The 143,538-nt window shown below is 44.4% G+C and overlaps 3 protein-coding genes, 1 non-coding gene and 1 pseudogene across 5 annotated transcripts; 2 read left to right on the forward strand and 3 right to left on the reverse strand.

The window, feature by feature from the left end:
• Positions 1–1,506: 1,506 nt before the first annotated feature.
• On the reverse strand, positions 1,507–33,117 carry LOC105487885 (leucine aminopeptidase 3). The gene is made up of 13 exons (XM_011751520.2): positions 32,767–33,117; positions 30,400–30,515; positions 28,525–28,579; positions 27,944–28,049; positions 26,060–26,219; positions 24,572–24,736; positions 20,403–20,561; positions 13,828–13,952; positions 12,231–12,319; positions 10,805–10,907; positions 4,835–4,914; positions 2,559–2,668; positions 1,507–2,076 (listed from the first exon to the last, which is right to left on the reverse strand). The coding sequence occupies exons 1-13, from the start codon at positions 32,866–32,868 to the stop codon at positions 1,887–1,889; spliced, it is 1,560 nt and encodes a 519-aa protein (XP_011749822.2). The 5' UTR covers positions 32,869–33,117; the 3' UTR covers positions 1,507–1,886.
• Positions 33,118–46,611: 13,494 nt separating this feature from the next.
• On the forward strand, positions 46,612–47,553 carry LOC105487886 (nascent polypeptide-associated complex subunit alpha-like; annotated as a pseudogene).
• A 17,613-nt stretch (positions 47,554–65,166) lies between these two features.
• LOC112427760 (small nucleolar RNA U13) lies at positions 65,167–65,270 on the reverse strand. The gene has a single exon (XR_003019489.2). It is a non-coding gene; the product is annotated as a small nucleolar RNA U13 (small nucleolar RNA).
• Positions 65,271–67,122: 1,852 nt separating this feature from the next.
• On the reverse strand, positions 67,123–80,729 carry LOC105487888 (clarin 2). Its single transcript, XM_011751522.3, has 3 exons — positions 79,224–80,729; positions 71,412–71,591; positions 67,123–67,640 (listed from the first exon to the last, which is right to left on the reverse strand). The coding sequence occupies exons 1-3, from the start codon at positions 79,474–79,476 to the stop codon at positions 67,375–67,377; spliced, it is 699 nt and encodes a 232-aa protein (XP_011749824.2). The 5' UTR covers positions 79,477–80,729; the 3' UTR covers positions 67,123–67,374.
• A 1,897-nt stretch (positions 80,730–82,626) lies between these two features.
• On the forward strand, positions 82,627–108,483 carry LOC105487887 (quinoid dihydropteridine reductase). 2 transcript variants are annotated; one of them, XM_011751521.3, is made up of 7 exons: positions 82,627–82,787; positions 85,353–85,445; positions 90,555–90,651; positions 93,150–93,290; positions 102,822–102,930; positions 104,422–104,505; positions 107,931–108,483. In XM_011751521.3, the coding sequence occupies exons 1-7, from the start codon at positions 82,686–82,688 to the stop codon at positions 108,034–108,036; spliced, it is 732 nt and encodes a 243-aa protein (XP_011749823.1). In that variant the 5' UTR covers positions 82,627–82,685; the 3' UTR covers positions 108,037–108,483. The 2 variants fall into 2 exon arrangements, with proteins under 2 accessions (XP_011749823.1, XP_070949928.1); XM_071093827.1 differs by having other exon boundaries at positions 82,671–82,724.
• Positions 108,484–143,538: the final 35,055 nt, after the last annotated feature.

Below are 143,538 nucleotides of genomic sequence, written 5' to 3' on the forward strand. Positions count from 1 at the left end.
GGCTCACTGCAACCTCTGCCTCCAGCGATTCTCCTGCCTCAGCCTCCCGAGTAGCTGGGATTACAGGTATGCACCACCGCGCCCAGCTAATTTTTGTATTTTTAGTAGAGATGGGGTTTCACCATGTTGGCCAGGATGGTCTCAGTCTCCTGACCTTGTGATCCACCCGCCTCGGCCTCCCTAAGTGCTGGGATTACAAGTGTGAGCCACTGCACCCAGCCTTAAAGTTATTTTTTTATAGAGACAGGGTCTCACTATGTTGCCCAGGGTAGTCTCAAACTCCTGGGCTCCAAGTTATCCTCCCGCCATGGCCTCCTAAAGTGCTGAGATTACAGGTGTGAACCACGGCATCCGCCTGCCTCCCCACCTGCTTTTTGAAACAGGTTTGTTTTTTGTTTGAGATGGAGTCTAGCTCTGTCGCCCAAGCTGGAGTGCAGTGGTGCGATCTTGGCTTACTGCAACATCCACCTCCCAGGTTCAAGCAATTCTCTGCCTCAGTCTCCCTAGTAGCTGGAATTACAAGCATGTGCCACCACGCCTGGCTAATTTCTTTTGTATTTTTAGTAGAGATGGGGTTTCACCATATTGGCCAGGCTGGTCTTGAACTCCTGACCTTGTGATCCCCCTGCCTCGGCCTCCCAAAGTGCTGGGATTATAGGTGTGAGCCACCGCGCCTGGCCCAAGACAGGTTATTGCTCTTTCACCCAGGGTGGAGTGCAGTGGCATGATCAGGGCTCACTGCAGCCTTGACCTCCAGGCTCAAGCAATCTTCCCACCTCAGCCTCCAGAGTAGCTGGGCTCAGCTGACAGTCCCTTTTATGATCATTTCTTTTATCAACACGGTGTTGCTGGCTTGAATTGTTTCTTTTTAAAATTTCATAAAATAGAGACAAGGGTCTAACTATGTTGCCCAAACTGGTCTCAAACTCCTGGCCTCAAGCAATCCTACTGCCTTGGCCTCTCAGAATACTGGGATTACAGGCATTAGCCACTGTGCTTGGCCTGTGGTCATGTTTCTTACTTCAGTACTTCAGATAAATTCTACATCCATTCAAGTCACTGAACTGAAAAAGAGCATTGCGGTGTACCAGTGCAGCAGCCAGACCACCTGGCTTGAACTTTGAGCTACCAGTTACTTGCTCTGTGACATCAGTGGCATGTTACTAAACCTCTCTTGTGCCTCGTTTCCCTCATCTGTCATATGAGGGTAATAATAGTACCTGTCTCATTGGGTAAGACTCAATAATTTAATACCTGAAAACACTGAGGACAGTGTCTGGCAGATGGTAAGTCAACGATGGTTAGCTAGTATCATTCTGACCGATTCATTTTGGAAATCATGTGCCAAGCCACTTTAAGTGATGAGGAACATTGAGAAAATACATAGACCACTGTGTGCCAATTTAATTACACAGTTCATATAACATGGCTACAAAGACGAATGATATTCCAATAATAAGTTAGTGGGTTTGTAGCAATATGTAAGTAAATATCAGAGCCACACCAGAGGGCACAAAATGGATTTATTGTTTCTGACAAGTGCATAGTAATTTTCAGTTTGCTCATGTTCCTAGCATCACAAATCTGAGGTACAATTTTGCTTATCAATTAAAAACATATACTCTGAAAAGTGATTAGGAAGTTCTAAAAATTTTAATCATTTATAGAGTATCTTAAAAATCCTTGTCAAGTAAGATATTAACTTTACCTTTATAAATCTTTGTGTAAAATGAAAAAAAACTCAAGGCATACAAATTTCATTGTGTTCTACATTTTTAAATACCATCCTCTGTCTCCGTTAAAAGATTTTCATCCATTTATTCAAAAACCTTTTAAGTTCAACTGTCCAATTTAAGACAGACTGAAGACATTTTTGAGTATCTGAACTAAGCATTGTCTTGACTGAAACGAAGTAAGAACTCGATGAGAGTCCTTGTGGGCCTCCCGGTCATGCCTTTCCGGAGATAGGGAACCTCATCTTTGTTGGTCATCACGCCTGCTATGTCTAAATGTGCCCACCTAGGATGAGTCACGAATTCTTTCAGGAATGCTGCAGCTGTACATGCTCCCGCAGATCTGAAGAGAAAGACAAAAAGCACTTTACAACCCCATGTAACTGTGCACTGAGATCCCACATTCTTGTTAAGTACATTCTATAACCAGAGAACAAAAGTCAAGCTTATAGGACCTATTAAGATGCTAACCCACATATCACTTTCAGAATATTTACTTTCAGATATTGCTTTAAGCAGTAAAGGATACATTCCATATCCCTTTTTGCTATGGTAATGAATTCCCGTATTTTCCATCTCTTTCCCTTACCATTTACTTAAAATTACTGTTAGATTAGAAACATGCAAATTTTGAGACCTGGTTGAAGATATACTTGAAAATTAAAAAGCTTTAAAAAGCTTTTTAAAAGACATTAAAAAGCTTACAAGCACTACACCGAAAGGATATTAAATAGTTAAACCTTTTATAAGGGGATAAAATTGAAAATAGCTATTTTGGCAATCAAGGATGATTGTATAAATGTACATTTAGCTTATCTTACATACCTATATTTTCCAATGTTGTTAACATCAGCAAGCTGGCAATCTACAACCTGTCTTGTATAATGTTCGAAGAGAGGCATCCTCCAGACACGGTCCCCTGTTTCAATGCTGGCCTAGAAGAAACAGGTATGACAGGTGGAAGAGTGGATGAGGCGGTTCTGGGAAATTCATGGCATTAACATGCTCAATGCATGAAGGAAGAGTTGTTCTAACCTGTTACTCTAAAACATGAAACTATAAAATAGGATTCAGAATTGTGTCCACTCATTAAAAGATTTATTTTAGAACTATAAAAGAAACCAGGAGGCCAGGCACGGTGGCTCACACCTGTAATCCCAGCACTTCGGGAGGCTGAAGCAGGTGGATCATGAGGTCAAGAGATAGAGACCATCCTGGCCAACATGGTGAAACGTGGTCTCTACTAAAAATACAAAAAATTAGCTGAGCGTGGTGGTGTGCACCTGCAGTCCCAGCTACTTCTGAGGCTGAGGCAGGAGAATCGCTTGAACCCAGGAGGCAGAGGTTGCAGTGAGCCAAGATCGCATCATGGCACTCCAACCTGGCGACAGAGCGAGACTCCGTCTCAAAAATAAATAAACAAACAAACAAACAAATAAATAATAAAAAGAAAGCAGGAAAGCTGTGAAGCAATTTCACAAATCTGTAGGGCATTTTGCTAAAATCATCAAACTACAATTACAGGCTTTGTGGGTTGATTAGGGTGAAAGAGTTCTTACGTGGCAGGTCACTTCAATGTGACAGAAACACATGACTGGACCTGTATCGCTGAAACCCTGAGACACAGTGACCACATTCATTCATTCATCATTTACCCACTCACTCATTCATCGTTTACTGAACTCTTGAGCACCATCAGGTATGCTGAAATACTACTATCTGAGTCACCCAAGGGCCTACAGGCTAGTAGGAGAAACAGATACATAAACAGATTATTTAACTCACTGGTAAAAAGTCAAAGACCTAAAAGTGAAAAATCAAGAAGCGGCAATATAAGCTGTTATTTTAAGACATAAGTAAATACTAGATGAATCAGCCAAGGGTTGAAAGTGGCTGCCTTCTGGAAAACAGACTGTGGGCTGCTGATTGTTGATTTATGCACATATAACTGAGATTTTTTTTTTAAAGCTTAAATGATTTTTAAAAGTCAAAACAACAATGTTGTGGGTGCCATGAAAGAGAGGGATAACAGTTATGTGGGAGGCCAGAGGAGAGGTTCCTGGCCCGGCCTGGAAGGAGATGATGGGGCCGAGTATTGCAGAGCTGGGAAAACTGGGCTTCACGAATGATGACATATATGAAGGGGAAGCAGTTTAGGGTGAAAATAAGTTTAGACCTTAAACCACCCTCAAGATTATATTTGGGGACATTTTATGTTTGTCCTCCACTAGCACCGAGTAAGCTCCCATTAATTACTAGTTGAATGAGTCAGCAGCCAGCTGGAGCTGTCTAGCAACCACATGGGTACACAGAGGCTGGGGCTCAGGAGAGAGACGGGAGCCATCAGGCACATGTGTTGGCTGGAGCTTCCCTGTGAGGACTGTGTAGAGTAGAAACATCCTATATCCTTGAACTGAACACCAGCCAAAGGGCGGCCAAAGGGAATAGATGAAGAGAAGGACAGGAGAATCACCAGAGAAGGCAGCCCAAGAGGATTATTCACAGAAGCTGAACCAGGTGTCAGGAGGCCAGAGTCACTTGGCCTGTCACAGAGACAGGCTGAGTTAGGCTAACAGTGGCGTGGGCAGTTGAAAACCTATGGCAGTAAGTGAGGGGGTGTGTGTGTGTGTGTGTGTGTGTGTGTGTGTGTGGAAATGGGGGTGACTGCTGGGAAGAGGCTGGCTGTGAAGGGTCATGGAGGGAGGCACAGAGCACAGGAGTCTGAAGACATCCTCATCGCTGCAGGGTGAACTCCCTTACATGACTCACGACACGCAGTCACAAACGCTGCTCCACAAAGCCATCTTCAAAGCCGTTTCTACCTCAGGGATTCTAAACTATGACCACAGCGTTCATGAGACATTTTCACAGGACTCTTGAGGCTACCGGAGGGGAGCAGGGGGTATCATCCCCTCCTTTAGAAGCATTTGTGGAAAACCTGATGCCACTGAACTCAATTTATTGCTGCAGTTCATTTTCAATTCAAAGGCAAACCTGCAGCATAAAAATCTCTAACACAGGGTTGAAGAAGTCTATCCTTCTAAGGCTAGGATAATTTATTCACCATCTCTACAATTTAGATATACAAATATTATTCCTACCTCGAAGAGTTTGTTCCAAAGCCAGGACGAATTGGTAAAGACCCCAGTGGCACCGGACCCCAAAGCTACATCCATGGCACCTGTAAAACACAAGCCCTCAGGTCAAGTGCGGTCTCTCCAGGCAAAATGGGCTCCTCCACCCCGCAGGCGGAAACCTTAGCACGTAACCTATTCAATGGCTTCCTCATTTTCAAAAATAGATAAGCTTAGAAAATCTTTCCTGTAAATACTTACCATATTGTTATGTTTTTCAAGCCAGAATTCACTTAAATTATTAGGAAATGCACAAAAGGAACCTACTGAATTTGACCAATAATTGCATTGTAGGGATAACTTACCTATTTTTGACATTTCCTTCCAGACCTCTAAACCTTTTTTTTGAGAAAGGTCTCACTGTCACCCAGGCTGCAGTGTAGTGGTGTGATCAGAGCTCACTGCATGCAGCCTCAGACTCCTGGGCTCAAGTGATCCTTCTGCCTCAGCCTCCTGAGTAGCTCTAATTACAGGTACATGCCGCCATGCGCAGCTAATTAAAAATTTCTTTTTGGGCAGGGCACGGTGGCTCACACCTGTAATCCCATCATGGGCAGCTCACCTGAGGTCAGGTGTTCAAGACCAGCCTGGCCAACATGGAGAAACCCCGTCTCTACTAAAAATACAAAAATTAGCCGGGCGTGGTAGTGGGCACCTGTAATCCCAGCTACTTGGGAGACTGAGACAGGGAGAATCATTTGAACCCAGGAGGCGGAAGTTGCAGTGAGTCGAGATCACACCATTGCACTCTAGCCTGGGCGACAGAGTAAGACTCTGTCTCAAAAAAAAGAAAAAGAAAAAAAAAAAAGGCCAGGCACAATGCCTCACGCCTGTAATCCCAGCACTTTGGGAGGCTGAGGCGGGCAGGTCACCTGGTTGGGAGTTTGAGACCACTCTGACCAACATAAGAAACCCTGTCTCTACTAAAAATACAAACTTAGCCGAGGATGGGGCGCATGCCTGTAATCCCAGTTACTCAGGAGGCTGAGGCAGGAGAATCGTTTGAATTGCTTGAACCCGGGAGGCAGAGGTTGTAGTGAGCCGAGATCACACCATTGCACTCCAGCCTCAGCGAAACTCCATCTCAAAACAAACAAACAAACAACAACTATTTCTTGTTGTATAGATGGGGTCTCATGTTGCTCAGGCTAGTCTTGAACTCCTGGGCTCAAGCAACCCTCCCATGTCAGCCTCCCAAGGCACTAGGATTACAGGTGTGAACCACCATGCCCAGCCCAACTTCTAAACTTTCATAAGAAACACTTAAGACCATCCTTATGTGTTCAAGCGTGTGTTCCTCCTTTTTTGAGGCAGAGTCTTGCTCTGTCGCCCAGGCTGGAGTGCAGTGGTACGATCTCGGCTCACTGCAACCTCCGCCTCCTGGGTTCATGCCACTCTCCTGCCTCAGCCTCCCGAGTAGCTGGGACTACAGGCACGTGCCACCACGCCTGGCTAATTTTTTTGGTATTTTTAGTAGAGAGGGGGTTTCACCGTGTTAGCCAGGATGGTCTTGATCTCCTGATCAAGATCCTCATGATCTGCCCGCCCTGGCCTCCGAAAGTGCTGGGATTACAGGTGTGAGCCATCGCGCCCGCTGTGTTCTTCCTTTTATGCTTTAAAAATTTATTCTAGTCCTCTTTGGCTGGGCGCGGTGGCTAATGCCTGTAATCCCAGCATTTTGGGAGGCCGAGACGGGTGGATCACTTGAGGTCAGGAGTTCGAGACCAGCCTGACCAATATGGTGAAACTCCGTCTCTACTAAATATACAAAAATCCGGGTGTGGTGGCGCATGCCTGTAATCCCAGTTACTCGGGCGGCTGAGGCAGGAGAATGGCTTGAACCTGGGAGGCAGAGGTTGCAGTGAGCTGAGATCCGGCCACTGCACTCCAGCCTGGGCAACAGAGCGAGACTCCGTCTCAAAAAAAAAAAAAGGAAAAATTATTCCTTTTTTATAAACAAATGTTTGAAAGTCTTTTTAATGATTTAAAAATAGTCCACTGGATGGAGGTATCATAACTTACATACTACTGGAATTGAGGAATCTAATTTTTCAGCAATTTTAATCACATCTAAGTATTGCTATAAGACTTTGATATCTATTATCACTGCATTCATATTTACTTGTTTCATCTTTAGTTTTTTTCTAATTAGCATATTTTTTAAAAATCAACTTAAAAATCCAGATTTGCAGATCCTCTTGAGAAGAGACAATCAGGTACAGCCATTAGTGCTGCCTCCTTTAGTTGTGGTATTAGCTCTCCGCAGTCTCCTTTGTTACTTGCCTGGCCCATCTGTAAGCATTGAGTCAAGGAACACGTCTGCTTCCTATGCATATCCTTAGGGCCCAGAAAGCACACTGCCTGGCGTAAAGGAGTTCAGTATTGAAAGGAAAAGCAAACCTTACTATCCTTCAGTACCAGGACAAGCACTGAACCCACCACCATCAGTACCAGGACACGCATATGGAATGTCAGAGAAGACAGCACTGAAACTGGGGGAAATCTACAGTCTTCACAAGGTGGCATTTGCTCCCTGTAATGCAAAGTATGTCCAAGTTGCTCCTTAAATTCTTAACCATGTCTTTACATGAAACTGCTCATTAGCATCTCTCCCAAGGAAAACTGAAACTTGCAGATACTACTAACTAGTCAGCCCTCCGTTATCCATGTGTTCTGCATCTATGGAGTCAACCAAATGCAGACGGGAAATATTTTGAAGCGGGGGAGATGGCTGCATCGGTACTGAACACACACAGACTCTTTTTTCTTGTCATTATTCCCTAAACGATACAGTGTAATGAATATTTACATAGCATTTATATTGTATCAGGCAGTATACGTAATCTAGAGATGACTTAAGTATACTGGAGGATGTACATAGGTTATATTTAAATACTATGCCATTTTACATAAGGGATGTGAGCATCGTGGGTTTGGCATCTGAGGGGGGATCCTAGAACCAATCCCCCATGCATACTGAGGGACAATATATACATACCCATTAATACTTTTTCAAGTTAGTGGTTTTTTACATGATTATTCACTTGTCCTCAAAATATTTCAGTCAATCCCCTAAGAGTCAGTTTTAAAATTTGTCACAGAAAAGATGAACAATCCCCTCAAAAAGGAACATGCCATCTTCTCTTAAAGTAATAGAAAATGGCAGGCATAAATATTTAAGGTGGTCCAGTTGGGACACGGCTCTAAAGATGATTTCATTGTATATTTAAATAGTTTATTTTCTCTAATTCCAGAATTATTACCACTACCCATTTCAGAACTACTAGTAGCAGAGGCATACTTCCCATTTTCCTTCACAAGGCACACTTGGAGCCCTGTGTTGTGATGCTCACTGATCGATGTTACCAGAATTGCTCATAGTCTGGAAGAAACATCAAAGCCCCAAGGAAAGTGAGGATAGCACCACAGTCATTCCAAACTAAATTATGCCCATGCATTAAGAAAATGAAGAGAAGCACCGTGATTGGATGGCCATCCCCGAATATGTCACTGTTCCTACAATCTGGGGTATGGCCTGCCTTTCAAAGGACACTAACATCTGTTCAGTGCCTATGATGTACTGGGCCATGCACATCAACCTGTATCGTCTCCTTTAATCTTCGCAGGCATCCTTCCTGTGAACGAGGTGTTGTTATACCCCTTTTATGGATGAGACAACTAAAGCCTAGTCCAAAGTCATGTGTTATTAAAAGTGAGAACAAGTTTTAAAATCAGGTCTTCTATTTCTGAAGACTGTGTACTTCCTCCTATCAAGAGCCTAAGCTTAGAAACTGGTTCTTATTCTCCTCTTGGAACCCTAGCTTCTGGAACTCAGAAGGGGCTCTATAGTATTTGGGGAACCATCACCCGGTGTGGTCTGAAAGGACACCCAGGTCACCCTTGGTTACTTAGGGCCTTTCTCACCTCCTCAATCCCTCAGACTGAGAAAAAAGCGGGGTAGAATGCTGCTATTAAGCACCTAGGAAAAGTATTTCCCAAGTGGTATTATGAAGGTTATGTTTAAGTTGTAGAACTTGATGTATCTGATGTATCTCTCCTCTGTGATTCCTCATTTACAGTAAGGGGGTACCTGCTTCACCACCACTGCCTCCCCCAACCCCCCACCCTAGAAGCTCTGCTTTTCAGCTTAAAGTGTTTGCTAAACTGAATAGGTAGACCAAAAACCATGGAAACACTATAATACCAGCTTTGAAAAAGAACTCTTAGCATAATACCAGCTTTGAAAAAGAACTCTTAGTCCTTAGACTTATGGACTATTTTAGACCTACATATAAAAGGGAACATGATTTCTGCCAAAGTAAAGGCTCAACATGACCAGGGCAAGAATAAAACCAAAGGATAAAAAATGATCTAAATTTTCATCTTAAAAGTGGCAGAGTCTGACTTTAAGATTCAGAAATTAGTCATCCCTTTAGGAATCTATTCCCGGCCCTCCAGGGCTGGTGGTGTCACAGCCTGTATTAAAGAGGCTTTCTAAAAATTCCCTCCAGCCTTTACAACTCTTCCAGGTAAATGGAATTGTCCCCAGCTACCAATGCTCAAAAGGGATAAAGAACTTGCCTGGCTAACTGACTAGCAGGTGGCACAGCTGGGAGTTCCACCGAGCCTGGCCTTAAAGCGCAGGCTTCACACTGTGTCACTTGTTAAATGAGGATCCTGCTACCCTGTAAAATGTTTTTATTTCCTTATAACGTCAAGTATAAAAAGTTCCGGTGGGGGGTTGGAAAAAAAAAAAAAGCTCTGAAAGCTCAGAGGATATCAGATACATTACAATTAGTTATAAAAAGTAAAAGAAAGCTGTTGACTTGGGGATTTATCATTAATCTTTTCAGATCTGTATCAAATGATAATTGTAACAGAAACCATCTCTTAACATCATTTTTTTAAATTTAATTTAATTTTTTTTTTTTTTTTTTGAGAGGGAGTCTCGCTCTGTCACCAAGCTGGAGTACAGTGGTGCGATCTTGGCTCAGTGCAACTTCTGCCTCCTGGGTTCAAGCGATTCTCCTGCCTCAGCCTCTTGAGTAGCTGGGATTACAGGCATGCGCCACAACACCCAGCTAATTTTTGTATTTTTAGTAGAGACAAGGTTTTACCATGTTGGCCAGGATAGTCTTGATCTCCTGACCTCATGATCTGCCCACCTTGGCCTCCCAAAGTGTTCGGATTACAGGCGTGAGCCACTGCTCCCAGCACTTAACATCATTTTTAGATGTCACTCTACATGAGTTCATCTGGCCCACTTGTTATTTCTTTGTTTAAAGGTACAGCCCAGGCTGGACACGGTGGCTCACGCCTGTAATCCCAGCACTTTGGGAGGCCAAGGCGGGCAGATCACCTGAGGTCAGGAGTTCAAGACCAGCCTGGCTGACGTGGCAAAAACCCCATCTCTACTAAAATATAAAAATTAGGCCAGGTGCAGTGGCTCATGCCTGTAACCCCAGCACTTTGGGAGGCCAAGGCAGGTAGTTCACCTGAGGTCAGGAGTTCGAGACCAGCCTGGCTAACATGGCAAAAACCCTGTATCTACTAAAAATACAAAAATTCACTGGGTATGTTGGTGCATACCTGTAATCCCAGCTACTTGGGAGGCTGAGGCAGGAAAATCACTTGAACTCGGGAGGCAGAGATTGCAGTGAGCTGAGATCACGCCACTGCACTCTAGCCTGGACGACAGAGTAAGACTCTGTCTCAAAAAACAAACAAACAAAAAAGGTACAGCCTGGAATGTTTTAAAACAACAAACGTAATATTCAAAACATTTTACAACTGCAGAACAATTCCTCTGGTGAAAGCTCTTTGAATGCCAATGGACCAAGCCAAATTTTAGCAAAATAACGCCCAAGTATAGTGTGTGAATCCATGCAACAAACAAGACTTCCTTCAAACAAAATCAAGGCAAGTGCGTGGTCTGACCTGTTAAGGTGGCAGCATTGAGGATGACCTTCGGGTTAAATGTGTGTGCGTAACAGAGCGCATCAGCCAGTATGAGCCTCCCCTCAGCATCAGTGTTATCAACCTGCAGAGGGTCAAAAACAGAAAGGGTAACAGCTTGAGTAACGAATATGAAAACTAGACACTTGCAACAGTGTTCGACAGAAAAGTTGGAAAAAGCTACTGTGACGTGTGTCATTATCAAAACCATTCATATACTTCAATGAGAATAGGAACATATCTAATTGGGAGAGCAAATATTATTTAATAATTCCCCAGCACCTTGGGAGGCAGAGGTGGGCAAAGAGCTTGAGCCCAGGAGTTTGACACCAGCCTGGACAAGATGGTGAAACCCCATCTCTAATTAAAAATAAAATAATACTAATAATAATATAATAATCCCTGTACCAGAGCTGATGACTAAGGTTGATGACTTTGGAAGCCAAAATAAATAGAAAAATGTCTGGCCCACTTTATCCATAACTTTGTAACAAGAAGGGGAAAAATGTAAAGATTTCTGCAAATGGGGTTAAAGAGCTTAAGCAGCTACAGCTACATGGCAGTCTCAATCCTAAAAACGAAAACTCTTGCAACTTCAGTAACACTTCCTAACTATATTCCCTTCTTTTAAATAGAGGTCCAGTCATTATGGGTGGCTTGTACACACACGCATGCATGTGCCACATGGAGGACCTGCTGCCACATCCCCTTGAGTGCAGGGCCCACGATGTAGGACAGCGTTTTCCACCTCAACAGCTAAAATGGAAAAAAGTCACTCATAGCACAGGTAGATCCAGAAGATAGCTCACAATTTTACTGCTTTGCCACACTCTGCAGGGCTGGCGGCAAATTCACCGAAACGTGTGTGTACAGCATACAGGAAGTGGGAGGAACAATCCGTCTGGAAAAACATTCTTCAAAATTTCAAAAAGAGATACTTCTGCCTTTACAAGAAAAGCTACTCAGGGGCCAGGAAAGGTGGCTCACACCTGTAATCCTTGCACTTTGGGAGGCCAAGGTGGGCAGATCGCTTGAGTCTAGGAGTTCGGGACCAGCCTGGGCAACATGGCAAAACCCTGTCTCTACAAAAAATTAGCCAGGCATGGTGGCATGCACCTGTGGTCCCAGCTACTCAGAACGCTAAGGTGTGAGGATCACCTGAGCCTGGGGGGGTCAAGGCTGTAGTGAGCCATGATCACGCCACTGCAGTACAGCCTGGGTGACACGGCGAGACCCCATTTCAGGAAAGGAAAAGGAAAAAGAAAAGAAAGCCTACTCAGCACTAAAGAAAGCACCCTCCCCTAATATGGTGCTGGGTCTCTGTACCCATCCAAACTATGGTTATGTGGCTACCATGGGATTCCTGAGGAATGCCGGATGGGGAGTGCTGTGTCTCGCATTTACAAACCTGGATGGTCTTCCCGTTCCTGGCTCTAACAACATCCCCTGGCTTGTTGGCCTTGCCGCTGGGCATATTTTCACAAAGAGGGGCCAGACCTATTGGAAAGAATATATGAAAGCACACAATACATGCTGGGTCCAAACATGCCATCCATGGGACAAGAGGCCACCTGTGAGCCATGAGAAGCAAGACACAAAGGCCACCTTAACGCACTGATCAAACATCACCAATGACACAACTGACATGATGTGTCAGCAACAAGATGTACACATCAGCCATGTAGCATTCTTCCCAAAGAAGTCTAACTTGATTCTAATCAAGAAGACGCAATTCAAATAAATACAAATTGCAGAATATCATGAAACAAGCCTTGACCCTTCAAAACTGCTAATGCCATGGAAGAAAATAGGAATACGGTCTAGACTCAAGAAATCTAGAGGGACATGGCACCAACGGCAACGTGTGCTCCTTGATTAGTTTCTGGATTCAAAAGCAAAATATAGGCCGGGCACGGTGGCTCATGCCTGTAATCCCAGCATTTTGAGAGGCCAAGGCGGGCAGATCACTTGAGGTCAGGAGTGCGAGACCAGCCTGACCAACATGGAGAAACCCGGTCTCTACTAAAAATACAAAATTAGCTGGGCATGGTGGTATATGCCTGTAGTCCCAGCTACTCAAGAGGCTGAGGCAGAAGAATTGCTTGAACCCGGGAGGCGGAGGTTACGATTAGCCAAGATTGCGCCATTGCACTCTAGCCTGGGCAACAAGAGCAAAACTCTGTCTCAAAAAAACCCAAAAAAACAAACAAAAAAAACCCTAAGTATAAATAAATAAAATGGACGTTTTTTACACAACTGGAAACTTGAATTAGGTTACTGTATTAATCCTCGGAAAACATAATGGTTTTGTCATTACACAGAACGTCCTTTTTCTTAGAGGACATGTCATGATGTCTGCAACTGACTTTTAAATAGTTCAGGAAATAAAAGGACTATGATAGTGAAGGACAGGGGCATGTCTGACAGACCTGGATTCCAGTTCTACCTTCCTTGTGCAATGGACATGACTCTGGGCATTATTTAATCTAAGACTCTCTCCTCCTTCCCCGTCTGCTCTTAAATGAGTATGAGCAATGCTGTTACACAAACTCCCAGCACTGTGCCTGGGAGTTTGTATCTTCCACTACTAAGAACTGCCACATAATGAGCACTTTTTCTGTCCTAGGCACTTTCTGTGTGTTGTGCCATTTCACCGGCCACAATCCTACGAGGCAATGAGCCAGCAATGTCCTGCCACCCCAGCTACCAAGCACATGTCATAATGTCAACTACAAAGTTGACATTATGTGCCCCTGACTGCTAACCACCTGTTGCAGAAGTAAAACAAATCAATTTCAGTTACAGCCCACGGGCTGCAAGATACATTCGGCTCAATCAGCTCAGACAGTAAAACACTTATCTGAGCTAAATAGCTTCTGCTTGATGACTATTTAAAAATCATTTCTTATCTTTTCAGATTAGGGGAAATCATATCTGTTGTTTCTGTTCTCCCACCTGGCTGGAATCCAGAAGCTCTCTGAGATGTAATCCCTTGCCCCACTTACCTATAATATTAATGGGCAAATTGAGCTTTGCAGCAGACACGATGGCTGAGCATATAGTTGCAGCTCCTCCCATGTCAGCCCTCATGAGGTCCATATTTGCAGAAGCCTTGATGGAGATACCACCACTATGGGGAAACAGACAGTGTGCGATATTAATAGCAAAGGAGATGGCCAAAATTACTTTATTTAAAAAGTACAGCCAGGCACGGTGGCTCACGCCTGTAATCCTAGCACTTTGGGAGGCCGAGGCGGGCAGATCACCAGATCAGGAAATCGAGACCAGCCTGGCTAACACGGTGAAACCCCGTCTCTGTTAAAATCACAAAAAATTAGCCAGGTGTGGTGGCACATGCCTGTAGTCCCAGCTACTCGGGAGGCTGAGGAAGGAGAATCGCTTGAACCTGGGAGGCGGAGGTTGCAGTGAGCCGAGATCGCACCACTGCACTCCAGCCTGGGTGACAGAGCGAGACTCTGTCTCAAGGAAAAAAAAAAAAGACATAAACTGAGAGTTAACCACCACATAAAAGCACCATATATGCCAAAAACAAGTCAATTTTCTAAATTTAGAATCTGATTTCAACATTTTCAATGATGATAAATTTAGAATCTGATTTCAACATTTTCAATGATGATAGTACAGTCTTTATAAAAGACACAAAATAATTCCAGAAATATAGATGAGTGTCTTAGCTCTTTTTCTTTTTTTTGAGATGGAGTCTCGCTCTGTTGCCCAGGCTGGAGTGCAGTGGCACGACCTTGGCTCACTGCAAGCTCCACCTCCCAGGTTCATGCCATTCTCCTCCCTCAGCCTCCCGAGTAGCTGGGATTACAGGCGCCCACCACCACGCCCAGCTAATTTTTTGTATTTTAATAGAGATGGGGTTTCACCATGTTAGCCAGGACGGTCTCAATCTCCTGACCTCACGATCCGCCCACCTCAGCCTCCCAAAGTGCTGGGATTACAGGCATGAGCCACCTTGCCCGGCCTTTAGCTCATTTTATTTCTACTTGAATGAAATTTAAACAGTGCCACTGGAAACATTACTATATCATAAAATCAACACTGTGCAAATTCCATCTCTTTATTATCTCATTAACTCCTGACACCCACATAGTCTTTTCAGCAAATTTTATGAATTGATCAACTGATGGAACGTGAAGGTCATGAGCTGTGAAGGAAAGCTGATGAGCTCATAGACGACTGGGAGCGTGTCTCTCAAACCCACAGGAAAGAGGGCTAACATTTCCTTCCAACACTGCACAAGGTGTGCTCTATCCTGCTGATGGCAGAATACAACCTGAATGAGGCACAGGCCCAACGGCTCAGAGACAGTACTTCAACATGAGAACTGAATAAGGCTGCAATTAGCAAGAAACCAAACTACCTGACCCCAAGAGGCCTCTAACTAGTTAGTGGCTTTTCTGCTTCCAGTCTGTAGGAGTCCGGAAGCAACATGCTTCCCAGGCCAAGCACAGAGCCAGGGGCTTTGACTCGGAGTTCTAATTGAGATCTGCTGCTCACGTGCCCTGGTGGCTCACTGGAGAGAGGTGTGCCTGCTGCTCTGAAGGCTGCTTTCCTTCAAAATTAAGTCCTAATTCTCACTTACCTCAGCAGCACTTGTTACTTAGATGATGGGCATGTTCACCAATAATTAAAGATGATCCCCTGGCTCAAACAAGAAAAATACATGGGAAAACCCCATGGACAAAGGGGACGCGCTTTTGCATTTGAAGTTTTTCTTCTGTCCACCTGCCACATTTATCTGCAGGCCTCTTCTGGAAGTTCAGCTCTCTAATTCCTATGACTGTGGTTCTAAGGCAGCCACCAGTTAAAGATCAGCAATCAGCTTTGCTCACTTTTTCAGTCTCTCTCAAATCCACCCACTTATTTTCTACTCAGCCGCCCTCGTTGGTGCTACCACCCTCTGTCATTTAGACGTTTGTCAGGTCTCCTTAAAGGGTCTTTCTGTATCAGTCTCACCACTGTCATTTCATTAACCACAAAGACAGCACGTTTTTACACACACACAAAATCTATCTCAATCAAACTCTCAGTAGGTTTTGTTGTGTGAAAAAACAAGCAGATACATCAAGTGTGGTGGCTCACGCCTGTAATCCCAGCACTTAGGGAGGCTGAGGCAGGCAGATCACTTGAGCCCAGGAGTTCGAGACCAGCTTGGGTAACATGGCGAAACTCCATCTCTATAAAAAATACAAAAATTAGCTGGGCATAGTGGTGCGCATCTGTAGTCCCAGGTACTCGGGAGGTTGAGGTGAGAGGATCACCTGAGTCCAGGGAGGTTGAGGCTGCAGCAGGCCGACATTGCACCACTGCACTCCAGCCTGGGCGACAGAGTGAGACCCTGTCTCAAAAAAAACAAAACAAAACAAACAAACAAAAAACCCAAGCAGATTCTAAAATGTATATGAAAATGCAAAGGATATAGCCAAAGTCATTCTGAAAAAGAAGAGCAAAGCTGGAGGACTCATGTGACTAGATTTCAAGCCTACTCAAAGCTGCAGTAATCAAGATACTTGGTCTCCAGGCACTGGTGAAAGGATACAGAGTCCAGAGGCAGACCTACAATTATATGGACACCTGATTTCCACCCAAGGTGCCAAGATAGTCCAGTAGGGAAAGGACAGTCTTTTCAACAAACAGTGTTGAAATAAATGAACATCCACATAGGGAAAAAAAAGACAAAAAACAAACCACGTCTTTTCACACCATATACAAAGATTCAAAGTGAATCATAGCCTCAAAAGCTAAAACTCACTTAAAATGAAATATATTTTTAAAACCTTAAAACTCTGTAAAGCAAACACTCCTACAAAAAGGGACAAAAGATTTGAATACCTTACCACAGAAGATATACCAATGTCCAATAAGCACATTAAAAAATGTCCAGCTTTGGCTGGGTGTGGTGGTTCACGCCTGTATCCCAGCACTCTGGGAGGCTGGGGCGGGTGGATCACTTGAGGTCACGAGTTTGAGACCTGCCTGGCCAACATGGTGAAAACCCATCTCTACTAAACATACAAAAATTAGCCAGGCATGGTGGTGCGTGCCTATAGTCCCGGCTACTCGGGAGGCTGAGGCAGGAGAATCGCTTGAACCCAGGAGGTGGAGGTGCACTCCAGCCTGGGTGACAGAGCGAGACTCCGTCTCAAAAAATAAAAATAAAAAACAAAAAATAAAAAATGACCAACTTCATTAGTCACTAGAGAAATGCAAATTAAACCACAAAGAGAGATGACTGTATACTCACTGGTACAGCTAGAAATATAAAGACTGACAATATCAAATACTAAGGTGTAGAACAATTAGAATCTTTGTACATTGACGGTAGAAGTGAAAATGTAAACACTTTGGAAAAGTCTGGTAGTTTTCTTGAAAGTTAAACACGCAATTATACAACAGAGTGGCTGTTTTCCTAGGTATTTACGCAAGAGTAAGGAAAACACGTCCACACAAAGGCTTACAGACGCTCTTAACTTTCTTCCTAATAGCCTAAAACTGGAAACAACACAAATTTCCACCAACAGAAGAATGGGTAAACAACATTTAGCATTTCCATACAATGGAACACTACTCAGCAATAAAAAGGAAGAATGACTGACATGACCAACAACATAGATAAACCCCAGATACTATGCTGCAAGAAAGAAGCCAGACATGAAAGACTGCATTTATATGAATTTCCGGAACAGGCAAAACTAGTCTGCAGTAATAGAAAGATGATCGGCTGTCTGGAGCAGAGGCAGTGGGAGAATGACTACAAAAAGGCAGAAGGAAACTTCCGGGGGATGATAAAAATGTTGTATTTTCCTAACAGTGGTGAATAGTGCAGAGGAGCATACATTTGTTTTTTGGTTTTTAAAATCAATCAATCTATTTATTTATTTAAAGATGGTGTTTTACTATGTTGCACAGGCTGCTCTTAAACTCCTGGGCTCATGTAATCCTCCTGCCTCAGCTTCCCAAGTAGCTGAGATCACAGGTGTACGCCACTGCACCCACCCGGGCGCACGCATTTGTTCAAACTCACTGAGCTGCTCACTTAGAGGGTGAATGTCACTGTATGTATAAATCTCATGTCATTCCATTTGCTGGAAACCCTTCAGTTACTTCGAACTGTTCTTAGAGCAGAGTCCAAAATCTAAACAGGCCTGCAGCGACCAAGCTTCTGTGTACCTCTCTGGCCATATCTTGCCCCTTCTGTCCATCACGCTCTTGTGTGCAGGCACACCGGTACTCTTGCCATACCAGGAATTTACCCTGCTCCTTCCCACCTTGCAGCCTTCACCATGTTTCCCTGTACTAGAATGCCTGTCCCTAGTCTCTGCTGGGCTAATTCCCCCTGATCCTTCCCATCTTCAACTAAAACTGACACTGCTGCAAGGAAGCCTTTTCTAAACCCAAAGGCGGCTTTGGGTTTAGGCCTTTGGGTTTAGGCCTCTTTGTTTTTATTCTCAGCAAAAAATGCAAATGTGGATTTAAATTAACAATAAATTTCACCCTTAGCATAAAAATATTTGTGTCACAATTGGCAAGACATTTAAAAACAGTTTAGGGCCAAGCGTGGTGGCTCACACCCGTAATCCCAGCACTTTGGGTGGGTGGATCATGAGGTCAGGAGTTTGAGACCAGCCTGGCCAACACGGTAAAACCCCGTCTCTACTAAAAATACAAAAAAATTAGCCAGGCGTGGTGGCAGACACCTGTAATCCCAGTTACTCAGGACTAAAAATACAAAAAAATTAGCCGGGCATGGTAGCAGGCCCCTGTAATCCCAGCTACTCGGGTGGCTCAGGCAGGAGAATCGCTTGAACCAGGGAGGCAGAGGTTGCAGTGAGCTGAGACCATGCCAATGCACTCTAGCCTGGACAACAGAGCGAGATTCCGTCTCCAAAAAAAAAAAAAAGTTTAGGCTGGGTGTGGTGGCTCACACCTGTAATCCTACCACTTTGGGAGGCCAAGGCAGGCAGATTGCTTGAGCTCAGAAGTTCAAAACCAGCCAGGGCAACATAGTGAGACCTCGTCTCTACTAAAAAAAAACAAAAAACAGTTTAACTTTCTAAATTGTATTTGCTGTATTGTTTTTATGATATACATTTTAGTACAATAGTATAATGCATGTAACTTATAAAAAAGCATGCATATTTTGAAAGGGACGTGCTCAAGATCTTTTACCAATGGGCTATACCAGGAAAACCATTTGGAGATCAATGCTTTAAAGGAGAAAATGTGAACTAGGGGGTGGAAGACACAAGAGGCACTTTGACCTGCTAACACAAGGAGACCACACTGACAGCAAGCTATGCCAATGACAGGGGCTTCCTACATCTAGAAGAGTTCCAGAAAGGGCACAAAAATGTACGAGGGAACATCAACATCTTATGGTTCTCTAGCAGCATTTTCCAAAGTAGTCTGCAGGTAACGTGATTCCCAGAAATCAGGGTTCCTTCAAAAGGAAATACAGAAAATGCTATGTTCCGTACCCTGAGAAGTCCTGTAGTTAACCAAATAAAATGAAGATGAAACCCCTCATGTGTTTCTCTAACCTAGATTTTTTGCTAAGCAGCCCATTTTACGCCTCATACTCACTGGCATCCCTGAAACTTGTGTTTGGTGGCAAATGCTTCCCATGGGACATACCAAACTCCACCATCTTTCTCAGTTCAGCCCCTCCTTGGTTGACATAACCAGACATAGTTTCCAACTCTAAGAAATACTTATGGTTGAACCAGATTCATGGGAGCTAGACTGGTCAGCTAAAAGAAGTGATCATCTGAAGCAAGCAAAGGGAAGATAGCACAGTCCAAACAGGGGCATCACCACTAACCTCGTGGGAATCTCTAACAGCCACGGAGGACAAGCAAAGTGCATAGCAGAAAAATCTGAAGACACTTTAGGCAGAGCACAGTGGCTCATACCTACAACCCCAGCACTTTGGGAGGCTGAGGTGGGAGGACTGCTTGAGACAGGAGTTTAAGACCAGTCTGGGCAACATAGTAAGAACTCATCTCTATATTTTTTTTTAAAAAAGAACACACCTGAGTTTGACTTCTGACTCCACTTCTAGTTATGAAACTTTGAACAAATTATTTAAACTCTGAGTCATGGTTTCTTTACCTGTAGAATGTCTACAATACCTAGCCCACAGGGGTATGGTTAACACATGCAAAATACCTTACAGTCTCTAACATATTCTAAGCATTTTAGAGGTGGTAGCATAATAAATTTAAAGTAATATATACCTTCAGCCAAACACCATGCTTTTGAATCAAACTATAAACCGGCCAGGCGCAGTGGCTCACGCTTGTAATCTCAGCATTTTGGGAGGCTGAGGCGCAAGGATTGCTTCAGCCTGGGAGGTGGAGGCTGCAGTGAGCCGAGATTGTGCCACTGCACTCTAGCCTGGGTGACAGAGTAAGACTATGCCTCAAAAAAAAAAACAAAACAACAACAACAAGAAGAACAAAAATCAAACAAAAAAACCCCTATCACCAAGTAATTTAACTGCATACAAATAATTCACCAAAATACAAAACACAGACACCATAAAAAATACCTGTCAAAGGTAATTCCTTTCCCAACAAACACCAGGGGTGGTTCGTTTGCATTGGGGCTGCCTTTGTAGTGAATTTCCAAGAAGACTGGGGGCTCATCAGATCCTTTGGCCACACTGAGGAATGATCCCATTGCCTGTTCCTCAATCCAAGACTTGGGTCTATAGGGCCGAAAGAGGGAAAAAGTAAATATACTGTTAAGTTTATTTCAAAATAACAGAAAAAGCTCATCACAGTGTGTGGAAACGTATAATATACAAGCTCTTAAAGTATACACACATTAAGGTTTCAATTATCAGGTCCCGTTATTTGCTTTCTGTATATTCTTGGGCAAGTCACTTGATTCTAAGCCTATCTCCTCATCTATAAAATGAGGTCTGTAACTCTTTCATCACAAGATGATCGAGTTACTAAGAGAAGTCATGTAAGGTACCTAATACAATGTCAACTAATAGTCTATAGTCTATATAATTAATTTCCTCCCTCCAATCTACTCAGATATTTCTACAATTTTAATTTAAAGATGAAGTTAGAAGGCCAGGTGCGGCGGCTCATGCCTATAATCCCAGCACTTTGGGAGGCTGAGGTGAGAGAACTGCTTCAGCTCAGGAGTTTGAAACCAGCCTGGGCAAAAAAGTGAAACTGTCTCTAAAACAAATAAGGTAAGATATAATAAAGATGAAATTAGAGGCCAATGCAGGAGGATTATTTAAGCATAGAAATTTGAGACCAGCCGAGGCAACAAGTTGAGACTCGGTCTCTAGAGAAAAAGAAAAAAAGACAAAATTAGCCAGGCATGTTGGTGCATGCCTGTTGTCCTAGCTATTGAGGAGGCTAAGACAAGAGGCTCGCTTGAGCCCTAGAGGTCAAGGCTGCAGTGAGCCACGATCTCGCCACAGCACTCAACCTGGGCAACATAGCAACACCCTGTCTCTTAAAAAAATAAAATTAGGAATAGGCTCTGAGACCACAAAGAGTGCTTAAAGATAGGTAAGGGATCCATTGCTTTATTTCTAAAAATGAAAAAAAAAAAAAAATTCAACCAACAAACAGCAAACCAAAGCTATATTCCAATGACTGGAAAAAAATAGCCTATTTATTTGCTTTTTAAGAACTGCTGAGGCCCGGCGCGGTGGCTCAAGCCTGTAATCCCAGCACTTTGGGAGGCCGAGGCGGGTGGATCACGAGGTCAGGAGATCGAGACCATCCTGGCTAACATGGTGAAACCCCGTCTCTACTAAAAAATACAAAAAACTAGCCAGGCGAGGTGGCGGGCGCCTGTAGTCCCAGCTACTCGGGAGGCTGAGGCAGGAGAATGGCGTGAACCTGGGAGGCGGAGTTGCAGTGAGCTGAGATCCAGTCACTGCGCTCCAGCCTGGGCGACACAGCCAGACTCTCTGTCTCAAAAAAAAAAAAAAAAAAAAAAGAACTGCTGAATTCTATCTCTTTAATGTTGTCACATACTGTTTCTCACAGTTTCAACTGTAGCTTGAGGCATCTTTGATTTAAGTGAGAAAACTAATTAATTCTTACTCGATAAACACGGGATTAGGGGGGTAACAGAATGGAAACAGTCCTTAGTTCAAACTAGAAAACTGATGCCATATTGCTCTTCTTTCTAGGCTAGGAGCACAAAAGGGCTTTGTATTGATTTCTGGCCACAGTAACTAGGCCAAGAAAGAAATCCTATCCTCTCACAGACCAGTAACAACCACAGCCCAGGAATGCTCCTCCAGCACTTGCCAGCCACTTGTTAAAATGATTAAACTAGGACTGCATCATGGTGGGATGATCAGCACACTTCGAAGGGAAAAAAATTTAAAATTGGAAGATAAAAGTTTTAAAAATCACTTCAAAAAAAAAAAAACAAAAAACAAGGCTGGGCAATGTGGGCATTTTAAATCATTAACTCAGTGCTTGACGTCTGATTAAAGTCCTGCCCTTGTGGAAGAACTGCCTGTGTATCTCTGATATACACCAACCTACAACGGAGAGGGCTTAGTGCAGCTATGTCTCAGTTTAACGAGTCACACTCCACCCATGCGTCCTGCCTGGTCTCTGCTGAACTCTTTTCTCTTTGCGTGGCTACAAGTCTTGCACCTTCTTCACCTGAACTGCCCTGCCCCACTCTCTTGTACTATTAACTTCTAAACAACCTACAGGACTCTGCGTAGGCTCCAGTCTTTTTTTTTTTTTTTTTTTTTTTTGAGACACAGTGTCACTCTGTCGCTCAGGTTGGAGTGCAGTGGTGTGATCTCAGCTCACTGCAACCTCTGTCTCCCAGGTTCAAGCGATTCTTGTGCCTCAGCTTCTTGAGTAGCTGGGAACACAGGCACGCACCACCACTCCCAGCTAAGTTTTGTACTTCTGGTAGAGATGGGGTTTCGCCATGTTGGCCAGGCTGGTCTCGAACTCCTGACCTTAAGTGATCCACCTGCCTCAGCCTCCCAAGTGCTGGGATTACAGGCATGAGCCACTACCCCTGGCCTAGACACCATATTCTTTTTAAAATTTTTATTTTAGAGATGGGTCTTGCTATGTTCCCTAGGCTGGCCTTGAACTTCTGGACTTGATCTACCCTCCTGCCTGCCTCCTGAGTAGCTGCAAATAGAGGCGTGGACAATCGCACCAGCAGCTCCATATTCTTTGGCAGTCCCCCTCGTCCCTCTGCTCCTGCAGCACCCTCTGCAAACCCCATTTACCTGCCTATTCCTTCTTACAACATCCTCACTTTCTGCAAGGACAAGGACCACTGTCATGCATCTTTGTATGACAAATTCCAGGCACACCAGAGGAGCTGTCACCACCATTATTTGGTGACCAAAAGAACCCAAACACTGCTATAGATTAAACATATACTAACCATTCCAGAAATTTTATCAAGCTCTAAGTACTGTGCTTTCTATAGACTATAAATTTTTCTTCACTGCCTAAACCATAGGTGCATTCCTGAAAAAAAAGTGAACTCTAATCACAATTAAGTACTAAAGAATTCTTTAAAATGGAAGTACCCTTGGGAAACAGCTTTGACAATAAAGAACTCTTTAGGTCAAACAAATACCTGTTGATGTATTTTAATCATAAATTCCCAAATGCTCAGAGTTGGTTTGCTTAAAGGGCTGGAGATCCCAACAGAGCAACGGAACTGGACGAGCAGCCTTTCAGCTCCAACAGCCTCCCACTGACATGGCACTCAGGGCTGTCTGGGAGCACTGATGCTGGAGTCTAGGCTAAGGGAATCTACGCGGCAGAAATTCCCATCCCATGTCTAGTGAGGCATGCTGTGTTCTTCATTTGTGTCCAAAAGTGAAGATAGGAAGAATTCACCAAAATAAACCATGTTAAGTTCCTCAAAACATTAAACAGAGCTACCATTTGATTCAGCAATTCAACTCCTATTCAACCAAAAAGAAAAAAAAGGTAAAAAACAACCGGTGTCCATCCCCTGATGGTTTTAGGGGATGGGAATCAGGCAGTAACTGCTAATGGGTACAGGGTTTCTTTTGGGGGTTATGAAAATGTTCTAAAATTGATTGTGGTCATAGTAGCACAACTCTGTGAATATTCTAAATATCAGGCCAGGCTGGGAGGCTCATGGCTGTAATTTCAGCACTTTAGGAGGAAAAGGTGAGATTGCTTCAGCCCAGGAGTTCAAGACCAGCATGGGCAACATGGCAGGACCCATCTCTACAAAAAATTAAGAAATTAGTTGGGCATGGTGGCACACACCTGTAAACCCAGCTATTCAGGGGGCTAGGGTGGAGGCCAGAGTCCAGGAGTTTGAGCCCATGTTCATGCCTCTGCCCTCTAGCCTGGGCAACAGAGCAAAACCTTGTCTCAAAAAAAAAAAAAAAAGAAAAAAAAAAAATCATTGAAATCATTGAATTGCACACTTCGCATTGGTGAACTGTATGGTACGTTAATTGTGTCTGAATAACACGGTTATGAAACATACACGTACATAGTGTATCACGGCACTCTCTCAAAGGCAAGGACAGATAGAAAGAACCTCAAACTCAGCTCTATTCCAGCTCCTGTGTGGCCCCCCGTGGGTCATCTCATATCTCTGGTCTCAAGTTATTCCTCTAAATAGTGAGGGAGCTGGATTTTAGGATCTCAAGGGCTCCTTCTGGCTATAACATCCCAAGTCTGTGACACAATCCTGAATTACCTGATATGGACCTCAGTTTTACTACTAGCACTTTTGAGATTCTTCTCAATAATTTCGGCAAATCTGGTTGGCGTCATCTCATTGGCTGGCGTCTCCATCAACTGGCGTGCCAAGTTCTGCCCAGAAGCAAACAGGACTCCTTTCTGCCAGGCCTCCTGATCCCCACTGGCAGAAGAAAGATAAAGTGACTGTCAAATAACCTCTCAAGAATGCCGACTGCCTGCCAACTAGGAGACACCCTTACCCTACAGAAAACAAAAGAGGAAGACTACAAATCAAAAACGATTGGCACTTAGGACCTGGATTCATTTTTCGTGATCTGACCCAGGGCAGCAGATGGTATGGTGCAAAGAGCTAGAAAACATGGCCACGTGCAGCAGAACCAGAGGGTATCCGGTCAGGCACTTCCCTTCAGAATCCTCAGCTGCATAAAAAAGGGCCTGTGCTGTGGGGTCTTTGAAGCTCTAAATCTGCCACATAAATGAAGAGAAGAGGCTTCCACAGAAAGGCGCGTTTTGTTCTCCTTCACTGTATCAGGAATGATGGAGCCCCAAGTGCTAACTGCAAAGCAAGCATACGGCAGTGGCTCTAATGTGGCACTGAAGGCCTTTTTGCCTTCTTTTACCTAAGTCGGGGCTCCAAATTCCAACCCTTCTGTAAGCAGGACCAGCTTTAGAAGAGAAAGGATACAGGCACGTGTTTCACAACCCTGGCTCTTCCTGTGGCAACACAGAGGTGGGTGAGTAACAGTAGATGGCCTGGAAGGCCTACCACGTGCCCCCCACTTGATGTGCCCTTTTGGATGATGACACAAACCCCATGAAATCAGTGTTACGACTCTATTAACAAAAGTAGAAAATGAAGCACAGAGATTTCAGTCATGTAACCAGCAAGGTCCCCCAACGAGTAAGTGGTGGAGGCAGGACTTAAGCCCATGCTGACTGGCTGCAGAGCCCGCACTCTCCCCTACTCCCCACAGCTGCCAACCCTTGGGCAGTGCCAGGGCCCCCATTGTGCTTGGCACCATCTGCTGAAGGTCTCATCTTATTTATTCCTGATAGCAGGGACCCCACTAGCCCACAAGGGCAAGGACCAAGCATCCAGAGGATCTCTTCATCTGTGTGGTGCTTGCGTTTAGCACAAGGCCAGCAGGTGCCAGCCAAATGAACATCATCTGGGTTGAAACCTGTGGGATATGTCTGTCATGTCATTCCTCCCTCTCAGGTAAGAGCTACCTGTTTATGGCTTCCTTGTAATCAGAGCAGGGAGGGATCCGGGAGTCATGGGGGAAACAGACACAAGACGAGAGCCAGGAGCAGAGCTTGGGCTTAATTGTGACCACATTATTAAAACGGCTGAGGCAATGGGGAGGTCACAGCCAAGCCATGCAGCTGTGGGTGGCGCTGAAAAGCAGGCAGCTCATATCCCAAAAGCCAGGCTGTCAGAATGCCAGGGAGCACCACCCTCCTCCTAATTTGCTTCCATCACCTTCCATAGAGCTTCGCCGACACAGTCATCTTCTTTTTTTGCTTCAGGTCATCGTATTCATAGAGGCCAAGCACCGCTCCCTCCGCAGCAGCCTGAGCGTCTCCACAGGGATCCACCTCCACAGAAGAGAGCTCCAGGTCTTGAACCTGCCTGCACCCCGCTTGAAAGGACAGAGGAATCAGAAAACTGGAGTCAGTCCAAGACAATTCAAATAGCACACAGCAGAGGCATGGTGTGGTGTGCTGAGAAAACAGCCCTGGGGTTCAAATCCCAGCCCTGATACCCAAATGTTCTGAGCCTCATTTCCTCTTCTGAAAAATGAAGATGTGAGTGCATTTCACAGAAAGTACCTCACTCCCAGGTGCTGGTGGTGAGGACAGGCTGATGGAAAGAATGAACAGCTCCCCCCGGAGAGCAATACAGGCTCTCAGGAAGTGGCAATTATTCCTAGGATTATTTCTTTTTTTTTTTTTTTTTTTTTTTGAGACGGAGTCTCGCTGTGTCTCCCAGGCTGGAGTGCAGTGGCGTGATCTCGGCTCACTGCAAGCTCCGCCTCCCGGGTTCACGCCATTCTCCCGCCTCAGCCTCCCAAGTAGCTGAGACTACAGGCGCCCGCCACCACGCCCGGCTAGTTTTTTGTATTTTTAGTAGAGACAGGGTTTCACCATGTTAGCCACGATAGTCTCGATCTCCTGACCTCGTGATCCACCCGCCTCGGCCTCCCAAAGTGCTGGGATTACAGGCTTGAGCCACCGCGCCCGGCCTTCCTAGGATTATTTCTGAAACACTATGATTTCCTGATGAAGCTTCCCAATTGCCAAGAACTTCTCTGATTAAAAATGGCAGGGAAATGATGATGCTGAAATTATATCCAAGGAACTGAGCAAAGTCCATTATTAACACAGCATTTTATTAAGATCAGGTCAGCAAAAACTCTCAAATAAAAGTTATTAAATAACCACTTCAGTGACATCTGAAGTTAATGAGCATTTACAATATACACAGGCCTAAAGAGTAATCAAGCCAATTATCACTGTTTCAGAAATGTTTTCCTTTTTTTTTTTTTGAGACGGAGTCTCGCTCTGTTGCCCAGGCTGGAGTGCAGTGGCCGGATCTCAGCTCACTGCAAGCTCCGCCTCCCGGGTTCACGCCATTCTCCGGCCTCAGCCTCCCAAGTAGCTGGGACTACAGGCGCCCACCACCTCGCCCGGCTAGTTTTTTGTATTTTTTAGTAGAGACGGGGTTTCACCATGTTAGCCAGGATGGTCTCGATCTCCTGACCTCGTGATCCACCCGTCTCGGCCTCCCAAAGTGCTGGGATTACAGGCTTGAGCCACCGCGCCCGGCCCAGAAATGTTTTCTAAAGCATCTTTAATCATAGCTCTTGACGGTATTAGGCCCATCCTGCTGCTTAACACTAAGTGACTCAATGACCTCTGCTGGGACACGCTGGGACAGGCACACATCTTTGGCTAGTGATAAACACGCATGCCACACTTTGCTTCCTTACTCTCCTTCTTTGTAAAATCTGATGACTCTGTGTTATTTAAAAGTCAGGAAACATCAGGGTGGCATTACAAAAAATCTACGCACTACAGGTTTTGGTAAAACACAGCTCTTAACATGACAAGAGCGAACAAATGGTAGTAAAAACACCCAAACAAGATATAGACACAGTAAAAATAAAATTCCATTAGCTTACCTTCTGTATTTATCATAAAGCCAAGCATATTCAGCAAGAAGAACTGAATTTTTGTTAAGATGAATTATGTCTGTGTGAACGTGGGAAGGGGTAGCGATTGGTAAAAGGACAAAAAGGGGGAAAGAAAGGTCATCATAAAGAGAGGATCCTTAGGATTCTTTAAACTTAAAAAGTAAAATAACCTGCAACAGCAGCTCTGATGTTTTCTTTGCCTTCATGCCAGTTTTCCTGTTCGTCGATTCCAGCTGCCTTTTTGCCGAGGCCAACTAGCACCACGCTGGGGAAGTCCTGTCCCACAGATACACCAAATCAACCACTTTATTTCTTTCATGCGTTCATTTCCAGCAGGGAATTTTACACGTGGAAACTCACTGAGCTCCCACACAATTACTTTAACTGTAGCAACAGGACTAAACTCATGGTGAAATTTGGTTGTGGTTTTTTGTTTCTTTAAACCTGTGTGTCCTGGCAAAATTTTATAACTTCTATGTTTGAGAGGCAGAGTGAGTGAGGATACTTCTGCAAATAATTCTATGTAAGCCAGAGCCACAACCGGATAAAGAAAGCCTTCAGATTGAGGAATATAAGATAGGCAGTACTTTTTGACAGTAATTTGCCTCTTAATCTTAAATGTTTCTGCTTAATACCGGAATAAAATCATACAATCCAACACAAAATGTTTAGTATGACTAGACAGTCACAATACTTGGTATACATTAGGTGCTCATTGAGGGTTTACCAAATGATCATGTTCTTCTCATACCTGATGCAGACCATAAAAGGTTCGAGTCTTGCCTGCCTTCAGAGGTGGTCCAGATCTAAAACAAGAGGAAACAGTCGTTTTAAAACAGGTAGTTTGCTCTGCTCACTTGGGAAGGCACACTTACATACTCACCATTATCACACTATTCTGCTAACTGCTTCCATGGTCTTTTTCACCAATGTTTTTATCCAAATACAGAATGCTCTCAAGCCAGATTTCTTTCTTTCTTTTTTTTTTTTTTTGATAGAGACAGGGTCTCATTATGTTGCCTAGGCTGGTCTCAAACTCCTGGGCTCAAGCAATCCTCCCACCTCAACCTCCCAAGGTGCTGGGATGACAGGTGTAATACAGATTACACTGCTGATCTACTGTGCCCAGCCCAGATTTCTTAGGTGTAGCCTTTCTAATTCTAGCTCAAAAACTATTTAACAAACTTTCAGATTAGATCTAACACAAACATATTTGAAAACAATGGAAAGCAATGCCACAGCTGCACAAGGCATCTGAGCACTGACTGACGCTGAACCCAATGAATCTCAAACTTTTTCAATAAAAGCCACAAGACACCAAAAACACTGCAGTAATCTAAGTGGTGTTTGGCCTGGAGGTTGTATATCTATGTGGTTTCTCTACAGACCGGACACCCGAACCGGATACTGACTATCCTGGGCAATTTCCAAACAAAACAGATCCATGACTATAAAAGGCCCGTAGCACAGATGCTCTGGAATGCAGCTGACAGCCACCCATTAGGAACGCAGGGTGTTCCTTACTCACAGGTTAGCTTTCGGATTAGTGAATTAATCAGTGCACTTGAGAATGCTCTGTGTACTGCAAGAACTGATAAGAAATTGAGAAGAGATACAAATTCTCTTAATTGATGATTAGTTACCATAATTAGACTGCATCTATTAGATTCTAATTAATACCGTAGTTGCAGTGGTTTAAGTGAATACTTCTATGTCTGCCAAATATAGCGCGCAGTTACAATGTTTCCCTGCTGTCAGGATCTCCAGCCCCACGGAGACTTTTTGTATTTTAACTGTATCCCCAGGTGATTCACAGATATTTTAAATTTTGAGAAACCCTTGCAACTCCAGGCATGCAATAAAAGAGCAAAACCCTTAGGCTGCTATTAACTATCTTAGGGATCCTGCTGTCTCTCACAAGAAAAGGGGAGTTAAAAGAAGTAGAGAGGTTGGTGAGAAGGCAGCTGGGAGGAAGAGGGTGGGGAAAGTGAATTTGAGCTAGGAGGGTGGGCTGAGGAAATCTGGTACTTTCCAGATTATTCTGGATCCCTCCTTCCCAATAGATTTGTGATTGGGCTGGAAATGGCCTGACTTCCCAGAACTGCAGACCCATTCATACTGAAACAAAGTACCAAAGTGCACTCCAAAGACACAGGCTTTCACTTCTGCTTCTGGCCAGAGCACTTCCCAGAATTGTCTTCTGACAAAAAGGCACAGAAAAATATTCTTGGCCTGGCACAGTGGCTCACACCTGTAATCCCAGCACTTTGAGAGGCGGAGGCAGGCAGATCACTTGAGGCCAGGGGTTCAACACCAACCTGCCCAACGACGGTGAAACCCATCTCTACTAAAAAAAAAAAAAAAAAAAAAAAAAAAAGAAAAGAAAATATACATATATATAAAAATTAGCCAGGAGTGGTGGGGCATGCCTGTGATCCCAGATACTTGGACGTCTGAGGCATGAGAACAACTTGAACCCAGGAGGCAGAGGTTGCAGTGAGTCGAGATCGTGGCACTGCACTCCAGCCTGGGCAACAGAGTAAGACTCTGTTTCAAAAAAGAAAAGAAAAAATACTGTTTTGATTTGGTGGCACTTTAAGAACTAGAGCCCACAAGCAACACTTACATGTTCAAAGTCTCTCTCAGCTTTCCAGCTATCAATTTATCAAAATTCTCTCCTGCACTTGTGAACTGCGGCACATCATCTTCTTTTTCTTTGGAATAGATTCCTAAAACAAGGCCCTGGGAATAAGCAAAAAATGTAAATAAAATAGAGTAGATCCCTTAGAGGGGCTCAGGAGTCCCCAAATTCCAGAAGGAACAAATAATTCCACACAAACCTTGTCCTCCCCAAGGACAGAAGAAAGCCAAAAAGGCAGCAGGAGCTGGGCTCAGCTACATGTGCACCTGCCCAAGTGCTTCAGATTCCTGCCAAAGCAAGACCCATCACTACCCGTCCTGGACATTGCCCTGGGTTTTTGTGCTCACTCATGGGAGACAGCTTCACTTTCAAATAGAGCAGAAAGATGTTTTGTTTAAGAAAAATCCATTTAGAAAAATGGATTTGTTACGAAAAATCCAAGTTAGACCCTGAAAGGAATCAGAACATGCCACTCCAAAATGTACCGCTTTGGCACACTGGTTATTTTGAGCTAAAGGCGCTTGAGAAACAGCAGGTGTAGAAGGGCTCTCTGACCTCCCTTTCTCCCTAAAAGCAGGTCATACAAATCCCCATGAGAAAGGTGATCTCCCTGTACCAGGAAAAGGAGAACATTCTTATCACCAGAAACTGGAAGTCAACACCAAAATGGACCTGTACAAATAAACCTACTGAACTTACCCTTATCTTCTATTAGTTCCCCTCCATATGATTTCCTAGTGATTATTCCACAGTTTACTAACCCAAGCCCCTTAGTCTTGTCACATCCCCACAACTTATTGTCCTTTGTTTTAAAAGGTATACAAGCTTTTGGGCCCAACGCTTCTTCAGGTCTTCATTTTCCTCTTGCAGTCTCCCGTATACACGTAAAAATAGTAAATAAAATCTGTATTCTTTTCTCTTAATATATCTTACGTCAGTTTTCTTAGGCCCAGCCACAGAACCTAGGAGGATAGAAGGAATATTTTCCTCTCCTACAATCCTCAAGTGCAAATCCCAGGTATCCTAGGATGCCGTTCCAATCAAGGCAATGGCTGTGCCTCCCATCATAAGGACTGTTGCCACGTAAGGACTGCGGTCAACACAGAGGCTGTAAGAGAAGTACCAACTTCCTAGAGAGGGTAGAAGCATTCTGCTAAGCACTTAGCGGCTCACTCCCTTCTTCTCCTTTGCAAGTCCCAGGTCTCAAATACCAGAAATGAGGAAGTAAACCTAGTAATACTTAGTATTTACTTTTGCACAGCAATTTATGACTTTAAAAATGTTTCGTCTGCCTGACGGCAATTCTGCGAGGTGGAAAGAACAAGTAGTCTCATTCCCTCTTGACCGATAAGGAAACTGAAACCTAATTTGACAAAGGAGCTCCTGTGTAGTAGGACTGAGTGAGAATCCAGATGTCTTCCCACCCATCAGTTGGTCTTTCCACAAAACCACACAGACACTCAGAATAGTGACCTCTCGGTCTTTTCCACCCAAGACAACAGCCTTCCTTGGCATTATTAACTCTGCCAGGTTCTAACTTTCCTAAGATTGTTCACTCCCCGGGAATCAAGCCAACTGGGCAACTGTTATCTGGGTAGGCTGTGGCACAGTACCGGAGACAGCACTGGTCAGGCGACTGGTCCCTTAGCCACTGAGATACCTGCAGGAGACTGGAGCTCAAGCTCCACCTAGAACGTTCTTCTGCAGGGACAGTCATCTCTTTCTGGTGCTCAGGTGTGACTCCCAAGCTTGTGCTGGTTCCGAGAGTCATTCCCTTTCCAGATCCTTCACATCTGACGAGCGACCTTCGTAATTTTTTGGAGTTCACTTTTCTTCTGGAAGGTGCTCTAATTCTGGGAAATGTGGGTCTCTCTGCAAAGCCCTTTTCTCTAGAGAGACATGCATTTCCTCTAGAAACCCTTCCAAACCACTTAACTCCCTGACCTTTCACTTCCGCGGGGGAAAGAGCCCTGTGACTCTGGGACCTCAGAAACCCTTTCACCTTGGCAAACTCCCCCAAGCTCGGGTGGGGGCCCCACCGCTGCGTCCTTCCCCGGGTTACTGCGAGGACCGCGGGTGACAACCGGAGCAAGCGCGCGGCCGAGCGGAGCCAGGTAAAGGGCGGCTACAGCCATCACCCCCTCGCCCCAAACGAGAAGCGCGCCCTCAATACGATCGCTGGGGTCCTCAGCGGCCTAGGCCGATCCCCGCAAGGAGAGAATTTTTCTTTTAAACTGATTTTTGCAACTTGGCGTGGACGCCCCGCACACCGCAGCTTCGACCCGCCCAGCAGCCCAGTCGCCCACGGGCATGGCCCCAGCATCGCACCGAGAGCGAGCCGCCGCCTCTCACCTTCGTCATGTCTGCGGCGGAGAGATCCCGGCTCCCGAAACGTCTCACCGCCAGACGTCGGACGACAACTCGCCCCGCAGCCGGAAGAGGCAGCAAGAACATCTTGTCGGCTCAGCCCCTCGCGCCGCCCTCCAGCGAGCACGTGGAGAGCGGTGGGCGGGCGCGCGCCTGGGGGCGGGGCTTTCGGGGTGCAGACGGCGCGCGCGCGAACGGGCTCGGGCGCCGAGCGAGCGGACTTGCGTCTGGGGGGTAGGGCGGCTGGGCAGCACCGGCCGACTGGACTGTTGGGACCAACCCGCGGCTGTTGAGGGGACTCAAGGGTGCTCCCGCATTCGTGTGCGCGTGCGCATGCGGGCGGGGGCGAAAAGGCGGGGCTTCCGGACGCGGTTTACAGTCCCGGGACGAACGCGAAGTAGAGGGGCGGGACCGAGAGGGTGACGTCACACGATGGGTGGGACGGAGGCGAGGCGAGCTCTGAGAGCGGGCGTGGGCGGAGCGCTGGGCAACTCCCGGGAAATAGGAACTGAGTGCCAGAGCTTGTTCTCGAAGTTCTGAATAGTAAGACACTCCTACTGAGTTTTCGTTTTTTTGTTTGTTTTGTTTTTTTGAGTCGGAGTCTCACTCTCTCGCTCAGGTTGGAGTGCAATGGAGCTATCTCGGCTCACTGCACCCTCCGCCTCCGTAGTTCAAACGATTCTCCTGCCTCATCCTCCGGAGTAGCTGGGATTACCGGCGCCTGCCACCACGCCCAGCTAATCTTTTTTTTTTTTTTGAGGCGGAGTCTCCCTCCTGTATCCCTGGCTGGAGTGCAATGGCGCGATCTTGACTCAATGCAACCTCCGCCTCCCGGGTTCAAGAGATTCTCCTGCCTCAGCCTCTCGAGTAGCTGGGACTACAGGCGCCCAACACCACGCCCGGCTAATTTCTGTATTTTTAGTAGAGACAGTGTTTGGCCATCTTGGCCAGGCTGCTCTTGAACTCTTGACCTCCGGTGATCCATCCGCCTCAGCCTCCCAAAGTGCTGGGATTACAGACGTGAGCCACTGTGCCCGGCAAATTTTTGTGTTTTTAGTAGAGGCGAGGTTTCACCATGTTGGCCAGGCTGGTCTCGAAATCCTGACCTCGTGATCCGCCTGCCTTGGCCTCACAAAGTGCTGGGATTATAGGCGTGAGCCACCGCTCCCGGCCTGCTGTCATAATATTCTTAGTTATAATATTTGCAAAGGTGGTTTCATTCTTATTGTCTGTTTCCCCCCAGTCATCTAGGGAGCCATGCCTTTTTCATCTCTGCATAGTGAGTGCCTAGATCTAGCATTTAGACTGTCCCTGGAACCAATACAGGGTGCTCATAATATGTTTGAATGAATTCATCATCAAGGTCTAGTGCAGGTAGCATCTATAATTAAAGAACAGGATGGGTGCTATGTGTGGCTTTCAGATAATAGAAGCAAAAACAAAGAGAAAGCTTGAAAGGAGCCAGCAGAATGAGAATGCTATAGATGATTGAGGTGGAGATCTGAGTCAGGAGAATGTGTGGGAGGGTGCTGGCTTGGCTTGGGGGTGGAGAGATCAGGCCTGCCTGGAATAAGAGGTAGTTATACAAAGAGAGTGATGCTGGATTAAAGGGAATCTTGAAAGGCAGGAAGAGACGTTTATTGTGGATGTTGGAGTCAATAGACAGTCTTTGTAGAAGCTGGTGGGGTGGTGAAAGCTATTTATGGTTGATAGACACTGGAGTCAAGGGTGGAGAAAGACTGAGCAGTGCTGGGAAGAGTGGTGCCTTAGTGAAAACCAATGCATCATCCAGAGAAACCCTTTTCCTAAAGACAGGGTCTGGCTCTATCGCCCAGGCTGGAGTGCAGTGGCACGATTGTAGCTCACTGTAAACTTGAAGTCTTGGGCTCAAGTGATCCTCCCACCTGAGCCTCCCGAGTAGGTGAGACTACAGGCTTGTGCCACTAGGCCTGGCTTTTGTTTGTTTGTTTGTTTGCTTTTAGTAGAGATGGGGTCTCTCTCTCTTGCTCAGGCTGGTCTCGAACTCCTGGGCTGAAGTGATCCTCCCACAACAGCCTTCCGAAGCACTGGGATTACAAGTGCACGCCACCTTGCCCAGCCCAGAGAAACTGTTGAGGAAATTCCTTTGGGTTATCTTACTCAGATTCTATGGAAGCTTTTTCACAACTCTGTAAATTGCAGACAGTTATGAGATGCAGTCAACTCTTGTCTATAGATATGTAAGTGCTATCATGTCCAGTTGATATGCATTCAGTTTCTGAATCTCATTATTTACGGTTGACACCTATTATCAGGAGCAGAAGTCCAAGTGCAGTCAAGAATGGGACAGAACAATGATTTACTCACACAGAGAAGAGACAGAGCGGAAGCAGCTTCAATAGTGGGTGTTGGTCCCCCATGGCCAATGGGTCCCCCTGCAGCAGACACAGGGCAATTGGCCTCCATGTACCTCTCTTGTGCTATAGCAGCATGACCCTTTGACACCCCGCCCCTGCCCTGACTACCTACACTCACCCCACCAGCACAGAGTGTGAAACACTGAGAGCTGGGGAGTGTGTCTGAAGGTCGTTGATGCGCACACTGCACACACTGAACACCTTGAGCCATGTTTCTGTTGTGCTAAAATGGAGTGTTCACTGTCTACATTGCCCTGGTGAGACAGGGGTGCCACACCATTCGCAGGCCACATGTCCTTTCATCAGTGACTGTGTGAGTGGGATGTTCCATTGTTCAATGGCTCCATGTCCCTGTTGATGACAGGGTGCGTGGCAAGTCCATCATATTCCATGGAAGTCAGTGGTGCACGCCTGTAATCCCAGCTACTTGGAAGGCTGAGACAGGAGAATTGCTTTAACCCGGGAGGTGGAGGTTGTAGTGAGCCAAGATCATGCCATTGCACTCCAGCCTGGGCAACAAGAGCGAAACTCTGTTTCAAAAAAAAAAAAAATGATCCACCCATTGTTGTATTGCTTGGACAATGAAAGAGGTTCCTTGGTCAGAGTGAGGTCTCTTGGGGTATCCAAAAACATAAGTTCTTTTCAAGGGCCCCTATGGTAGCTATAGCATCCATAGGACAGACTGGAATGGCAACACCATAGCCTGAGTAGGTGTCAGTGGCAGTGAGGCACCAATGGGGCCCATGGCTAGGGGTCAAGGGTCCAATGAGGTCAACCTACCAGACTTAGGTGTGTCCTAGTACTCAGTTTATGTGCCCTAATTTTCCTCTCGAAACAATTTAGGCCCATTGGCAAGAATCACAAGATTGTACTGCATCCTTAGTCTCATCTTTCAGGATCATCCCTCAGGCCTTGGCCCCTTCTTGTGTCTGTGGTGGACTTCCATGTCTAGTGGGTTGATGTATCAAGTAGGCGGTTGTCACTCATAGGGCATAAGCTTGATCGGTGAGAGTTTCATTCATGATCCATCTCAAAAGGCCGTTTTCTATGAGCATCCACGTGAGTGACATATATTCATCCTTCCCAGTCAGCAAGCTGCTTCCATAGTTCTTGTCCCCACATGGGGGATCTCTCAATAGTCCAGTCATTCAGCTGCCATTCCCCAATCACATGTTAGACTCTTGGCAACATCCCATGAGTCAGTGAAAAGTAGCAAGGTATAGTGGTAGGTGTGGCCTGTGTGGTCATCACCACTGCACACAGTTTGGCCCATTAGGGAGAACATTCATATCCAGTCAAGTCAAAAGATGACCATCTACTAGCCAGATGGTAGCAGTCACAAGCCAGGGCACCCCATTTGCTTTGTTTTGAAGACTCATCAGTAAACCATGTCATACCATTGGCAGGTACATCTTTGAATCTTGGACCCCAGGTCACCACTGGAGGGGCAAAGCATTAACAGTGGGTCTCTTTTGCTAACTGGCTATTTGTTCATGGAGGATTTTAGTTCCTGTGGTCCTGGCTGGGCCTGATCTTGGATGTTCTGTTTCCATTTGCTGATTAAGCTCTATTGAGCCTATCCAATTTTATTGATAGGATTCATAAACACGAAAGTGAGAATGGGCAGTTTAGGTTATAGCATCATACGCAGCGCTCTGGCTATAGGATGCTCAGCCTCCACCAGTGCCCAATAGCAAGCAAGGAGCTGCTGTTTGAAAGGGGTGTATCTGGTGGCTGCCTCAGGCAATTATATGTCAAAGATTGGAGAGGCTGGTGTCCTCTAGTGGCAGTTTCCTGCTGCCACAGATTCCAATTGGCATGTGTGGATTTTGGGGTCACCAGCAGTTCTGTGGGGCCAGCAGGCTCCAAAGGCTGCAAAGGCAGTGTCTGGTCCATGGTTTATTAAACAACTTCCAAGGCTACTGCTGCAAAGGACCCTGTTTCAACTGGCCTCATCCTTAACTGTGCCATTTGTCCTGAGACATTTGCATCTATATTGTCCCTTTATCGAACAGATGTGCCAGCCAGGCTTCGTGAGACTTCCCTGGCATTCGTCCATATTTGTCCTTCCATTTTTGTGTTTCATTCTCAGAGAAGGACCTCATTTCCACAGTTCTGTTTTCAGCAGTGCCATTGGTGGTTCTGTGTTGAGTGCAAACAGATCTTATTTGAGGCCAGCAAGTGACTGGGATAGGTGAAACTCTCTGCACTAGGGGCTCCTCCCACTTCCCTCTGACATTGTCTGTGGCCCCTGGGACACCATGGGAATATCACCCCGTGATCAGAGGGAGGCCAGCGTCCCCTGCCCCTCTACACCCTAGAGGGTCTGCAACACCCTGGGGCAATGTGGCTGACAAGCCCTTGCATTTCTACCCCATCATGATGCATCTCATAGAGACCTGCTCACTGAGCCAAACTGTCAAGCAAATGGCATCTGTTGCCTGTTATCCGGAACAGAAGACCCAGCCCTTCCGCCCACTGCATTCTGGTGTCTGAGTCACCAACAGAAGCACAACACAATTGAACCCTGAATGGAACAGTGCTTTACTCACACAGAGAAGAGACAGCAAAATTAGCTTCAATAGTGCATGCTGGTCCCCCATGACCATGAGTCCCCTCGCAGCAGACACACTCCCCCACACCTGTTTCATGCAGCAGCAGAAGGACCCTGTCTCCTCCCTGCCCCTGTGGGGTCTAAAATACTGATAGCCAGAGGCATCCCTGAGGGCCATTAACGCACCTGCTTAAACAGGACAAAGGAGCACACATTGAGCCTGAAACGGGGAAAGACATTCCCGCACAAGGTGATAAGCAGGGCCCAGGCTGTGTGGGCTCTTTGTCTCTGTTTTTGTTGAGACGAGTTTCGCTCTTCTTGCACAGGCTGGAGTGAAATGGTGCGGTCTTGGCTCACCACAACCTCCACCTCCCGGGTTCCAGCGATTCTCCTGCCGCAGCCTCCCGAGTTCCTGTGATTACAGGCATGCACCACCACACCCGGCTTACTTTGTATTTTTAGTAGAGATGGCATTTCTCCATGTTGGTCAGGCTGGTCTCGGACTCCTGACCTCAGATGATACGCCTGCCTTGGCCTCCCAAAGTGCTGTGATTACAGGCATGAGCCACCACGCCCGGCCAGGCTCTTTGTCTTCTCTTTTATCTCTTAGGAAATGTTCCAGGCCCTTTTTTCTTTTTTTTTTTTTTTTTTTTTTTGAAACACAGAGTCTTGCTCTGTCGCCCAGGCTGGAGCACAGTGGCACAATCTTGGCTCACTGAAACCTCCACCTCCTGAGTTCAGGTGATTCTCCGGCCTCAGCCTCCTGAGTAGCTGCGATTACAGACATGCGCCACCATACTTGGCTAATTTTTGTATTTTTAGTAGAGATGGGACTTTGCCATGTTGGCCAAGCTGGTCCCAAACCCCTGACCTCAGGTCATCCGCCCGCCTCGACTTCCCAGAGTGCTAGGATTACAGGCGTGAACCACTGTGCTGGTCCCAGGCTCGTTTTTATGTGGCTAAGGAGGGGGTCAAAGGGCTGTGTGAATGAGGCTGCCTTCCCCAACATTCGGTGCATAGTTTCCATCCTCAAGGTCTGTGGTTGCTGCCGTGTCAGCTAGGCAGGAGGAAGGGGAAAGACCAATGGCACCCACCCAGTTGAGTCATGCCCTTTCAAGAACGCTTTTCAACAACTTCCGCCTACATTCCACTGGCCATCCCTGTCTGGAAGGAGGGCTGCTATCCTGAATAAAATCTGGGTTCTAAAACTAGAAAAGAGAGAAAGTCTCAGCTAGGTGCAGTGGCTCATGCTTGTAATCCCAGCACATTGGGAGGCCGAGGTGGGAGGATCGCTTGAGCCCAGGAGTTCAAGGATGCAGTGAGCTATGGTTGTACCACTGCACTCCAGCATGGGCAACAAGAGTAAGACTTTGTCTGGGATGTCGGGGAGAGTGGTGGGAGGAGAGAGAGAGAGAGAGAGTGTATGTGGATATTGTCTAGGCAACAAGCAATTTCTGCCCATGTAGTAATTACTAGTCATCTCACAGGTCAAGGCACAAATTTAGTTCCCCAAAGAAACATTTTCTTGATGCCTGCACCTAGATCAGGTCCTCTGTGTCTATGATTTTTAACCTCTCATACTCTTTTTTCTTTCACAGGGCTTATTGCCATGCCAATTAAATCATTCTTATGGCCCTTCCAATACCCTGTGGCCCATGAGGACAGGAACCATGTCTATCTTATTCACCATTGTATTTCTAGTGCCTGCTATTGCCACTGGCACATAGTAGGTGCTCAACAAATATTTGTTGAATGAATGACTGAAAGGGTTTTCATTTAGTACCTGGCATTTTACTATAAGGAAGGGGTCAGAAACCAATGTTTCAGGCCTTTCCATCATCCTGCCACCTGTAGAATGCAGATGCAGTAGAATGTAGATGCTGTGAATGGAGCTTCCGGAGCTATCTTGGCCTGTGAAGACAAAGCCACACCCTAGGGATGGTGGAGTAGACAGGGGAGGGAGCCTGGGTCCATAGTGGCTTCATGGACATTCTATACAAGTCCTGGACAGCAAGCCCACACTTCTTTAATGCGAATGTGTAAGTCATGGTGCATTTCAGTTACTGTTGATTTGGGCTGGCTGTCACATGTTGCCAACTCTAACCTTCATAAATCAGTGAGGTTCACAGGTACAAAGTATCTTCCCCAAGGCCAAGCTACAGTTCTCCTAGCAGGGATTTGGACCTTGGCCTGTTGAGCCCTAGGGTCTGTACCTTTAACCCTTAAGTTACAGAACTTCCAGAAATCTCAGAAAAAATTGTGTTGACATTAAAGCAGCAAATAGAACTTTGCACTTGTCATGAGTAGTAGGGATTACTCACTGGACTTTTCCACACCACTTTATAGCAAGGCTCAGAAAGAACTATTGTTCACATTCTTTTTTATCTTTTGTATTTAAATAAAGCTACTGAACAACATGAGGCTCTGCCTATGCCTACATTAAAGCGGCTTGACCATCAACTACTTGACGGTCTTACTCTGTTTTCATCATGTTATTATTAGAGGCAAATACAATTGCTTCTCGGCCTTTTAGCTAAGATCCAGTGCAGAGCCAAGTACAGTGTCTGCTTCAATGTATGTTTAATCAGTGAATGATAGATTTCACTGAAACAAATGGAGGGTTTCTTTAGCTCTAACCCGTTAGTCAACGGAAAAGCAACATAAGCAAATACAATTACCTAATCATATTTGTTTTCTAATAACTGCCTATATTTTGAATTTCAGTCTTGCACTAGAATATTAGTTCTTTTCCCCAGGGGGAGAAATTCTAAACTCTATCCAAAGCAAGTTGAGTGTTAGAATTTGGATCAATTTGGGGGGCTGTGAAGGCAACTGATTTGTTCTCCAGCAGAGCAGTGATCAGGTAATAGAACTATCTGTGGAGGAAGTAGAGGACACTTCAATTCCTGGACAATTAAACTATCTGTAAAGCACATGTGCCTGATTTCCTGTTTGATGAATTCATTTAGTTTTGTGAATTTTTTAAGTTAAATGTGAGGATTAATTTTATTATTTTACTATCGGTAGAATGGACTTGTAAGTGAAAAGAAACTCAATAATTATTTAACTTTTTAAATTATTTTTTTTGTTCCTATTCCATATGAGGAAAATCAGTTTTTTAAAAAATTTGAGTTTCATCTTTGGTTTAGTGTGTTTGGTCTTTTTAGATAAGTATAGAGCTGGAAAGAAATATTCTGGACTTTTTAGAAACTTAACTCCTAAATATGACCTGTACTTGGTACAATATTTAGATGTTAAAGCTAGCTTATTATTATTTTTTAAACTTTTAGGTTCGGGGTACGTGTGCAGGTTTGTTACATAGGTAAACTGTGTGACACATGGGTTTGGTGTACAGATAATTTTTGTCACCTGGGGAATAAGCATATGTATTTTTTCTGATCCTCTCCCTCCTCCCATCCTTCATCCTCAAGTAGGCCCCAGTCTGTTTTTGGCCTTCTAGTACCCATGTGTTCTTTTTCACACTAGCTTATCTTAATACCCCTTTAAGACTTTTCAGGAGGGGTTGAAATCTGAGCCAATGCTGAGTCAATGTGTATTTTGACCTTCTTACTTACATGCATCGGAGGCCAACCTGTTGAACATCCCTTCATCATCACTGGCCAAGGAGCATCTATTGCATATTTTCCCCTCATCCTTGTTTTAATGCCACTTTCTAGTCTAATTTGTTGCCAGTAACAAATACCAGCATTTGTTAATGTTGTTTAAATCAATACGATTGCACTGTATATTACAAATGCTGAATAAACTCATGGCTATGTACAAATCGAAGTTTAATGTTTTAAACTAATATATGTGAAACTTTGAAATCTGTTTTAATAAAACAGTCCTCGAAGATGTATTTCAATTAGAAGGAATCTCAGGCTGAGTGTGGTGGCTCACACCTGTAATTCCAGCACTTCAGGAGGCCTAGGAAGGAGGGTTGCTTGAATCCAAGAGTTTGAGACCAGCCTGGGAAACATAGTGAGGCCCCCGTCTCTACAAAAATAAAAACAAAAAAATTATCCAGGTATGGTGGTGTGTGCCTGTAGATCCAGCTACTCAGGAGGTTGAGATGGGAGGATCCCTTGAGCCCAGGAGATCTAGGCTGCACTGAGCCATGACCATACTACCGCACTCCAGCATGGGTGATAGAGTGAGACCTTGTCTCTCAAAAGAAAAAAAGAAAAGAAAAGAAAAAGGAAGGAACCTCATGTGCAAAGATCATTGGCAAATTTATCTCCTGAGTGAGATGATAACAGCTACTACTATATATTAGGTATCTACTAAGCACAAATAAAGACTGAACATCTTTTTTTGTTGTTGTTATTTGTATCCATTTATTATTTGTTTTTAAGAAGGAGTCTCGCTCTGTTGCCCAGGCTGGAGTGTAGTGGCATAATCTCGGCTCACTGCAACCTCTACCTCCTGGGTTCAAGTGATCCTCCTGCCTCAGCCTCCTGAGTAGCTGAGATTACAGGCACCCACCACCATGCCCAGCTAAATTTTGTATTTTAGTAGAAATGGTGTTTCACCATGTTGGTCAGGCTGGTCTAGAACTCCTGACCTTAATAGATCCACCTGCCTCGGTCTCCTAAAGTGCTGGGATTACAGGTGTGAGCCGTGAACATCTGTTTAACATATGGTTTTTTTAAAAAAAACATTGATCTATTTCTCATCTCTTTGTCTTTTTGTTTATGAACTTCTTATTTCTGGTACGAAATATTTTCATTTCCCAGAGCTTGCTTTTCTCATCGATGCAATACTTGCTATTGTCTTTCCGTGGATATTAATTACACTTTATCTGAAGTTTTTTTTACTGCTCTCTGAATTGGCCCTGTTTGTTCTGACTTCTGATTTCTTCTTTGTTTGTTTTGGTCTCTCACTTTGATGTTGGCAGGATTTCTTCCAATGCCTGGTGATCTTTGACTGTTGAATAAGTGGGGGACTGGGGGTGGGGAGGGGGGAAGGGTTGAAAAAGTAACTATGTTAGTACTACGTTCACTTAATAGCTTTCCAGGTGATGGGATCAATTGTACCCCAAACCTCAGCATCATTCAATATACCCATGTAAAAACCTGCACCTGTGCCCCCAAATCTAAAATAAAAATTGAAAGTATCAAAAAACAAAAAAGCAGACAAACAAAAAGTGAGGACTGAAAGGCCAAATGAACCTCTTCGTGCTCATGGGAAGGACCTGATAATTGGGGTTTCTTTAGGTATTACCTTGGCGTGATTAGGTGGGACTCCATCATTTCATTGGGACATCACCAAATGTCAAACTCTACAAGCCTTTTCTCTTGGGCTTCCGCTTTCCCCTAAAGGGGATCCTTCAATTGCCCATCTGTCTTAATAGCCTGACTGCTAGTTTTTTTGGGAGCAAATCAGGAGAAATATATCTGGGGTCAGATAATCCAGTCTGTAGCTTTTCACTTCATGTCCCTATTTTCTGTTAGGTGTCTCCCCCTCCCTGACCTGGGTCTGGGCCCCCCAAATCTGGAGTATCTCTGATTCAACCCCTTTAGAAAGAAAATCTAGTCTTCTAATAAGTTGTGAAAAAGTGCATTTACCTGGGGGAAGGTAAATAAAACATGGGTAAAGACCTGAGATATTATTTCGTGTTTCTGTTTCTGTTTTCTTCCTTCCTCTGTAATCTGGTCTCAGGATTGCTTTGTCAATTAAGAATTAAGAGGATGCTCTCAGTGTAACTGTATCACAGACTGCATAATGTATTCCTCCTCAGATTACTGGGATGGAATTTCGGCATGTGTGTCCGTTCATTTATTCAGCAAATATTTATTGAATGCCTGCTTTGTTTCAGGCAGTGCTCTAGTCACTTGGGGATACAGCAGTTGAGCAAGACGAGCAAGAGTGTCCTCAGGTACAAGGGCCCCAGCGTTGATCCATTCACTTCATTCCTTCACTTCTCCTGAGCCCAGCATTTTATCTATTTGCTTAATTCCTTCACTTACTCATGAGCCCCAGCATTGATCTATTTGCTTCGCTCCTTCACAATAAATACACTGAGGACCTACTATATGGCAGGTAATGAGATAGGCACACAGGGGTATAAGATAAACAAGGGACACAGTGTCTGCCTTTACTCAGCACATGGTGCAGCAAGGAAGAAAGACAATTCAGCAGCGTGAGCTGAGCACAGCATATGAGAGGGGAGTTCACGGGGCTCCAAGAGCACAGAGCAGAAGGCTCTTACCTAATTCATGAGTCAGGAAAGTTCTCCCATAAAAATTAACACTAAAGCTGCGACCTGAATGACAAACAAGACTGATACAGGTGAGGAGAGAAGGTGAGTGAAGGGCTTGAGGAAGGGCAGAAGAAGGTGGCTGGTCTTTCACGGAACTGGAAGAAGGTGGATGTGGCTGCAGTATAGATAGTGAAGGGAAGATGGAGCTGGACAGGTGAGCAGGGTCCAGTGGTTGAATGCTTTTGTGGGCCACAGGATAGAGCTGATGGTGGCTTGTCCTATATGGGGCTGAAGCAGAGAGAGAGGTGGAAAATTGCCATGCTGCTTGGAGGGTAGGATCAAGATGACTTCATGATGGACTGGATCTGAAGTGAGGGAAAGGGGAAATTTAGAGATGACTCCTAAACTTCTAGTTTAAGCAACAAGGTGGGTATCCTGCTTTCAACTGAGAATGAAGACCCAGGAGGAGAAGCAACTGTAGTGAGGGTAATGAAGGAGGCAGCAAGGAAAACAGCTCCATTTTGCACAAATTGAGTCTGAGGAACCCAAGGATATCCCAGTGGAAAGATGCAATAGGCAACTGGGTATATGGGTCTGGAGAGCAGGTGAGTCATGCTGGCTAGTGATGCCAATTTTGGAAGCATTAGCATATAGCTAGAGTAGAATGTGCAGTCTAGGGAAGGTGATGTGTTTTGTTACTGTTTCGCTTTGGTTTTTGTTTTGAGACAGGGTCTCACTCAATTGCCCAGGCTGCAGTGCAGTGGCACGACCTCAGCTCACAGCAACCTCCGTCTCCTGGGTTCAAGCGATTCTCCTCAGGCTCCCGATTAGCTGGGATTACAGGCATATGCCACCATGCCCAGCTAATTTTTTTTTTTTTCAGCAGAGACGAGGTTTCACCACGTTGGCCCGGCTGGTCTCGAACTCCTGACCTCAAGTAAACCACTCGTCTCGACTTCCCAAAGTGCTGGGATTACGGGCATGAGCCTCTGTGCCCGACCAGGTGATGTGTTTTTGTTTTGTGCACAGCGATATGCTTACTTTTTAAAACATTTTTTTTTTTTAATTTCCAAAAAATTATTGGTGGCTGGGTGCGGTGGGAGGATCACGAGGTCAGTAGTTCAAGACCAGCCTAACCAACATGGTGAAACCCCGTCTCTACTAAAAATACAAAACTTAGCCAGATGTGGTGGTGTGTGCCTGTAATCTCAGCTACTCAGGAGGCTGAGGCAGGAGAATCTCTTGAACCTGGGAGGCAGAGGTTGCAGTGAGCCAAGATCACGCCGCTGCACTCCAGCCTGGGCAACAGAGCAAGACTCTGTCTCAAAAAAAAAAAATTACTGATTTACAGAAGGTTGGAAAGAAAGTACAGAGAGATTCCACTTACTCTTCACCAGTTTTCCCCAGTGGTTACTTCTACGTCTAGCTAATTAGTGTAATATCAAAACCAGGGAAGGTGCATTGGTCTAAGGTGGTCATACAGTTAAATGTTCTTTTATCATTTGTGTAGATTTTTGTAATCACCACTGGTGTCAAGATACCAACCTATTCCATCACCACAAAGATCCTTCTTGAGCTACCCCTTTGTAGTCACACTTACTGCCTCATATCCCTAACCCTTGGCAACCTCAAATTTGTTCTCTAGCTCTATAATTGTATTATCTCTAGAATGCTATATAAGTGGAATCATAACGTATGTGAACTTGTTGGAATCTTGCACTATTGCCCAGGCTGGAGTGCAGTGGTGTGATCTCGACTCACTGCAACCTCCATCTCCCAGGTTCAATTGATTCTCCTGCCTCAGCCTCCCAAGTAGCTGGGATGTAGTGAACTTTTGAGATTGACTTTGTCACCCAGCATTTGCTCTTGAGATCCATTCAAGCTGTCATGTATACCAGTAGTTCACTCCTTTTTATTGCAGAGTATTATTCCATGGAATGGATGCATCACAGTTTTGTTTTGTTTTATTTTTCTGTCATTCACCTATTGAAGGACATTTTGGTTGCTTCCAGTTTTTGGTAATTCCCAATAAAGCTGCTACGACATTTATGTACAAGCTTTCATGTGGAAATAAGTTTTCATTTTTCTGGGATAAATGCCCAGGAGTATAAATGCTGGGTCATGTGATGTACATTTGTACATTTAGTTTCTTTCTTTTCCTTTCCTTCCTTCCTTTCTTTCTCTTTCTTTCTTTCTTTCTTTCTTTCTTTCTTTCTTTCTTTCTTTCTTTCTTTCTTTCTTTCTTTCTTTCTCTCTCTCTTTCTCCCTTTCTCTCTTTCTCTCTTTCTCTCTCTCTTTCTCTCTCTCTTTCTCTCTTTCTTGTCTTGCTCTGTCGCCCGGGCTGGAGTGCAGTGGCTCAATCTTGGCTCACTGCAACATCCGCCCCCTAGCCTCAAGCAATTATCCTGTCTCAGCCTCCTGAGTAACTGGGATTACAGGTGCATGCCACCACAGCCAGCTAATTTTTGTATTTTTAGGAGACACGGAATTTCACCATGTTGGCCAGGCTGGTCTTGAACTCCTGCCCTGAAATGATCCACCCGCCTGAGCCTCCCAAAGTGCTGAGATTACAGTGTGAGCCACCACACCCAGCCCCATTTAGTTTTTGAAAAATAAACTGTTGCCTTCTTGCTGGCTGTCTTTCTGCCACCATCCTGGTCTCATGTTCCCTTCACTAAATGCCTGGTGAAGCCACAGAAACCATTCCTACTACAGAGCAGGAGTTGCCACAGCCCCAGGTGGAGACCAGGTCTGGAACAGAACCTGACGGTGATAAATCAGTACCAGAGCTCGAGGATCGGGATTCCACAGAGACACCACACAAACAGCCCAACTGGCAGCAGTAGCTGAAATCAATGAGTGTCAATCAGTAAAGCAAAACAGACTTAGAGTGAAAAGAAGGCAGGTAAGGCTATGTCCAAACTCGGTCTTCCGTAGATTACAGGGGTTACTCCAGTCACTACTGGAAATCTAAGAATATCTTCTTTGTCATCACAAAACCAGATGTCTACAAGAACCCTGCTTCAGATACCTACGTAGTTTTTGGGGAAGCCAAGATCAAGGATTTATCTTTTTTTTTTTTTTTGAGATGGAGTCTCGCTCTGTTGCCCAGGCTGGAGTGCAGTGGCCGCATCTCAGCTCACTGCAAGCTCCACCTCCTGGGTTTACGCTATTCTCCTGCTTCAGCCTCTCGAGTAGCTGGGACTACAGGCGCCTGCCACCTCGCCCAGCTAGATTTTTGTATTTTTTAGTAGAGACGGGGTTTCACCATGTTAGCCAGGATGGTCTCGATCTCCTGCCCTCGTGATCCACCCGTCTCGGCCTCCCAAAGTGCTGGGATTACAGGCTTGAGCCACCGCGCCCGGCCAGGATTTATCTTAACAAGCATGGTTAGCACCTGCCGAGACACAGCGTGAGCTGTCTCGAGCATTCAAGAAAACACATAGACTCCAACTGTACAAGAGGAGACTGGAGAGGAACAGGTTGATGATACAGGTGTGGAAGTTAAGGACGTAGTATTGGTTATGTCACAAGCAAATGTGTTGGGAGCAAAGGCAGTGGGAGCCCTGAAGAACAATGGTAATGATATTGTAACAGCTATTATGGAGTTAGCAATGTGATCTCCTGAAAATGACTTTTTTTCTGTGTTTCAAAAGAATAACTGCATCTTGGTTTGAAATTTGTACCTGTTTCTATCCTAAGTAAAATTATGGCTTCTTGTTGGAAAAATATTAGAATAAAATAAACATTCAAATTATGCAAAGTCCCACAATCACTGCACTCCCAGCCCAGGCGATTATTAATGGCTAACCACTTGCCTTTTAAAGAATTTCATTGGCTAGGCGTGGTGGCTCACGCCTGTAATCCCAGCACTTTGGGAGGTCGAAGCGGGCAGATCACGAGGTCAGGAGATCAAGACTATCCTGGCTAACACGGTGAAACCCCGTCTCTACTAAAGATACAAAAAATTAGCCAGGCATGGTGGCGGGGGCCTGTAGTCCCAGCTACTCAGGAGGCTGAGACAGGAGAATGGCATGAACCCGGGAGGCGGAGCTTGCAGTGAGTCAAGATCGCGCCACTGCACTCCAGCCTGGGCGACAGAGCGAGACTCCGACTCAAAAAAAAAAAAAAAAAAAAAAAGGAATTTCTTGGTATTCTTCTGCTTCCAGAATAAAGGAGACTAATAATCTTTTCTCTTATTCTCACCTCTATCAGGTCTGGGATCTTCCTTTAATACTACCCTGGGCCAAGAGCAGTGGCTCACGCCTGTAATCCCAGCATTTTGGGAAACAGAGGCAGTAGTATCACTTGAGCCCAGGACTTGGAGACCAGCCTGGACAACATAGTGAGACTCCTGTCTACACAAAAAATACAAAAATTAGCTGAGTGTGGTGGTGCAAGCCCATAGTTGAGGCGAGCGGCGATGGCACCACTGTACTCCAGCCTGGGTGACAGAACGAGATTTTGTCTTAAAATTAAAAAGAATTATCTGCTGTCCCTGAAATGTAAGTGATGTAAGTGACTGTCCTGAGAAATGCTGGTGCCTTTTTTTTTTTTTTAACTGCCAAGATCCTTTGTAAATGGGAACTCTTGTTTTCTTGTTTAGCAGTTTGCTCATCTATATATACTTTCAGAGACAAACTGTTCTCAGTATTGAGGATTAGAATAAACTCCTTTCTCTAATAAAAGATCACTGACTGAAAAAATAAAAAAACCCAAATGTATCATTACAGTTATCAATATGTCAAATGTATGCTTGCCACAATTTTTCATATGACAAAGTGATTTTTCTTTTTTATTTAATTCTAATTTGGTCCTCACTATTGGAGTTACATTTAAGTTCTTAACCATTCTGGTGCTGTATATTTTCTTTCTTTCTTTCTCTTTCTTTCTTTCTCTTTCTTTCTTTCTTTTTCTTCTCTTTCTTTCTCTTTCTTTTTTTTTTCATCCCCATGAACACCAAGGAAGCTCTGTATATTTTCTGTGACAACACCCTCAAACTTGTCTACCTCGGTAGCTCACAAATGCCAACTCTAAACCATCAACTGGGGAATTCCAAACACACATAGCACACACACACTGCTCTCTTGCTCTGTCTTTCTCTCTCTTTCTGGAGTCTACCTTCCTTCCTTCCTCTCCTTCCTCCCCCAAGAGATTCTGATTCACTTTTAAAAAGCTCACCAGGTAATTCTGACCATCAGCCAGGTTTGGAAACTATTGAGATAATTCTTCATATCTGTATGTGTCTATCTACCCATCCTGCTTTCCTTATTCCAGAAGAGATTTAAGGTGGTGACTTAATTAAATACAGTAATTTGGGAAACCATTTAAGAAAATAAAATATCAACAGTGGGTTTAATCTTTATCTTCTTTCTCACGATTTTGTATTTTTTCCAAGTTTTTAAAATATATTATTACAACGATAATTTTTAAAAAGAGTGAAACTTTATAGATACAAAATTGAGTTTGGGCAGGGTGTGGTGGCTCCTGCTTCTAATCCCAGCCCTTTGAGAGGCCAAAGCAGGCGGATCACTTTAGCCCAGGAGCTCAAGACCAGCCTGGCCAACATGGCAAAACCCCATCTGTACAAAAAATACAAAAATTAGGTGTGGTGGTGCATGCCTGTGGTCCCAGCGACTGGAGAAACTGAGGTGGTAGGATTGCTTGAGCCCAGGAAGTGGAGGTAGCAGTGAACTGAGATCGCGCCGCTGCACTCCACCGCATTCCACCTGGGGTGAGAAGTGAGACCCTGCCTCAAAAATAAATAAATAAATAAATAAGTCCAGTCACTTGTCAGAGTTGCTGGGCCTGTGTATTATACTATTTTATACTTCATGAGTTATTAATCAAGTATAGTAATTTGATTTTTACAACCCTGCGTTGCCACAGAGGACCAGAGAGAAAACCTTTATGGCTGTGACCTTATAGGTTACTGGTAGGATGTAAGATCTCTAAAGTTTTTTTGTTTGTTTGTTTGTTTTGATGGAGTCTCGTTCTGTCGCCCAGGCTGGAGTGCAGTGGCGCGATCTCTGCTCACTGCAAGCTCCACCTTCCGGGTTTACGCCATTCTCCTGCCTCAGCCTCCCGAGTAGCTGGGACTACAGGCGCCCGCCACCACGCCTGGCTAATTTTTTGTATATTTGGTAAAGTCGAAGTTTCACCATGTTAGCCAGGATGGTCTCGATCTCCTGACCTCGTGATCCGCCCGCCTCGGCCTCCCAAAGTGCTGGGATTACAGGCGTGAGCCACCGCGCCCGGTCAAGACCTCTAAAGTTCTGACAGTTTCTGTTTCCTAGGGTCCTGCAACACCCCCATGAGAAATAGCCCTCGTTATACTTAGCAACGTTATCTAAAATATTAAAAGGTATTTCCTTATTCAATTGGAACTTGAAACTGCAAGCATAGTGGAATCACAGAGTGACTGAGCTGAAAGAATCATTCAAGATTCCTTGACCCAACCGGCAGCCCCACACCCGCTAGGACATGAGTTTATGGTCAATAGATTGCTTCCCCCTAGTGGCAAAAGGTGGTCATGCCACTTCCACTTTTAGACGTGTTTAACCTTAGAATCATAGTTTAGAAATTGTTTTGCACCATGGATTGCTTTGATATGACTATTAAAACATATACCGTGTGATAGTATTGTATAGTATCCATGGTAAAACTATTAGCTAATGCATTTAACAATCACAGCAACAATACCTAAGGCGGTCAAAGCTCATTACTTCTCTAATTTCTTTCTGATTTACTTATGAAACAATTTATCCCTGATTTATAATATTCCTTCTAAGTCTTAAAGAAATGAATGTAATTGTGTAGTTATAAATAAGCTCTTTTCAGAGCAGACAGCATTATAAGCCAGTATGATAAAGATTCCAGAAATGGCAAATTGCCACCAAATAGTTATAGCCTTTGGTAACAAACAGAACAAAACAAAAAAGAAAACAATTGACCCTTTTAACTACCAGATCCAGGATTTGATAAAATGATCACGCCCAGAACGAAGTTTGTCATTTTGAGGCAAATTGTTCTTAAAGCCTCAACTGAACTCAGCAAAGCTTTAAAATCATCTTTTAGTGTCCCAGAGAAGCTTATATATAATTATAATTTATTTTTCAAAAAATGCTGCCTTATTCAGTTTTCAGGGAATTTTTACATATACGGTATTATTATCATTTGCCCCTTCAACTACTCTCCTTGGTAGACAGGAAAGTCATTAGTGTACTTTTTTGTTGTTGTTGTTGAGATGGAGTGCTGTCGCACAATCTTGGCTCACTGCAACCTCTGCCTCCTGGGTTCACGCGACTCTCCTGCCTCAGCTTCCCCAGTAGCTGGGATTACAGACATGCACCACCACCCCTGGCTAATTTTTTATTTTTAGTGGAGACGGGGTTTCGCCATGTTGACCAGGCTGGCCTCAAACTCCTGCCCTCAAGTAATCCGCCCATCTCAGCCTCCCAAAGTGTTGGGATTACATGCGTGAGCCACCACGCCCGGCCAGTATATATGCCTTTTTTATGGCTGAAGAAACTGAGGCTCAGAGATATCACACGGCAATAGGGTCCCAGAAATGGGACAAAAATCATAGTTGTTTCACTCTTCTTGAAATGCTTCAGACTTTTACATCCAACTGTCTGCTATGCATTTTTACTGGGATGTCTCATCCACAGGCTCTGAGCTCCAACTCATCCCTGGATCCTGTTACAGGTAGTGACACTGCCTTTTACTCAATCGTCAAACAAGAACTCTGGGAGGTCCCCGATCCTTTCTCCTCTATCCCCTCTTGCAACTGATGTCTTGCTGATTTTCCTGACCCTCCTCCACTTCCTATTGTACCGTTGTATTAGTGTGCTAGGTCTGCCACAGACTGGGTGGCTTCAACAACAGAAATATATTACGTCACAATTCTTGGAGAAGTCCAAGATCAAGACATCAGAAAGGTTGGTTTCTTCTGAGGACTCTCTTCTTGGCTTGTAGATGGCCATTGTGTAGTCTATTTTACATTGCTATGAAAGAATACCTGAGGCTGGGTAATTTATAAAGAAAAGAGGTTTATTTTAGCTCGCGATTCTGCAGACAGAACACTGCAGAATCTTATACTACACTTCTGTATAAGAAGCATAGTAGACCAGGGCACAGTGGCTCATGCCTGTAATCCCAGCACTTTGGGAGGCCGAGATGGGTGGATCACTTGAGGTCCAGAGTTCAAGACCAGTGGGCAATGTGGGGAAACTTCATCTCTACTAAAAATACATCTCTACTAAAAATACAAAAATTAACTGAGTGTGGTGGTGCACACCTGTGATCCCAGCTACTCAGGAGGCTGAGGCAGGAGAATTGCTTGAACCTTGGAGGTGGAGGCTGCAGTTAGCTGAGATTGTGCCACTGCATTCCAGCCTGGGCAACAGAGTGAGACTCCATCTCAAAAAAGCATAGTGCTAGCCTCTGCTTCAGGTGAGGCCTCAGGAAGTTTTGTTGGTTTGTTTGTTTTGAGACAGAGTCTTGCTCTTTTCCCAGGCTGGAGTGCAGTGGCATGATCTCAGCTCACTGCAACCTCTGCCTCCTGGGTTCCAGAGATTCCCCTGCCTCAGCCTCCTGAGTAGCTGGGATTACAGGCACATATCACTACACCTGGCTAATTTTTTGTATTTTAGTAGAGACAGGGTTTCACCATGTTAGCTAAGATGGTCTCGATCTCCTGACCTCGTGATCCGCCCACCTCAGCCTCCCAAAATGCTGGGATTACAGGCTTGAGCCACCGTGCCTGGCCTGGAAGTTTTTACTCATGGTGGAAGGCAGAGTGGGAACAGGCCTGTCAAATGGTAAGAGAGAGAGCAAGGAGGGAGGAGGAGCTGCCGGGCTCTTTTAAACAACCAGCTCTCCTGTGAACTAATAGAGCAAGAATTCACTTGTTAACACGGGGATGGCCCAAGCTATTCTTGAGGGATCTACTCCCATGAGGGATCTGCCCTGTGGTAGCGAGCCTATAATCCCAGCTGCTGGGGAGGCTGAGGCATGAGAATCTCTTGAACCCGGGAGGTGGAAGTTGCAGTGAGCCAAGATCATGCCACTATGCTCCAGCCTGGGCAACAGAGCAAGACTCTGTCTCATAAAATAAACAAAAGCCCTGTCTCCAAATATGTCACATTGTGAGGTACTGGGGGTCAAGACTTCAACATGAGTTGGGGGGGGCGGCGCAGGGCATAACCCTGCCCATGACAGCCCTGGTTCATTTCTGAACTGGTTGAAGGCTGCCTCCCTCTGCCCTTGACGCTGTACCACCTTTCTGCCCAGATCCTCTGCTCCCATGTACTGTCCACATGCTGCTCGAGGGCTCCTTCTAATGCGCCACCTATCCTGCTTCTCAGCCTTCAGTGAGGCCCAGTTCCTTCACAGGACACAGGAATCCCTCTCGAACCTGGCCCTACCTTTCTGGCCTGCCTGTGTTCCTTCCATACTTCTTGTCTTGCACTTGCCCCAGTGGGTGCTGAACTGCTGTGACCTGGCTGTGCTGTTTCCTGTCTCGGTACCTCTGCTTATATCTATGCCCTCACCCTGAGTCTTCTGTCTTTGCCTGCCTACCTCTCCTTCATTCTTCAGAATTGATAGTGAGAGGGAGACTTTCATGGCCCCTTCAATTCCATCCCAGCTCTGGCTTCCAGACTAGAGAGACCTGCGTACATGCACAGATCCCAGGGTAGGCGGATAGCTGCCGACAGACCGCAGGTGGACAGATGGCAGTAGGTGTTACCTGATGAACAGTCTGTTAAGGCCATGCTGATCACTGCACCAAAGAACTGTCCCTGTACCCCAGGGGGTTTCAGCTGTCTAGACCAGGGGGCCTATAGGAGCCACCTCCTTCCATCAGGCAGGCAAAGCTTCTTCCTGGTTTTATTATGTCTCTTAATATACAGACAATTCAATGTCTTCCCATTTTTGGCTGGCTATATATAGATACATATATATTTTATATGTTTGTATACATTTAACTTAGATTCATACCTGTGAGGCTGATACTAATTTACAAAGATAGTAATTTATACTTACCCCCTGACTCTCCCCATTCAAGCTAGTTGCAGGCCTCACCTTAGGGGAAACTTGTGGTAATGTAGACAACAGAAGAGCTATCACCGTGGCTTTGCAGTAAGTACTCTGGGTTTTCTAGATTGTGATTCATGCCCAGTACAGTGGACCCATGGTTCCATTGAACTTGCTTTCACAGTTTCGCCAACTCCAACCTCATTGTTGTAGCCACTTTCATCCTGGCTAAACTTTAAAATAATAGCACATAAGCACTTCCATACTAGCGACTTTACTGTAAACTTACCCTCACCCCGGCATGTAATTACTATTTTTTTTTTTTTTTTTTTTTGAGATGGAGTTTTGCTCTTGTTGCCTAGGCTGGAGTGCAATGGCGTGATCTCGGCTCACCGCAACCTCCTCCTCCCGGGTTCAAGCTATTCTCCTGCCTCAGCCTACCGAGTAGCCGGGATTATAGACATGTGCCACCATGCCTGGCTAATTTTGTATTTTTAGTAGGAACAGGGTTTCTCCATGTTGGTCAGGCTGATCTTGAACTCCTGACCTCAGGTTATCCACCCACCTTGGCCTCCCAAAGTGCTGGGATCACAGGCATGAGCCACCGCCCCCGGCTATGTAATTACTATTAATAGTTTTATTTGTAAACCCCACCGCTTCCTGCCCCAGGCTGTGTCAGGATCAGCTCTGTCCATCCTCCAGCCTCCTGTTATCGTAAAATGCAATGTTTGTGTTTCTAGTTCCTGGTCTGCAATCTGCCCAAACAATGTCATCTTCATCTTTGTATCCCCAGGACCTGGCATTGTGCCAAACACATAGTAATGTTCCCAAAATAATCTGTTGAAAATAAAATGAAAATATTTGGATCTATGGGATGACAGGGCAGGGACAATGAAGTAACTATTTGGAATAATTTTCAGCAAGAAGCTTTTGTTAATGGAGGTGGAGAGTGGAGGTAAATGTCCAGGTGAAACAAAATTAGCCATGGGCTGATACTTATTGAAGCTGGATAATACGTACCTAGAACTGCAATATTGTAGTTTTTATGCAGATAGATAGATAGATAGATAGATAGATAGATAGATAGATAGATAGATAAGGCATATTAAATACATATTCGCCAATAAAAAGTAAAAAGCCAAAACAAACCCATGTCTGTTTACTAAGAAACCAGTGTGAGAAAGAAGTGCTAGTACTATAATGAAGCAGGCTGTCATTTCTGCTTGTTTACTTCTCATTTCGGCACAGTGGTCCTTTGTGAGGAACAATGACAATGACTTCCACCTCTTCCAGGGAGAAGCCCAGATGAGGAGGTCAGTTGCTGTGGCCTGTCAGTCCTTGAGGTGATGTCACAGTCTCCCGAGGACAAAGCCTTCATTTAGCAAGAGGGAACAGTTGAGTAGTAAAGTGATTATTGTTACCGGTCATCCTTTGGCTCAGATTTTGTAAACAGATTCATCTTGAATGATGGCATGAGTAGGGATTACTGGCACAACTGCATTGTCTGAAATGACAAGCCTGGAAATTTCCACTGTGGGAGGATGTCATGGGATTCAGTACTGGTAGAGCCATTAAAACTTAGAAAGAAGAAAATTCTGTAGAAATAAAAACATGCTTAATATATTTATTTGAAGAAAGCAGAATGAAAATAAGTCCGATGTGTACTGCATGGGAAGAGGAACATTATGATATTATGATGGCATAAAAAAGTTAAAATGTTGAGATATTATGCTACAACATGGATGAACCTTGAAAACACTAGGCTAAGTAAAAGAAACCAGTCATTAGTTATACGATAACCATATATGGTATAATTTCATTTTTATGAAATGTCTAGCTAGCACAGGCAAATTCATAGAGACAAAAGTAGATTAGTGGTTGCCTAGGGCTGCAGAGGGAAGAGAACGAAGAATGACTACCAATGGGCATAAGGTTTCTTTTTTGGGTAATAAAAATGTTCTAAAAATGTTCTAAAAATGTGGTAATGTTGCACAATTCTGTAAATATACTGAAAACCACTTGAGTTGTACATTTTAAATGACTGAAATTATGCTGTAAAAATTCTAGCTCAATAAAGCTGTCAAAAATGCTGGGGTATTGGGATAAGAGGATTCTTTTTTAAAAATTGTCTTACTGCCGGGCACAGTGGCTCACGCCTGTAATCCTAGGACTTTGGGAGGCCAAGGCGGGTGGATCACTAGGCCAGGAGATCGAGACCATCCTGGCTAACACGGTGAAACTCCGTCTCTACTAAAAATACAAAAAATTAGCCGGGTGTGGTGGCGGGTGCCTGTGGTCCCAGCTACTCGGGAGGCTGAGGCAGGAGAATGGCGTGAACCCGGGAGGTGGAGCTTGCAGTGAGCCGAGATCGCGCCACTGAACTCTGGTCTGGGCAACAGAGCAAGACTCCACCTCAAAAAAGAAAAAAAAAAAATTGTCTTACTGCATCATGATGTAATTTATTACATTTTCAATAAACAATACAAAATGTATTGTCACATAGTAAAAATCCAGCAAGGATACATCACATTCACCAGATAATAAATATTTATTTTTGAAAACCCAGTGTGTTTCTAATAAATCTTAAAATTGAAGGTGTTCAAAATTCAGTGCAATCAAGTTTCCACTGAGTGTTTGACAATTAAACACCTGCGTGGAGTGCAGTTGGTTTTCCAGCAGGTACTGCAGCAGCTGCTGATGACCTCTTCTCTTTTTTCTCTGTTTCTTTGTCAAGGATGAAGTTGGCAAGAGTTTGCATGCTAGCCAGTGCTCCAGGGTGAGGGAGCAGTGGTCCCTAATCCCAAATGGGAGTTACATTGGTCTTCCCAAATCACTACCACGGCCCAATTGTTATTTTAACGGTGTTTTCCTCATGGTTTTGTGTGGCATGGTAGCAAAATATTATTGAGTTGCTTTCATTCTTCTGTTATCTCTAACCACATATCCAATTTCCTGAGCTTCTCTTTTTCATTTATAAAATAGGAACAGTGACAGTACCTACCTTAAAACTCTACCATGTTAAAAAAACAACAACAACAAAACAACAGCTCTACCATGTTGATTCCGAGGCTGGGATGGGGGAAAGTATTAAATGAGCCTAGAATCTTTCCATGCCATAGGCGAGGAAGTGCTCAGATAATGATGTGGGCATGTCAAAAGGAACAGGAGCTAGCTGGAAAGAACTCTCACCAACCAAATCTGGGACAACTTGAGTATCAAAATAAATAATGATGGAAATGGAGAGTAAACCATAGAACAAAATAGGAATTAATGGGTCTATAGTGATATAAATGTATGAATCAGTGGGAGAGAAGGGAAAGCTCTTCCCTACAGTAGAATGCCAACCAATAAACTTAGAAGAAATAATGGGATTAGAAAAGGAACCATTTGGCAATCACCACAGTAACAACTGATTCAGGCAGAAAATCATCAATGGATGCTAAAATCATGGTTTGAATGGTGAGAATTTGATGAGAAATAAGATATTTACAAACTCAAAATATATCTCAACAAGATACTAATTAAAATGGGAAAAATAGAAACTACAGTGGAGAAATCTCTCAGTACTACTTCTTAGATGATTAAAGTCAACACTATCAGCAATGGGAGAAAAAGATACACACGCTTTCTGTTGAGATGCGCTGAGAAGGGCACAATATCATCTTGCAGGTATTCTTGCCAAGAAAGCACACGCTTGAATCTAATCATAAAGAAGCATCAGGCAAACTCAAATTAAGGGACATCCATAAAAGAATGCCCCGTGTCATTCAAAAATGTCAATGTCATAAATGACAAGCACTGAGGGATTGTACTGATTTAGAGGAGAACAAAGAGAAATGAAGAACAAGTGCAACCTGGACCTTGCACCAGTAGAAAATATTAAAACAACAAGAACTATAAAGGACATAAGGGGAGCCCCTGACAAAACTGGAGTAAAATCTGTAGATCAGATAACAGAACTATGCCGGTGTTGATTTCTCGGTTTTCATCACTCTAATAGTGGTTGCTGTACATTGAGTTTTAGAAAATATACATGGACATATTTAGGGGTAAAGTGGTAAGATGTCCTTGGCTACTTACTGTGAAGTGGTTCAGCAAAAATTTATGCACACAGATGTTTGCACACGCACACATAGAGAAAGAAAAAGGAGGGAGACTATGATAAAGCATATGTGATAAAAATTTCAACTAAAAAAGTTTTAAATTCTCCATTTTTTTTGTGGAGACAGGGTCTCACTTTGTTGCCCAGGCTGATCTCGAACTCCTGGACTTAACTGATCCTCCTGCCTCAGCCTCCCAAAGTGCTGGGATTATATTCTCTCTCTTTTTTTTTTTTTTTTTTAAATAGTCTCACTCTGTTGCCCAGGCTGGAGTGTAGTGGTGCGATCTTGACTTACTGAAACCTCTGCCTCCCAGGTTCCAGTGATTTTCCTGCCTCAGCCTCCCGGGTAGCTGGGATTACAGGCACAAACTACTACGCCCAGCTAATTTTTTTATTTTTAGTAGAGACGGGCTTTCACCATGTTGGCTAGGCTGGTCTCGAACTCCTGAGCCTCAGCCTCCCAAAGTGCTAGGATTACAGGTGTGTGCACCTGGCCACATCGCCTTTTCAATAGAAAGAATTCTTTTTGTCCTATTCACCCCCTCCTGCCTCCTACTCCATTGAAATCTGTAAGGTTGAAAGAATTGCTACGTTAGAAGAAAAAAATGTATTACATCCAATTTATTGTTCTGCAAGAGGTCAATGACAAAAGAAAAATCGCTGTGGTTCCAAAGTCATTTGTTAGTGTTGTTTATTATTTTTTCCAAAACAAAAAGCAATAAAGCAAACAATTACATGCTATGTTTTTACATTTGTTTTATTTAACCAAGAACTCAGCCGTGAACATCAGAGAAATGCATATGCAGTATATTCAGAATATAGTTGAATTGGTGGTTGAAATCCTCACAATATTGAATTGTCAGTGTATGTAACAGCATCTCCAATCACACTGGTAGTCAACTATTACCAAAAAGCATTCACGAAAATGCCTAACTTAGTTGCCCGGCATATAGTTAGGTGCTCTATTCACTATAAATCTGGATATATTACATAGCATTAAAAGACATAACATTTTAGAGAAGGAAAGAAAATTAGAGATTATCTTACGCCACTTGATTCTATTACAAATGAGAAAGCTGTGTTTCTAATTCTTTAACTTGTGAATAAATGTAATGAATAAATGTTAATCTGAAAGAGTCAATCCTTCAACATGGATCCTGAGTGGCTAACTGGGCCTAAGTTTTGAATAGAGCCAAGGAGCCACTTGCTTATTAGAGGTGAAACATATACTCTGCGTTCCCCAGGAAACCCACACTTTTTTAACTTTGAGACTTTCAGGTCTCATCTGAAGCAACCAATCAGAGCTCACCTGCCTTGGCCAATCAGGACTCAGCTATATAAACTAATCAGGGTGCAGCTCTACTGAACAATCAGAACTCAGCTATGTTGGTCAGTCAGTGCTAAGAACGTTTCCATCCTTTATTTTCATAAACAGACCTGACTGGGAGGCTGTTGGGGGGGATGTTTTGCTATAAAACCTGAACCCTTTCTTTGTTCTCTGGAATGCACTTTTGTTTTACACTGAAGCTGTTTCCCCAGTTTGCAAACTGTTCACTGGAATAAAGTTTCTTTCCTCCAAATTACTTTTCAGAGAACTTTTGTTCACAAACTGAAGGCTGCGTCTCCTCGGTTTGCAAACTGTGTCTCTTTGGTTTGCAAGACCAGGAATGGGGTGTGCACCTACTTCAAATACAGATATAGTAAGCTGGGTACATCCTTGAAAATCACAGAGGGGTAGAAGGAGGCTGCATCTCTCTGGTTTTCAAACTGCTCATTGGAATAAAGTATCTTTCCTCCACATTTCTTTTCAGAGAACTTTTGTTCAAAAACCCAAAAACTGGTAATAAGAGCAACTACGTCTCAGAATTTTTAGGAGAATGAAAATGAAACAATGCATGTGGAGTACTTAGCAGAAAGCCTAGCATATGGCAAATGCTCCATTATTCATTGGCCTTATTTTTGTCAAGCTGTGACTATTGCTGACTCATGGTTGACATTGCTGTAGAAAAGAAAGTAAGAAACAGAGAGCATACAACCTAATTTATTTGGCAAGGATTTCACGCGTGTCCTAGTTGCATAGATTTGTTAAGAAGCTCTACTCTTGGTTTCACAACCCAAACTACCAAAACTAAAAGGAAACAAAGGATCTTGAGGAAATGAAAAGGAGAAATATTTCACCTGTAGAAATTCATCTAAAATCAGCTCAGGAAGCCGGGCATGGTAGCTCACGCCTGTAATCCCAGCAATTTGGGAGGCTGAGGCGGGTGGATGATTTGAGGTCAGGAGTTCAAGACCAGCCTGGCCAACATGGTGAAACCCCGTCTCTACAAAAAAAATACAGAAAAAAAAATTAGCTGGGCATGGTGGTTTATGCCTGTAGTCTCAGCTACTCAGGAGGCGGAGGCAAGAGAATTGCTTGAACCCAGGAGATGGAGGTTACAGTGAGCCAAAATCACGCCATTGCACTCTAGCCTGGGTGACAGAGTGAGACTCCATCTCAAAAAGAAAAAATAAAATAAATAAATAAGTAAATAAATAGAATGGGTTCAGGGACTTCTCTGAGTTGCTGTGTCCCTCTCTAGTATCACATCCTGAAATCATATTTCACATTTCACCTTTGAGATTCCCTGTGCCCTGCATAGCCTCCTTCCCCTCTATGACTTCCAGTGATGAACCTGGCTTAATATTTAAGTATTTTAAGTAGGTTAGCACCCCATTCCCAGCAAGTATTTTCTTTTTTCTTTTTTTTTTAGACAGAGTCTTGCTCTGTTGCCAGGCTGGAGTGCAGTGGCGCGATCTCAGCTCACTGCAACCTCTGCCTCCTGGGTTCAAGCGATTCTCCTGTCTTAGCCTCCCGAGTAGCTGGGACTACTTATGCGCCACCACGCCCAGTTAATGTTTGTATTTTTAGTAGAGACGGAGTTTCACTATGTTGACCAGGATGGTCTCAATCTCTTGTCCTCGTGATGCACCTGCCTCGGCCTCCCAAAGTGCTGGGATTATAGGCGTGAGCCACTGAGCCCGACCCCAGCAAGTATTTTCTAAATTGTGATGCTAATCTGTTAGTAATAATTAATAATTAATACTTAGCAGGAGTTAGCATTTTTATTATATGCTGTTGGAAGTGTGAGGAGTTGTTTAATTTACTCTTCATACTTTCACATTTTTCTTGAAAGAGAGAGAAGTATATTTGTAACATATGACTCTGCTCTGATTTCACATGGAAAGATCCTTGCTATCCAAAAGTCTTGATTAATTATATATGTTATTAGTTATATTTTCATTAGTGAAAACCATGTATCACTCATTTTTTTTTGGATGGAGCTTCGCTCTTGTTGCCCAGGCTGAAGTGCCATGGCATGATCTGGGCTCATTGCAACCTCTGCCTCCCAGGTTCAAGCGATTCTGCTGACTCAGCCTCTCGAGTAGCTGGGACTATAGGCACACACCACTACGCCTGAATATTTTCTGTATTTTTAGTAGAGGCAGTGTTTCACCAGGTTGGCCAGGCTGGTCTTGAACTCCTGACCTCAGGTGATCCACCTGACTGAGCCTCCCAAAGGGCTGGGATTACACACTTGAGTCACCGGCCCTGGTAATTACTCATTTCTTAATACTGTGAACATAGAGTAGAACTTCTTTTCACCAATAACAAATTACTTTTCTTAATTGCAGCTAAATTTCATTGATTTTGATCCCTGCAGTTAGTATTAGTAATATCATATTAGCAATCATACAAATGTATGCATATGATAATTATTTTTAAAGGGCATATGAAAATTAATCATCATCACACTCTAATCAATGTCATAAACTAATGTTATGACCAACATTTTGACTTTGCATGGACTGGTCGGCTGGAAGGGATAGTGCACTGCAGGCCATTGGACACCTTTGTGAGCCTTAGGAAAAGGCGCCCCCTTTAGGAGAAAGCACCCTTGTGGATGAGGCCAGGAGAAGCCAGGGGCACTTGGGCTAGTCCCTCGCCTCCTATACTTCACCTCCCTTGGGCAGGGTGCAACCTGCACAGCCACTTGCAGAAACCCTGAGAAGGAGCTTCAAGGGTGATTCAAGGCAATAATCTTGCTGTATTGGAAAAGTGGTGGCCTTGACATCATATAAATCAGGGCTGAAGTCTTTCTCCATTATTTATTAGCAATGAGGCTGAGCAAGTTCCTTAAATTCTCCAAACCTAAAGTTACCCATCTGTTAAAAAAAGATACTAATATTTATCTTGAATAATTGTTGTCAGAATTAAGGAGAAAGTGTACAGTGCCTGGCCCACATAAGATAATGAATGACCTCTGAGAGGAAAGAACTCAGTGTTTTCCTCAGCTCTCAAACTACTCTCAACAACAATTAATACAGCAGACTTCGATGACCAAATGTGGGGAATTTCCCTCCATCAACCAATAAGCAGTCAGCTCTGCAGCAGACACCGGCTGGGTATGCTCTAAGTCAGTTCTGATACTATCTACCTGGTGATAGAATCAGGTCCCATAGGCTGAGAGCTCCGTCCCCAAAGCTGTCCCTCCTCCCTCAGACACTAGTCCCAAGTTGCCAAACCCACAACTTTGGTTTTGGCTCATTTGCTGGGGCAGCTCACAGAACTCAGGGAAACACTTCTATTTACTGGTTTATTACAAAGGATATCACAAAGGATACAGATGAAGAGACGCATGGAGCAAGGTATGGGAGAAGGAGCGCGGAGCTTGCATGCTCTCCCTGGGTGCACCTCCCTCCAGGAACCTCCACATACTCAGCCATCTGCAATCTCTCCAAACCCAGTTCTTTTGGGTTTCTGCCGAGGCTTCGTTATGTAGGCATGATTGATTAAGCATTGGCCATTGGTGATCAACTTAACCTTCAGCCCCTCTTTCCTCCCAGAAGTCATGGGTGTGGGTGGGGCTGGAAGTCCCAACCCTCTAATTCTGCCTTAGTCTTTTCCTGTGACCAGCCACCTTCCCGAAGCTACTATTTATTTACTCATAAAATGACCACATTAATTATAGTCAAGATAAAGGAGCTACATTTTCCTCTGTGCATTTGAAAATAATGCAAGTGAATTTTGTGACCCAGATACTTAATCTCTCTTCTTCCCACCCCCACTCTCAACCTGCTAAATTCCATGTAGGAATCTCATTTACAGTATTTCTGAGAGATGGTCTTTCAGACTAAGCCTGATTATTGCCAGTAACATTATGGTTGCCACCTGATAGCTCATGGTTTAAAGACATTATAGATACTTCTGAAACACTTTCAAAAGCTATGGACTCTGTCACAGAAAAAATGCAGATGCGTACAAAAGCCTGCACTTTGACTTCTTGAAACACATCTGGCTGGGCGCCGTGGCTCATGCCTGTAATCCCAGCACTTTGGGAAACGAGGAGCATGAATTGCCTGAGGTCAAGAGTTTGAGACCAGCCTGGCCAACATAGTGAAACCCCGTCTCTACTAAAAATACAAAAAATTAGCTGGGCTTGGTGGCGGGCACCTGTAATCCCAGCTACTTGGGAGGCTGAGGCTGGAGAATCACTTGAACCCAGGAGGTGGAGGTTGCAGTGAGCCGAGATCCCGCCATTGCATTCCAGCCTGGGCGACAGAGCAAGACTATGTCTCAAAAAAAACTGAATTCACCCTGCCCCCTTCTTCTTTTTTTTCTTTTTTTTGTGAAACAGAGTTTCACTCTTGGCATCCAAGCTAGAGTTCAAAGGCGTGATCTCGACTCACTGCGACCTTCACCTGGGTTCAAGCAATTCTCCTGCCTCAGCCTCCTGAGCAGCTGGGATTATAGGCATCTGCCACCACGCCCAGCTAATTTTTGTGTTTTTAGTAGAGACGGGGTTTCACCACGTTGGCTAGGCTGGTCTTGAACTCCTGACCTCAGGTGATCCACCCACCTCAGTCTCCCAAAATACTGGGATTACAGGCATGAGCTACTGTGCCTGGCCCACTCTGCCCCCTTCTTGGCATGATAGTCTGCATATGACTGAAGGCAGTGATCAGTTGAAAGGCTATGGCCCTGATGACTTTTTATTTTTATTTTTGGAAATGGAGAGAGAAGGTCTCCCTGTGTTGTCCAGGCTGAACTCCTAGACTCAAGCAGTCCTCCCTCCTTGGCTTCCCAAAGTGCTGTAATTACAGGCATGAGCCACCATGCCTGGCCACCGTGCTAACTTTTCAAATAGCTCCATCACAAGCCTGCTCAGTATGTTTCATCCCCAGCTGCTGGGAGAATGAAATGTCTGGAGGGCAGGGATTTTTGTCAGCTCACTGCTTTAGTCCCAGCACTACATCAATATCAATACTGTTGAGTGAATAAATGTACCAAGATCCTCAGACACTTGTAATATAAACTGTTGTCAGATTTTCTGTATTTATGTTGATTTTTAAAAAACCCATCAGCAGGACTTTGTGTTCAAACTTGATATGATATTGACATTTCCTCTTGTTTTCAAGACAGCTTGGCAGTCTCTCACTATCTTTTGGATCCATCTCCTATCACATTAACTGTCTCTTTTGGATCTGTCTCCTATAACATAACTGTCTCTTCTAGCCATGTGCCATCTGCATCTTTGGTGAGTGACATCAGTCCACTAAATAGTGCTGAAACTATGCCTGGGATGTGGAAAAAGGGCTGAAAGGGGCAGATGAGCCCAGCAAGGAATTATAAAGAAGAGATGACATGAGCACTTCCTGAAGTCACCAAATCAGGTGTCATTTTAGATGGAGCTAATTTGGGGGATTAGATAACTTTAAAAAAAAAAATTTCCCAGGTTGGGCATGGTGGCTCATGCCTGTAATCACAGCACTTTGGGAGGCTGAGGTGGGTGGATCACTTGAGGTCAGAAGTTTGAGACCAGCCTGACCAACATGGTGAAAACCTATCTCTACTAAAAATACAAAATTAGCTGGGAGTGGTGGCACACACCTGTAATCTCAGCTCCTTGGGAGGCTGAAGCAGGAGAATTGCTTGAACCCGAGAGGCGGAGGCTGCAGTGAGCTGAGATCGTGCCATTGCACTCCAGCCTGGACAACAAGAGCAAAGCTCTGTTTAAAAAAAAAACAAAACATTTTCCTTTTTTTTCCTTCAGATCAGATGGGTAACGTGCGGATGTCATAACAAGGTTCCAGGGTGGCACATCTCACACACGTGCATGAAAACTCAATCATCATCCTCATGAACTACAAAAGGATCGCATTAGATAACATTTGCATGACATGAAGATAGGAGACCTGGGAAAGGATTCATCTCAGCTAGCATCATGGGAAAATTAGTTCATATAGTTGTGTACCTCTGTTAGTCAGGGTTCTCCAGAGGAACAGAGCCAACAGGCTGTGTGTGTGTGTGTGTGTGTGTGTGTGTGTGTGTGTGTGTGTGTAGTGACAGAGAGAAAGAGGTGGGTATTTTAAGGAATTGTCTCACATGACTCAGGAGGCCAGCAATTCCAGAATCTTGAGGCTAGGTGGGCAGGCTGGAGATCCAGTGACAGTTGCAGTTTGAGTCCAAAAAGTCTGCTGGCAGAATTCTCTCTCCCTCAGGGGAGCTAGGCCTTTTTTCTATTAGGGCCTTCAACAGATTGGATGAGGGAATTACCATCCAATTACAGATGGTAATCTGTTTTACTCAAAATACACAAATGTAAATGTTAATCTCCTCAAAAAACACCTTTGAAAAAACATCTAGAAGTGTTTGACCAAATATGTGGTTACTGTGGTCCAGCCAAGGTGACACAAAAAATTAACCATTCCAGTGGCACTTAGGAAAACTCAACACAAAACTGCTGAATATCTCCAACAGGTGATGAAAGCAACATTCTAGTCCCATTGAGTACTCACATGCCTCTAAGCCCTCGTTGAAATTTCTTTTTCTTTTTTTTTTTTTTGAGATGGAGTCTCACTCTGTCGCCCAGGCTGGAGTACAGTGGCATGACCTTGGCTCACGGCAACCTCTGCCTCCCGGGTTCAAGTAATTCTTCTGCCTCAGCCTCTTGAGTAGCTGGGACTACAGGTGCGCGTCGCCACGACTGGCTGATTTTTGTATTTTTAGTAGAGATGGGGTTTCACCGTATTGGCCAGGCTGGTCTCGAACTCCTGACCTCACGATCTGCCTGCCTCTGCCTCCCAAAGTGCTGGGATTACAGGCATGAGCCACCGTGCCTGGCCCCTCCTTGTAATTTCACACCCTATGCCCAGCTTCCTTACTGACGAATCCTGGAATGCCCTTCTCCAACCTTGCTTCCTTCACCACTGGAAAAATCTACTCATCTTTCACAACTCAGATCAAATGTTCACACTGTGATACTTTCTTTAGCACCACATCCCATCCCCAAGATTTAATTCCCTCCTTGGTCCCTTATGGCTGTTCTTTCATCAGGTTGGTGCAAAAGTAATTGCTGTTTTTGCCATTAGGACCTGATGAGTAATAAATGAGTGAGAACAGTGTCTTACACATAGTAACCACTCAAAAAATGGCAGTTATTTTCATTCTTAGTGTTACCGTTGCTAAGTCCTATGTCATGTGGAAAGATTAGGTGTTTCTGGAGGGCAGGAATAGGAACAGTATCATATTCCTCTGAGAATTCTTCCCCACTCACCAGCCCAATATTGTAAATGGAATCGACCAGGGATCTACAGACACTTACTGGAGTCTGTAGTATCTTATATTTGTCAAGTGCTCTACAGAATGCAGAATCTGGCAATATTATCACCCATTTAAACTTCACAACGGCCTTGGGAAGTTGTTACTATGCTTAAGCTGGCAAGTGGCAGAGTCTCCAGCTGCAACTGGAACTCCAACGTCATGAGAGAGGAATGCAAGAACGCTGGGGATCCCGGGCAAGTTTTTCTCTTCTGGCCCAGGCAACAGCCTTGGTCCTTCATATCCTTTTTCTTTTTTCTTTTTTTTTTTTTGAGACGGAGTCTCATGCTGTTGCCCAGGCTGGAGTGCAGTGGCGCGATCTCGGCTCACTGCAAGCTCCGCCTCCCGGGTTCACACCATTCTCCTGCCTCAGCCTCCTGAGTAGCTAGGACTACAGGCCCCCGCCACCGCGCCCGGCTAATTTTTTTGTATTTTTAGTAGAGACGGGGTTTCACTGTGGTCTCGATCTCCTGACCTTGTGATCCGCCCGCCTCGGCCTCCCAAAGTGCTGGGATTACAGGCTTGAGCCACCGCGCCCGGCCTTCCTTTTTCTTAACTGCTGAGAACATGGCCGTGACGGAGTGGGAAGGCTGCAAAAACACGAGGACTCCATTCACACACAGAACTGACTTAGGCCAGGGTGTGAACAGGGGAAGGCTATTAATACAAGATATCCTCAGCCGTGACAGTGGCCTCTTCGATCTTGGTCTTAATCTCAGGGAGGGGAATATGACTGATAGCCACCACGACCAAGTTTGCGGCGTGGGCCAACGCGCTGGCCACGCAGATCCAAAACGACTCTTCATACTGTTCTTCCAGCACCACAAACTGGAAGAGCTTCTCCTGAAAGTTGGCGATTCGTTCTGTCAGGTCATGAAATTTCACCGCAGCCATGAAGCTGGCTATGGCTAACGCCACGACTCCACCTGAAACCCAAAAAGGTCACCCTCATTCACGGCTCCTTTTTGCGATTGTGACACCTCTATGAGAGGTGGCATTTCTGTGCCACGTGTGACAAGCTTGCTTTGGGTTAAAAAAGTTATGAGGAAGACATAAGTTTTAATTTGCTTTTAAAAGTAGGAGCTAACTCACACAGTATGAAGGAGAAAGGCAGGATTGTGCGGGGAAAGAGAGAATCTGCTTTATATCAGATCAAGTTTGAATTTCCACCCCTCCAATTTTTATTTATTTATTTATTTGTTTATTTATTTATTGAGATGGAGTCTTGCTCTATCACCCAGGCTGGAGTGCAGTGACGCCATCTCAGCTGACTGCAACCTCCACCACCTGGATTCAAGTGATTCTCCTGCCTCAACCTCCCAAGTAGCTGGGACTACAGGTGCCTGTCACCACACCTGGCTAATTTTTGTATTTTTAGTAGAGACGGGGTTTCATCATGTTGCCCAGGCTGGTCTCGAACTCCTGATCTCAAGTGATCCATTCGCCTTGGCCTCCCAAAGTGCTGGAAATACAGGCGTTTGAGCCACTGCACCTGGCCCACTCTTCCAATTTTTCCCCTTACCCAGTACCATGCTTCCTGGGGATCCACATTTGGAGAAGTTCATTGTCTAAAATATCTCAGGATTTCTATGAAGACCATGAAGGCTATGTGGCAAGATGTAAGAAAAACTGTTGCTCTCCTCTTTAATTATCCTCCTTCCATGCTTAAGGACAAGGATGACCACTCATAGAAGGAGGAAAGGAGGCAGGCGAAAACTAGAAGAATTCCAAACTACTTCCCTATGTTTTGCTTGAAACTTTGACCTTCTGGGAGGAATCTCACTCTCTCTTTCTCTCTCTCTCCCTCCTCTTCCTCTGGTTTCAACTTTAATTAATATTTTTAATAACACATTTATGATGCTTCTTAAAAGATTATTATCTTCATCGAAGAAAAATTTGGACACTAGAGAAAATCATAAACAAATTTACTTTTATCCTAAAAGCCAGCATGAACACTTTCAACATTTGAGTGTTTTTCTTTATGTTTCTTTCTCTTTAAAAAAATTAGTATTATGGTGTTCTTACTTGGATTTTAAATTTGATCTTTTCCCCTCACTTGGACATTTTTACGTGTTGCTAAATATTCCGTTACAGCACGACTTTATTGTTTGTTTTTATTTTTTTTGAGACAGGGTCTTGCTCTGTCATCTAGGATAGAGTGCAGTGGCGTGATCATGGCTCATTGCAGCCTTGACCTCCTGGGTTCAAGCGATCCTCTTGCCTCAGTCTCCTGAGTAGCTGGGATCATGGGTGCGTGCCACCATGCTTGGCTAATTTTTGGTTTTTGTTTGTTTGTGGAGATGGGGTCTCACTACGTTGCCCAGGCTGGTCTTCAACTCCTGGGCTCAAGCAATCCTCCCGCCTCAGCATCCCCAAGTGCTGGGATTACAGGCATGAGTCACCGTGCCAGGCTTACAGCATTACTATAAATGAGTGCATAGTATTTTTAGTAAAGACTAAACAGTCTCTACTAAATTATAGATATACGGTCACACACTATAATTTATGTAAGTATGACCTTATTTCTGGGTGTCTATATTACTTCTAATTTTTGATATCATAAAATGCTACAGCAAATACCATTTTATGTACATCCTTGTTCTCTTGTCGAGTATTTCCTTAGCATAAATCCAAACATGGAATTGTCTAGTCCAAATATATGCAAAGGCTATTCACCTTTTTATGCCTTTAGACACTGCAGTGTTTTTGTTTTTTTTTAAGCTCAGTGGCAAGAAATAAAGTTTTGTCAAAAGACATTATGTTTTACCTGTTTTTATTTTTATTTTTTTTGAAACAAGGTTTTGCTCTGTTGGCTGAGGCTGGAGTGCAGTGGCATGATCATGGTTCGCCACAGCCTGGACCTCCCAGGCTCAAGCAGTTCTCCCACCTCAGCCTCCCTAAGTGTTGGGATTACAGTTCCCAAGTAGCCGAGACTACAGGCGCCTGACACCATGCACAGCTAACTTTTTTATTTCTTATTTTTGTAGAAATGGGGTCTTGCTATGTTGCCCAGGCTATTTTGCCTGTTGCTAAACTCTCATCAGTAGAGTTTGAGAATGCTATCTCTCTGAGGAAAGAAATGGACAGAGATAAGCATTTATTGAAAGCAGGGTTGAGCACTTTTTACATGCCAGCCTCTGTGAGGATGCATGCAGATGAGAAAGACACCTGTAGTCTTGATGAGGGTGAGCCATGTATATAAACAATTCTACAGGGTGGCTACCATCTGCAAACAAAGGCAAACACATAATAATTGACTTCTTGATATACATTATAATACATAATAAAATAACACTACCTGTTTTTATATTTTATGATATTCTTGTATAAGGTAATCATAGTGAGGGGTTATTGTCTGAATGGTACCTTGAATATTTGACCTGAGTTTTCAGAGATAGCCCTCATTTCACAAGATTCTGTTATTTTCATTACAGATGATGTGTTAAGTGCATAATTAAATGTGAATTAATTTCTGTGCATCAATATACTCCCAAATCAACATGCATGCACGCATGTGCGTGCGTGCGCACGCGCACACACACACACACATCTTTTAGTTTTTGGCTTGGAAAATAGGTCATGATGGTCATAAACGAGAGCATGGATCTGTGGAAAAATAAAGAGCTTAGAATCAGTTATGCCTAGGTTGGAATTCCACCTCTGCCACTCATTGCTGTGTGACTGTTTAACTTCTCTGAGCCTCAGGCTCTTCATCTGTAAACGTGGGTCTAATAATACCTCCTATAGAGATGTGGTGAGATGTAAACAAAGTAATGCATGCAAAATCCCCAGGTCCATGCCTAACTCTTAGTGGCTGCTCAGTAAGTTGCATCTCGTTTAAGGGCATGGTGCAGTGAAGGCGCTGGGAAGGTGAGAGGAGGGAGAGTTGAGACAGCCAGTGAGCCCTGTCTGCATTTATATGCCCAGGTATGTGTGGGGGGAACACTAAAGACCTTGGCAGCTAGATGGCACTCACTTCCCCTTCTTAACCCAGAGCCTGAATGGAGGAGCCTTTCACAAATGGCCTCTTGCTCACAATACCCATCTCTTCCGTCGTTGGTGGAGTTCCTCCCAGCCTCAACTGCAGCACCAGCTCCATCTCTTTCCCCGTCCCAGGGCCCCCACCTCTCCCTACTTTCAGCTCTCTGTCTTCTGGCCTCTCCTTTCACCTCGATCTCTCTTCACTGCTCTAAGTCCTCAGCCATTCACGTACTCTAATAAGATGGTTCTTTATTGTGACAGACTCTGCAACTTAAAGAGGAAATTCATGAGCACTTTGGGAGGCCAAGCAAGGCGGATCCCTTGACCTCAGGAGTTTGAGACTAGCCTGGGCAACATGGTGAAACCCCATCTCTACAAAAACTACAAAAAATTAGCTGGGCATGGTGGTGCATGCCTGTACTCCCAGCTACTTGGGGGCCTGAGGTGGGAAGATCACTTGAGCCCAGGAGGTCAAGGCTGCAGTGAACTGAGATCGCACCACTGCACTCCAGTGTGGGTGACAAAATGAGACCCTGTCTCAAAAAAGAAAAAGAAAAAGAGGACATTCATTCCATGCCCATCAAGAAGGTCTTAGACACGGGAAAGTCAAAGCTCCAGTGGCACATTTTAGTTCCTTCACACCTTCTGCCCAACTACTTGGAGCCCAGCCCTGTGATGGTGTGGACACAATTTTCTCTCCCTAAGGGACTTCTTACCTGCCAGAACATTCCATAGGCAGATACCCCCAGGACCGTTGACCGCCTGGTATGGGACCTGGATCATGTTGAGAATGGCAAAGCCCATGCTGACCAGAGCCAGGGCCAAGGCCAGGAAGAGGAGCAGCAGAATCATCACATGAAGGCCTGCGTTGAGCTCTTTCACCAGGTGTGGGAAGACTAGGGAGACAAGACATAGCCGCTATTTCAATATCAGAGTTAGACTCACTTTCAGAAAGCCCAAGCTTGCTTACCATGAAGCCTTCGACAGACAGGGGTGAAGGCAAGATAGCAAGCATGCGGTTTTCAGACAGCGGGAGATTTTCTGAGATGAACTCATGGCCCCCAGATTCATGCCTGTCAGTTGATCAACAAGCCTCTCTTCCTTGGAGCGGACACAAAATCAAAATGTGTCCTGGCTGTCAGTTTAAGCTGCACCGAGCTTGAAGCTCTGGGGTCTGATGTGAACTGATGCACACAGGCCCCAGTGACTCAGCAAGGTAGGCCCTTGCTTACCCCCATGTATGAAGGACACATAATTCTCACATTGCACAACATTTTATTAAAATATTAATTTGCCTTACGAATATGGCAAAATAAGTTCGTGAAATCTTAATTTCTATTTGTTTTCTCTATGTTTGCCACTAGTACTGGCTGTGAAGATGAAATGGCGTAGCATAATGGAGTAGCTCAAATATTGCCTGGTCAAGTCAGTTCTCAGAAATGGCAGCTGTGGTTATTGCTGTTATATTTTGACGGTCTTGGGAAAGTCATGTGACTTCTCAAGCCTCAGTTTCTTCATCAGTACAATGGGGATAGTAATCCGTGCAGATGAATTGAGGATAGTCAACATTTACTAAGTGCAGTCATGGGCCAAACATTTTACATGGTCATCTTGTTCAATGCATGTGACAAAGACATGAGGTAGATTTTATAAACTCCCTTTACCCACAGGCTTGGAGACATTAAATTGCTTCTGTTTGGGCAAGGCAACTCTATACTCTATATAAGATTTATAATTCAATATACTATGAGAACAAATGTGACCCTGAAAGAGCCAGTCCTTCAAGATGGGTCCTGAGTGGTTAACTGGGTCTAAATTTAAAATAGGGCCAAGTGGCCATTTACTGACTAGGGGGTCACACACATCCTCTGAGTTCCTTGAAAACCCACACCTTTTTAGCGTTGAGATCTGCCTCAGCCAATCAGGGCTCAGCTGTAATGACCAATCAGGGCTCAGCTGTATCAGCTAATCAGGGTTCAGCTGTATCGACCAATCAGAACTAAGTGAATTTGAATCCTTTATTTACGTAAACAGACCCGATTGGAAACCTGGGTGGGAACTTTTGCTGTAAAACCTGAGCATTCCCTTTCTTCTCTGGAATACACCTTCCTTTTACACCAGAGGCTGTGTTTCCCTGGTTTGCACACTGTTAACTGGAATAAAGTCTTTCCTCAAAACTCCTTTTCTGAGAACTGTTGTTCACAACTGTGTGTTTTAACAGTGTCAAGTCATGATCTTTAGAAGTTATAAATGAAGAATTGAACATTATGAAAGCTACAGAACTTCTGAGCATACTCATTCCTCTGCAATTGCTCCAAGGTTCCTGCTGAATACCCACCCTGATGGAACTAGTTCCTTTGCTGGTTCACCTGCCTCTCTCAGCCACTGAAGGTTGGCGTCTCCCAATCCTGATAAGTAGTTTTTATTTTTCCCATTAGGTGTCCTTTCCACTCACACGTTTTCAGGCACTCCATGTTTACACTGTAAGTTCTGATGTTTCTTTCCAGTTCTGAATTTCCATTTGTTTTTATCTCCCTATGGTTATCTAATCGGCATTGGAAACTTTACCCTGGAAGATGAGCTCCTTTCCAGTGAGTTTGTCTTTGTAAAGCATTTTTCTTCCCTGTGCCTCTATCCCATCTTAATGTCTCCTAGATTTTTTTTTTCTCTTTTCAAACCCTCAGCCCCTTTTTGTTTCAGACACAGTAGCTTGTGCCTGATTTTTATTTATTTTTATTTTTGAGACAGAATCTCGTTCTGTTACCCAGGCTGGAGTGCAGTGGCACCATCTCAGCTTGGTGCAACCTCCTCCTCTCTGATTCAAGCAATTCTTGTGCCTCAGCCTTTCCAATAGCTGGGATTACAGGCACCCACCACCATGCCTGGCTAATTTTTGCATTTTCAGTAGCGGGGGGGGTTCACCATGTTGGCCAGGCTGGTCTCGAACTCCTGGTCTCAAGTGATCTGCCCGCGTTGGCCTCCCAAAGTGCTGGGATTACAGGCATGAGCTACCAGACCCGGCCGCTTGTGCCTGATTTTTAAATTGTTTCATTATCCCCTTTCTTGACCAGGCAATCCTTAGGACACATGACTAACATAGTAATGCTCACCCAAACTCTTAAAATAGAAAACAGTCACCTATGTGAATGGCAAAGATCAAAATGTTTGCTAACACACCGTGTTGACAATGGTGTAAGGAAGAGGCACTCTCAAGTCTCGGAGAAATATTAATTCATGTAACCTTGTTAGAGGGCAATGTGGCAACATCTACTAAAGCAAATTCACTTCTAGGAATTTATTTTCCAGAAGCACTCCTACATGTGCTCAAAGCATGGATCAAATATTGGATATTCATTACAATAGCGAAAGATTGGAGAAAAAACAGTATGTGAATAGATTGATTTAATAAATTAAGGTGGCCGGGCGCGGTGGCTCACGCCTGTAATCCCAGCACTTTGGGAGGCCGAGGCGGGCGGATCACGAGGTCAGGAGATCCAGACCATCCTGGCTAACACGGTGAAAACCCGCCTTTACTAAAAATACAAAAAATTAGCCGGGCGTGGTAGCAGGCGCCTGTAGTCCCAGCTACTCGGGAGGCTGAGGCAGGAGAATGGCGTCAACCCGGGAGGCGGAGCTTGCGGTAAGCCGAGATCGCGCCACTGCACTCCAGCCTGGGCGACAGAGCGAGACTCTGCCTAAATAAATAAATAAATTAATTAATTAATTAAGGTATCCATAATGTCCATAATGTACACAATTCACCTTTTAAAAAGAAAGAATCATATCCACATAATGATTGAACCCCTATCCAGATTTGATTTTAAAAAATTGAGTAATAACCATATTAGGATGATGGGGGACAGGGAATTTGGGGCATATGGAGTGATGTGGAGAGGGAGGTAAAGAGTGCCCAGCCCTAGGTCTTCATAGTAGGAAGCGCATTAACTATATATAAAAAATGCTTACTGGCAAAGGGCAAATCTCACTCAACCCCCACATTCTTGTAACATAACTCAGGGCTCAGACCTCATGGTTAATTGAGATTTTATTATTTTTTAATATATGTCATTATTTAGAAATTCGAGGCTGGGGCGGTGGCTCATGCCTGTAATCCCAGCACTTCTGGGGGCCAAGATGGGGGGATTACTTGAGGCCAGGGGTTGGAGATAAGTCTGGGCAACATAGCAAGGTTCTGTCTCTAACCTAAATTATTTTACAAAAAGAAGAAAAAAATAGAAATTCGAATCATGTCTCAGGAGTGTTAATGCACCAGTTCTTTCTACTTTCTGAGGGGTGACTCCGCCTTCGCCTGACACCCAGTGCTGCCCTAGGAAAGCTGTTGTTCCCTTGCCTTTCATATTTGAAACCCAGACTCCAAGAGTTTTAGGTGTCTCCCACTAGGAATTACATTTAAGTTTCCCGCTTGAAATCCATGACCTTACACACTATTCATGGTGATAAATGACAACACACGATTCACGGTGATAAATGACAACAGCCACCTATATGGGGTGCAGACTATGTGCCGGTGGCTTTATACATATTCTTTGTTTTGTTGCTCATGGACACCCTCTCTCACACTTACAAATGAGGAAACTGAGGCTCGGAGAAGTGAAATAGCTTAGCCACGCTCCCATAGCAAGAAAGTGTCAGCTTAACTACTCTATTACAGGGCTAGAGCAGAAAAATCAGAAAGCACAGATAATTAGAGGTTTAAAATTGTAAATATAGAGTCTTGAATTCTGGAGGTCTTATTTTGAATTTGAATAGATATAGTTGTTTCCTACGCATTAGAGGTAACTCACTTGAATACCAGAATTGATTAATCATTCTATCAGCATCTAAGACTATTAGATAATTTGTTTGCTCCGAATCCCAGAGAGGTCTGGCAGCCCTTTTTGCCCCAGCAGGGCAAATAAGAAAAGCAGGACATCTGAAGTCAAACCCAGGTCCTGGCCACTAGTGGAATATTTGTGGGGTAGGAAGTAGAGAGGAACCACAGAACTAAAAGCTGCAAAGCAATCTATTACATTAGGTGCTTTTAAAGAAATTGTTTTATGTATTGATTTCTCTGATCTCTAATTTCCTCATCAGTAAAATGGGCGTAATAAAATCTCCTCTCTAGCATAGTAAAAATGGAAGGAAATGAACTGTAACGCAGTGGCTTCAGATACTGTGTTCTGTGCCTAGTACATATTTACCTGCCTCTCCTTTATCAGATGGTAAACTTTTCTTTTTTCTTTCTTTCTTTTTTTTTTTTTTTGAGATGAATTTTCACTCTTTTCACCCAGGCCGGAGTGCAATGGCACAATCTTTGCTCACTGCAACCTCCACCTCCTGGGTTCAAGTGATTCTCCTGCCTCAGCCTCCTGAGGAGCTGGGATTACAGGCACCTGCCACCACCCCTGGCTAATTTTTGTATTTTTAGTAGATACGTTGTTTCACCATGTCAGCCAGGCTGGTCTCAAATTCCTGACTTCAGGTGGTCCACCTGCCTTGGCCCCCCAAAGTGCTGGGATTACAGGAGTGAGTCACTGTAACTGGCCAGATGGTAAACTTTTCTAGGAAAAGTACTTGTTTGTTTTGTTCATCCCTGTTTTCCTAAGAGTCTGGTCTGTAAATACGCCATAGTACAATTGAATGTGTGGACAATGCTAAAGTAATGTTTGTCTCTTTCTTTCTCTAGCCACCCAAACAGCCACGTTGACTTGTTTTTATTTCATAGGGTCTGGGTATTAAAAAAGGGCCTTAATCTTTGTGATGAATAGTTCTCTGGTTTTCTCCGTGATTGGTGTGGGAATCGATTCCCCTGGGTAATTTTTTGGGAACACCTCCGTGATGGGAGAAATGGCTGCTTGTGAACGAGACCCAGTAAAACCTCCCCACCCCACAGTTTACAAAGCACTTTCACTTTTATCCCCATCTACACTGATCTGCAACTGCGGGGATTTTTTTTTTTTTTTTTTTTTTTCCTACAGATGGATAGTCAATGGCAGAAGGAGACTCCAGGAGAAACAGACTTCAGGTTGTGGGAGGCTCTGATATACCCGGTAGCTGCCTCGAGGTTACATTGTGCTAGAATTAAAAGCTGTAAATCTAAAGGAGACTAGACTGGCACTAGAGAACCTTATAACATCAGTGTCCCCGAGCTGTATCTGGGTAAAGCCAGCCAAGCACAGGAGGAACCTGGCCCCAGGCTCCTCCTGAATGCTTTGAAAGAGAATCACATCCAAGGTACTGTGAACAGATGTTTATAGACCCTCCTCTGAGAAAACCCCAGGGCCGCAGGAAACAAAACCTTCTCAAATACTCTCCTACTCAGGGACAAGAATAAAATGTCCTTTATGCTTCTCACAGGCTTGTGATGCTTTCCAGACCAGAACATGTTAGACGAACCGAAAACGTTTCCCATGGATGTCCTAAGAAGGAAGGAGGAGGAAAGCAAGAAGTACTTACTGAATTCCTCCAAGGCTCAAACAAAATACGTATTTGTTTGCAGCTTCCCACTCAAAGCAGTTTACATTTCTGTGAGCTGGGAATGGCAGGTGTCTAGTCATTAGGTTGATGCTGACATGTGACTGCTGTTTAATCTTCTCACCCTATTCAAGTTTCAACAATTGTCCTGTTGGGGTTCAGAATCCAATACCCCCCAAATACGAAGCTTTGTGAAGAAGCCTCAAGGTCTCTCTGGCCTCTCTTCTCCCTCCTGTCTCTCCATTCTTTGTCTGTCTAAAGCACAGGATGAGGTAGTTTTCTGACGTTCCCTTATCTGCCTACGTCCAGACCCACCGAAGAAAAAGACCTCTGGTCCCTTTCCGGAGTGTTCATTAATTGTACCCATATCACAGGAAGGAAGACTGAAGTCTGTTAACACAGCTGGACAGACTTTTGTCACAAGCCAATGTCTGCCCTGTGGGCCCAACAGACTTTGTCCCAGCTCATTGTATGTTCTGCAAGCCCATTGAATTTCCCTAAAAATAATTTACTAGTCCCCTAAAATCATCCACACTTCCCCATCTCCCTTTCCCCTAAGATGAAGAGGATATAACCATCTGTACCCCATTGAGATAGCGGACAATCACTCTGTGATTTTCCCCTATGCGTGCTAATAAATGTGTATGCCATTTTCCCTATTAATCTGCCTTTTGTCAGTAGGTTGTTTAAAGAACCTTCAGAGCGCAAAGGGGAAGTTTTCCCTTGGCCCCTACAGTCCTGATGACATCCTTTATAGCAATAGCATCTAGTTCAGAATCGAGTAGTCCCTATAGTTGTCATGGTTAGCTTTTAGCATTTCTTTTTTTTATTTCTTTATGGTGTGTATTTTCAAGTTTTATGTTATAATTTTGATGGCGCTATTTTTTCAATATCCAGGGTTTAATCTAATTGCTAGGTGAATATAAATATGCCCAGAGATATTGTTCTTGAATATACATAACAAATATAATTTTTTGTGTGTATTTAAATGATGACAATTTGTATTATATTTGCCAACGGTTCCAGCTTTTTGTCCTTATAAATTTAATATGACATTTACCTTGGCCAGATATCTATAAACTACTACAATTCTGAAATACAGAAATCAAGGAATGAATACAATTCTGTATCACCTTGCATTGGCATGGTATTGATTAATTACGGTTTTGTGTGGACACTGTTTTCACCAGCGATCTCATCGATTCAAAAGGCTTGCAGAATATGGCCTGTTTTGTTTTTTCCTTCCCAGAAGCCCATTCCTAAGCCTAGCTTGGATTCCTGTTTGTGCAGACTGCTCTGCTTACATCCTGGGCAGCTCTGATGCCACACTGAACACCAGCCAAAGTCCATGCCCGCTCACGTTCACAGAGAGCAGGCAAGTGCCTTGCTTGAGGTCTCCCCGCCAGGAAACTTTCCAGTAGGGGTTCCAGCCGGGGTAGTCTGATTCCAGAACCCAAGCACAGTGCCCCTGTGCATCTTCTCAGACTATGCAGTTTTTACAAAAGTAGACATGGAAGTGTTCATCATGCTTCCCAAAGGTTCAGTTCTGCGGGCAGCCCCCACACACTTGTTGTGGTCACGTGGCATTGGTCTGGAGTCCGGCTCTACTGTTTCCTGGCTGGGTGACCTCAGGTAAGTTATGTAACCTCTCCAAGCCTCAGTGTACTCCTCTGGAAAATGGGAACATTAACAAGTCCTTCTATATAAGTTTGTTGTAAGTCTTTAAGGAGACAAGTGGTGTGAGGTACTTAGTAGAATGTCTGACACATGTAAACCCCTCATGTTTCAATAGTCATTATTAATAGAGGTAACCTGCAAAAATGCACAAATCGTTGTTTCTATCTAATGTTTCTATACACCTCTACAGAAAAAGAAAAGAAGGAAGGAAGGAAAGATCTTTTTGATGTGGGTCCAGAACCCTCGGCTCACTGTGGACTTTGACATTATGCCTGAGATTGAGGCAGCAGCCAAATTCCACAATGAGACAAAAGCACTCTTGCACAGTAACAAAAATAAGTGCCTAGAAACAGCTTCCATGCCCCCAATATACTTACTCGTGAATTGGGACTGGCGGCTCCCAAGCCCACACTGCCGCACCTTACACCCTCGGAAGAGCCCGTAGTAAATGTCCCCAATGAACTTGACCAGCTCTCTGTCTGTGGCATTGACCAGATCCACTCCAGTCTGACAAAGGATTTTCCCACTCAGCCAGTGGGGCACTACCAGGGCAACGATGATCAGGATGAAGGAGGAGAAGCTGAGTAAAGACGCCAGCCCATACCACGCCTTTTTGAACCATCCAGGCATGCTAGTGGGTGCAGGTCATCCCCAAGGTCTCCGAGCAGCAGTGAGGGTCGTTGACATCTTTCAGATACTCGGCAATGCTCTGCTCCAAGGTCAGCTCTTCCAAACACTCTATTTCAAGATTTTAAGTCCATCCCCTCGTCCTCCTTCAGCGCAAGCTTGCACAGTCCATGTTTACTATAACCACATCCGGAAGCCTCTACAGAGACAATCTTCACCTGACTATGTAGCGGAGTGTGTTACTGAAGGAAGTAACCTTATATCTCCTCCTAGACTAACGTTTCAGCAGAGGGTTTAATTGTTCCTGTTTCAAGTATTTAAATAGCCCTGGTATGGACCTCATAATGATAAAGGAGTTAGTAATAAGCAAAACCAAGTAGCTCTGATGATAAAGAGATGCAAACCAATCTCAAAAAATGCATATGGTAGAAGGAAAACAAAAATGGAATGATTAGCACCTGAATATCGCCAACAATGCACAGTGTCAAATGTCGATCTCTCTGATGCGTGGGTGTCCTGGCATTTCTTTCTCTGAAATGTCACTGCTGTCAGAATCTTTAGGACTGTTATTAATACCATCAAATGACCCTGGTTCTTGGGGCTTTAATACTGAAATATGTAAATAGGGTCTTATGAATTTCTCACTGTGTGAATCTGCTGGGGGTAAATTGTGACTAGAATTAATTTGTGTCTGTTGGGACAGCCTGGAATCCAACATTTAACATTCCTCTCTCCTGCCCCTCCTTCTACGTTATCTGAAATGGGACAGAAAAGTGTTTTTCTAGTATATTAGCAAATAGTAGCCACACTGCTGGAGTATTGATCTCTTCTAATAGTGGAAGATCTAGGTTTTCCTTTTAATCTGTAGACACTAGGAATGAAATATTCTTTCTTCTCTATCTTATACTGTGGACTTTGACATTTTGACTTTTACCTTATTCCTGAATATCAACTTAACCTCATGTGAGACTGGCAACAGCCACTCTCTCCATATCTCTGGGGACCAAAGTTGGGCAGAGGTGGAGCAGTAAAATTGTTTAGTTGGTCACAGAAGGCTGAAGGGGGGTTCAGGAAGTTGCACTGTTAACCAATAGGGGTCCCAGGAATCTCACTTGGAGAGTGTCAAGGAAGCAGAGGGACATATTAATGGAAATGTCAGTTTCCTTCCTCATAATTGGGGCTCACTTCAGTGGCCTCTCCACAATGAAAATAAAGATGAGAATTTCTGAGCCTGGGCAATGTAGTGAGACCTTATCTCTACAAAAAATAAAAAAAAATTAGTTGGGCCTGACGGCGTGTATCTGTAGTCCCAGCTACGGGAGGCTGAGGCTGGAGGATTGCTTGAGCCCAGGAGCTCAAGGCTGTAGTGAGCTATGATCATGCCACTCTGAGTAACAGAGCGAGATCCTGTCTCCCTATCTCTCTATAGAAAGATGAGTGGCACTTTACCATATACAAAATGCTTTGACCGTATGCTTGCTCACCTCTGATGCTTCAGCAACCCTTAATGGTAAACAGGAGATGTACGATTTCAGTCATTTCTCTCACGGAAAACTGGATGTCGGTGCTGGGGCTGAAATTCGGGTCTTTGAATTACAACAGCTCATCTTCATCCCAGTGACTTCGAAACAGCAAATGTTTTTCTGGTAAAAAATAACAGAATACATATAAAAGGCTCAGAAGACTGCTTGGCACATCAATAAGTGATCAATAATGTTAGTTCACATTCTTATTTTAACATTAAGCATGCTTTGACAAGTCATCCGTAAATATCGAGTCATATTTCTGCTGTCAATGATGGACCTGTGTCAACTTTTGGTGTTTTGAGGGTTAAGCAATTGTTTTCAGAAAAACTCTAAGGGAAATAAATACTTGATTCCCAACAAGCCTTTGCCTTGCTGAACAAAGGTGTGGTTAAGTGGAACTCTAGCCATTGAAGACCTGGGTTCAAATTCCTACTCTTCTGGACAAGTGTCTGAGTCTCTCATGCCTCAGCTTTCTAATCTGCATAGGATTATCGTGTGGAGTAAAATGAAATAGCACAGGCAGATCACTTAGCACAGTGCCTTGGATATAACGGGCACTAAATCCATGGTGCTCTCCTCTCCACCCAGCCTCCTAGCAGTTCTATTTCTGATAATGAAGCTTCTGACAACAAAATGTGCTGCTGGCTGCATCCTCTTCTCTAGTGACATATTTCTGTGTGCTTTACCTGGCACAAGTTTACTGAACAAACATCTGTGTCTGCTGTGTACAAGGCTCTGTGTGTGGAAAGTGGCACAAAGATGTATATAATACAGGGGTCTGCTATCAAGAAGGTTATGAGAGTGTTAGAGCTCTGGTTCTCTATCAGTGATGAATTTGCCCCTAGGAGGCAACTGGTAAAATGTGGAGATATTTTTGATTGTCATGAGTGAGGGGTAGGGGCTAGCTATTGACTTCTAGTGTATTTAGGCCAGGGATGCTGTAAATATCCCACAATGCCCAGGGCAGCACCTGTCACAAATAATTATCTGGCCCAAAATGTCAGCAGTGCTGTAGTTCAGAGGCTCTGTGTTAGAGATACAGGCCATGGGCAGAAATAACTAATATACATGGGAGAAAATGCCAGGATCTGTGTCTGACGATGAGTTTCATGTGGTAAAAGGGCCATTTGGATTAATGGGTATAAATGTACGGTTAGATAGAAGAAATAAGACCTAGTGTGGTTTGTCTCGTCTCCGCAGTGAACTTTCAGCTCCTTGAGCGTAGCGACCTCTTCCGTTTTTTCGGCAGGTAGGGATATTTAAATCTCTATTTTGATGCATAATTAAAAATAAAAAATTGCCAAAACAGTGGTCGAAAATCGTACTATACTATATTTCACATGCTTACACTTCACAAATTAATGCTCGTAAAACACCCACTCTCCACCCTCCTGGCCCTTAGCCCCACTCGCTGCATGCCCCGGGGCTCAGCACTTGCCCGCGGGTGGGAGGCGGGGCTTCGTCAAATCCCCGTCCCTTGGGCAGGGCCTGACCGAGGTTACAGTCACTCCGGGTGGCGGGGCGCCCCGAGCGTGGCAGCGCGCTAGGCGGCAGCAGCGGGCGCGGAGCGGGACGCGGCCGCTGCGCGTTCCCTCTTGGCGGGGTTGGCCGGCCGGGGCGGGGCGCGGCGCGGCGCTCGGGCTCGAGGGAGTCGGAGCTGCGGTAGCCAGGCCCGCCAGGAGCAGGATGGCGGCGGCGGCTGCAGGCGAGGCGCGCCGGGTGCTGGTATACGGCGGCAGGGGCGCGCTGGGTTCTCGATGCGTGGAGGCGTTTCGGGCCCGCAACTGGGTAATGGCTGCGGGCTGAGCGCTGCTGGGTCTCCGCGGGGGTGGCCGGGGCTTTCGTGTGGAGCCCGACGGGGGGCAGTCTAGAGGAAGCTGGGTGCCCCTGTGCGCCGCTTGACCCGTGTTGCTTGCACGTGCGCGCACAGGTCTCGCGTCTATACCTGTTTCCGAGTGCGTGCGCACGCCAGTCCCAGGGCGCTGGGCCTTTGCTCTCCAAGGAGGTGCTCCGTGGGCCTCCACCAGACCCAAAAAGTCCGACGTGACTCGGAAGAGAATTCCAAAGCGGAGGAACGGGAGCGGGGTGAGAGGACGGAGAGAGAGTGTAAAAGGGAGGCTTTGGAATGAGACAGCCCAGTCCCGGTTACTAGTCGTGAGACGGCGTATTGATTACTTAACGCCCTAGGACCTCAGTTTCCCCATTTGTAAAATGGAGATTCTGATAGTGAGAGTTGCGATGAGATGAGATAATTGGTGTCGTTGCACATAAATTACCTGACGCCTGGTAAAAACTGTTTAAATGCTGGTTATTAATGTTACTGTTACTACCCACCCCTGTTCTTTTAGCCCCCTTGGATCTGACAGTTTGAAGTCTCAGCACGGAAAAACGCTGACAGCTTCTTTGCTTTGCAAAGACTATTTCAACTACTTTGCATAGTCAGGTGTCAGTTTCCAGGAGGCAGCAAGTCGGAGCAGAGCTGATCCATGGCCAAAGACCCTTGACCCCAGCCGCTCAGCAGGCCTCAGCACTTTCCCGGTGGAGACCCTGCCAGGGGCAGCGTTCTGGGAGCTTAGCAGCAGCAGCAGCCTGGGCAAGAGTTCCCCTGGGACCAGAAAAAGAATCTCAGGATTTTCTTTAAAAAAAAACAAAAAACAAAAAACTTACTTATCTAATTTTTATAGATTTAGGGGCACAAGTACAGTTTAGTTACATGGATATGTTGTGTAGTGGTGAAGTCTGGGCTTTTAGTGTAACCATCACCCAAATAGTGTATATTTATCAAGGTTTTCTCCTTGCTCAGAATCTGGTACAGGAATATGCTTCTAAATAATTCAGTCACACCACTCCTTTCCTGCCACCCATGTGCTCAGAGCCTGGGGACACTGATGAGGGCGCTTTCCCAGGTCTTCAAGAGATGTATGGTGGTGACAGAGGCAGCACTTCTGCCAAGGGCCAGGCACTGTGCTCCCAGTACCAGAATTCCCATAGACTCGTAATGCTCCCAGTAACTTTAAGGTAGTAGATCCCGTTAGTGTCATGTGTTAGAGGGCGAAGGCTGTGCTTTCTCCTGGTGGTGGCACTTGGTCTTGGCAGAATCTGGAGAGCTGGTTTACCTCTGGCTCTTGGTCTTTCTACTCCAAATTCTTCCTGCCATCTTAGGGAGGGCTAGGATGATGGAGACTTTTCATTGTTTCAGAATCCCCCGTGGGATAACAAGTTAATTAATAATATAACAAATGTTGATAAATAGATGCTGTGTTTACAGCTTATGGCAGAGATAATTATCTCTGTGGACTTCAGACCAAGAGACCCTGAGTAAGGACTGAGCATCACCTGTGCCAGGAGCTTTCTCTTCTTCCATTTCATTTAATTCTTACACTGCCCCTGTTAATCATCAACAAACAACCTCTTTTGTTGGGAACCGCTGCCCAACATCGGAGTGAGAAAGCCATCTGGCAGAGCTGGAATTCAAACCTGATCTGTCTGATTTCCAATCCTAAAACCCATTCCTGTCTGCTGTAGGGCAGGGATCCTCTGTGGGCTGAATCTGGTCTGCCACCTATTTTTGTGCAGCCCAAGACTTAAGAATGGTTTTACATTTTCAGGTGGTTGAAAGTAAAATCAAATGAGGAAAGATATTTTGTTATATGTGAAAATTATATGAAATTCACATTTCAGCTCTGAAGATTTATTAGAACACAGCTGCACTTATTTTTTCCCCCTATTTATTGCTGTGTTCTGTTACAATTGCAGATTTGGGTAACGGCAGGGTTTGTGTTTTAGAGGTGAATGTGGAGGAGGAGGGGAGTGTTTGGAGGTAGGAGGTCCTGGGATGGAGCTCAATATGGGGTAAGCTGGCCAAAGGCAGGTATCCCTGGAACGTGTGAGAGAGGTCGGTTGCTAGTTTCTTTCTCTGGTGAGTTTTCATTTAAGCTTCTTACCTGTTTCCAGTCTCCTCCTTTCTTTTTCTTTCTTTTTTTTTTTAAATGGAGATAAGGCCTCCTTCTGCCGCCCAGCCCGGAGTACAGTGGTGCGATCATAGCTTACTGCACTCTCCAACTCCTGGGCTCAAGTGATCCTCTCGCCTCAACCTCCCGGGTAGCTGGGACTACAGGCATGTGCCCTCACACCTGGCTAATTTTAGCATTTTTTGTAGAGACCGGGTCTTGCTGTGTTGCCCAGGCTGGTCTCAAACTCTTGGCCTCAAGAGATCCTCCCACATCGGCTCCCAAAGTGCTGGCATTATAGACGTGAACCACTACATCTGGCCACCTCCCCCTCATTTCTGTGTGACTCTTTCATGGAATAACAACTCACTGCCTCTTAACCAAAGCTGTTTTCTCCTTCCAGTGGGTTGCCAGCATTGACGTGGTGGAGAATGAAGAGGCCAGCGCTAGCATCGTCGTTAAAATGACAGACTCGTTCACTGAGCAGGCTGACCAGGTAATTTCAAAAAGGCCCCCAAACGTTGTGAGGGGAACGCTGGGGAGAGGTGACCACTGGCTGTATGTTTTTCCTTTTTTTTTTTTTTTTTTTTCTGGGACGGTGTCTTGCTCTGTCACCCAGGCTCTAGTGCAGTGGCGCGATCTCCGTTCACTGCAGCCTCTGCCTGCCGGGTTGAAGCAATTCTGCCTCAGCCTCCCGAGTAGCTGGGATTGCAGGTGCCCGCCACTGTGCCCACCTTCACATCCGGCTAATTTTTTGTATTTTTAGTAGAGACAGGGTTTCACCATGTTGGCCAGGCTGGTCTTGAACTCCTGACCTTGTCATCAGCCTGCCTCGGCCTCCCAAAGTGCTCAGTTTACAGGCATAAGCCGCTGCGCCTGGCCTGTTCTTCCTTTTTTTAAAGCTGTTGTTTCTCTAATTAGGAAAGCCGTTTGTGCTCATTGAGGAAAATTTGGAAAAAGTGAGAAATGATACAAAGATAAATTATATAATCATTTTGAATTAGTTCACTGTTAATGTTTTGGCCTCTTTTCTTGTCTTTTTCTACGCATATTGTATGTTACTCCTTTTACAAGTTTAGGTAATTTTGTATTTTATAGTTTCTGGTCAGCTTTGTGTTTGTGTTTTCTATACTTAAATACTTCTCCAGATTACTGAAAAAACCTCTTTGTAGATGTGTGATATTCCATTTTATGGAACGGCCACAGTTTACTTAGTTTCTGTTTATTGTACATTTGAGTTTTTTGCAGAATTTTTGTTTTACTATTATTAAGAATGTTGTGATGAACATCTTTGTCTACATATCTGATTATTATAATTATTATTTATTTATTTATTTATTTATTTATTTATTTATTTATTTATTTGAGATGGAGTCTCGCTCTGTTCCCCAGGCTGGAGTGCAGTGGCCGGATCTTGGCTCACTGCAAGCTCCGCCTCCCGGTTTCATGCCATTCTCTTGCCTCAGCCTCCTGAGTAGCTGGGACTACAGGCGCCCGCCACCATGCCCGGCTAATTTTTTATATTTTTAGTAGAGATGGGGTTTCGCTGTGTTAGCCAGGATGGTCTCAATCTCCTGACGTCGTGATCTGCCTGCCTCGGCCTCCCAAAGTGCTGGGATTACAGATGTGAGCCACCGTGCCCAGCCGGTTTTTTATTTTAAGAGTCTTGCTCTGTTATTAACGCTGGAGTGCAGTGGTACAGTCTCAGCTCACTGCAACCTCTGCCTCCTGGATTCAAATGATTCTTATGCCTCAGCCTCTTGAGTAGCTGGGATTACAGGTATGCACCCCAATGCCTGGCTAACTTTTTTGTATTTTTAGTAGAGACAAGGTTTTGCCATGTTGGCCAGGCTGGTCTTGAACTTCTGACCTCAAAGTTATCCACCTACCTCGGCCTCCCAAAGTAATGGGATTATAGGTGTGAGCCACTGCACCTGGCCCACATATCTGATTATTTAGGATACATTCTAAAAAGTAGAGTTACCCAGTTCACAGCATGAACGCTAACAAAGCAGGTTATTTTAAATTATAAAATTATATGCATATTATAAAACAAAAGTCCAACAAAACTATGTAAATAGTTTTATAGAAATAAACTGTGAAACTGTCCCTTTTCTCCCCATCATAGTATCATTTCCCAGAAGGACGCACTATTAACAGTTTGATGGATATCCTGGTATAAATGTCTTAGATGCTCTAGGCTGGGCGCGGTGGCTCACACCTGTAATGCCAGCACTTTGGAAGGCTGAGATGGGCAGATCACGAGGTCAGGAGATCGAGACCATCCTGGCCAACATGGTGAAACCACGTCTCTACTAAAAATACAAAAATTAGCTGGGCGTGGTGGCGTGCGCCTGTAATCCCAGCTACTCAGGAGGCTGAGGCAGGAGAATCGCTTGAACCCAGGAGGCAGAGGTTGCAGTGAGCCGAGATTGTGCCACTGGACTCCAGCCTGGGTGACAGAGTGAGACTCTGTCTCAAAAAAAAAAAAAAAGAAAGAAAGAAAGAAAGAAAGAAAGAAAATCTTAGATGCTCTTAAGCTGTGCTTAACTTATTTGAGAAGCCCTTCTGGTGAGCTGCCTGGATGACTTTTGAGTCAGGTTCTCATTGTGTTGCCCAGGCTGGACTGGACTCCTGGGCTCAAAGGATCCTTCTGCTTCGCTCTCCGGAATAGCTGGGACCTCCTGAGTAGCCACTGTGCCAAACCGACTCTGTGTTTAATGGTTTTTAGTGCTGCAGCCCACATTCCCAAGGATAACTTCACATCACTGTGTGAGGCGCCATATTTTCCCAACCTCTCAGTGTGGCAGCAGGCCATTTTACAGCTGTGAAGATAAGTTTGCAGCGACTAAGTGACAAGGCCAACGAGCTGCTCGGGGGCGGGGGTCAGGATCATAGGTCTCCAGATACGAACTTTAGTAAGTTCAGGTGCCGCTTGGTCTGCACGTGGGTCTGCTTTTCATTTAGTTGCCCTCTCCCTGGTAATCTCAATACTGACGTTTTATGATGCTTATCTGTTTTTTTATAACAAATTTTTAAAATTTTAGAAGTGATGCATGTATGATATAGAAAATACAACTAAGCAAAAAGAAAAGGGAAATCATTTATAGTTCTAACATATAGTTAATCATTTATTTATATTTCCTTCCAGTCTGTCTCTCCAAAATATACATGTATAAATCTACAAATTTTGAACATAAAACTGTGAGCACAACTGTGCTACTCCTTTGCTCTTTCTGAAGTGTCAGTTTGACATAGATTGGAATGTAAAAGCCAGATGACTTAGTTTAGCACTTCATTTTTGTTGTTCTTATTTTTCTTAGTGTGGTCTCAATGTTCCCATACCTAAGTGATACAGATTGGCCTTAGTGAATTTAATACTGAAAGTTAACATGGCATTGTTAGTTGCCAGGCACCATTCTCAGTGCTTTATTTTCATTAACACATGTTGTCTTCATTACATCCCAAAACAAAGCTTCTAATTTTATCCCCCTTTTAAAAGGGGGTAACTGAGGCACAGAAAGGCCCTGGTATTTGTCCAAGGTCAAACAGATAAAAGGTTGCATAGCCAGTATTTGGACACGGGCAGTGGGGGTCTGACAGCTGTTCTCTTAACTGCTATGCTAAGATGCCTTAAAGCAAAATCGTTTCATGTGAATAAAGTAATAAAGGCTAAAATGGCTGGGTGCAGGGCCTCACACCTGTAATCCTAGCACTTTGGGAATCCGAGGCAGGAGGATCACTTGAGCCCAGGAGTTTGAGACCAGCCTGTGCAACATGGCTAAACCCCATCTCTACAAAAAAATACAAAAATTAACTGAATGTGGTGGGACTGTAGTCCCAGCTACTCGGGAGGCTGAGGTGGGAGGGTGGCTTGAGCTTGGAAGGCAGAGGTTGCAGTGAGCCAAGATAATACCACTGCCCTCCAGTCTGGGCAACAGAGCCTAACCTTCTCTACAAAAGAAACAAAAAATGAAGTAATAAAAGCCAAAACGAAATGGAAGGGCTGTGCCTGGGCTTGGAGAGCAGCAGCCCTGCCAGGTGCGGGTCTCTGTAATTGGTGTCTGTTCTGTGTCTCTTCTGCTCTGATTAATTACAGGTTTCTAATGTCCCTGTAGATTGAATGTGGAGGTTATCCCCACCCAAGGCTTGACAGTAGAGTGCATCTCTAAGACAAAGATTGAGAGATGCATTTGTGCTTGTAAACTTAGCTTTGCAAGTCTCTTCCCTCTTCCGCGACTCCACCAAAGGAAGAGGAGTACCTTCACCATACCCCCAACCTTCAGAATTTCCGAACAAACAGTGTAACATTCAGTTTTGTCATGAAACTGGGGAAAGAGGTAATCAACTGAAATGTTCCTGCTGGGAGAGACACACGGTGTTAAGTCTTTTTTTAAAAAAAATTAAATGTAGGGATGAGATCTTGTTATGTTGCCCGGGCTGGTCTTGAACTCCTGGGCTGAAGTGATCCTTCTGCCTCTGCCTCCCAAAGTGCTGGGACTACAGGCATGAGCCACTGTGCCCAGGCTGACTTAAATCTTAAGAAGATTGGGCCAGGCCTGGTAGCTCAATCCTGTAATCCCAGCACTTTGAGAGGCCGAGGCAGGCGAATCACCTGAGGTTAGGAGTTTGAGACAAGCCTGGCCAACATGGCGAAACCCCATCTTTACTAAAAATACAAAAATTAGCTGGGTGTGGTGGCAGGCACCTGTAATCCCAGCTATTCAGGAAGCTGAGGCAGGAGAATTGCTTGAACCCGGGAGGTGCAGGTTGCAGTGAGCTGAGATTGCGCCATTGCACTCTGGCCTGGGAGACGAGCAAAACTCCATCTCAAAAAAGAAAAAAAAAAGAACTCTTAAGAAGATTGATCTTAATGAAGCAATTGGGATGTGTTGTCTCAGCCATTCCAGAGAAATATGGAAGGGTCATGGTGGATGGCCAGAATTGCCTGTCCTGACAGACTGTTCTTTTAATAAATTATAACAAGAGGGCACCTATATTTTCAATGCTTTAAAATCTCAAACAAACAGAAGCAGAGAGATCATTAAAGTGAACCCCCATGTACTTAATATTACCAACATATTGCTATTGACTGTATTTTTTCTTTCTCTCACTTTTTCTTACAATTTTTCATTGGCATTTTTTTCAGAGTTGCAGTTAAAGGGATTTTTGGATGGGGGTGGGGAAAATAGGGTTGATCTTCTTTTTGGATTCTAATTCTGTGATTTGTGAAGAAAGTCTGGAAAGAAATATACCAGGATGTTAAGTGTGGGCAGTGAAGCTCTAGGTGATTTTTTTTTTTTAACCTTTCCCTACTTTTATTTATTAATTGTTTTATTTCAAGGGATGCTCATGCCTCTACCTTTCAGAATGGATACAGAGAGACTCTAGATTGTGTTTTAAAAATTACACTGAAGTGTACTTGGGCTTCAAAGTCTGAAATGCTCATCAGAGCTTAGTCTTCCACCTGATTTTCAAAGTGTTAATTGCCAGGTCCTGTAAACTAGCTTAAAAAGAAGACAAAAAGAAACTAGTATCTGTAAAGATGCTAGCCTGTGTTGGCTTACCTTACAGTTTATACATTTTTTTTGTTCCTGTGTTGAAGGTGACTGCTGAGGTTGGAAAGCTCTTGGGTGAAGAGAAGGTGGATGCAATTCTTTGCGTTGCTGGAGGATGGGCCGGGGGCAATGCCAAATCCAAGTGTGAGTCCTGTCCTGAGTCACTCATTCGTTCTGCTCTGTTCTTTGTCCAGCTGACAAGGATTGTGTATGGACTAGGTGACAGGCCAGCTGTGTTTCTGTATATATCCCAGAATCTTTACAGTTGCTCGGGGAGAGAGTGATTAATGCTCTTAATCCATTTTATGGATAAAAAAGAAACTTTCCCTAGAGGACGTGAGGGGACGGGGGCATTGAGTTTGAGTTTAAAGTCGAGGCAGAATGAAATCAGCGTGGCCTGTGCCCCAGGTCATGTGCTATTCAGGCATTGGAGGATGTGTAGGAAGTGCAGAGATCATTTAGAAAGTCAGAAGAAGTCAAACTTGAGTTTTTACTAAAGCTGATTCCTTTTTTCATCTTTTCTTTTCCTTTTCTTTTCTCTTTTCTTTTCTTTAAGACAGAGTCTTGCTCTGTCGCCAGGCTAGAGTGCAATGGTGCAATCTCAGCTCACTGCAACCTCCGCCCCTCAGGTTCAAGCAATTGTTCTGCCTCAGCCTCCCGAGTAGCTGAGATTACAGGTGCCCACCAGCACACCCAGCTAATTTTTTGTATTTTTGGTAGAGACGGGGTTTCACCATGTTGGTCAGGCTAGTCTTGAATTCTTGACCTCAGGTGATCCACCCCTGTCAGCCTCCCAAAGTGCTGGGGTTACAGGCGTGAGCCATTGCGCCTGGCCTATTTTTCAACTTTTCATTATGAACATTTCTAAACATACCGGAAAAGTTGAAAGAACAGTTCAGTGAACACCCTTATATGCTCCATCTAGATTCAGTAACTGTTAACATTTGCTGTACTTGAGTTGAGCTTGTTTTCTTGTGCCTGTGTACTTTGTGCATTTTTTTGTTAACTGTTTGAAAGTAAGTTTACGCCTCACTATATTTCAGCGTGTTTCTCCAAAGAATAAGCCCGTCCTACTTTATGGTACCATTGTACCTAAGAAAATTAACAGTGATTATCTAAGATTAATGATATTGAGCCCACATTAAAATTACCCCGGTTTATCCCATGTCTGTTATAATTCTTTTTCCCTAAACATATTCCACTCAAGGTTTATGTACTGCATTATGTTGTTTTTAGTCTCTTAATCTAGAAAATGTAGAATTAAAAAAGAAACTCCCTGTGATAAGACTTTGTGTCAAGTCCTTGGGAGTTTTCATATACCGTGTCTCACATTCTGAACTTGTCCGAACTTTTTTTTAAGGTGCTGTTTGACTTGTTCCTCTATCCTTGGTATTCCCCATGAACTGGAATTTGGGTCTAGAAACTCAGTTAGATTTAGCATAAACATTCTTGAGGTGCGAATTCTTCCTGAGTGATGGTGTGTACCTTATATGCCATCACCTGGGAAGCTCAGCCTGGCAGCTTGCCCTACCCTTAGGGATGCCAAATTTGATGCTTGGTTGAGATGGCAACTGCCAGACTTCCATTATAAAGGTACTTTTTTTCTGTTTGCAGAAGTAATTCATATGTGGGATGTATGGTACTGTAGTATAGTGTGTCAATGTCCTGTTTCCCAAGTATTATCCTTGGGATATACTTTTTACCCAGTGGTTTTAGGCATTTGTTGATAATCTCTGCCTGAAGCACTTATTCTATCAGGGATCCGAAAATGGTAGTTTTCTGATTCTGTCCTCCCTTCTACATTTATTAGCCAAAGCCATTTAAAAATACATTGACATTCTGCGACCCACATGTCAACGTGAGAGTAGTGCTTTGTGAGGTGATCAGGTTAGCAAAACAGCTTGATAACCTTTTTGTGTGTTTCGGGAGCAAGAAATGATAAATGTGGATCCATCAGGTTTTTTCCTAGTCTTTTTAGTGGGGAAATGCAATTCCTTGTTTATCACCCCCCGACCCCTCCTATATCAGGAGGACGTCCTTTTTGGATCACCACATGCCCTTTGAGTCGCCCAGTTGGTGGTGTGACATATGTTACCATTTGTTCTTCCTTATGTCTCTGGCAAGGCCAGGGAGTTAAAACAAGTGTGAAATGGTTGTTATTTTAGCTTTCTTTTAAAGAGTCTTTAAAGCTAACGTTACACTTTCAGCCATGAATTATGTAGCTCAGTGAAAGCCCTCTTTATAGCTGTATAGTAATAGGCCCTTGGATTTTTATCACAGAGAAAACCTGACGTAGACATACAGGTTCTTATTACAAATCTGATACCATTCATAAAACAAAACAATCTTTGAATTAAAGCCAGTCCAGCAAATCAGTGAACTCCAGGTTTATTTGCTAAAATTTATTGGCCAACATTTTGCCAGTGTATAGGTAAGGAGGCTGAACCTTGGGCGATCCCATGGCCTGGGTTTGAACCCGTGTCTCTGACCACTGATCCCTGTGCTGTTTGTATTAGACCTTGCTGTAGACAGGGACCTGGGGACCAGGAGAGAGGGCTTCCCTGAGTGTGGGGCTGTGTGAGTTGAGCTCACCTTTTGGTTTCTTTTCTGGGAATGCTGAGCCCACATGTTTTTTCCCTCAGCTCTCTTTAAGAACTGTGACCTGATGTGGAAGCAGAGCATATGGACCTCAACCATCTCCAGCCATCTGGCTACCAAGCATCTCAAGGAAGGAGGCCTCCTGACCTTGGCTGGCGCAAAGGCTGCCCTGGATGGGACTCCTGGTAAGCCTTTATTTCCCCATCTGTGAAGTGGGGGTGCTTACCTTGCTTGCTGGGGCTGCTGGGCACTTCATGGGATGAGGATTGTTAAAGCCTTTACCCTCTAAGGTGCTTCACAGATGGATGGATTTTGCCTTCTTTTGGGCCTGAATCATTTTAGGGAGAAGAGTTCCGATCTTTTGTTTGCCTGTCCTCATGTTTATGGTGGTAAGGAACACTGTAATCTGGCACCCCCCATTTAGTGTATTTATCTGTGATCTACACTGGAATGAATGGTGTAGTGGAAATTAATCAACATGGATTATTAGTATCACATTGTATCCATGTGTTCCAGGGAAGCAGCTTAGCAGCTGGAAATAGCATAGGTTTTAGAATGAGAGAGGTTCCTTTGGCCAGTACGGTGGCTCACACCTGTAATTCCAGCACTTTTGGGAGGCCGAAGCAGGAGGATTGCTTGAGCCCAGGAGTTCAAGACCAGCCTGGGCAACATAGTGAGCCCCTGTCTCTACATTTAAAAAAAAAAAAAAGGGAATGAGAGGGTTGAGGGTGGATTCTTTACCCTGGATGTGTGACCCTGAACCAGTTCTTCGGTCTCTGACCAGATGTCTACTCTAGTTTCCTTAATTGTAAAATAGTGACAATGACATCTAACTTGAAGAGTGCTGTAAAACTGTAGAGGTGTTGCTATGTAGAAAGTCCACATGGTAGGCACCCATAAGTGGTAAGTCTTACTGTTATTCACAATAAATGGTAGGTCTTATAAAAGTCTTCACTCTTTTCACTTCACATATATTCTCACTTTAATCTCATCAATATTATCTTTTTCAGTTTACAGGTTAGGAAACTAAAACTTGGAGAGTTAAGTAACTTGTCTGAGTTTGTGCAGTAAGTAAGTTGCAGACTGACTCGAACCAAAACCCTAATAATTTACCAACTGTGTGCTTTTTCCATTATGTCATTTCTTTTGCATTTTTTATGACCGGTATTAATTTGCTTGGGTGGCTTAAACAACAGAGATTTATTTTCTCGTAACTCTGGAGGCTAAAAGTCTGGAGATCAAGGTATCCGCGGGGCTGGCTCCTTCTGAATCCTCTTATAGATGGCTGCCTTCTCCTTTTGTCTGCACGTGGTCTTCCCTCTGCGTGTCTGTGTCCTCGTTTCCTTCTCTTTTAAGGACACCAGGCATGTTGGACTAGGGCCCACCTTAATGAGCTCATTTTGACTTTGTTGCCTCTTTAAAGACCTTCGAATACAGTCACATTCTGAGGTACTGGGAATTAGGACTGCAATATATGAATGTTGGGGGGATGCATTTCAGCCCGTAACACTCCCTGTGGGATAGGGCTAAAGGAATTTCAGCTGGCGTAGAAAGCGGCAGCATAGGGAGGCAGGAAGTGTCTGCCTCAACTATCTAAGTTGAACTCTTCTTTAAGAAAAATGGGAGCTTTCTTTGACTCTCTAGTAAGTGGTAGAGACCTTGGGACCCTTCTCAGTTATTTATTTTTTTAGAGACAGGGTCTCTCACCCAGGCAGGAATGTAGTGGTACGATCCTAGCTCACGGCAGCTTGGAATGCCTGGGCTCAAGCAGTCCTTTGCCTTGGCCTCCTGAGTAGCTGGGACTGCAGGCACACACTGCCATGCCTGGCTCATTTTTCTATTTTTGGTAGAAACAGGGTCTCGCTGTGGTGCCCAGGCTGGTCTCAAATTCCTGGCTTCAGGTGATGCCCTTGCCTTGTCCTCCCAGAGCACTGAGTATTACCGGCACGAGCCACTACGCCAGGCCCCTTCTCAATTTAAATGTAACTCACCGAACTGTGAGGCCGTGACTGCTAGCAATACCTTGCCTCTCATTTTCTTCTTCCGTTTCTTAGAGTGTGTGATGTTACAAGTCCGTGGCCATAGCAATCATTAAAGCTGTGTAAATGTTAGCTGTCTGGTTGGTTGAGATCTGATTTTTATTTTAGATGACATGGGCAGAGGCACTAGAAAGTAAACAGAGAAAGGAGTCATAGCTTGACATTTAAAAAAAACAAAACCCTAGGATGGAAAGACTGGTTTTTCTTTTTTTCTTTTTTTTTGATGAGGAGGAAGAGAGTTTTATTTTCTGCAGGGAGAAGGCCTGGAAATGATCACCAGACCAACTCAGAATTACAGAATTTTCCAGAGCTTATCTACCTTCTAAGCTATATGGAAAGACTGATTTTTCTAAATGACAGAAGAGTCTCCTACTTTCCTTTGGTTTGCAAGTATCCTTTGATTACATTTTGGGTAGTGGTTAAGACTGTAGGGTCTGGAACCATGCACATTGGTCTTCTGGTAAGGCTCTGCCACTTACTGACACATTTGGTAAGTTACTTCGCCTTTCTGAGCCTCCGTTTTGTTATCTATAAAATAAGGTTAAATAATATCTCCTTTATATATATGCTGGTTGTGCCTTGTAAATGTCTTAATGGATCTAAACGGACGAGAAAGGTATTACAGAGAGAGTCAACAGTAAGTGTGAGCCATTATTATTATTTACTCCAGGCTTATTTCTGCCCAGCTTTTCCTGCCTCAGATGTTAATGAATTTGTTCATCTCTAAGCTCTTAAGTTAGATTTTGTTAAGCTATTAATAATTTGAGTCATGAGATCTTTTAAGTATGCTGCAGACCTCAGAAAAATCTGGGGAAATTGATCTACAATTTGAAAGTAAACGATGAATCAGGATTAATAGTCCCTCAAACTCAAGAAGATTTGTTTGCACATGAGAAGTTTTTCACTTGGAAGGATACGGAGAAAACCTCACCCTCCTATTTCCAAAGTTGTATTTCTAGACTGTCTAATGTAGGATAAACTATTAAAATGGTGGTCACTTTTGTTTACCATTAAAGGATCTGTGCTGTGATTGGAAATCACTTTTGGGGGACCTCATCGATTATTTAATAATTTGGAAGTGTTGACCTTCTTAGTGAAATGCCTTTTTTCCATATCTTGCAAATAACTCCTTTTGTGTGTCCAAGGAAAGGCCATTCTGTAGAATTAGGACATTACGGTTGCCATTTGCTTGTTTCTTTCCTTCGTTAGAGTCCCTGCTCTTGTGTTGTGTTGTTTGAATGGAGTGAAGAGAGCACTCTGGGACTTTGAGGACCAGGGCTGGATTAATGAGCACTTATGCCCTGGTTTATTTTATTTTATTTTATTTTATTATTATTATTTTTTTTTGAGACGGAGTCTTGCTCTGTCGCCCAGGCTGGAGTGCAGTGGCTGGATCTCAGCTCACTGCAAGCTCCTCCTCTCGGGTTCATGCCATTCTCCTGCCTCAGCCTCCCGAGTAGCTGGGACTACAGGCGCCCGCCACCTCGCCCGGCTAGTTTTTTGTATTTTTTAGTAGAGACGGGGTTTCACCGTGTTAGCCAGGATGGTCTCGATCTCCTGACCTCGTGATCCGCCCGTCTCGGCCTCCCAAAGTGCTGGGATTACAGGCTTGAGCCACCGCACCCGGCCGCCCTGGTTTATTTTAATCACTGAAGAGTTTGTTATGTTTTTATACTGCCCCCTGATTAAACAGAGAAGCTAGGGATGGTGAAATATTCTTCTTGTGCTTCCAAATAGCTCTTTGAGACCTTGACCTTCTTTTGCAATTTGAGGTTGTTGTTGAAGCAGTTTTGTGATTGGTTCCTTGGCTGGGCTGTGATCCTCCCGCCTCCTGCTGGACCTGTGATGCCTCCACAGCGATTACATTTTAAACAGTGTGTGTGCCGAGGATTTTAGGGAGGCCTATGACCTCTAGAAGAAATAGTGGTTTTCAGAAGGTGGAGAGGTTTACAGTGATTCACCCTTCCTTCTTGTTGCTGTGATAGCAGCATTTAGCGAGCAGCTACAATTGGGTGCAGTGGGGGACCATAAAGAGGAAAGAGACCTCATTCCTGCCACATGCCTGTTGGGCAGAGGGAAACCTACCCTAATAAAAGGCAACCCTTGATTCAGTCAGCAAATAGTCATCAGATAGTGGGAGGAAAGGAAGACCAATCGGTAGCAGGTATACACAATGTCAAAATTTGCTCAAATGGTACACCCTAAACATGTTTAAGTGTGTTGTATTTCAGTTATACTTCCATAGACTTGGAGAAAAAGGAAGAAATCTTTTTAGGCATCTGTCTTCTGGGTGCTTGGCTTGTCGGGCTAAGCTTGATCTTATTTCATCACCAGAGGTGTCTGTAAAGTAGGTGCTATTCTTCTCCCTTGATTATAGAGGGAAAAAACCAAAGTTCAGTGATTTTAGGTGCTTTCTGTAAGACAACCTGGCTAGTCAGTAGCAGATGGGTCTGAGTAATAAATTGATCAGTAATTAATATGTAATTATAATCAGTAATTATAACAATTACTGATAATATAATTATGTTGAGATAATTTTATAGTTATATTGAAATAATATAATTATATTGAGAGCCTTCTCTGGGCAGCAGGTGTGCGGGTGGTGTGAGTGTGAGACCGGGCTAAATTACGGTCTAAGCAGAGTGCTCCTGGCGGAGTGAGTCCACCTCTGAAAAGGTTTTGTTGAGGGAGCTGATTCAAATAGGGTCTTGGAAAAGGACTTCCTTTGACAAGTAGTGCTTATGGGAAAAGCTAAGAAGGCACTGTCTTCGTTTTTATTTAAGTAATTTAATTAATCAATTTTTAAGTTGGAAAACTAACCAATGCATGTAGTAAAAATTCACTTGGCACTAAAAGAAACACAATGAATAGGAAGACGCTCTCCTCCTCACACCCCTGATCTCTATGGCACTCCCTCCCAGACCCAACTACAGTGGTGGCTTCTTGGGTGTCCTTCTGGAAGCATTCTGTGCCATTCTACTGTGCGCCCATGCCATACTCATATACTTTTTAAAAAGCACCATAATTTGGCAGAGTGCGATGGCTCATGCCTGTAATCGCAGCACTTTGGGAGGCCACAGTGGGCGGTTCACCTGACTTCGAGACCACCCTGGCCAACATGGTGAAACCCCGTCTCTACTAAAGAATACAAAAATAATCAGGCATCATGGCAGGCACCTGTAATCCCAGCTACTCAGGAGGCTGAGGCAGGAGAATCGCTTGAACCTGGGGGGCGGTGGTTGCAGTGAGCCGAGATTGTACCACTGCACTCCAACCTGGCGACAGAGTGAAATTCTGTCTCCAAACAAACAAAAAAAGAGGCTGAGGTGGGAGGATTGCTTGAGCCCTGGAGGTCAAGGATGCAGTGAGCTGAGATTGCACCATTGCACTCCCGCCTGGGCAACAGAGTAAGATTGTCTCAAAAAAAAAAAAAAAAAAAACACCAAAATTTGATGACTCAATAGAGGCTTTTCTGTGCTTTACTCTTTTCACTTCATCATAGATTAAATAATTTAAAAGTTAGTTTGTCTGGAGTATTGAGAAACTCATGAGTTACTGAGAATCACCTACCATAGTTTTAATGAGCAGAGCTACCAGTTTGTTCGTTTTGTTTTTTTGTTTTTTGAGACGGAGTTTTGCCCTCGTTGCCCAGGCTGGAGTGCAATGGCGCAATCTTGGCTCACCACAACCTCTGCCTCCTGGATTCAAGCAGTTCTGCTCCCTCAGCCTCCAGAGCAGCTGGGATTACAGGCACGCACTACCACCCCCAGCTAATTTTGTATTTTTAGTAGAGACGGGGTTTCCCCATGTTGGTCAGGCTGGTGTTGAGCTCCCAACCTCAGGTGATCCACCCGCCTTGGCCTCCCAAAGTGCTGGGATTACAGGTGTGAGCCACCGTGCCCGGCCCCAGTTTGTTTTTTCATTCCCACCGTTTTGGAGTGCCCACCATTTGATTAAGCCCCATTATCCTCCTTTGAGAAACCCACGTATTGCTCTTTTCTGAAAGCAATGAATAAAATATTTATTTATTTATTTATTTTACTTTTTTTTTTTTTGGAAACATGGTCTGGCTCTGTCACCCAGACTGGAGTGCAGTGGCATGATCTTGGCTCATTGCAGCCTCGACCTCCTGGACTCCAGCCATCCTTCCACCTCAGCCTGCTGGGTAGCTGAGACTACAGGTGCGCGCCATCACACCTGGCTGATGTTTGTATTTTTTGTGGAGACAGGGTTTCGCCATGTTGCCCCGGCTGGTCTCAAACTCCTGGGCTCAAGAGATCCACTTGCCTCAGCCTCCTAAACTGCTGGGATTACAAGCCTGAACTACCTCACCTGGCCAAATAAAGTATTTATTGAATGCTACCTTTTGATTTGGGATACATTGGTAAACAAAACAATGAAAATCCCTGCCTCTGTGGAACTTACTTTCTTCTGGGAATGAAAGAGCCCTTTCGAGTTCATGAGGCGTGTCACGTTTCACGTCGTCTTCAGGAAAGCCTATGACCTGGCCATGAGATCCCATTTAGCAGGGAAGAAGCAGAGGCTGAAAGAGCTGCTCACCCAAGTCGCAGTGGCGAGGAAACACCTGGGTTCCAAGCCCTGGCCTTGAAGTCCAGATTCTGGGTTCTTTCTGGTGTGCCGTGCCGTGCCTGGGAGCCAGAGAGCTGCCTTGTGCTTCTTTGTCTTTCTAACACTGAGCCTAGGGATTCCCACATGGAAGAGGCTCCGTGACATGGGGTGTGGTAAGTGGGTTTTGATGCCCGGGAGCAGGTGGTCCATGGGTGCCCCTTTCCAGGCTCTGGCTTTACAGGCAGCAGAGTGATGGCAGGTTGGTTTGATGGTGTTAAGGCCAGAGTTGTCACCTTCCCAATGATGTCACAGTCCTTCCATCGCTGATAAGGAAGGAAATGCCCCTGATGGGCCGCAGATGACTGCTTGATCTGGGGAGGAATCACGCATTGTAATATGAATAATGATGAGCTGGGAGAGTGGGAGAAGCATCACCCGCTCCGTGCTGCAGTCACTGGGAGAACATCTCCCTGGCAAGGTGCTGAGCAAAGCCATTGCTGCGCCAGGCTGGGCTCCCTCCGCACTGATCGGGTTCTGTGCGTGCCCTCCATGGTTTCCAACGCCCTTCTTGGATGCGGTCTCCCGCCATCCTCAGCATGGCCTTGTGAATAAATTGTGATCTGAGTTACCGCTCCCATTTACAGACGGAAAAAGCAGGCCTACAGAACCTATGAGTTTTTTTGGTGGCTGCAAAAGCAGGTGTTAGGGCTGCACTTTTTGAATTCCAAGTTGACGACCCTTTTTGCAACTCCTTATTGCTGTCCGTGGAAAAAGAGTTGCCAGTGACCTGCTGAGAGTCATGAATGACAATAATGGCCAGGACTGAGTGTTCCTCTGTGCTCAGTACTGTACAAAGGGGATTTGTTAACCTGAAAAAAAAAATCAATGGAGCTTTATTACTTGACATAATTAAGGAGGATGCTGGAAGTATTCTCCAAAGCAGTGTCTCTCCCAGGAGGGTTTCCTGGGGTGATGGAGAGGGGAGAGGGTGTGTCACGGCATGTGGAGAAGGGGTCCCAGGGGCACAGATGCAGTGAGTCATCACGCCAGCACATAGTCACATGTTCTGGTGATGAAGCTGTAGCATGGTAATGAGGAAAGTCCACTTGGGATCATCTCTAAGTTGCTGGTTTCACCTGACTAGTTGACTACATTCCATGCAAGTTGTGGGAAAAACCAGGCTGTGAAACAGGCTGATTGTTCAAGCTGTTGAAACTCCTGTAGTCCCTGGAGACCCTCCCTGTCTGCTACACTTGTACATGGTATTTTATTTGATTGTTGTTAGGATTTGGGATTGCCATTCTCTTTTCATGGAGTGGGAAACTGAGGATTCCAAGGTTTAGTAGCCTCTCCCAGAGTCAGTCACTAGCAAGCAGCAGAGCCTGGACACAAAGCCAGGTAGTCGAGTTCCAGGGCACATTTCTTCTGTTGATTTGATGGGAAACATTCATTGAGTGCCTGTCCTGTGCTAAGGGTGTGCTCGGAATTAAGTACTCTATTCCTGTGTGTCGTAATGAGCCCCTCTGGATCACACCTGAGTTTATACTGATAAGGTGATTAGTAGGTTGAGGCCCCTAGACAGCCTCAGGATGGAGCTACCTCCTAGAATGATCAAGCGATTAGGCGGTTAGAAATTTCAGCTCCACTTACCAACGTCCTGGAAGGGAGTGGGGCTGGAGATTAAGCTGTACAAAGCCTTCCGGATGTGATGAGTGTCTGAGTTGAACACATGGAGGCGCTGGGAGGGTGGCGTGGTTGGAGCAGTCATGGAAGTTCCATGCCCACCCCCTCTCCTACCCTGCCTCTGTGTCATTCCACCTGGCTGTTCCTGAGCTGTATCCTTTTATTATAATAAACCGGGAACTATTAAAAAAAAAAAAAAAGTGTTTGCCTGAGTTCTTCCAGCCATTCTAGCAAATTATTGCACCCGAAGAAGTTGTTGTGCAAACCCCCGATTCAGCCTGTTGGTCAGAAGTCTAAGTGGCCCAGGACTTGTGACTGGCATCTGAAGTAGGGTCGGTCTTGTGAGACTGAGCCCTTAAATCGGACTGGAGTACAGTGACGTGATCATAGCTAATTGCAGCCTTGACCTCCCCCAGGCTCAAGTGAACCTCCCACCTCAGTTTCCCAAGTAGCTGGGACCACAGGCATGTGCCACCAGGCATGGCTAATTTTTGTAGAGATGGGGTCCCACTATGTTGCCCAGGCTGGTCTTGAACTCTTGGGCCCAAAAGATTCTCCCGCCTCAGCTTCCCAAAATGCTGAGATTAAAGGCATAAGGTACCACACCTAGCCGGGAGTTCTAAGTGAATTGTCAGACACCCAGTTGGTGTCTGGAGACTTAGAGAATTGATTGTGTTGGAAAACACCTCAAACCCATTTTACAGATGCAGCAACTGAGGATTAGAGAGGTTTTGGGAACTTGCCCAGAATTTCTTTAGTGGTAAATGGAGGAACTGGGACTTGAATGTGTCTAATTTGACCTCAAGGCCTGAGTTACAAATAACTGCTTGATTTTGCTGTCCCATTAAGTGCCTCTGTGTGCCAGGTGCTCACCAGCATTTAGTGATCAAAGGGTTCAGAACCCAGTTCTTGCCTGGGCTTTAACCTCTCCATCAGCTTTGGCACACGTTTGTGTGTGAGCCTGGCATGTACTCAACCTGTCTGAGTCTTGGTTTCCTAAGAATAAAAATAAGATCAACCTTTTGGCTTGTGTAATAAATGTTAAGTGTTAGATGCATAGTAGGTACACTTGAAATGTCATGTCCCCTTCACTTTCTCCCCATAAATGTTCATTTATCTTTTCTTCCTGGCCTCTTCCGGGCCCTGGAATGCTGCACCTTGGACGTACTGGTGGCCTGTGTGAAGCCTGTGTTCTTGGAAACTGGCCAGAGGCCATAACTCCCAACCCACCTATTCCCATCCCCTCTTTCTCATGGCTCTTTGCCATTTTTTGGTGGGGGTTGGTGAGGGCGTCCGGCCTGGAGGAGGCCAGACACAGCTATTTATAAAGTTTTCAGGGACAAGAGATCTCAAGAGAAGATTGCATGTCCTTGCTGTCCCCCTGGCCGCCAGTGGTCACTAAGCCATGTTCTCCCCATTTCCCAGGTATGATCGGGTACGGCATGGCCAAGGGTGCTGTTCACCAGCTCTGCCAGAGCCTGGCTGGGAAGAACAGCGGCATGCCGCCCAGGGCAGCCGCCATCGCTGTGCTCCCGTAAGTGCTTGGGGTTCCCTGGCCACTACCCACCTCTGCCCCACTGCTGCGGGTGACCGTTTGTCTGACTGTAGCTTTCCACAAGTGACCTGTGTGTGTTCTCACCTCGGGCTCTGAAACACACCAAAGTCTCTTAGGATATTTATTATCTTAATCTGTTTGAATTGCTCTAACAAAATACCTTAGACTGGGTGATTTATAAGGAGCGGAAATGGATTGCTTACCGTTCTGGAGGCTGGGAAGTCCAAGATGAAGGCGCCAGCAGATTTGGTGCCTGGCAAGGGCTCATTCCTCACAGATGGCGACTTCTATATGTGCTCACATGGTGGAAGGGGCAAATGGGCTTCCTCCAGCTTCCTTTATAAGCATGCTAATCCCCTCCTAAAGGCCCCCAATTGTCTCCTGCAGACCCCACCTCTCAATATGATTATGTTGCAGATTGCATTTTGTATGTGAGTTCGAGGGGGATACATTCAGACCATAGCAATACTTCAAGTTTTGGGTTCTCCTGGGCTGTCCAGAATGTTTGATTGGCTGGTTGGATGGGTCTGTCTTTTTTGCCTCTTTTTTTCCTCTCCTTTTCTTTTCTCCCTTCATTATTTCTTCTTTTAAAATTAGACCACACATGTTATTTTTTTATATGTAGCTCTGTCTTTCAAGTCATTATATGGCGTATGGGTGTGTGAGAGAGAGAGAGAATATGGGAAACTGTTGGAGGTGTTTCTGTTGGCCATCAGGGGACAGTCCCCCATCAGCCGTCCCAGGCAGAGGCAGCTGCTTTGGAGGGAGGCTGTTTCTTCTCACTGGAAGGCTTCTAGCACCAGCAGGCTTGCCTCTTGCCTGTGGTCGTATTATAAAGGGAAGCTGAGACTGTAGGGACTGCACTGATTAACTTTCTGGTTCCCTTTTAGTTGTGAGGTTCTGTGATTCTGTGACATGATTCCCACAGCTGTTTTGAATGATTCGAATGATTCCTGAGGCCCGAATGTTCTTGGGAGATTCATGCATATCTGAATTCTCTATTCTCCTGCCAAAAATCTTAAGGTTTTGTGGAAAATAGCCACATATTTAAAATTTTAGTACTTCAGTATTCTCATATTGAAAGGCATATTACTACCTTAAATCCTTAGAAATGAGTGTGCTACATGTTAGGGAGTGAACAAAGACACAGCAACAAAGCAGTTTAATTCAGTGAAGACTCTTTTTAAAAAAGGCAAAATGTGGCTCCTTCTGTTTTGTTCTTATCTGCCTAAGTGGTGAGCCACAGCGCACCTTATTGAATTATGCTCAGATCTGGCCTTTGCTAGCGGGGACAGCTTCCTGCTCTCTCTCTGCTTATCTTTCTGGCTGATCTTTCCATGTAAATAGCACCCTCGGTGCCAGAGGCTCTAGGTTGTCATGCTGTATGTTTGCGTTTTCCTGGCCAAGGACTGGGCACCTGTTGTTATAAAGGGGCGACATGAATGACGTGCTTATCTGTGTCCATTGCAGGGTTACCCTGGATACCCCGATGAACAGGAAATCAATGCCTGAGGCTGACTTCAGCTCCTGGACACCCTTAGAATTCCTAGTTGAGTGAGTATTATAGTCATGTCCATGACTGAGCAGCTTCCAGCCCCTATTCTCTGCCTTGCTGTGGTCCAGAGGGCAAGTCTGTGTTCCCTGAGGTCATCAGGGTGGTCTTGGGAGGTCTCTGGGACTCATCGCCCATCAGACGGAATCTCAGGGTAGCTGGACTTGAAGACAGGCAGCAGAGTGGTGGAATGGGTAGTGCCGATGTGAATCCTGGCTCCCTCCCTCCCCAACGACCACGCTGAGCACATTATTGACCTGCTGAGGCCTTAGTTCCCCCACCTGGATCATGAGGTCCATCGTGCTTGTTAGGAGGATTAAATGTGATAGTGTGTGCCAAGCACTCGGCACAGTGTCTGGCCATAGCAAGTGTTCAGTGATCCCCAGCTGCAGTTTGTGTCGATACTGCTGTGACGAGGAGCCTCCACGGGGGAGGGGGACACCAGGTGGATGGCCTGGGGCACATGTCTGAATCAGTGTCGAGCCACAGACCCACAGAAAGAGCCCTTTATTTCCGAAATCCTTTTTGCCCATTTGTGAATATGGGTGGCATTTGAACGCTCATGAAACAGAGAGCTGAATTCCTCTTTTGTGTTTGTTTAGGTGTCAGTTCCCCAAGCCCCTCTAGTTAGTAAGCATGTGTTCATCGAGCACCCGCTATGGGCCAGGCGCTGCCCTCGGCCCTGGGGTCAGGACGAAGATGGGATCCCTGCTCTCATGGAGCAGGGGGGCCGAGAGGGTCACGGTGACAGCCTGACCCAGCCGTGCCTCTGTGTAAACTGCTTTGACGACTGTTTGTCAGAGATGTTTGTGAATATACCAGTGTGCTTCTGGCCTGATGTTACAATCTCATTTAAATTCAATCGGGAGAAATTTGGGACTTGCATTTTATGTTTGAAACATGTACTTACAGAGCACTTTTTATATCCCGGCCACCATTCTAAGCACTTCATAACTCTGATTTAATGCTCATAGCAAACTCTGAGGGAGGAGCTGTCTGTCATTTTTGTTTAAGGCTTAGAGACTTGGAGGGATGGCAGGGGCTAAGTCACTTGCCTAAGGTCACACAGCACAGCCAGGATCTGACGCAAGTGGTGTGGCTGCAGAGCCGATGGTCTTAACTGGTCTGCTGATAGTTATTTCTGTCTATGCCAGGAATCATGCTAATGCTTGATTTGCAGGAAAAAAATTGAAGTTGTAGAGGAAATCAAGCTTTGAATCGTGTTTGTGTTTGAATTTCTTTTTAAAGGCCGACACTCCCAACCACGCTTGAGATATTGATCTAAGACCTAGACTCTAGATGGAACATCTGGGGTCTTGTGTCTGAACTCGTGCTGAGCCACAGACCCACAGAGGACGGGCTGTGACAGGCCCCTTTGTTCTAGACCCATTTGTGGTATTTGAAAACTCTCAGAAAAGTTGGCATAAAGTTTGCTTTGAGATGTCGGCGAGCACATCCTTCTTCTACCATCCCCGGTTAGAATGGCATTCTCTCTCACCTATCCACGCTGCAGATGAGGGTGAAGGAGAAGTAACACCATTTAAAACATGCATTGCAGCAAACCAACGTGGCACATGTATACCTGTGTAGCTAACCTGCATGCTGTGCACATGTACCCTAGAACTTAAAGAATAAAAAAAACAAACAACAAAAAAACATGCGTAACCAACACACAAAACCCTACACATCAAAACAGCACTGGTCTCTTTCAGAGCCTTCCCTCAGCAAGCCCTGCCCTGTCCCCAGAGATGAGACCGTGACACATGACAGTACTTTAGAGAGTTTTAGCAAGGCTTTGTTTTTTGAGCCCATGTGCTCAAATGAGCTCATTCAAACCCCAGAGTAGGGGCCTGAATGACTGGACCTTCAGACATCAGCGCTGGCCAAGAAGGTTCCAGATCGGCCCTAGGAGTCTCCCGGGAAGGAGCTGCTGAGCACTTTCCAGTTAATGAAGGTCCGGAGTCTCAGCTGGTGCATTGTCAAAATGGATGATGTACTCAAATGTAAATGTTTTGTGTTAAAGAATTATCATCTACTTCTTGTTTCTTGTGAATTTCTTTTGCCCTTTTTAATTCCTGTCTTCTTACAGGGCGTTTTTGACTGCCGCAAGTGGGGTCAGTTGCTCCTCTCCTCAGATTTGTGAAATGCCCCTGTTACCGTATTTAACATTTTATTGTAATAGTCTGTTTTTTTGTATCTCTTTTTCCATTGTTTGGCGCAGCGGCGGGTACTCTATAAATATTTGATTTAAAAAATGCCAAATAAATGAATTCTGTCTGTTTCTTTCATAAATTTCTGAGAAGGTAATATAGCGAAGTATTGTGCATATGTCTCTCTCTTTGAATGAACTAATTAAAATCTTTAAAAACAATTTTTTTTTTCTTTTTGAGACAAGGTCTCACTCTGTCACCCAGGCTACAGTGCAGTGTCATGATCACGGCTCACCCCAGCCTTGATCTTTGGGGCTCAAGCAATTGTCCCACCACAGCCTCCTGAGTAGCTGGGACTACAGGCATGTGCCACCATGCCCAGCTATTTTTTGTATTTTTTTTAGAGGTGGGGTTTCACCCGGTTGCCCAGGCTGGTCTCAAACTCCTGGGCTCAAGTGATCCACCTGCCTCAGCCTCCCAAATTGCTAAGATTACAGGTGTGAGCCACCACGCCTGGCCAAATTAAAATTTTTTAAAATCACAAAAGAATGCCAACAATGTAGAAAAATACCAAAATGAAAGTTAAATTCATGCCAAATCCTGCCACTCAGAGATTAGAATGAGTATACCACTGAACTCACTGGAGGCCTCAGTATGTGTCCATCATGCCTACTGGCTTTTATTTATTTTTTATTACTTTTTTGGAGACAGGGTCTTGCCATTGTGTCCTGGCTGGTCTCAAACACCTGGGCTCAAGCGATCCTCCTGCCTTGGCCTCCCAAAGTGCTGGGATCACAGGTGTGAGCCATAATGCCTGACCTTTAGTGGCATTTATTTATTTATTTATTTATTTATTTATTATGTTTTGTGAGATGGAGTCTCACTGCGATGCCCAGGCTGGAGTGCAATGGTGCAACCTCAGCTCACCGCAACCTCTGCTTCCCGGGTTCAAGTGATTCTCCTTCCTTAGCCTCCCAGGTAGCTAGGATTACAGGCACATGCTGCCACGGCTAATTTTTGTATTTTTAGTAGAGATGGAGTTTCATCATATTGGCCAGGCTGGTCTCGAACTCCTGACCTCAAGCGATCTGCCCACCTCAGCCTCCCAAAGTGTTGGGATCACAGGTGTGAGTCATGGCGCCCAGCCCTTAGTGGCTTTTAAACAGTCGCTGCTGTGCCACCCCTTTCCCCCACCCCACAAGCCGTCATTGTGAATGTCAGCATGTGTCCAGATTTTTGCTTTGAGAATGTAAAAAAACTTTTCTTTTTTGTTCCAGAACCTTCCATGACTGGATCACAGGGAAAAACCGACCGAGCTCAGGAAGCCTAATCCAGGTGGTTACTACGGAAGGAAGGACGGAACTCACCCCAGCATATTTTTAGGCCTCATCTCAGTGCCTGTGAGGGGCCTGCCAGAAAAGTCACTAACCCGTTTCAGTGTGGTCTTGTCCAGCCTTGTGTTTTCTGTAACCCCTGTTTGTGGAACGAGATAATGAGTCCTATTTTTCTCTCACGTAACGTGCATTTGCTCTCCTAGGACAGTGTAATACGTTTATGTGAAGTGAAAACATGCAAGACTGGTGGCCTGCAAATAGCATCCGTCAATCTGTGTTAACTGCATAGGGAGGGCTCTGCATAGTCCCTGCTATGGCGGTGTCATGTTGGATCGCTTTCGAGACTGTTTATCTGTCCTTGACAGTGGCTGTCATCTTGACTACTTTGTTGATTTGTTGGTATTGGGGACATTTGAAAGGCTGAGTTATTTTTGAATGTCATGTTTATGTCATAGACGTAGTTTTCGCAGCCTTGAATTAAACTGCCTTAAAACTCCTTTTGTGGTATAAGCAAGACTCCATGGACCCTGTCCTGGTATCCTTTTCCTGTGTGGTTGCCCCGTGTCCTCTGGCCTAGGGTTAAGTGTGCAAGATGACTACTTGTGAGTATTCAGAATGTTGTTCCTAATACATGCACTTGTTGTCCGTCTTCTTTAATCAAATCACGTCTTATATACAGCAGTCAGAGAGGAGTACACTAGAATCATGGATTGCTGGAGGTCTTTTAATCTGGTGTTCTCAGAAGGGGGTGGATTTCAATCCTGAAATAAATATTTCATCACAAGAACACAGGCCTGATTCTGCCTTGGACATGTCAAAATCTGGGGGTGATGGGATGGCCCTATGCATTTAGAAGCAACTCTCCACATATGGCCAATATAGGCTGTCCTGGTCAAGAACTAGCAGTGATTTAATCCAACCTGATCATTTTACAGATGAGGAAACTGAAGTCCGGAGAGACAGTACCTTGTTGCCAGTAAGCGGCAGAGCTAAACCCAGATCTCTAGGCACCACACAGTTACTGTTTTTAAAGGCCTTTACCACGTATTTTCTTTCTTTTTTTAGTGAGGTGAAATTCACATAAAATTAGCCATTTTAAGGCTAAGTTTAAGTATTAAAAGTTAAATAGGTGAGCAGTTTAGTGGCATTTAGCACATTTATAGTAGTGCATAATCAGCACCTCTGTCTAGTTCCCAAACATTTTCATCACCCCAAAAGAAAAACCAGTGCTGTTTAAGCAGTTCCTCCCCATTCCCACTCCCTAACCCCTGCAACCCCCAATCTGTATTTTGTTTTTGTGAATTAATTCTGGGTATTATCATTTTTTTGAGACAGTCTTGCTCTTTCTTGCCCAGGCTGAAGTGCAGCGGCATGAATATGACTCACTGTAGCCTTGACTTCCTGGGCTCAAGCAATCCTCCCTCCTTGGCCTCTCGAGTAGCCGAGACTACAGGCACGTGCTGCCACGCCCAGATATTTTTAAAAGTTTTTTTGTAGAGATAGGGTCTTGCTATGTTGCCCAGGCTGGTCTCAAACTCCTGGACTCAAGCAATCCTCCTGCCTTGTCTTCCCAAAGTGTTGGTATTACAGGCGTGAGCCATTGCACCTGGCCTGTTCTGGGTATTTTGTATAAATGGAATCGGTATGTGACCTTTTGTGTCTGACTCCTTCCACTTAGCTTAATGTTTTCCATGTTCTTCCCCATTGCATCATGTATCAGTTCTTTATTTCTTTTTGTGGCTTAGTAATATTCCATTATATGTAGCTACTGCAATTTTGTTGATCTACTGATCTGTAGATAGACACTTGGGCTGTTTCCACCTTTTGGCTGTTGTGAGCATTGCTGCTGTGAACATTGATGTGTAAGTGTTTGTGTATCTGTTTTCAATGATTTTGGATATACCTAGGAGCAGGATTGTTCCATCATGTGGTAACTTCTATGCTTAACTTTCTTTTTTTTTGAGATGCAGTCTTGCTCTATTGCCCAGGCTAGAGTGCAGTGGTGTGATCTCAGCACACTGTAACCTCTACCTCCCAGGTTGAAGCAGTTCTCCTGCCTCAGCCTCCTGAGTAGCTAGGACTACAGGTGTCCACCACCACACCTGGCTTTTTTTTTTTTTTTTTTTTTGGTATTTTTAGTAGAGACAGGATTTCACCACGTTTGCCAGGCTGGTTTCAAACCCCTGACCTCCAGTGATCCACCTGCCTTGGCCTCCCAAAGTGCTTAGGATTACAGGTGTGAGCCACTGCGCCTGGCCTCTATGTTTCTTTTGAGAAGTCTCTTGATTCTTGCCACTATGAGGTTATTTTATCCAACTATTACAGGAAAGAAAATGGGAGCTCAGAAGGTCGGACTGGTTGTTCAAAGTCACCCAGCTAGAGAGCTGCGCAGCTGAGACTAGTACACAAGTCTAGCTGTTGAGAGCACCCTGAGCACATTACCTCATGCTGTACCTTGCATGTCTTGTTGTTGTTTTCATTTTTCAGATGAAGAAACAGTTCCACACACTAAGAGACTTGCCGAGGGTACAGTTAGTTTCAGGAGAGCTGGTAGTTTTCATTCCGTATAGAACTGGACCTGATAATTATTGATTATCCTAATAAATGCACTTCATTTATTGTGCTTTTTTTTTTTTTTTTTTTTTTTTTTGCGACAGAGTCTCGCTCTGTTGCCCAGGCTGGAGTACAGTGGCACGATCTCGGCTCACTGCAACCTCCACCTCCCTAGTTCAAGCGATTCTCCTGCCTCAGCCTCCCAAGTAGCTGGGGACTACAGGCATGTGCCACCACACCCAGCTAATTTTTGTATTTTTAGTAGAGATGGGGTTTCACCACTTTGGCCAGGATAGTCTCAATCTCTTGACCTCGTGATCCACCTGCCTCGGCCTCCCAAAGTGCTGGGATTTACAGCCGTGAGCCACCGCGCCTGGCCTGTCTTCTTTAATCAAATCACATCTTATATCCAGCAGTCATAGATGAGTATGCTAGAATCATGGACTGCTTGGAAGTCTTTTTATCTGGTGTTTACCTAGTGATCTGTTGGTAGAAATTTGGGTTGCTTATTAAATATTAATTATTTTTAATTATTGAATATCAGATCTGGTTTCTACATGGAACGAAGACTACCAGTTCTCCTGAAACTAATCGATTATTGAGGTATGTTTCTTTTCCTTCCCTGGTGATGTGCGAAGAGAATGAAAAGGGAAAAGGGGCCAGGAAGGAGATGTTTTTTCTCCTTCATACATTCAACAGCTAATCTGAGTACCAGCTGTGTACAAGGCACTAACCTAGATGCTTGGGACACATAATGAACTAAGTAGACAAAGGCTCCTAGATGCCTGGGACACATAATGAACTAAGTAGACAAAGGCTCCTACCCTTAATCATTGAGTTTTATTCTAGTTGGGGGAGAGGGTGACAGATAATAAACAAGAGTCATAATATGAATTCATTGGAGAGTATGTGAGAAAGGCGAACTGTGGGGAGAAGAGCGCAAGGTAAGTGGGTGAAGGAGTGTTGGGGAGAATGGGATTGCAATTTCAGAAATGGTAGTGGTATGAACTGAATGTTGGTGTCTCCCCCAAATTTGTATGTTCAAGTCCTCACTCTAATGTGGCTGTATCTGGAGATGGGGCCTCTAAGGAGGTAACTAAGATGAAATGAGTTCGTAAGGATGAGCACTCATTCAACAGTATTAGTGTTCTTATAAGAAGAGACATGAGTTCTCCCTCTCACTTTCTTCCCACACGCACGCACTGAGGAAAGGCTGTATGAGGACACAGCAAGGAGGCTGCCGTTCACAAGCTGAGAAGAGAGCCCTCACAACAGATGGAATTGGCTGGAGCCTCAATCTTGGACTTTCAGCCTCCAGAACAGAGCAAATAAATGTGTGTTGTTAAGCCACCCACTCCATGGTGTTTTGTTATGGCAGCCCACACTAATACAGGCAGTGATGGAATATCTCATGTGAGGAAGTGACATTTGAACACATCTGAAAGTGTAGAAGGCAGCCAAGGGCATCTGAGGTAAGGACATTTTAGACAGAGGAACCAGTCATTGCAAAGGGCCTGAGGCAGGCGTGTACCAGGCAGGGTGAGGAGCACAGGGAGGCTGGGTTGGCGGGGGCAGAGTGAGTGGAGCAAACAGAGGGGCCGTTTCAGGAGATAAGATCAGACAGATGATTGTGTAGGGTAGGGGTTCCCCAACTTTCTAGGCCCATAGTGCCCTTAGTGTCATTGTAATTTTTTACGATGCCCCTACGTCAAAGAAAATAACTAATGGTTTGGATTTACAAGTGGTTGGGTTCTAACAATTTTATAGTAGTAATATGACTGATACTGCTGTATAACCTAGAACTTAGAAAAGTACCCCGTAGTGTCCCTGTGAATGCTGCCTTGGAGTGCCTTGGTGCACAGTTTGGGAATAGCAAATGTAAGGGGGTGTTGGGCATTTCAAGGATTTGGTTTTGGATTTTGGGAACTACTGCAAGGATTTTGAGCAAAAGAGTAACATGATATATGTTAAAAGATTGCTCTGGCTGTTGTGTCGAGGATAGTACTGAGGCTTTTGCTAGAATCCAGGCAAGAAATGACAGTGGTTAGGGTGGTAGCTGTGGAGGTTGTGAGAGGAGAATTGGGAAATGGCGGATATCTTGAAGATAGATTCAAGAGGATTTCCTGGTGGATTTAATGTGAGAGCAAGAGAGAAAAGAGTTAGTGGTATCTCCCAAAGTTTTTGACATGAGCAAATGGAAGGATTAAGTTAGCAAGTGTGATAGAGAAGGCTGTAGAGAGAGCAAGTATTGGGAGTATCTGGAGTGTTGTTTTGGACATACAGGTTTGCTCTATTAATACCCCAGTGGAGATGTCACATGGGCAGTTGTATTAAGTCTGGTGTTCGAGAGAGAGAGAGAGAGATCTAGGGGTCCTGAGAGATCTGGGGGTCCTAAGCAGTTAAAGCTATGAGACTAGGTGAGATCACTAAGGGAATGTGTTGGTCAGGGTCCAGAAAACAGAAGCCGCACAGTATTGTGAATGAGGTAAGTGTAATATAAAGAATTATTGAGTGGCAAGGATTAATTCTAAAAGGCTAATGAGAATGCTGAAGAATATTCTTGGGCTGAGGGACAGTACTTGAGGAACAAATTTGGAAGACAAGTCCTTCCCCAAGGCTGGGACCTGAGCTTCACTGGAGAAGGTATGGCTGTGGCTCACTGGACAGCAGAGTTTGCTGGGTTCCCTGGGCCTGTGTTGGTCTACAGCCACTGGGGAAGCAGAAAGCACCCTGCCAGGGTCCATGAAGTGCTGCTGGATGTCCCTCACATGTACATGGTAGCCATGTGTCAGGAACCATATGGAAACACACCAGAACCAGGAAGGGAAGCCCCCTCCTCCAACACTGTTGGCAAAACTGAACATTGTATCAGCTGTGCAGGAGAAATGCCTACAGAGTCCAGTTCCATTATTGCAGAACAGGCAATGAAGGGTGGCTTTGGAGCAGAGAGGAAATAAATTGGAAACTGGCAATATACTAAATATGTGAGAAGAGAAGAAGATAACTTCTCTGATAATAGGGAGAAAAAAAAATCAACAAAAGGGCACCGATAGGGAACAACCAATAAAGTAGGAGAAAAAGAAAGAATGTAGTGTCCCAGGAGTAAAGTGGAGAAAGTATCAAGGAGGGAGGGAATGAAAGTATCAAGGAGGGAGGCAGTGTTGAATGCTGTGAGAAGTCAAGTAAGACAAAGGCTATAACAACTGACCATTGGACTCAGCTGTGGGGAGGTCCTTGTGATTCTGACAAACAGTTCCAGTAGAGTAATGGGGAGTAGGGAAGATTCGAGTGGGGTTATGAAAGCATGAGAGGAGAAGAAATAGTGTACAGACAGCTTTAACTTAGGTTAGGTACTTTGTTGGAACCTTCTAAACTTTATCCTTGAACAGAATCTGGAAAACTCTACCAGGCTTTTGAATCTGTTCTCACAGATATGCTTTATAGCTGAAATCATTTCTTGGGGAATTGATCAGATACATGTACTTTGAAGTCTGGCTTATTGAATTTTAGATTCCCTCAGCCTGAACTTGCCTGAAAGCTTGCCTCTAGCTGCTAATTTCCTGCTACATTCCAGATTGTGCCTTCTGCCCCCTTCCAAATGGGCTGTCACCAGCTTGGAGGTCAGCCTGCATGTTCCTGGAAGCCGAGAGCGAGTGTACACAGCTTCTAGGAATAGAGCAGTGTGCCATGGGGCTCCAGAGTACTGGGAAGGAACCCACTGTGGTCTGTTCCATGAAAAAATTTATGACTTTTTCTTTGGAACTTTCAGTGTGAGTATAACCTACACCTAGAAGCAATATGGAGTTATAGAGGGACCCTGAGTCACGTCACATGCATTTTAACATAGTTCTTCCAATTACTTGCTGTAGAACCTTGAGAATATTTTTTATATCTCCATATCTCAGTCATATGAGAAATGGGAACATTCTCATGATCTCCAGGGATTAAACAAATGAATGTATACAAAAGGACTGGCATATAGAAGTGCTTAGAAAGTATTGGTTGTTATTCTTATTATCTGTTTCTAATTTTATATGGAAGTATGACAGGAAAATAAGGTTCACCCATGTTACACAGCATGTGGCAATACTTCAGTTTTTTATTGCCAAATAATATTCCATTGTATGGTTGCTAGACATGTGAATTGTTTCTGCTTTTTGGCCATAATGAATTATGATGCTGTGAACATTTGCAAAACTCACCTTTTGTGTGAACATATATTTTCATTTCTCTTGGTACATGCCAACAAGTAGAGTTACTGAATATCAGATGGTGACTCTATATATTCAACCATTTTAGCAATTACTAGACTGTTTCTCAAAGCAGCTGCACCATTTTACATTTCCACTGGTAGTGTATGATGGTTTTAGTTTTTCCACATGTCCAGTCCAATCAGTCTTGATTTACATCTCTCCAGTCAGGTAAGTCCATCCTCTTCCTCGTACGGTAAGGAGCAAGTAAGGACCTCAAGGTCTCATGTGTCAAAGCACCACAAGTATTACATCATTTTTAATTCAGTTGGTATCTTAGACTCTAAAACTTTGGTTTTCTTAAAACTAGCACTGGTTGCTTGATTACAGGTTGTCTCTTTTCGATTATAGCCATCCTAGTGGGTGTGGAGTGGCATCTCATTGTGATTTTGATTTGTATTTCCCTCATAGCTGATGATGATGTTGAGCATCTTTTCACGTGCTTCTTGGCCATTTGCATATGGTGAAATGTCTGTTCAGATCCTTTGCTCAATTTTTAATAATATCCTTTTATTATTGAATTCTTATATTCTCTATTTACTCTAGATACAATTCCCTTATCAGATAAGTGATTTGCCACACGTTTCTTTCATTCAGTGGGTTGTCTTTTCACTTTATTGATGGTGCCCTTTGAAGAACATAATTTTTAACTTTGATTTTCAGTTGCACGTAAGCTTTTGTTTCTCACCGTTTTCTAGGGAACCTGAACTAAGTACCTGAGTGAGGTAGACATTAGTTCCATATCTGGTGAGGGAACTAAGGATCACAGAGATTAACTAATTTTCCCAAACCACATAGCCGGCATAGAAAGAAGCCAGAATTTGCGCTGAAGTCTGTGAGATCCCTTATGGACAGGGTGCAGGACATACTAAGTGTGATTTGAGCTTGCACATTGGAAGGTTGGGCATGGTGGCTCCCAGCCACCATGGGAGGCTGAGGTGGGGGATCACTTGAGCCCAGGAGTTCGAGACCAGCCTGGGCAACACAGTGACATCCCGTCTCTACAAAAAAAATGCAAAATTAGCCCGGCATGGTGGCACATGCCTGTAGTCCCAGCTACTCGGGAGGCTGAGGTGGGAGGATTGCTTGAGCCTGGGAGGTTGAGGCTGCAATGAACTGTCATCATGCCATTGTACTCCAGCCATCATGGAGTGAGACCCTGATTTGGTTTGGCTGCATCCCCACCCAGATGTCAACTTGAATTATGGCTCCCAGAATTCCCATGTGTTATGGGAATGGAAGGGACTCGGGGGAGATATTTGAATCATGGGGCCGGTCTTTCCCATGCTATTCTCATGATAGTGAATAAGTCTCACGAGATCTGATGGGTTTATCAGGGGTTTCTGCTTTTGTTTCCTTCTCATTTTTCTCTTGCCATCGCCACGTAAGAAGTGCCTTTTGCCTCTCGCCATGATTCTGAGGCCTCCCCAGCCATGTGGAACTGTAAGTCCAATTAAGCCTCTTTTTCTTCCCAGTCTTGGGTATATCTTAATCAGCAGCATGAAAATGGACTAATACAGACCCTATCTCAAAAAAAAAAAAAAAAAAAAAGATTGCATATTGGCACTTGGTCCCTGAATGTGCTAATGATATGTGGCATTCGTGGGCCGTCTGCTGTGTGTGGGGGGTTCTACATACATCCTTCCTTGAATATCCTTAAGGCATTCACCTCTTCAGCCTCCAGGATGGGAAGGTTTTTGCAGGAATGTATCTTTTCCTCTCTTGAGGTCCTCACTTGCTCCTCGTCATAGGAGGAAGGACGGATTTATCTGATTGGAGAGACTGTAAATACTGACTGACTGGAACATATGGACCAGGGGCGGGCCTGCTGTATGGACTTTGGGTCGTGTGGGTTGCTCACTCTCCTGGCCTCTTCTTGCCTATGCAGAACTGATTTCTCACCTCTACCTTTTTGTCTGTTCCTGGTGGGTTAGGAATGTAGAGGAGAGAAGGGATGAAGATTAGTTTCTCTGAGCCCCTGCAGCATTATTTTTCATGTTGCCTCTCCACCTGTTCATTGTTGAGTAAGTGTTGAATGAGTGGATGGGGAAACAGCCTTGGAGAAATTTACAATCCTGCGTATCCCTACTAAGTGATGCAAGTGAGTCAGGGAGCCTGGGTCCTCACCCAAGCACCACTCTTGGTGGTTTGTATGATTCTCTGGTTAGGGAGGCATGACGGTAACATCTCCCGCTTATTCCTGCCATCTGCCGCTTTGTCTGCCTCTCATCTCCCTGGTGGCTTCTTCCATGCAGCAGGTTGGTGGACTCAGGTGTACTTTGTTCACTGCCTGGCCCTGCCACATTGTAGTTGCGGGACCACGAGCAATGGGCCAGCCATTGGCCTCTTTTCTCACATTTATTCCTTGCCCTTCTCAGTCCCAGTCTGCATGTCAGGCACCACATTTTCCAGGCTTCCCTGCCACTGGCTTCCGGTAGGGTCAGGCAGTGGGGATCCTGGTAGAGAAAGGGAGGATGGGGAGAGGAGAGAAGCACAGTATCCCCATTACCCCTCCTGCCTCAGTGGCATCTCAGGGGCAGCGGTGACGTTTTCGGCTGTGGCTGTGTCTCCTCTGTTTTCCCTGCTCCCACTGACTGGCTCCTTCCTTGGTGGAAACAGCTCCCCAGGACCTGCCCATGGCTCTTCCTTTGAGTCTCAGCCCTTGAGTTGCAGTGGCTTCTCACTGTTGCTCATCTCTGGGTCACTTCATTGTCCCCTGTTTGGATTCTGGATTTTTCCGTCTCTGATATGACCCATCCCCTTTATTAAATCTCCTCTATTGGAGTGGTTCTGTTTTCTGGCTGGTCCCTGACCAATGCAGTGTCCTCATCAGTAAAATGGGAGTGTTACCATCTCCCTTCTGGGGTGACTGTGGGTATTCGATGAGATGGCAGCTGGTTAGTATTTACTGGTTTTTTTTTCTGTACTTCAGAGGGAAGAGTGGGCCTCTCTGGGAAACAGTGCCTCTGACTTCTGCATTTTTAATTTGCCCCAAAGCCATTAGTCCTTAATTTCAGTTTCTACATGTTGCAATGGTAGGGCGGTAGCAATATCGCCACTCAACCTTCTGGAATAGCCTGGGGCTTGGGGAGAGGTGCTCCCAGTGTGGCCACGTTCTGTAGCAGATCATGTCTAGCCGGGGACTTGGGCAATATGCTGCTGTCAGCTATGAGTGTTTTTAAGTCACAGCTACTTAAAATCCCAGAAAATGGAAAGTGTCTAAGTGGAGTGAATGGTGCGGCCGCATGCTGCCTTTCAAAGTGCGACCGACAACCTCTCCTGGGGGCTTCGCAAGAGAATTGGGAGGGGTCAGTTTCGGGGACTCTGTCCATGGGAGGAAACCGGTGCTGAGTCCAGGTTTTTCCCCCTTCAAGTCAATTTCTATTGTAATACTATCACTTAGATGTAAAAGAAAGGCCACTGGGGGGCATTTTAGAGACAGAGACAGGGGAAAGCAAAGCTCCGTGGGGGATAAAGGAAGCACATTAGAGAGAAAATCCAACTGTGCCAGGGGCTTCTGCTGTCCTAGAACTCTGTACAGGGGATTATTGGAAGAAACTTAATGTTTTCCTTCCCTCCCTCCCTCCCTCCCTCCCTCCCTCCCTCCCTCCCTCCCTCCCTCCTTCCTTCCTTCCTTCCTTCCTTCCTTCCTTCCTTCCTTCCTTCCTTCCTTCCTTCCTTCCCTCCCTCTTTTCTCTTCCCTTCTCTTCCCTTCTCTTCTTTCTCTTTCCTTCCTTCCCTCCCTCCCTCCTTCCGTCCCTCCTTTCTCTCTCTCTCTCTCTCTTTCTCGCTTTCTTTCTTTCTTGACAGAGTCTTGCTCTGTCACCCAGGCTGGAGTGCAGTGGCGCGATCTCGGCCCAATGCAACCTCCGCCTTCCGGGTTCAAGCAATTCTCCTGCCTCAGCCTCCCAAGTAGCTGGGATTACAGGCACCCACCACTGTGCCCAGCTAATTTTTGTATTTTTAGTAGAGACAGGGTTTCTCCATGTTGGCCAGGCTGGTCTTGAACTCCTGACCTCAGGTGATCCACCTGCCTTGGCCTCCCAAAGTGCTGGGATTACAGGCGTGAGCCACCACACCAGGCCTGAAACTTGTTTTTCTAGAATGTTCTTAGCATTGAGCGAGCCTCTATATAGTCTGGAGATACTCCTGGACTAAGCAAGTCCCTTTTTGGCCTCTGCCTCAGTTTTCTGTTTCCTGGCAGAATTTCCTACTGCATTTTTGCAAATTATTTTTTAGCTCTGGATAAAGTAATTCGGACTGAAAATCTGAGTAAGAGAAGAATTAAGCTCTCTCATCTCAATGGTTATATCTAAGGACTGCAAATGGAAACAGTGAGATAGCATTAATAATAGTTACCAAATTAGCAATGATTTTTAATGCATGTGGTAATTGGCAAAGTGTAATTTCAAACCCTGCTGGTGGCCAGCTGAGTAGCAGAACTTTTCTGGTAAGTAATCTGATGAGGGTCTTACAACTTTATACCATTTGATCTAGTAATTCCATATCTTAAGTGTTATGTAATAATCAGCAACAAGGACAAAAAATTATAGCAAATTCCTGCATCATTACTGAAATCTTGGAAACAATCCAAAAGACAAACAGCACAGAACTGTTAAATAATCACCGTATGTTATGATATAATATGATTTGTGCCATAGAATAACTGCTGAATGGGAGGTGTGCCCTGGGCAGGGAAGGAGGTCCAGGTCCTTTCTGGGGAGTATGTACTGCTGTGAACCCATGTGGGGTCTACTTGACATTGAACTGTATCTGCTCTAATGGCCTAGGGGCTTCAGTCCCCTGCCCAGCTCCTCTTGCCATCTCTCTTCCTTAACATTGACTGAATGAATCCTTACTATGCTGTAGGCCTTGCTTTACAAGCATTGACCCAGCTTCACAACTTTAATGAGGATACCTGTATTATTACGTCCATTTCACAGTTGAGAAGAGTGCGGCATAGGGAGAAGTTACTTGCCCAATGTCACACAGTTAGGAAGCAGCAAATATCAGGATTTGAGCAGGCATTCAGACCGCTCTTAGCTACTATATTATACCAGATGGCAAATAAGCTGTACAGTTAATTAGCACAACCTAGTTGTGCTAAGAGTTATTAAAAATCACATCTTCAGATGATTTTTAGTGATATGAGAAAATTCTCATGGTACAGCGTCAAGCGAAAGACAGCATGCATGATACATGTTATGATATAGTGAGATGTGAGCCAGATGCGGCAGCTCACGCCTGTAATTCTAGCACCTTGGGAGGCCAAAGTGGGAGAATTGCTTGAGGCCGGGAGTTCGAGAGCAGTCCAGGCATCATGGCGAACCCCATCTCTACCCAAAATACAAAAATTAGCTGGGCATGGTGGTGTGTGCCTTTAGTCCCAGCTACTTGGGAGGCTGAGGTGGGAGGATAGCTTGAGCCGTGATTATGCCCCTGCACTACAGCCTGGGTCACAGAGCAAGACCCTATCTCTAAAATAAAATAAAATAAAATAAAATAAAAGCAAGTTTTGCTGTATGACTTAATGAAACAGGAAAGAGAAATAAGTTCCATGAGACAAGAGCAGTGCCATTTACTTGTCTGTTATTTATTTATATTTTGGAGATAGCATCTAGCTCTGTCCACCCAGGGTGGAATGCAGTAGCACGATCTCAGCTCACTGCAACCTCTGCCTCCTGGACTCAAGCGATTCTTGTGCCTCAGTCTCCCAAGTAGCTGGGACTACAAGTGTGTGCCACCACGCCTGGCTAATGTTTTGTATTTTAGTGGAGATGGGGTTTCACCATGTTGCCCAGGGTTGTCTCGAACTCCTGAGCTCAGGCAATTCACCCACCTTGGCCTCCCAAAGTGCTAGGATTACAGGCGTGAGCCACTGCGCCTGACCAATTTGCCTGATTTTTAAACTTATCCTTGCAACTCCCAGTATGTCCCTCAGTGCCAGGCACATAGTAAGGCCAGAGAGAACTGCTAAATAGGCGGACTTCTCTCTATGCGTCACTCTTCTCAACTGTGAAATGAACATAATAATAGAAGTTTCCTCGTTAAAGTTGTAAAGATGAATCAATGCTTGTAAAGCAAGGCCTAGGCCTATGGCATAGTAAGTGTTCAGTCAATGTTAAAGAGCCCTGGGGAGGGAAGGAGGTCATGGTCTTCCCTGGGCAATATGGGCTGCTGTGAACCTATGTGGGGTTGGCTTGAACTGAATCCATTGTAATGGCCTGGGGGATTCAGTCCCCTGCCAAGCTCCTCTTGCCTTCTCTCTCTTTTTTGTGTTGTGCCAGAGCCACTGAAACTGGTGTGGCATAGGAATACAGGCACTCAGGCCAAGCAAGGATGGCTTTGCTGTTGAGTGAGTGGATTGCAGCTCATCTCTGTCGTGACCTAGTCCATTTCATGTGAAGCAACACTTATGGGTGGGCCCAGTGCCTGTTTGCTTTCAGGGAAACAGCACAGTAATCAGGATCAGTAAATTTGATGTTAAGTCTTTATCCCTTGGACTCTCCCATCCCCCACTCAGGTTCCCATCAGCACATTGTCACCTCATCCCTGCAACGGTCTGGCAGCTCTGTTTTGCCTCAAAGAGGCTCTGACAAGCCTCTCTGGGGTGTGCAAGCCACTGGGCAAGGCTAATAATTTGGTGATTCTTTGAATAAATTTTAAAAATATCTACTGTGGAGAAATGAAGTTTTGGTTAATAAAAATTTCATGCAGAATTCTTTTCTTTTCTTTCTTTCTTTCTTTTTTTTTTTTTGAGACAGGCCCTCGCTCTGTCACCCAGGCTGTAGTGCAGTGGTGCAATCACAGCTCACTGCAGCCTTGACTTCCAGGCTCAAGTGATCCTCCCACCTCAGTCTCCCAAGTAGCTAGGACTATGGGCATGTGCCACCACACCTGGCTAATTTTTGTATTTTTCGTAGAGACAGAGTCTTATTATGTTGCTCAGGCTGGTCTTGAACCCCTGAGCTTAGGCGATCCTTTTGACTCAGCCTCCCAAAGTGCAGGGATTATAGGCAGGAGTCACCGCACCCTTCCTTTTTCTTTCTTTTCAAAAAACTGATTTATTTCCATGGATAGAAGAAGACCCAACATTTTGAAAATACATTTGTACCACGACTTTTTTTTTTTTTTTTTTGAGATGGAGTCTCTCTCTGTCACCCAGGCTGGAGTGCAGTGGCGCAATCTCGGTTCACTGCAAGCTCCGCCTCCTGGGTTCAAGTGATTCTCCTGCCTCAGCCTCCCGAGTAGCTGGGACTACAGGCACCCGCCACCACGCCCGGCTAATTTTTTTGTATATTTAGTAGAGATGGGGTTTCACCATGTTAGCCAGGATGGTCTTGATCTCCTGACCTCGTGATCCTCCCAACTCAGCCTCCCAAAGTGCTGGGATTATAGGCGTGAGCCACCATGCCCTGCCTGTACCACGACTTTTTTTGTAGTGTTTGTTCCTCAGCTACTTTTGCTCTCTTATCTTCTAAACTAGACTCCTTCGGAGGTGCATGAAAGGGCTTGCAATTTAGGTAGTCAACAGCTAGTAAGCAGCAAAGATGCAAACATGATCTGAATCAGCATCTTAGCTGATGGTGATTGTGGGCTTTCAGCTGCCACTGACTCCAAAGTGTATAAAAGGAAAAAAAACTCAGATGAGAAAAGTTTTCAAAATGTCCACTGGGTGGAGCTGTCAGTTTAACCGGAAGTATGATTGGCTTACTTAGCTACAAGTTATACCAGTGATGTTTCGGTGACTCTTAAAATTGGTGCCCAAACCCTTTTCTACTTCCTTCAAACCCAGATCATAATTACAACTAAATAACATTGGTGGGATTATTGTCAGTTTTCACTCACAAGACTGTAAAGTTCATGGAAACCCTGAAGGTCAGGATTCCCAGAGATGCCACTTTGGTCTTCTTCCTCTAAATTTAGTTGGTTATCAAAGGAATCATTTTGGGAGCTTATTAAAAATGGATTCCTGGAATCTTTCCCAATCCTGATTTAGTAGTAGTGGGGTGGAGCCATGTGTTAGTATCTATTGATGTGTAAACAAATCACCCCAAAACTTAGAAGCTCAACAGAATAGTACTTATTATCTTTCACAGGTTCTGTGGGTCAGCAATGTAGGAGTAACTTACTTTGGGGTTATGGCTCAGGGTCTCTTGTGAGGCTGCTGTCAGATGTCAGCTGGGGCTGTCTTCATCTGAAGGCTCGACTGGGGCTGAGGGATCCACTTCTGAGGGTGCTGGCAAGCTGGATCCAGGAACAGTATAGGCCAGGGAAGATGTGCTGGACTGGCTCAGATATATCCAGACATAGGTGCTGTCTAGGCATGGCAGATGATTAAATGTTGGTTCTTTGGCTGGGTGCACCCTGTTGCATCCTCTGACCACAGCAACCCTGGAGCACACAGTCTTTTCCCCCAGCAGGTCCCCTCAGCCTCTAGGCTTCCATGGTCTCCTCAGCCTCTAGGCTTCCATGGTTCCTTCAGCCTCTAGGCTTCCATGGTCCCCATCCCTGCAGGGTCACTTTGTCTTTCCAGGCTACACTCCTGGGGAGTGTTCCTTTCAACATGGCTTGAGGCTGGCTCCTTCCCATGTGGCCCACATCTGGCCTTGGGAAAACATGAGCATTTGCCCGCCTTCTTCATTCCCCAGAAAAGGGCAGGAAAAGGAGAAATGGCACAAGATTCCAACAGCTCTCCAGAGACATTGTCTCTCTGTCTCTTCTACCTCTCCACCATCATAGGCTGGTGGCTGGTATGCATGGGATCTGGATCTGACAGTGGCCTCCTAGTCTCTTGATGGGTTCTGCACCAGTGACCTAACACTTTGCCTGGGAATGTGGGGACTTGGTAGCTGTTGGCTTCTTGGCCTTTGGGCATTAATGAAAACCTGATACAGCAAGTCCCTTTCAAGATCCTGTTCCATTTCTCCATACTCCAACTTTAAAGCCTCCGTAAGCATCCAGTTCCAGCACCCAGGAGCTTCTTGACCTTCTCCACTTGGGTATCGCAGAGTTAAGTTGAACATGGTGCATCAGAGCTCAGTATCCATCCTGGAAGCCATATTCTCCTTCTTCCCTTTCTGTCTTGAGTGGAGACACAGGGGTCAGAAACCACGTTATCCACAACCGCTCTTATTCCCCACTCATCATCCTGTTACTCACCTTGCCCAGACAATTGTACCCCATAATTATTCCTTGAAACTGCCTTCCTCCTGCATCTGCACTCCACCTTCCTCCATTGCTTTAGCCCAGCCCTTTCTCTGCTCTTCTCTACCTTGATTCAGCTAACTCCTCCTAGAACTGCCATAGCCATCCGTTCCAGGAACCCTTATCTGATAAAATCCCATCCCTTTGCCCAAAGGCTGGGCTGGGTCAGGTGCCCCTCGTACCCTCCCAGTTTCCTGTGTCATCGGCCACCTCTTATGCCTAGCCTTGCATCCTCTCTGCCCACATTTTATTCCAGTCATGGCTGGGGCCGCTAGCTTTGAGCAAGTGCAAGCTGACCACATTTCCCTGGCTGTCCTGCCTACCTCACTTTCTGCCTCTGGGCGTGCCTGACATTGAGGGATGGGATGTCTGTAGAAATGTGCCGGGCACTCACACATGAGCAAACCTGGGAGGGTGGAGAGTTAATGCTCCAAGGGGCAACACTTGACCACTGGGAGACAAGGGCTGGTGGACGAATGTCCCCCTCTTCTGTCCTTCTGGCAATGTGTCACAATGAGGCACATCACTCCTCACCACTCCTTAGAGAGTCTCCAGTGGCATCATCCCCAGTTACTTAGAACGTAGTGCAGCTTGGTATGAGGTTGGTGCAAAAGTCACTGCGGTTTTTACCACTGAAAGCAATGCAAGAAATTGCAATCACTTTTGCACCAATGTAATAAAATGTGTATTGCCTTTCCCTCCTGCCCTGTGTCACTCTTCCTATGCCCCTAGTCCCCGAGTCTGCTTCCTAGGACCACTTCCTTAAATACATTAGTGCCCGCAATCCCTTATCTTAGGTTTTGCTTTATTTGAGAGGGACACAAGCTATATTTAACTCAACCACTGCCTTTGTCAAATTAAGAGTAGAATAGTTACTTGTCTATATTTCTGTCTCTTCACTCAACTACAAGTTCTTTAAAGCAGGGACTATGCCTCCTTTGTCATCCAAGTAATGCATAATAAGCGCTTGTTAAGTGAATGGCTCAGGGGTAGTAAGAACAGGCTACATTTACCCATAGCACCTAAAGCGCACAGGGTGTAAAGCACGCTTAGAAGATGATCTGCATGCATTACCTCATTTAATTCTAATTTAATTCTAGAGCAACCCCAGGAGGTAGGTGCTGTCATCATTCCCATTTTACAGATGAGGAACAAGTTGAGAGAGTTAGATACCTTTTTTTTTTTTTTTTTAAAAGTATGGAGTCTTTTTTTTCATACTTTTCATACTTTTTTTCATACTTTTTTCCCATACTTTTCAAAGTATGGAATCTAACTCTGTTTTGCCCAGGCTGTAGTGCAGTGGCGTGATCCTGGCTCGCTGCAGCCTCTGCCTCCCAGATTTAAGTGATTCTCCTGTCTCAGCCTCCCGAGTAGCTGGGACTACAGGCGTGTGGCACCACACCTGGCTAATTTTGTAGTTTTCGTAGAGACAAGGTTTCACCATGTTGACCTGGCTGGTCTCAAACTCCTGACCTCAGGTGATCTACCCGCCTCGGCCTCCCAAAGTGCTGGGATTACAGGCGTGAGCCACTTGCTCGGCTGTGAGTTAGATAACTTACCCAGAGCCACACAGCTAGAGGAAAAAGCATCAGAATTTTGAACTCTGGTCTATTTCATTCCCAAGTTGGCCTCTTATCAACTCAATTAATTATTGGGGAACTATGGAGCTTGTTATTATTACAGGATAAAGTGCTGGTGGGTAGTGCACGGAGGGGAATTATCTTCGTGGGCAGGGGCTGCATCATGAAGGATCTCTGTCAGGTGGTTTTTATCTTTCAGGCAACGGGGAACCTCTGGAAGCTTAAAACATTTTCTTATTGTGAGCCTTTCCAAGTGTCCTGGCATTATAAATAAATAAATAAATAAATAAATAAATAAATAAATAAATACACAAGCAGTTTGAAGAACTTCCACAAGGGGGCAGGCATTGGTAGCTGATGAGAAAATTCGTCTTGGAAAGCCAGCGTGGGAAACTTGGTTCAATTTTCTTTTCCTGGTGGGGCCTCTGCTCAGCTCTGTGAGTGGATCTGAGATCGATAAGTCACCTCAAGCACTGGAGACCTGCTGCTGTTCACTTTGCCTTTCCCTCCTGCCCTGCCTTCCTGTCTTCTTCCCCTCACCCTTTCTCCCCCTCATTCCTCTGGCTTACTTCACAGCAGTGGAAATAGGTTCAAAAATGTGTAGGTTGGTGCAAAAGTAATTGCGGTTTTCGCCATTATAAGCAATAGCAAAAACGGCAATTACTTTTGCACCAATGTAATAGTAGCTGCTTCCTAAACATTACCAAGTTTGCAACATCGTGAAAGCCCAATCCACCTTCAAACAACAATGCACACAAACAGCACAGCCACTGCAACAGCAGGGTAGACCTCAGTGTGTCCACCAGCCACGGGAAAAGGTCTGTGCCCTGCCGTCACATATCACGAGTCCCTGTAAAGTGTTTGTCCCCTCTGCACACTTTGGAAATGGTTATTGATTCCAATTTAGGCTCAGGTGACGTTTGCTGAATACCTACCACGTATCAGGCTTGGTGCTGTGAGATCGAGCCTAGGTTATTTCACTGAATCTTCATACTCATAGTTTGAACTAAGTAAGATCTTCCCTGCTTACAAAGGAGGAAACTGAGTATCAGAGAGGCTAAGATCACAGGATTGGCAGGTCATGAAGCCATATTTAAACCAGAGTTTTGAACTTTTACTGTAGTGTTCCTGCCTTTAAACCACACTGGAGTGGTTGGCTGATCATCTCTCTATGTGAATGTGATTCAGAGTGACTGACAGGGGGAGGAGGGAGATGTGAAGCAGCCTTTTTTCTTTGATGTCAACTAGGCTCAATGCATAGATGCTCTGGAGAGAAAAAGAGGAGTGGAGAGAGAGGTGGTCATTGTTCTAAACTTCAGCTTTCTGACTCCATGTACCGGGTGGGGTGGCGTGGCGGGGGGTATGCAAGCTGGAGAACTCAGGTAAGAGGAATGGGTTTAAGGGCCCAGGGAGTGGAAATCCTTGGCTGACTCTCTGCTCAACCACTGACTGTCCTGGCTAATCCTGGTGGACAGCAGAGGGCTGGGGTCTAGCAAGAAATTCTATGGAACCCCTGTACAGAGGAGAGTGCTAGGGAGCAGGAGTTTCAGAGTGACCCGTTCAAGGCCATCAATGGAACAGCCAGGCGTGGAACTCTGGTTTCCCGTCTTGAGGGCCTTGAGCGTCCCTTTGCACCAGAATTTTCCAAAGTGATATCCACACTGTGCCCTGGGGGCAGGTGTACTGGAGGTATGGGGAGGGACCCAGGTGAATGCTTCTTATTCAACAATCATTTGTTTATTTCTATGTGTATTAGGAAAATACATAGCAACCACATCAAAACCACGAATACATGGATATTATTGTGAGGATGAGGCTAAAATAGACAGTGCATAAAAAGTAAACATTACCTGAAGAACACACTACATAATGTAATGTACATAGTGTATTAGCTTCCTATTGCTGCTGTAACAAATTACCACCAACGTATTGGTTTAAAACAAAACAAATTTATCATCTTATAGTTGCAGAGGCCAGAAGTCTTAAAATCATGGTGGCTGGGCATAGTGGCTCACACCTGTAATTCCAGGACTTTAGGAGACTGAGGTGGGCGGATCACTTGAGCTCAGGAGTTCGAGACCAGCCTGGCCAACATGGTGAAATCCTGTCTCTACTGAAAATACAAAAAATTAGCCAGGCATGGTGGCTCATGCCTATAGTCCCAGCTACTTGGGAGGCTGAGGCAGGAGAATTGCATGGACCTGGGAAGTGGAGGTTGCAGTGAGCCAAGATCATGTCACTGCATTTCAGCCTAGGCAGCAGAGTGAGACTCCGTCTCAAAAAACTAAACCCCCAAAAACAAAAATGGAAGTCTTAAAATCAAGGTGTTGTCAGGGCTGCATTTCTCCTAGGGGCTCTAGGGAAGAATTTGAGTCCTTGCCTTCTCTAGCTTTTAGAAGCTGCCTGCCTGCCTTAGCTTAGGGCCCCATCCTTACATCACACCTGGTTTTTCTGAGTTTGACCCTCCTGCCTCCCTCTTATAAAGAGTCTTATAATTACATTGGGCCCCCCTAGGAAATCCAGAATAATCTCTCCTTTTCAAGATCCTTTTAATTGCATCTGCAAAGTCCCTTTTGCCACGTAAGGTACCATATTCACAGGTTCCGGGAATTAGGACCCAAGCATCTCTCGGGGGGTATGGTTCTAGTAGACATGGTATGAATGTGTGGTGCATGGGGAAACTCATGCAGCTCATGTTTGAATGATTGGAGACTGGGGATTTCTGCTTTACACTCCAGCTGCCTCCTTATGGGCCATTTTTGGATTTGAAGTTGGCTTTCTTGGGATCTGTGTAGGTGCAAGCTTAGGCAGAGGAAAACTTTGCTATTTGAGAGCATACTTACCTGTTAATGAGGGCTTCTATGGGAATGTCCTTTGGAGAGCTGGTAGACCTGGAATCAAATTCGGGGGTTGAGGCCACAAAGAGCTGACTGGCTCCACATAAAAGTGTGAGGAGAGAGCAAAGGAGAATGCACAGCTTTGCTGAGGTGGTGTGAGGCAGAGGAACTCTTAAACAGGGTGTCTGATATTTAATCGAGTTATTTTCATTCTTGCCATGTAACTGCTCCTTTGTTTCATCTCATGCTTGGAAAAAATCTATAAAAATGCTGTGTGTGTGTGTGTGTATGTGTGTGTGTGTTTGTGTGTCTGTGTGTGCCTGTGCATGCATGGGTTAAAAAAATTACTGACCTCCATTGGTTAATTTTTCTTTTTTTTTTTCCTGAGACTCAGCCTCTCTGTTGCCAGGCTGGAGTTCAGTGTGACACGATCTTGGCTCACTGCAACCTCCGCCTCCCGCGTTCAAACAATTCTCATGCCTCAGCCTCCTGAGTAGCTGGGACTACATGCCCAGCTAATTTCTGTGTTTTTAGTAGAGACGAGGTTTCACCACGTTGGCCAGGCTGGTCTCAAACTTCTGAGTTCAAGTGATCTGCAGGCCTAATCCTCCTAAAGTGGTGGGATTATAGGTGTGAGCCACCGTACTCAGCCTGGTTAATTTTTTTTTTTTTTTTTGAGACAGAGTCTTACTCTGTTGTCCAGACTGGAGTGCAGTGGGGCAAACTACAGCCTCGACCTTCTGGTCTCAAGTGATCCTCCTGCCTCGTACACCTAAGTAGCTGGGACCACAGGTATGCATCACCACGCCCAGCTAATTTTCTTGATTTTTAGTAGAGAGGAGGTCTCACTATGTTGCCTAGGCTGGTCTTGAACTCCTGAACTCAAGCGATCCTCCTGCCTCAGCCTCCCAACGTGCTGAGATTATAGGTGTGAGCCACTGTGCCTGGCCCACTGATTAAAATTTTTATCCCTGTCTCCTTGCTCCCTCCTATTAAAGGAAAGCCTGGTTTCCTTATCTGTGTCTTGAGGGACAGACTGTGATGCACAGGCTGAGTAGCTAGGCACAGGCAAAAGCAACTGTGACAGTAAAATATTTGCAAATATCTCAGGGGAGGCTTTGGTCTTCCTCACCATTATCTCTGTTAATCCTCACTGGGACCTCTGAGACCCAGAGAAGTTGGTTTCACAATGGACCAACTGGGATTTTAGTTACATCTGTGGGACTCTAAGGCCAGTTCTGGAATTCATTGTCGTGGACAAACATACCTGTTTCCTGCTTTTTGGAAACAGGATAGTCTCAAATCTCACCTAGAACTCATTGCATTAACTAGATCCTCCTGCATCAATTTTAATGAGTCTTCCCTGAAGGCTTTTCATGTGTGGAGAACTAGGTGGAGTGGCAAAGATAAACAAAGTCAGACACCAGTTAATGTGATATGAACAGATTTTAATCATAATACAGTGGTCTTCTCTTATCTGAGGGGATATCTTCCAAGACCTCCAGTGGATGCCTGAAACCACAGATAGTACCAAACCCTATTGTATTAGTTTTCATGCTGCTGATAATGACATACCAGAGGCTGGGCAATTTACAAAGGAAAGAGGTTTAATGGACTTACCGTTCTATGTGGCTGGGAAGGTCTCACAATCATGGCAGAAGGCAAGGAGGAGCAAGTCATGTCTTCAATGGATAGCAGCAGGTGAAGAGAGAGAAGAGCTTGTGCAGGGAAACTCTCCTTTTTAAAACCATCAAATCTCATGAGACTTATTCACTATCATGAGAACAGTACAGGAAAGGCCTGCCCCCATGACTCAATTACCTCCCACTGGGTCCCTCCCATAACATGTGGGAATTCAAGATGAGATTTAGGTGGGGACACAGCCAAACCATATCACCTATATACTGTTTTTTTGATCTGATAACCCAGATTGCTACTGAGTGACTAGTGGGCGGGTGGCACAGGCAACGTGAATACCCTGGACAAAGACATGATTTACATCCAGGTCAGGAAAGAGTGGGATGGTATGAGATTTCATCATGATACCCAGAACAGACATGGAATTTACAACTTGTGAATTGTTTATTTCTGGAATTTTTCCTTTTATATTTTCAGATCACAGTTGCCGGTAACTGAAACCACAAAGCATAAAACCTCAGAAAGGGGTTAACTACTGTATACTATTGAAATAGGGAAGAAGGTCAGGTATACACTCAATTTTGATTTGTACGGAGGTGACCAGGCATTTTAAAGGGAGACTGGAGTAGGGAGGGGGTGACTGGGGGCTCAGTTGAGCCAGAGAAATGACAAATTACAAAAAGTGGGAAGAAGAGGTTGGTCCATGTGAAAACCATCTGGGTTTGTTGCCTGGCTCTTATTGAAGGTAGGCTTCTACCCTCCCACAGAGACTGGGAGACAGGCCCTGTCCTCAGGTGTTGCTGGAACAAACAGTACATTCTTTTGGCAACTAGAGTTTTCTCAGGCAGGCACTTTAAGGAAGCTGGAGTTGTCCTAGGGATATGTTAGAAACTATGTTAGTGTTTGCCCAAGTCTTTCTAGGCCAAGCTTGAGGCCTAGTAGAGAAAGGGCTCAGAGGGCCTTGGCTAGAAGTTTGGTCAAGGACAGAATCTTGGTCAGGAGTGTGCTACAGTGTGTCAGGTGTGGTCCTGCACTGTTCCCAAAATGTGTTCCTTAGAACACCATTGTGCTGGGATGTTAATAGGTGTCCATGGTAAATAAGTAACGAAAATATTGAAAGTTAATCCATTATCTATCTATCTATCTATCTATCTATCTATCTATCTATCTAGTCATCTATCATCTATCTATCCATCCTCTATTTGTCATATCTATCTATCTATCTGTCTGTCTGTCTGTCTGTCTGTCTGTCTATCCATCCATCCATCCATCCATCCATCCATCCATCCATCCATCCATCTATAGATAGATAAAACTTATCAGAGCCTCTAATATATGCACTGGGGATCTCCAAGAGGGAGGTTTCCTTGGGAATCAGTATCTAGAGAAAATGTGTGCCTGGCACAGAACAAGTGCTCTGTGACTGTGTGTGTGGCATGCATGAATGGAGTGAGTGGATATTAGAGATGATCGACTGCAGGAATCCAAGAGAGGAAAGAAAACTTACCACATCAGTACGTAGCTTGGGACTCTGGAAATGAATGATCAAATAGAAAAGTATGAATATTTACCTTTTTTTTTTTTTTCCCCCCACAGAGTTTTGCTTTTGTTGCCCAAGCTGGAGTGCAATGGTGCGATCTTGACTCACTGCAACCTCCGCCTCCCGGGTTCAAGCAATTCTCCTGCCTCAGCCTCCCGAGTAGCTGGGATTACAGGCGCCCATCTCCATGCCTGGCTAATTTTTGTATTTTTAGTACAGACACGGTTTCACCATGTTGGCCAAGCTGGTCTCAAACTCTTGACCTCAGATGATCCACCCACCTTAGCCTCTCAAAGTGCTGGGATTATAGACATGAGCCACTGCGCCCAGCCGATTATTTACTATGTTAACAGCCACTATTTATTAAGCAAATACTATGTGTTGGGCATGATGCTAGATGCTTTCTTCTATTATCTTTTTTAGTTAAAACAGATCAAGAAATATAATTAATCATTTAGGAAGGTTTTTGTAGGCTCGCTTTATAGAAGTAATCACTAAAAGCAACTGTGATAATCTGACAAAGACTTAAGCTAACCGGTGATCGTAACAGGAAGGACTAAAGACCAGCTGACCCTTCAAGCCAATTGGAATATTAGTAATTAATAGCAGAGTGTTATGCATGATTAGACACTACTAGTGTGCAGCTTTTTTTGAAATGCAGCATTTACATTGGACGTCAATCTTTGCTTTCGTCGGGAAACCACCAGTGTATGGTACATTGTTAAGTGAAAGCAAGCAGCCAGGTTAAATTCTAATTAAACACTACCATTGTTATTTGAAAAATAACAGCTTAGTGTTGGTGTCAAATTGACTTTTATCCACGAATGGAATTAGAACATTCTGTCATTTTCGGCTAATACATGTGAATAACACTTCCTGATAAGCCTTCTTTGACTTTAGTTAAGTTGAAACAAAGAGAATTAATATGGTGAGAATGTAAATGAGGATGTCATTTAGCAAAAGAAAAGGATTATGTTGTATCTGTTTTCCTTTGAGCCTCTACCAATGCTTTGTAAGCAGGCTGGACATTTTTTCTGGGCTGTGAATTCCAAATGTAGCTCCCGTTCCTGCATGGCGGTTCAGTGGGCAAGCTGTTCCCTTTTGCTGCCTGCAACTTTCCCAAACCAGCTGTCTGAGCAGGGAAATGAGTGGCCTTTCCCAAGGGTCAGAAGGATAAGAGGACAGAAAACTTTGAATTTTAAGAAAATGGGTACTGAGAATCAATGTATCAAGAACTTGTTAGGATAGAAAGTAAATTTAAGGCAGAGTTGCACATATATAAAGCTGGTAGGGAGGTGGCATGGTGGTGGGCATTGAAAACCAGACAGACTTATTGACTAGTTATTGATTAAGTTCACCTATGTGCCAGACCCTGGCAGTCACTGCCTTTGAGGCTCTCAGATTTCAGAACTTTGAGGAAGACCTACAATTGCAATGGGATTGTGGAGTGGACAGCACAGTCCAAATCTCCAGTCTTTTAGTTTCTACCTATGTGATCTTGGACAAATTATTTCACCCATCTGATTCTCATGTTTTTCATTTGTAAAATGGGGGCACTAGCCTTGACCTCACAGATTTTTATTGTGAGGATGAAGTGAAATACTACATTAAAAGATCTAGTGTAGTGTCCTGAATACACATGGCCCTCAGTAACCTCCTTTGTCTTAATACTGAAACCACCTTTGTCTTAATACTGAAATAACTGAGACAGAGAAAGAGATTTGACCTAACCAACTCCATCTTGCTTCTAACCTCCAAGCTGTCCTTGTTCATTCCAGGGTATAGGCTGAACTGACTTTGGGAGGAACTTAGTTTATGGTTTAAAACAAAGACAAAAATAGCCCTTGCCCAAAACCCCCTTCTTGCCTGGGGACTAGACTGCCTTTGTAGGACTGACAAGTTAGCCATAAGATTAGAAATTATAGTTTAAGGCCGGGCATGGTGGCTCATGCCTCTACTCCTAGCATTTTGGGAGGCTGAGGTGGGCGGATCACTTGAAGTCAGAAGTTTGAGACTAGCACAGCCAATGTAGGGAAACCCTGTCTCTACTAAAAAAACAAAACAAAACAAAACAAAAAAACAAATTTGACAGGCATAGTTGTGTGCCTATAATCCGAGCTACTCTGGAGGCTGAGGCAGGAGAATTGCTTGAACCTGGGAGGCCGAGGTTGCAGTGAGCCGAGATCTTGCCACTGTACTGTAGCCTGGGAAATGGAGACTCTCTCTCTCTCTCTCAAAAAAAAAAAAAAAAAAAAAAAAAAAAAGACAAGACATAGTTCAGGCAGCTGGAGGCCACAAGATTCTGACTCTCCCTAAACTGCTCCTAAGATCAGTGCTTGAGACATTTTGCAGACCCTGTACTTGATGGATCAGCTGGCACCACCCAGATGGATAAACTGGCTCATCTGATCTTGTGGTCCCCATCCAGGAACTGACTCAGCTGCAGGAGGACAGCTTCGATTCTCTATGATTTCATCTGGGACCCAACCAATCAGAGCTCTTGATTCACTGGCTTCCCCCTACCCACCAAATTGTCCTTAAAAACTCCGACCACCGAATGATTGGGGAAACCAATCTGAGTAATAATAATACTCAGGTCGCCCACACAGCTAGCTCTGTGTGAATCACGCTCTCTATTGCAATTCCCCTGTCTTGATAAATTGGCTCTATCTAGGCAGCTGACAAGGTGAACCCTTTGGGTGGTTACAATACCTCCTTTAGTAGACTAAAGAACAACTTGGATACAACCAGCAAGAAATGGATTATATCAAGGGAAATAGTCATGCCCATCCCAGACCATGATAAGAAATGAGAAAGTAATATAATGGAAGGATTTTGTCTCTTCTCATTGGGACTCACTCTAAGCACCTCTGGTTAGATGTCATTCTATGTCTGGGATGATTTCAAGATTATGGTATTATCCTCTTGTGCTATCAATTTTAACTCACAAATGGATGTTGATGTCATTTATTCTCTTATTCTACAGACCTTTATTGGCTAAATGTGTAGTATGGGCGAGAGATAGGTGGTCCTGACAGAGGAGTGGGAAGAGCCAGTACTCTGGAGTGGGGTTACTTTCTGTCTGCCTGCTCAGGAAAGTTGTTTCACCATTCTCAACCTCAGTTTCCACATCTGTAACATATGGAAATTAATTTCTACCTCATAGGATTGTTATAATTATTAACTGAGATTAATATATTATTATAATGCTTAATTAGATAACATATTTAAAAATATAATTCCCCTAGATATAATACATATGCATATATAATATATAAAGGGATTGGTATCCAAATCTCTGTATAATATTATATCTCTGTTATGGAAGTGGTGCAGGGAAGTGCTGGATAGAGAAGGGCAGGGTCCTTGGCAAAAGCTCCAACCTCAGGCCTGTGCCCACAGACCTAAGTGAACACAGGTGCTCCTGTTTTCAAGCCTGAATGTTGCATTTTCCAAGACCACTCTGGCCCACCACACTCCCCATCCTGTGTCCATACAAACCTGAGACCTTAGAGGGCACACGCACAAGTGGCTGAACATTGAGACCAGCGGACCAGTGGACCAGCAGACTAGCTGACCAGCAGACCAGTGATGGTGGAACAATGCGGCAGAGAAAGAGAGTAGAGGAGAGATGTCTGGACACCGAGGGGAGTTTGGCCGGGGGTGGTTGGAGAAGAATCCGCTCACTGGACCCAACTCCAGGGGAAGACCACATTCCCACTCCATCCGCCTTTCTGGCTCCCTATCCATCTTGCTGAGAGCCACCTCCACCACTCAATAAAACCTTGCTCTCATCCTTCAAGCCCGCGTGTGACCCAATTCTTTTGGGACACTGGGCAAGAGCTTGGGATACAGAAGGCGGTCACATTGCCCCTGCCCTTGCTATAAGGCAGAGAGTCCATTGAGCTGATTAATACACAAGCTGTCTGCAGATGGCAAAGCTAAAGGAGTACACCGTAACACATGCCCACTTGGGCTTTGGGAATCTCAGACACCCACTCCTAGGTGCTGCTGTGGGGCCAGAGTCCAAAAGTGCTTACCCCAGTTCTTGCACCTGCCCGTCTGCATGCTCTCCCTTCTGTAAAGGGTTTGAGGTGTGGGGTGACCAAACAGGTGAGCCACACCCCTGTTGCAAGTCCTGCAAGGGGAATCGGGGAACTCTCCCATTTCATTAGTTTGTTCATGCTGCTCTAAAAAAAATACCTGAGATTGGGTAATTTATAAACAATAGAAATTTATTCCTTACAGTTCTGGAGGCTGGGAAGTCCAAGATCAAGGTGCCAGCAGATTCAATGTCTGGTTAGGCCTGCTCTTTGCTTCCAAGATGGCACCTTCTTGCTGTGTCCTCAGATGGCAGAGGGGCAAAAAGGGCCTTGCTAGTTCCTTCCAGCCCTTTTATAAGTGTGCTAATCCAATTCAGGAGGGTGATGCTCATGGCCTGATCACCTTATAAAGGCATCACCTATTAATACTGTAGCACTGGGGAATAATTTTCAACATGAATTTTGGAGGGAACACAAACATTCATATTATAGCAATATCTTCCAAGCTGTAAACTCCTTATGCACAAGACTGTGTCTTATTTGGAAAGCAATATGGTATCATGGTTAAGTGGGAGCTCTGGAGTCAAGTCTGGACTTTAAACCTTAGCTCCAAGTTACCAACCTTACCAGCTGGTATTCTTGAGCAAAGGATGTACCTCTGGAACTCAGTTTCCTAAATTAGAACATTAGGATAATAATACCACCCCACAAGGTTTTGTGAGAATAGTGTATAATGAACTTCTGCTTGAGGATGAGGGAGCAGTTGGTAATGGATTAACCCTTGACAGAAGTATACAAGCTAGAAAAATTATGAAAAACAGGCACTTGAAGGCCTCAGAGAACAGCCAAAGCAACAATGAATTTTGATAATATTTTATTTTTTGATCTGAGTAGTGATTAGGTTTTTTCACCTTAAGTTGATTGAGCTGTACACTCATAAACTGTTCTGTGTGTATGTTTTACTTCAGTAAGAAAATTTACTAAAAAAAGAGAATTGGACATTATAACCACTGATTATGGCACTAGAATGGAGTACGTGCATCCAGACATTATCTGCTCCCCCCCACTTTTTTTTTAAATGCTCTGGCCTAGTTCTGTTCCCTGTACATAGGAGATACTTAACAGATATATGTAGAATCTAATTGATCTCTACTAAAAAATACAAAAAACTAGCCGGGCGAGGTGGCGGGCACCTGTAGTCCCAGCTACTTGGGAGGCTGAGGCAGGAGAATGGCATAAACCCGGGAGGCAGAGCTTGCAGTGAGCTGAGATCCGGCCACTGCACTCCAGCCTGGGCGACAGAGCAAGACTCCGTCTCAATAAAAAAAAAAAAAAAAAAAAAAAAAAAAAAAAAAAAAAGAATCTAATTGAATGGAAAGTTCTGCTTTTTCATGGTGCCTCTTGAAAATATATTTTCTCTCTTCTTTTATTCCCTCTCAGAGGCCCATTGCCACTATCAATTCCTTCCTCTATTGTTTATACCAAGTTAATTATTTTGAAAGAAACCTTAATTGCACACCTTGTCCCTTAGAGGTATCCATATAATGTTTGCTGTTAAAGAGATGTCATTTCTCCAATATTGTGATTAAACTATCTGCTGAACTCGGGGTTGAGTTTTCAAACACTCCTTGAACACAATGTCAAATCCATGGATGATGTCCTAATGCTCACTCACTGCCACTTTAGTGGCTTCTTCAAGCAACATGCTCTTTACACCAAAATCAAGGGCAGCAGATTTCTATAAAGTGGAGAGAATCCTAAGCAGGTAACAATTTTCTATATGTATATGATTTAATGAAGAAAAGAAAATTTTAATAAAGTTTAGCTGTTTCCTTAAAATGAAGGCACTGCTCTACTTTGTAATCCTTGAACTAAAGCAATAAATCAGGAAAAGCCTTATTTGATCTGAGAATTTGAAGGTGCTCTGGATAAACCTGAAAGTGAGGAGGCTTTATTGCCTAGTGGAAAGAGGGGTCTGAGAGCTTGGCTTCCCTCCACTCATCTTTTCCTCCCCTCTTTCAGACACTTTACTTCTGAACAACAAATTGGTGTCTAGTCCTCCTTTACAAATGAGTTATAGTTCCTTGAGGGTACCAGCTTTAAGTCTAGGTAAAACTAATATAGGCATAGCTCAGATATATTGTGGGTTTGGATCCAGACCACTGCAATAAAGCCAATTCACAATAAAGTGAGCCAACAATGTTTTGGTTTCCCATTACATATAAAAGTTACGTTCATACTATACTGTAGTGTATTAAGTATACAATAGCATTGTATCTGAAAAACAAGGTACATGCATTACATACAAATACTTTATTGCTAAAAATGCTAATGCTTATCTGAGCTTTCAGAAAGTCATAATCTTTTTGCTGGCAGAGGGTCTTGTCTTGATGTTGATGGCTGTTGACTGACAAGGGTGGTGGTTGCTGAAGGTTGGGGTTGCTGTGGCAGTTTCTTAGAATAAGACAACAATGAGGTTTGCTGCATCAATTGACTCCTTTTTACAAAATATTTCTCTGTAGCATGTGATGCCGCCTGATAGCATTTTACCCACAGTTGAACTTCTTTCAGAACTGGAGTCAATCCTCTCAAACTCTGCCACTGCTTTGTCAATTAAGTTGATGTAATATTCTAAATCCTTTCTTGTCATTTCAACAATGTTCACAGCATCTTCCCTAGGGATATATTCCACCTCAAGAAACCACATTCTTTGCTCATCTATAAGAAGTACCTCCTCATATATTCAAGTTTTATCATGAGATTGCAGCAATTCAGTTACATATGCAGGTTCCATTTCAAATTGTAGTCTCTTGCTTATTAACCACCACTTTTGCAGTTACTTCCTGCACTGAAGTCTTGAATCCCTCAAAGTCATCCAAAAAGGTTGGAATCAACTTCTTTCAAATTCCTGTTATTGTTGATATTTTGACCTCCTCCCATGTATTGTGAATGTTTTTTAATGCCATCTAGAATCCTTTCCTGAAGGTTTTCAGTTTACTTTGCCCAGATCCATCAGAGGAATCACTATCGATGGCAGCTATAGCCTTATGAAATGAATTCTTGATCCATGTGCTACAGAATGGATGTTGTGTCAGCAGGCATAAAAAGAGCATTAATTGCTTTGTACATTTCTATCAGGACTCTTGGATGACCATGTGCATTGTCAATGAGCAGTAATATTTTGAAAGGAATATTTTTTTCTGAGCAGTAGATCTCAACAGTGGGCTTAAAATATTCAGCAAATTATGTGTAAACAGATGTGCTGTCATCCAGGCTTTTTTCCCCTACTGATAGAGCACAGGCAAAGTAGATTTAGCATAATTCTTAAGGACCCCAGGATTCTTGGAAACTTTCTCCATATTAGCAATAAGAGTGTTCCACCTTCTTACCATTCGTGTGTTCACTGGAGTAGCACTTTTAATTTCCTTCAAAACCTTTTCCTTTGCATTTACAACTTGATTAACTGTTTAGTGCAAGAGGTCTAGCTTTGGCCTATCTGGGCTTTTGACCTGTCTTCTTCCCTAAGCTTAATCATTTCTAGCCTTGGATTTAAAGTGAGAGACCTGTGACTCTTCCTTTCTTTTGAACACTTGGAGTCCACTGCAGGGTTATTAATTAGCACTGGTTTCAACTTAAAGTCACCAGCTGCATTAGCTCCTGGCAAGAGAGTCAGCCTGTCCTTCGAAACTTTGAAGACAGGCATTGACATCTCCTCTCTAGCTGTGAAAGTCCTATTTTGGCGTCCTCTTCCAAAATAAGATTGTTTTATTTGCACTGAAAATCTGTTGTTTATGAGAACACATGGACACAGGCCAGGGAACACACCGGGGCCTCTCAAGGGGTGGAGGGCTGGGAGAGGGATAGCAGTAGGAGAAATACCTAATGTAAATGACGAGTTGATGGGTGCGGCAAACCAACATGGCACATGTATACATGTGTAACAAACCTGCACTTTGTGCACATGTACCCTAGAACTTAAAGTATAATAATAATAAAAAAGAAAATCTGTTGTTTAGTGTAATCACCTTCATCAGTGATCTTAGCTAGATCTTGTGAATAACTTGCTGCAGCTTCTTCATCAGCACTTGCTGCTTCATCTTGCATTTTTGTTGCAGATGTTTTCTTTCCTTAAACTTCATGAACCAATCTCTGCTGGCCCCAACTTTTCTTCTGCAACTTCCTCACTTCTCTCAGCCTTCATAGAATTGAAGAGAGTTAGGGCTTTGCTCTGTATTAGACTTTGACTTAAAGGAATCTTGTGGCTGACTTGATCTTCTATCCAGATCACTGAAACTTTCTCCGTATTATCAATAAGAGTGTTTCACTTTCTTACCATTTGTGTGTTCACTGGAGTAGCACATTTAATTTCCTTCAAAAACTTTTCCTTTGCATTTACAACTTGATTAACTGTTTAGTGCAAGAGGCCTAGCTTTGGCCTATCTGGGCTTTTGACCTGTCTTCTTCCCTAAGCTTAATCATTTCTAGCCTTTGAGTTAAAGTGACAGACCTGTGACTCTTCCTTTCTTTTGAATACTTGGAGTCCATTGCAGGGTTATTAATTGTCCTAATTTCAATATTGTTGTGTCTCAGGAAATAGGGAGCCAAAAAGGGAAGTGGAGTAGTCAGAACACATACAACATTTATCAATTAAATTCACTATCTTATATGGGCATGGTTAGTGGTGCCCCAAAACAATTATAATAGTAGCATCGAAGACTGTGGGTCACAGATCACAATAACAGATATAATAATAATGAAAAAGTTTGAAATATTTTAAGAACTACTGAAATGTGACACAGAGACATGAAGCGAACATATGCTATTGAAAACACGTTGATGACAATAGACTTAGTTGACACAGGATTGCCGCAAACCTTCAATTTCAAAAATATGCAACAAAGCCAAGTGCAATAAAAGGAGGCATGCTTTCAGTAAAAATTGGAAGTCAAGCTTATAAAGGGGTAAAAATAAGAAGGGTTTGATCACTTTGTGCAGACCTTTAGTTTTGTCTTCCAGTCCTTCCCACACTGCAATCCATGACCCAGCAAATTTCAGGGTCTCTAGGGTGCAGCAGAAAACTTCAGAGTCAAAGTTAGTTTTAGAGTTTGGTGACCTAATTCTTTTGTCTTTGTTTTTGTCTCTGCACATTGCTTAAATTTGTGCCAGCTTACTTAGTGATGCATTTCAAAGATAGTTTTAAAAAATATTTCATTTAGTATTTTAGTGATTTTCCATTAGAAGGGTAGTTTGAAGTACCTGGTCTTCCATCCTGCTGGAAATAAAAATCCCTTTAATGCCTGTACTAGGCAGGGTTCTTCAGCGAAACAGAACAGTATATAAAACTACATATTTATATACGTATTTAAAGAAAGAGATTTGTTATAAGGAATTGGTTCATGTGACTATAGAGGATGAAAAGACCTGAGATGTGCAATTAGTAAGCTGGAGGCCTAGGAGAGCCAATGGTGCAGTTTCAGTATGAGAGCCGACAGGTTCAAGACCCTAGAAGAGCTGATGTCTGATACAATCCCATTTTTTTAATTTTTGTTTTTGTTATATGAAACTAAAAAACTTCTGCACAGCAAACGAAACAATCAACAGAGTAAAAAGTTAGCCCACAGAATGGGAGAATCTTTTTTTTTTTTTTTTTTTTTTAAGACGTATTCTTGCTCTGTCACCAGGCTGGAGTGCAGTGGCACAATCTTGGCTCACTGCAACCTCTGCCTCCCTCGTTCAATTCCCCTGCTTCAGCCTCCTGAGTAGCTGGGACTACAGGCGTGCACCACCACACCCAGCTTTTTTTTTTTTTAAATTTTAGTAGAGATGGGGTTTCGCCATGTTGGCCAGGATGGTCTTAATCTCCTGACCTCAGGTGATTGTGGCATGATCTCAGCTCACTGCAACCTCTGCCACCCGGGTTCAAGCGACTCTCCTGCCTCAGCCTCCTGAGTAGCTGGGATTACAGGCATGCCCCACCATGCTTGAGTAACTTTGTATTTTTAGTAGAGATGGGGTTTCTCCATGTTGGTCAGGCTAGTCTCGAACTCCCGACCTCAGGTGATCTGCCCACCTCGGCCTCCCAAAGTGCTGGGATTACAGGCATGAGCCACCACGCCCAGCTGAGACTGGGTAATTTACACATAAAAAGAGGTTTAATGGACTCACAGTTCCATATGGCTGGGGAGGTCTCACAATCATGGCAGAAGGCAAAGGAAGAGCAAGGTCACATCTTACATAGCAGCAGGAAAGAGAGAATTTGTGCAGGGAGACTCCCATTTATAAAACCATCAGATCTCGTGAGAGTTATCCACTATCACAAGAACAGCATGGGAAAGATCCACCCCCGTGATTCAATTACCTCCGACTGGGTCCCTCCCATGACACATAGGAATTATGGGAGCTACAATTCAAGATGAGGTTTGGGTGGGGACACAGCCAAACCATATAATCAGAGAACTGCATATCAAAACCACAGTGAGGTACCATCTCACCCCAGTTAGGATGGTTATTATCAAGAAGATAAAAAAAACATTCTGGCAAGGATGTGGAGAAATGGGAACTCTTACATACTCTTGGCGGGAATGTAAACTAGCACAACCACTGTCGAGAACAGTATGGAGGGTCCTCAAAAAGCTACAGATCAAACTGTCATACGATCCAGCAGTCCCATTTATCCAAAGGAAAGAAAAGCAGTGTATTGAAGAGACACCTGCAGTCCCATGTTTATTGCAGCCCTTTTCACAATAGCCAAGATATGTAATGAACCTAGGTGTTCAACAACAGATAAATGGATAAAGAAATTGTGGCATATGTACACAATGGAATACTATTCAGCCATAAAAAGGAATGAAATCCTGTCATTTGCAGCAACATGGATGGAACTGGAGGATAATATATTGTTAAGTCAAACAAGCCAGGAACAGAAAGTTAAACACTGCATATTCTCAGTCATATGTGGAAGCTAAAACATAGTTGATCTCATAGAAGAAATAGAACAGAGGAGACTAGAAGGTGGGAAGGGTAAGGAGAAAGAGGGATAGATAGGAAGAGATTGGTTAAGGTTATAAAATTACAGTTAGATAGGAGGCATAGTTCTGGTTTACTACAGCACTGTAGGATAACTATAGTTAACAATAATTTACACAGTTTCAAATAGCTAGAAAGAGAGCATTGAATGTTCCTGACACAGAATGGCTGGGCTTCTGGCTAAACTCCACCCTCAAGCCTGGAACCTGGGCCCTAAGTGAAAGCAGCTGACCTCATTTTTCTGCTCAAATAATTGCCTTTTTGGCCCTCCCCACCCCCATCCGGTGCCCATAAAAAGACTTCATCTGGCAGAGCAACACAAGCAGCTGGTGCAAGTGGCTGGGGATGCAAGCTGCTGAGCCTTGGGGAATACAAGTTGCTGAACTTTGGGGATACAAGTAGCTGAGTGTCAGAGACTACGGAGACGCAGCTAACTTCAGATGGTTCAGCTTCAGGGAAAGATCTTCTTCCCATACCATCCTCTTTCCAATTTCCCATCCCACTGAGAGCCACTTTTATCACCCAGTAAAATCCTCCACGTACACTACCCTTCAAATAGTTCATGTGACCTGATTCTTTCTGGATACCGAACAAGAACTCAGGTGTCAAAAAGGGCAGGTGCAGGAGGCTATCACCCTGACCCCTCACTGAGCTGCTAACAGTTAACCATCCATGGACTGCAGGCTGAGTGAAATGAGCCACTCCTGTTCCTGCCCACACAGGGGGTCAAGGTCAAAGAAACAATCCCATCTCAGTCCCAACACAAAAAAATGGTAAATGTTTGCCATGATGGTTATGTTAATTGCCCTGATCTGATCGCTCTACCTTATATATGTATTGCAATATCATTAAGTGCCATTCATATGTACAATTATGT

The sequence above is a fragment of the Macaca nemestrina genome, chromosome 3 (assembly GCF_043159975.1).
Source record: "Macaca nemestrina isolate mMacNem1 chromosome 3, mMacNem.hap1, whole genome shotgun sequence".
Taxonomy (NCBI): domain Eukaryota; kingdom Metazoa; phylum Chordata; class Mammalia; order Primates; family Cercopithecidae; genus Macaca; species Macaca nemestrina.

Coding starts and splice junctions, on each gene's coding strand:
- LOC105487885 (XM_011751520.2), bottom strand. CDS start 32,868: ATGTTCTTGCTGCCTCTTCCGGCTGCGGGGCGAGTTGTCGTCCGACGT. Junction 13,953..20,402: donor AAAGGAATTACCTTTGACAG/GTATTTTTTATG, acceptor GTTTCCCCATAG/TGGTGGTATCTCCATCAAGG. Junction 2,077..2,558: donor AACAACATTGGAAAATATAG/GTATGTAAGATA, acceptor CTTTCTCTTCAG/ATCTGCGGGAGCATGTACAG.
- LOC105487888 (XM_011751522.3), bottom strand. CDS start 79,476: ATGCCTGGATGGTTCAAAAAGGCGTGGTATGGGCTGGCGTCTTTACTC. Junction 71,592..79,223: donor CCGCCAGTCCCAATTCACGA/GTAAGTATATTG, acceptor TTGTCTCCCTAG/TCTTCCCACACCTGGTGAAA. Junction 67,641..71,411: donor CCTATGGAATGTTCTGGCAG/GTAAGAAGTCCC, acceptor TTTGGGTTTCAG/GTGGAGTCGTGGCGTTAGCC.
- LOC105487887 (XM_011751521.3), top strand. CDS start 82,686: ATGGCGGCGGCGGCTGCAGGCGAGGCGCGCCGGGTGCTGGTATACGGC. Junction 85,446..90,554: donor TCACTGAGCAGGCTGACCAG/GTAATTTCAAAA, acceptor CCTGTGTTGAAG/GTGACTGCTGAGGTTGGAAA. Junction 90,652..93,149: donor GGGCAATGCCAAATCCAAGT/GTGAGTCCTGTC, acceptor TTTTTCCCTCAG/CTCTCTTTAAGAACTGTGAC.